This window comes from Lithobates pipiens, unplaced genomic scaffold (assembly GCF_037356315.1).
Source record: "Lithobates pipiens isolate NorthernLeopardFrog02 unplaced genomic scaffold, aLitPip1_a1.2 Scaffold_18, whole genome shotgun sequence".
Taxonomy (NCBI): domain Eukaryota; kingdom Metazoa; phylum Chordata; class Amphibia; order Anura; family Ranidae; genus Lithobates; species Lithobates pipiens.
This window is the reverse complement of record NW_027507758.1, coordinates 17727906-17872084: the sequence shown is the minus strand read 5'-3', so window position 1 is coordinate 17872084 and position 144179 is coordinate 17727906. Positions and strand designations below refer to the sequence as shown.

The 144179-nt window shown below is 47.5% G+C and overlaps 1 protein-coding gene across 2 annotated transcripts; it reads left to right on the top strand.

Moving 5' to 3' along the window:
- Positions 1-69590: 69590 nt before the first annotated feature.
- SLC29A1 (solute carrier family 29 member 1 (Augustine blood group)) lies at positions 69591-133716 on the top strand. Of its 2 annotated transcripts, none has more exons than XM_077485408.1 (13): positions 69591-69741; positions 97891-97959; positions 98168-98249; positions 100655-100872; positions 108205-108344; positions 110861-110995; positions 113108-113205; positions 116208-116295; positions 117675-117745; positions 122189-122297; positions 124743-124828; positions 128500-128699; positions 132588-133716. In XM_077485408.1, exons 2-13 carry the CDS (start codon positions 97937-97939, stop codon positions 132697-132699), a joined length of 1362 nt encoding a protein of 453 aa, XP_077341534.1. In that variant the 5' UTR covers positions 69591-69741; positions 97891-97936; the 3' UTR covers positions 132700-133716. The 2 variants fall into 2 exon arrangements, with proteins under 2 accessions (XP_077341534.1, XP_077341535.1); XM_077485409.1 differs by lacking the exon at positions 69591-69741 and adding an exon at positions 96059-96082.
- Positions 133717-144179: the final 10463 nt, after the last annotated feature.

Below are 144179 nucleotides of genomic sequence, written 5' to 3'. Positions count from 1 at the left end.
TGAATTGAAATTAGTCACTCGTTTCAACAAATTCATTAAATATTTTAGATAATTATCAGAATAATATTTTTTTCTTATTAGTGAATTATTGGGGGATTTCGCTTCTACACTGTATATCAAATTTGTAGCAGAATACATTTTGGCCAAAATATGAAGATGAAGAAGAACAAGAAAAACAATGAAGATATTTTATTTTTTAATTCTTTTTTTTTTTATTTGATATGTTTTATAGTGTCCAGTATTTAATTGAAATTAGTCACTCGTTTCAAGAAATTCATTAAATATTTTAGATAATTTCGATCTACACGTCCTCCCTGGGTCAGTTGAAAGCCTCCCATGGCTTTCACTACCATTTATATGCTGATGACACCCAAATCTATTTCTCTACCCCTCAGCTCACCCCATCAATCTCCTCACCCATCACTGATCTACTAACAGACATATCAGCCTGGATGTCACACCACTTCCTCAAACTTAATCTATCTAAAAGCAAGCTCTTAATATTTCCTCCCCCACGTGCCCCTTTGCCTGACTTCTCTGTCAAGATCAATGCCACATCTATCAGTCCGTCCCCACATGCCAGGGCGCTAGGGGTAACCTTAGACTCCGAACTGTCCTTTCAGGCCCACATACAAGCCCTGTCCAAATCATGCTGCCTTAGCCTCCGCAACATTTCCAGAATACGCCCCTTTCTAACTACATCACTAACCTAGTCCCAAAATACCAACCAAGCCGCTCTCTTCGGTCATCCCAAGACCTCCTGCTCTCTAGCTCCCTTGTCACCTCCTCCCATGCTCGCCTCCAGGACCTCTCCAGAGCTTCTCCCATCCTTTGGAACTCCCTACCCCAATCTGTCCGACTGTCCCCTAATCTATCCATCTTTAGACGATCCCTTAAAACCCTTCTCTTCAAAGAAGCCTATCCTGCTTCTAACTAACACTGTTTTACTTCCTCCATCAGCTCATCCCCCACAGCTATTACCTTTTGTATCAATTGCCCCTTCCTTTTTAGATTGTAAGCTCTAACGAGCAGGGCCCTCTGATTCCTCTTGTACCAAATTCTAATGTAACTGTAATGTCTGCCCTCATGTTGTAAAGCACTGAGCAAACTGTTGGCGCTTTATAAAACCTGTATAATAATAATAATAATTATCCAAATAATATTTTTTTCTTATTAGTGAATTATTGGGGGATTTATGTTTTATAGTGTCCAGTATTTAATTGAAATTAGTCACTCATTTCAACAAATTCATAAAATATTTTAGATAATTATCCGAATAATATTTTTTATTCTTTTTTATATTCAATATTTAAATTAAATACTGGACACTATAAAACATATCAAATAAAAAAAAAATGTCTTCATTGCTCTTCTTGTTCTTCTTCATCTTCAGATTTTGGCCTAAATGTATTCTGCTGCATGCACTAAAATTTGATATACGGTGTAGGAGCTAAATCCCCCAATAATTCAGTAATAATAATAAAAGTTTCTTCAGGTAATTATCTAAAATATGTAATGAAGTTGTTGAAATGAGTGACTAATTTAAATTAAATACTGGACTCATTAGTCACTAGTTTCAACAAATTCATTAAATATTTTAGATAATTATCCGAATAATATTTTTTTCTTATTAGTGAATTATTTGGGCAGTTTAACTCCTACACCGTATATAAAATTTAAGTACATGTAGCAGAATACATTTTGTCCAAAAATCTGAAGATGAAGAAGAACAAGAAGAGCAATGAAGACATTTTTTATTTTTATTTCGATATTTAAATTAAATACTGGACACTATAAAACATATTGAATAAAAAAAGAAAAAAAAAAGAAGAAAAAAGAAAATGTCTTCATTTCTCTTCTTGTTCTTCTTCATCTTCAGATTTTGGACAAAATGTATTCTGTACTAAAATTTGATATACGGTGTAGGAGCTAAATCCCCCAATAATTCAGTAATAAGAAAAAAAAAAAATTTTTTTTTTTTTTATTCGATATGTTTTATAGTGTCCAGTATTTAATTAAAATATTGAATATCAAAAAGAATAAAAGAGTAAACGTCTTCATTGCTCTTCTTGTTCTTTGTCATCTTCAGATTTTGGACAAAATGTATTCTGCTGCATGTACTAAAATTTGATATGCGGTGTATTAGCTAAATCCCTCAATAATTCACCAATAAGAAAAAAATATTAATATATTATTAAGATAATTATCTAAAATATGTAATGAATTTGTTGAAACGAGTGACTAATGCTTTATGGTGTCCAGTATTTAAATTAGTCACTCATTTCAACAAATTTATGACATATTTTAGATAATTATCTGAATAATATTTTTTTCTTATTAGTGAATTATTGGGGGATTTAGCTCCTACACTGCATATCAAATTTGAGTACATGCAGCAGAATACATTTGGCCAAAATCCTAAAATGAAGAAGAACAAGAAGAGCAATGAAATTTTTTTTTTTTTTTTTTATTATTATTTTTTTTTATTCAATATGTTTTATAGTGTCCAGTATTTAATTGAAATATCAAATAAAATAAAAAAAGATAAAAAAATAAAATGTCTTCATTGCTCTTCTTGTTCTTCTTCATCTTCAGATTTTGGCCAAAATGTATTCTGCTACATGTACTAAAATTTGATATGCGGTGTAGGAGCTAAATTGCCCAAATAATTCACTAATAAGAAAAAAATATTGTTCAGATAATTATCTAAAATATGTAATGAAGTTGTTGAAACGGGTAACTAATTTTAATTAAATACTGGACATGGTACCATAAAAAAATGAACAACAGTACCATAAATAAATCAAAATAATTACAAAATGACAATTAAAATATAGAATTTCGCCCTGGGGCTTTGAATGAGGTGAACACATGAGGTCAATAGAAATATATGGAGAAAACATAGTTTCTGAGTTTAAAAAATGTATATAAAAATCATCATGCATAATGCATAGAAATGAATGCCCAACTGATTGAATAAGTACATAGTACATGGATGCTTAAAAAATTCTCACAATAATTCATACAAGATGATACACAGGCATCTTTAAAACTCAACGCGTTTCGCATGCTACTGCTCGCTTCTTCAGGAGTAGATGCGTATACAATGTGTCTATAAGATAAAATATCAGTTTAAGAATATACATCACGATGGTAAATATAGTCTAGCAAATGACAGAGGACCCTATACTTACAAGTTGGCTGAGCCGGGTTACCAAAAGCTGATCCCCCCCCCCCCCCCCCCCAAATTTTTTTTAAAATTTTTTCATTTCTAATTTTACAAAATTACAATTTAACTTTAAATAAACAGAATCATCAATAAACATGCTAGATATATTAAAAGATTCAAAGATATATGAATATTCCAATGCCCTACTAGGCAGCGATCTCAATCTCCAGTGCTGTAAATCCAAGAAGTTCATAAACATAAAAAGTCCCATAAAATCCAGTGATTGTGATGGTGCAATAACGATTCCTGAATTGTGTGACTTCACCCCAAAAGATTCCGTGCTGCACCAATGTGCAAAAGAGCAGCTCACCTGAACAATGGACAATATCAGCGAATGGGACAAACAGCGGGATCCTCCAGGGTACAATCACTGTACTGCCGCAGCAATGCAGCAGCCTCACCATTGCCATCAATGCAGCAGCCTCACCATTGCCTTCAATGCAACAGCCTCACCATTGCCATCAATGCAGCAGCCTCACCATTGCCATCAGTGCAGCAGCCTCACCATTGCCTTCAATGCAGCAGCCTCACCATTGCCTTCAATGCAGCAGCCTTACCGTTGCCATCAATGAAGCAGCCTCACCATTGCCATCAATGCAGCAGCCTCACCATTGCCATCAATGCAGCAGCCTCACCATTGCCATCAGTGCAGCAGCCTCACCATTGCCTTCAATGCAGCAGCCTCACCATTGCCTTCAATGCAGCAGCCTTACCATTGCCATCAATGAAGCAGCCTCACCATTGCCATCAATGCAGCAGCCTCACCATTGCCATCAATGCAGCAGCCTCACCATTGCCTTCAATGCAGCAGCCCCACCATTGCCTTCAAGGCAGAAGCCTTATCATTGCCTTCAATGCAGCAGCCTAACCATTGCCATCAATGCAGCAGCCTCACCATTGCCTTCAGTGCAGCAGCCTTACCATTGCCATCAATGAAGCAGCCTCACCATTGCCATCAGTGCAACAGCCTCACCATTGCCATCAATGCAGCAGCCTCACAATTGCCTTCAGTGCAGCAGCCTTACCATTGCCTTCAATGAAGCAGCCTCACCATTGCCATCAGTGCAGCAGCCTCACCATTGCCATCAATGCAGCAGCCTCACCATTGCCATCAATGCAGCAGTCCCGCCATTGCCATCAGTTCAGTAGCATCACCATTGCCTTCAGTGCAGCAGCCTTACCATTGCCATCAATGAAGCAGCCTCACCATTGCCTTCAATGCAGCAGCCTTACCATTGCCATCAATGAAGCAGCCTCCCCATTGCCATCAGTGCAGCAGCCTCACCATTGCTTCAATGCAGCAGCCTGACCATTGCCTTCAATGCAGCAGCCTCACCATTGCCATCAATGCAGCAGTCCCGCCATTGCCATCAGTGCAGTAGCATCACCATTGCCTTCAGTGCAGCAGCCTTACCATTGCCATCAATGAAGCGGCCTCACCATTGCCATCAATGAAGCAGCCTCACCATTGCCTTCAATGCAACTGCCTCACCATTGCCTTCTATGCAGCAGCCTCACCATTGCCATCAATGCAGCAGCCTCACCATTGCCTTCAGTGCAGCAGCCTTACCATTGCCTTCAATGCAGCAGCCTCACCATTGCCATCAATGCAGCAGCCTCATCATTGCCTTCAATGCAGCAGCCTCACCATTGCCATCAATGCAGCAGCCTCACAATTGCCAACAATGCAGCAGCCTCACCATTGCCATCAATGCAGCAGCCTCACAATTGCCAACAATGCAGCAGCCTCACCATTACCATCAGTGCAGCAGCCTCACCATTGCTTCAATGCAGCTGCCTCATCATTGCCATCAATGCAGCAGCCTCACCATTGCTTCAATGCAGCAGCCTCACATTGCCTTCAATGCAGCAGCCTCACCATTGCCATCAATGCAGCAGCCTCACCATTGCCATCAATGCAGCAGCCTCACCATTGCCATCAATGCAGCAGCCTCTCCATCAGGAAGTAGAAGGAAGTAGACAGCAGGTGGGTTGGTCTCGATCGTTGCTGTGATTTCCTCTTCTCCTTCTCCCGGAGGTACAGGGAGCGGCAGCCATAGGTGTGGGGAGGCTGGGAGGGCTCAGGGGTGCAGGGAGCTTCCCAGAGGTGTGGGAATCAGCAGCCATAGGTGTGGGGAGGCGGGGAGGGCCTGGAGGTGCTCGGAGGTACAGGGAGCAGCATCCATAGGTGTGGGGAAGTGGGGAGGGCCCAGGGAGGTGCGGAGAGCGGCAGCCATAGGTGTGGGGAAGCTGGGAGGGCCCGGAGGTGCGGGGAGTGGCTCGGAGGTACGGGGAACGGCAGCCATAGGTGTGGGGAGGGCTCGGAGGTGCGGGGAGTGGCAGCCATAGGCGTGGGGAAGGGCCCAGGGGTGCGGGGAGTGGCCCAGAGGTTTGGGGAATGGCAGCTATAGGTGTGGGGAGGCGAAGAGGGCCCAGAGGTGCAGGAAGCGGCAGCCATAGGTGTGGGGAGGCAGGGAGGGCCCAGAGGTGCAGGGAGCGGCAGCCATAGGTGTGGGGAGGCGAGGAGGGTCCGGAGTTACTTCCGGGTATCGCGGCTGTGATTGGCCAGAGCTGCAATGCATGAGCGCGGGAGCCGCCGGTAACAGCAACATACGTGCCGCTGCTTCAGTGCGCAGGTGTCGATGACGTTGGCACATGCAGGTACAGGGGATATCTCCTAAACCGTGCAGGTTTAGGAGATATCCATGGTAGCTACAGGTAAGCCTAATTATAGGCTTACCTGTAGCAAAAAGTGGTTGTAAAGGGTTTCCAACCACTTTAAGGATTTAGAGAAGATCTGTAAAGAAGAGTGGACCAAAATCCCTCCTGAGATGTGTGGAAACCTCATCACTAGTGATGGCCGAACGGTTCGCCCGGCGGTCGTTTCGCGGCGAATTTCCGACTTTCGCCGTCCGCGGGTTCGAACGCCTTTTTCCGTCGTTCGCCCCGGCGGACTTACGTGTTTAATGTATACAAGAACTTTAACCTTTCGTGACACGTTTATCATGTGTTACAGGACAACCAATTGAGACATGACAGCTCATGGACACTTGGACATTCCCCCTAACCTATAAATACACCCGATCCGGTGGCCATTTTACATTCTTTCTTCTGTCACTGTAGGGAAAGGATCCTGTGTGGAGTAGGGACAGAGAAAACGCTAGCTATTTGGTACACAAAAGTTCTTTTCAGGACTGGTATAGGTGTTAGGTCAGCAGCCTGAGTTTCTTTTGTCAGTTTAGATAAAGGGACAGAGCGCTGTATGCTGCTATTTTAGGGACAGCTCAGCCAGATTAGTCTTTCTTCATCATCATCATCATCATCATCATTAGCTGTTACTATCAGGTCCACAAAAGAGCTGTTCCAGCTAATCGTTCCAGCCTACTCTTTTTTGCCAATTTGTATAGGGACAGGCAGGAAGCAGTGTGTCAGGCAGTGAGGATAATTTTAAAGACTTGCTGTTACTATTAGTTCCACAAAGGTTCTTTTCAGGACTGGTATCAGTGGTACGGTAATAGGCTTGTACACGTATAATATTCTTTCTTCCAAATATAGAAAGAATATTATACTTGACTGCTGCCCTTCTGCTGCAGTCTGCTAATCATTCACAACTCACTTGTTCCACAAAGCTCTTTATCAGGACTGGTAACTTGGTCTGTCTAGGGTGCTACGGTACATAGGCTTGGGTGCGGTACAGTCTGCTGTTCTGTAAGGACCGCTATCGGTCCACAATACATAGGGTTGCCGTGCACTACTGCTGACCGCTGCCCTATACTGCAGCAGTCCTTCATTGGTATAGGGACTGACGTACAGTCTGCTAATCACTAACACACAACCTGCTTGGTCCACAAAAGTTCTTATAAGGACTGGTAACTTGGTATAGGGTGCTACGGTACATAGGCCTGAGTGCGTTACAGTCTGCTGTTCTGTAAGGACCGCTATCGGTCCACAATACATAGGGTTGCCGTGCACTACTGCTGACCGCTGCCCTATACTGCAGCAGTCCTTCAGCGGTATAGGGACTGACGCACAGTCTGCTAAACACTAACACACAACCTGCTTGGTCCACAAAAGTTTTTATAAGGACTGGTAACTTGGTATAGGGTGCTACGGTACATAGGCCTGAGTGCAGTACAGTCTGCTGTTCTGTAAGGACCGCTATCGGTCCACAATACATAGGGTTGCCGTGCACTACTGCTGACCGCTGCCCTATACTGCAGCAGTCCTTCATTGGTATAGGGACTGACGTACAGTCTGCTAATCACTAACACACAACCTGCTTGGTCCACAAAAGTTCTTATAAGGACTGGTAACTTGGTATAGGGTGCTACGGTACATAGGCCTGAGTGCGTTACAGTCTGCTGTTCTGTAAGGACCGCTATCGGTCCACAATACATAGGGTTGCCGTGCACTACTGCTGACCGCTGCCCTATACTGCAGCAGTCCTTCATTGGTATAGGGACTGACGTACAGTCTGCTAATCACTAACACACAACCTGCTTGTTCCACAAAAGTTCTTATAAGGACTGGTAACTTGGTATAGGGTGCTACGGTACATAGGCTTGAGTGCGGTACAGTCTGCTGTTCTGTAAGGACCGCTATCGGTCCACAATAGATAGGGTTGACGTGCACCACTGCTGACCGCTGCCCTATACTGCAGCAGTCCTTCAGCGGTATAGGGACTGACGTACAGTCTGCTAAACACTAATACACAACCTGCTTGGTCCACAAAAGTTCTTATAAGGACTGGTAACTTGGTATAGGGTGCTACGGTACATAGGCTTGAGTGCGGTACAGTCTGCTGTTCTGTAAGGACCGCTATCGGTCCACAATAGATAGGGTTGACGTGCACCACTGCTGACCGCTGCCCTATACTGCAGCAGTCCTTCAGCGGTATAGGGACTGACGCACAGTCTGCTAAACACTAACACACAACCTGCTTGGTCCACAAAAGTTTTTATAAGGACTGGTAACTTGGTATAGGGTGCTACGGTACATAGGCCTGAGTGCGTTACAGTCTGCTGTTCTGTAAGGACCGCTATCGGTCCACAATACATAGGGTTGCCGTGCACTACTGCTGACCGCTGCCCTATACTGCAGCAGTCCTTCATTGGTATAGGGACTGACGTACAGTCTGCTAATCACTAACACACAACCTGCTTGGTCCACAAAAGTTCTTATAAGGACTGGTAACTTGGTATAGGGTGCTACGGTACATAGGCCTGAGTGCGTTACAGTCTGCTGTTCTGTAAGGACCGCTATCGGTCCACAATACATAGGGTTGCCGTGCACTACTGCTGACCGCTGCCCTATACTGCAGCAGTCCTTCAGCGGTATAGGGACTGACGCACAGTCTGCTAAACACTAACACACAACCTGCTTGGTCCACAAAAGTTCTTATAAGGACTGGTAACTTGGTATAGGGTGCTACGGTACATAGGCCTGAGTGCAGTACAGTCTGCTGTTCTGTAAGGACCGCTATCGGTCCACAATACATAGGGTTGCCGTGCACTACTGCTGACCGCTGCCCTATACTGCAGCAGTCCTTCATTGGTATAGGGACTGACGTACAGTCTGCTAATCACTAACACACAACCTGCTTGTTCCACAAAAGTTCTTATAAGGACTGGTAACTTGGTATAGGGTGCTACGGTACATAGGCTTGAGTGCGGTACAGTCTGCTGTTCTGTAAGGACCGCTATCGGTCCACAATAGATAGGGTTGACGTGCACCACTGCTGACCGCTGCCCTATACTGCAGCAGTCCTTCAGCGGTATAGGGACTGACGTACAGTCTGCTAAACACTAATACACAACCTGCTTGGTCCACAAAAGTTCTTATAAGGACTGGTAACTTGGTATAGGGTGCTACGGTACATAGGCTTGAGTGCGGTACAGTCTGCTGTTCTGTAAGGACCGCTATCGGTCCACAATAGATAGGGTTGACGTGCACCACTGCTGACCGCTGCCCTATACTGCAGCAGTCCTTCAGCGGTATAGGGACTGACGCACAGTCTGCTAAACACTAACACACAACCTGCTTGGTCCACAAAAGTTTTTATAAGGACTGGTAACTTGGTATAGGGTGCTACGGTACATAGGCCTGAGTGCGTTACAGTCTGCTGTTCTGTAAGGACCGCTATCGGTCCACAATACATAGGGTTGCCGTGCACTACTGCTGACCGCTGCCCTATACTGCAGCAGTCCTTCATTGGTATAGGGACTGACGTACAGTCTGCTAATCACTAACACACAACCTGCTTGGTCCACAAAAGTTCTTATAAGGACTGGTAACTTGGTATAGGGTGCTACGGTACATAGGCCTGAGTGCGTTACAGTCTGCTGTTCTGTAAGGACCGCTATCGGTCCACAATACATAGGGTTGCCGTGCACTACTGCTGACCGCTGCCCTATACTGCAGCAGTCCTTCAGCGGTATAGGGACTGACGCACAGTCTGCTAAACACTAACACACAACCTGCTTGGTCCACAAAAGTTCTTATAAGGACTGGTAACTTGGTATAGGGTGCTACGGTACATAGGCTTGAGTGCGGTACAGTCTGCTGTTCTGTAAGGACCGCTATCGGTCCACAATAGATAGGGTTGACGTGCACCACTGCTGACCGCTGCCCTATACTGCAGCAGTCCTTCAGCGGTATAGGGACTGACGTACAGTCTGCTAAACACTAATACACAACCTGCTTGGTCCACAAAAGTTCTTATAAGGACTGGTAACTTGGTATAGGGTGCTACGGTACATAGGCTTGAGTGCGGTACAGTCTGCTGTTCTGTAAGGACCGCTATAGGTCCACAATAGATAGGGTTGACGTGCACCACTGCTGACCGCTCACCTATACTGCAGCAGTCCTTCAGCGGTATAGGGACTAAGAGTTTTGTCACAGGGTCATTTAAAAAATGACATGCAGAGGAAGAGGCAGGCCCTTCCGCAGGGGTGGTAGGGGTAGGGCAGGAGCAACAGGCTTGAGCCAAAGTGGGAAGTTGCAGAAGGTGCGTTCAATTACTTTAAAGGATGCACCAGACTTGGTTGAGTGGCTCGCTCAGCCTTACTCTTCTGCACCCTCCTCATCCTCTCGATCTGCACCCTCTTCTTCACTCTCTGCTATGTGCACCCCCAAAGACACTACCACCAACAACACGACCACCACCACCACCACCACATACCTTCCGCTTGAGTCACTGGAATTATTTTCCGATCCATATCAAGAGGACATTTCTGATGCGCAGCCACTCTTGGTATTGGATCAGGAAGAGGAGGTAGCAACAAGCGCTACTCAGCAGTCTGACGCCAGTACCCAGATCAGCCCAAGGAGGAGGTTGGTCCCCGGTGTTGCTGCCTACTCTACTTATAGCGGTGGGGAAGGTGACGTTGATGATGACGTGTCTAGTGATGTCACGTGGGTGCCCACAAGAGAGGAAGAGGAGGGGAGTTCAGAGGGAGATATGGACCAGCAGATAGGGAGGAGAAGCAGCAATGACTTACATTGCACAGCAGGGACAAAGCAGACTGCAAATGTATCAGGAGCGAGTCATCGACCATGTACGGTCACATCTGGCGCTCCCAGGACACCGGCACATGGCTCCGCAGTGTGGGCTTTTTTTAACGTGTCCGCTGCTGACAATAGCGTTGCCATCTGCAATCTTTGCAGTCAACGCGTTAGTCGCGGTAAGCCCAATACTCACCTAGGGACGACCGCCTTAAGAAGGCACATGAGCAGCCATCACCGAGCCCAGTGGGAGCAACGGAACACACAAAGCCACACTGCAGGCTCTCACCGTCCAGCCTCGTCTTCTACTTCTCCTTCTCCTCTCTCCTCACAATTGTCCTCCACTCCACCTTCCATCACGCCAAGCTCACATTTTTCTGCAAAAAGGCAGGCTTCCGTGGGCCTAATGTTTGAGCGTAAAAAAATGATGACGCCGGATAACCCTCTTGCCCAACGGTTGGCGGCTGGCTTGTCAGAACTCATAGCCCGCCAACTACTGCCATATAAACTGGTGGACTCGGAGGCCTTTCGCAAATTTGTGGCCATTGGAACACCACAATGGAAGGTCCCAGGAAGGAAGTATTTCTCAGAGAAGGGCATCCCAGAGCTATATGGCCATGTTCAGCGGCAAGTGAATGTATCTCTGGCACACAGTGTCGGTGCCAAGATACATCTGACCACAGACACGTGGTCTAGCAAACACGGGCAGGGAAGGTATATCAGTTTTACTGCCCACTGGGTGAACCTTCTGACGGCCGTCAAGCATGTAACCCGTGGCACCCGTGTAGATTTGGTTTTACCGCCACGGATTGCATGCAGGCCTGACTCTTCTTCTCCTCCTCCTACTCCATCCTCCTCCCTCTCCTCCTCAGCTGCCTCCTCCTTTTCCGCTGCTAGCGTCTCTTCCACTGCACCGCCCAAGCTCCCCAGAACCTATTCCACATGCCAGGTGAGACGTTGCCATGCCGTGCTGCGTCTGTTGTGCCTGGAAGCAAAGAGCCACACTGGCCCGGCACTCCTTTCAGCTTTGCGTTCACAGGCAGATGAGTGGCTAACACCGCTCAATTTGACAGTTGGTAAAGTGGTGTGTGACAACGGTGCCAATCTGCTTAGCGCATTGAAACAGGGCAAAATCACGCACGTGCCGTGCATGGCACACGTCTTAAACTTGGTCGTGCAGCGATTCCTTGTCAAATACCCTGGGGTCCAGGACATCTTGCGGCAGGCAAGGAAAATCTCGGCCCATTTCAGAAGATCTTACACGGCCATGGCTCGCCTTGCTGACATTCAGCGGCGACACCATCTGCCGGTCAGACGTCTTATTTGCGATTGCCCGACGCGATGGAACTCAACCTTCTATATGCTTGATAGGCTGCTCCAGCAGAAACGTGCAGTTAACGTCTACCTGTATGAACTCTGCGAAAGAAACGGTTCTGGGGAGCTGGGTTTTTTTTCACCGCGCCAGTGGCTGCTCATGCGCGACACATGCAGACTTCTGCGGCCATTTGAGGAGATCACCAAACTGGTCAGTCGCAGCCATGGCGCCATCAGTGACATGGTACCTTATGCCTTCTTTCTGGAGCGTGCATTGCGTCGTGTCATTGATCAGGCTGTGGAGGAGCAGGAGCGGGAAGATGAGGAAGTCGCAATGCTGGATGAATTCCCAGGGGGGGCTACTCTATCTGAGACAAGTCAACAACAGGAGTCTGATGAGGAGTCAGAGGAGGATGGTGCCGGGGCGGATGAGCAGGAGCAAGAAGAGCATGCTTTAAACCTTTCTGGGATCCCTGTTGTGCGAGGATGGGGAGAGGAGAATGAAGAGGACGACATTATCCTGGATGATGAGCAGGAGCCAGGCCACCACACCGCTTCCACTTTAGTGCAAATGGGGGCCTTCATGCTCCAGTGTTTTAATAGGGACCCCCGTATAAAAAGCATGAGGGTCAAGGACCAGTACTGGGTGGCAACGTACTTAGACCCCCGGTACAAACACAAAATGGCGGAAATGTTACCGCCGTCGCAGAGGGCTGTCAGAATGCAGCACTTCCAGGCCTTGCTTCGAGAAATGCTGCATTCTGCTTTTGCGTGCGCTGGCAGAGGAGCAATTCCCACTCCCAGAGAAGGATTTGCGGGTACCAATCCAACAGCGCCTGCAAGAAGAGGCCGGTTTGAAGATGTGTTGGTGACTTCGGATATGAGGTCATTCTTTCAGCCGACCCATCGACAGGTGTCATCCGGATCCAGCATCAGGGAACGCCTAGACCGTCAGGTGTCCGACTACATTGGGTTAACGGCCGATGTGGACGCTCTGAGGAGTGATGAACCCCTAGACTACTGGGTGGGCAGGCTTGACCTCTGGCCAGAGCTTGCCCAATTTGCAATCGAACTGTTGGCTTGCCCCTCATCCAGTGTCCTGTCCGAAAGGACGTTCAGCGCAGCAGGGGGGATTGTGACCGATAAGCGTACTCGCCTAGCTCACCACAGTGTTAACTACCTCACATTTCTAAAAATGAATGAGGCATGGATCTCGGAGGAATTCAACACATGTGATCAGTAGACCATGTATATGTCTATAAACAATTTTTGGAATCAAGCACACAGACCTTCTTAATTCATTTGGCTCACTTCCCTGACCCAAAAAAGCACACCGTACTATATGCCCCTACCCTCCTCTTTGAAGAGGTTGAGCGGTGTCATATTTCTACTGGGGCTGCTTATTATGAGGGGTTCCCACCATCCCTGTGCTGTGCTGACTTCCTCCTGGGTGTTCTTATTATGAGGGGCTCCCACCATCCCTGTGCTGTGCTGACTTCCTCCTGGGGGTTCTTATTATGAGGGGATCACACCATCCCTGTGCTGTGCTGACTTCCTCCTGGGGCTGCTTACGGTGCTGCTGTCAGCGCTGTATGTCACGGAGCTGCTGTCAGCGCTGTATGTCACGGAGCTGCTGTCAGCGCTGTATGTCACGGAGCTGCTGTCAGCGCTGTATGTCACGGAGCTGCTGTCAGCGCTGTATGTCACGGAGCTGCTGTCAGCGCTGTATGTCACGGAGCTGCTGTCAGCGCTGTATGTCACGGAGCTGCTGTCAGCGCTGTATGTCACGGAGCTGCTGTCAGCGCTGTATGTCACGGAGCTGCTGTCAGCGCTGTATGTCACGGAGCTGCTGTCAGCGCTGTATGTCACGGTGCTGCTGTCAGCGCTGTATGTCACGGAGCTGCTGTCAGCGCTGTATGTCACGGAGCTGCTGTCAGTGCTGTATGTCACGGAGCTGCTGTCAGCGCTGTATGTCACGGAGCTGCTGTCAGCGCTGTATGTCACGGAGCTGCTGTCAGCGCTGTATGTCACGGTGCTGCTGTCAGCGCTGTATGTCACGGAGCTGCTGTCAGCGCTGTATGTCACGGAGCTGCTGTCAGCGCTGTATGTCACGGAGCTGCTGTCAGCGCTGTATGTCACGGAGCTGCTGTCAGCGCTGTATGTCACGGAGCTGCTGTCAGCGCTGTATGTCACGGAGCTGCTGTCAGCGCTGTATGTCACGGAGCTGCTGTCAGCGCTGTATGTCACGGAGCTGCTGTCAGCGCTGTATGTCACGGAGCTGCTGTCAGCGCTGTATGTCACGGAGCTGCTGTCAGCGCTGTATGTCACGGAGCTGCTGTCAGCGCTGTATGTCACGGAGCTGCTGTCAGCGCTGTATGTCACGGTGCTGCTGTCAGCGCTGTATGTCACGGAGCTGCTGTCAGCGCTGTATGTCACGGAGCTGCTGTCAGTGCTGTATGTCACGGAGCTGCTGTCAGCGCTGTATGTCACGGAGCTGCTGTCAGCGCTGTATGTCACGGAGCTGCTGTCAGCGCTGTATGTCACGGTGCTGCTGTCAGCGCTGTATGTCACGGAGCTGCTGTCAGCGCTGTATGTCACGGAGCTGCTGTCAGCGCTGTATGTCACGGAGCTGCTGTCAGCGCTGTATGTCACGGAGCTGCTGTCAGCGCTGTATGTCACGGAGCTGCTGTCAGCGCTGTATGTCACGGTGCTGATGTCAGTGCTCTGTATTACGGTGCTGCTGTCAGTGCTCTGTATCTCCTGCACCCTCTTGTTTGCCTACCCTGGTCCCTGACCTTCCCTCTCCTCCATTGCCTTCATTAGCTCCATAGTCCTGAATTGTCAGAACAATTTCCCAAATAAAAAAAAAATGCTTGTAGTTATCGATCCCAAATTCACCTCATACATGTATTATGCTATTGTCCAGGTGGTGGGACTACGTGCTACCCCCTAATAATTACCCCGTGGCCGCAAATTCGACCTAAAGGTTTGCGAAATTCGCCTCCCATTGAAGTCAATGGAGCCCGCGGCGAACGGTCGTTTTCGCGAACGTTTGTGTCCGTTCGCGTTTCGCGTTCGCGAAACGTCCCGTCGGAAGTTCGTCCATCACTACTCATCACCACCTACAAGAAACATCTTACCTCTGTGCTCGCCATTAAAGGTTTCTCCACCAACTACCAAGTCGCGTTTTGCTTGGGGATCAAATACTTATTTTAGTCACTGGACAGAAACTCCATTTATAACATTTGTATTATGTGTTTTTTTCTGGATTTTTGATTTGATATTCTGTCTCTGTCATTTAAAATGCACCTATGATAAAAATGATAGACCCTTCATTTCTTCGTAAGTGGGCAAACCCACCAAATCTGCAGGGGATCAAATCGTTATTTTCCCCCACTGATCACAAACTGATCATCCATCGATAATACATTATACATTGATTACATGCCTATCATATATATTGATCATAGATTCATCTAAGGATCAAACACCATTATATATTGATAAAACATCGCTCATACATTATTACATGGACCACACACCAATCACATGTAGGGGCGGCTCCTGAAGAGCACGCGCTGTGGGTTTTTCAAACTTAAAGTTATGCCTAAACTGCAGTTTGGTTTGGGTACAATTGTCTAAATTTAGACTTCAGCATCAGTCTGACTGGACTATGAGATGTTCAGCCTGGCCACAGGGGGCACTGTCTCTTCTGGCAGGCATGGAACTATGGTCTGGTTAGGTGCTTAAAGCGGAAGTAAACCCATCGATCTAACAGTTTGAAAAAACAGTTACATACATGCCGGAAATGCTAACTGTCACATTGGTTGTACTCTCAACCAAACTGTCAAACTATCCAATGGCTGGTGTCATAACTGATCACATGTGCAGCTTCATGGCAGTTAAAGATTAAACGGAGGCCAAGATAGCAGCTTCCTTGGCTGAAAACGATAGGAGGGTTTACTTCCACTTTAAGTTACTCTCTCTCGGAGCCCGCCCAGTGGGAGTGGCGATCTTGCTGTGCTTTCTGGGAGAGGGTATTTAAGATGCGGATGTCACGTGGTTCGGGGTTCCGGTCCAGAATGATGTACTGACTTCATGGTCCTGGTCCTCCTGACCAGCCCCCAGGAAGGCTATGGCCTGGGCTGCGGATCCACCCGATTTTGATGTCTCGGGGCTGGCTAGCCCGAGGCAAGGAAACTAAAGAAGGATTCTGAGGTGGTTGGATGCCGTCTCCGGTTTGGGAGAGACCCAGTGTACTTCAAGCATTCCAGGGGAGGACTCTTCAGAAGAAGACCACGTATGGGTTGGTTTCTTAGTAAGAGCCTGGAAGGGCTAAAGTACCTCGAGAGAATCCGGTCTTGTGGATATCGTCAAGCTGGCTGAAAGATCCAGGTATCCTACGAGTGTTTTCAAGCTAAGTTTCCCTACGTGTTCTACAACAACGTCTGTGGCAGACTTGTTCCTGAGTAAGCACCTTTTTGGCTGGATGCAGTCAAAGTAAGCAAGTTCTTCAACATTTTGACTTTGACACTAATCCCGCGTACACACGATTGGAATTCCGGCCAGAAAAAGACAGATGAGAGTTTTTCTTCGGAAAATGCGACCGTGTGTACACTCCATCGGAATTTAGCTGTCCGAATTTCCGCCAGCCAAAAATTGATAGCATGTTCTCAATTTTCCCAACGGAAAAACTTTCCATTGGAAATTCCGATTGTGTGTACGCAATTCTGACACGCCAAAAATCACGCATGCTCAGATTCAACTACGAGACGGAGGCTATTGGCTACAGACTATTCAACTTCCTTTTTTCTAGTCCCGTCGTACTGGTTGTACATCACCGAGTTCTAAACGATCGGAATTTGGTGTGACCGTGTGTAGGCAAGACAGCTTGAGCCGAATTCTGTCGGAATTCCGTCGGGAAAACAATCAGAGCTTTTCTGACGAGAATTCCGATCGTGTGTACACGGCATAAGAGTACCTGAACTTCCTTTCCAACCCTTTGATCCCAATTTAAGAGACTGTTCATTGTCTAAGTTTTGCAAATAATATCCATTCAAGTGGATCTGTTGTCAGTCTCTCGAGTTACTGGGCCATCTACCACGGGACACCCCCTAGACGTGGAGAGCAGAAGGTAACGGTAAGCCCAAATCTAACCAGCGGCTCCTTCAGGGGTTAGTGCCACACACACATTGGTCAACATCAATCACACTCCAAACACTGACATAGCTCCCAACTGTCCCTGATTTGGAGGGACTGTCCCTGATTTGGAGGGACTGTCCCTGATTTGGAGCAATGTCCCTCTTTCCTCCTCATTTGTCCCTCATGTTGGTCTGATCTATATAGTTGTATATAAAATGCATTATTTATCTATCAATAAGTGTGTTACAGTGCTAAACCTTTCATCCAATCTCTAAATTGCTACATTTGTTAATGTCAAAAGACAATATAAAGGAATGGGGAAAAAAAGCACTACCGCCATAGCAACACACGCGGGCGTTATGGGGCCTGCAGCCGAGTAGGGCCCGGTGAGGACAGGCTCCGCTGGTCCGCGGGTGAGAGCGGGCGGGTCCGCGGGTGAGAGCGAGCAGCTCCGTGGGTGGCTCTGCGGGTTAACAGCGCGGGCGGCTCCGTGGGTCCGCGGGTGAGAGCGCGGGCGTGAGAGGGCTGGTCAATCAGAGAGCTGGCGGGCGGGGGAGCAGAGAGATGACTCTCACCACGTGGCGCCCACCCTGCATCCCTGCAGTGAATTTCCCCCCTCACTGTGCAGGCAGCCGGGAAGCAGAGAGATGACATTATCTCTTTGCTGCCTGACTGATAATATGCTGCCTGACTCTGTGACACAGCAGGAAAGTGACACAGCAATCGACAATCCCTAATGTGTGTCAGGCGACGTGGCAAGTGACAATCTATAATGTGTGGCAGGTGACGTGGCAAGTGAAAATCTGTGACGTGGCAAGTGACAATACGTAATGTGTGTCAGGCGACGTGGCAAGTGACAATCTATAATGTGTGGCAGGTGACGTGGCAAGTGAAAATCTGTGACGTGGCAAGTGACAATACGTAATGTGTGGCAGGTGACGTGGCAAGTGACAATCTGGGACGTGGCAAGTGACAATCCGTAATGTGTGGCAGGTAACATAGCAAGTGACAATCTGGGACGTGGCAAGTGGACAATCCGCAACATGTGGCAGATGACATTCCGCAACGTGTGACAAGTGAACACCTATTAAAGCGATTGTAAACTGCTGGGTGCCTTTTTTCCCCTGTAAATAAAAGCAAAAGTGGGATGCTACTACCCAATATGATCAGAGGATTGTTTACAGCTGACCTGCAGGTAAAGGCATATTGTGCTAGTATGTATCACATACTAGCACATTATCTGAAACTTACCTGAAAACTAAGCATTCCAGTGATGCAATGTCATGCCTGTATGTCCCTTCCATCTACACCCGTCTTACTGTTTATGGCACAGGATTCCGAACAAATAAAGTCCAAAAATTTTGAAAAATGTAAAACTTTCATAGTTTGTTATACAATTTTGCAAACAGGTAAATGTTCTCTTTCACTGATGTGCCCTGATAGGCAGCACTGATGAGGAGGCACTGGTGGACACTAATGAGGCTGCACTTATGGGCATTGATTGGCAGCACTGATGAGCATTTATTGGTAGCACTGGTGGACACTGATTGGCAGCACTGATGGGCATTTGTTGGTAGCACTGGTGGACATTTATTGGTAGTACTGGTAGGCACTGATTGGCAGCACTGATGGGCATTTATTGGTAGCACTGGTGAGCACAGATTGGCAGCACTGATGGGCATTTATTGGTAGCACTGGTGGGCACTGATTGGCAGAACTGATGGGCATTTATTGGTAGCACTGATGGGCACTGATTGGCAGCACTGATGGGCATTTATTGGTAGCACTGATTGGCAGCACTGATGGGCATTTATTGGTAGCACTGGTAGGCACTGATTGGCAGCATTGATGGCCATTTATTGGTAGCACTGGTGGGCACTGATTGGCAGAACTGATGGGCATTTATTGGTAGCACTGATGGCCACTGATTGGCAGCACTGATGGGCATTTATTGGTAGCACGGATTGGCAGCACTGATGGGCATTTATTGATAGTACTGGTGGCCACTGATTGGCAGCACTGATGGGCATTTATTGGTAGTACTGGTGGGCACAGATTGGTAGTACTGGTGGGCACTGTTGGTACTGCCCTGATTATCAGTGCACATGTCCCTTTTTAGAGAAGCCGGTTATGGGCTCACTTCTCCTCTCCTCATGCTGTCAGCGTGAGGAAAGGAGTGCCGATAACCGGCTTGTGTTTACATTGTGATCAGCTGTGATTGGACACAGCTGATCACGTGGTAAAGAGACGCTGATTGGCTCTTTACCTTAATCTGTGATCGGCAGTGTTCTCCGGAGACTGTGATCACAGAGCGCGCCGCCCACTCCCTGCTGTGGGCGTGGTTACGGGAGGACGTCATATGATGGCCTCCCAGAACTAGCTGGCTGCGCTGTAGCCGCCATTCAGCTATAGCGCGATCGGCAAGTGGTTAAACAATATAATCACAATATGGAAACACTGACAATTCCCATAACAAGTAATGCGCCTGGTTTACACTTAAAAAGTCAACACAGCATGACACATTATCAGCCCCTGATATTTAGACAGTTGTAAAAATCACAGATTTTTACAAACTGTCTGTAAATTTACTGACAGTTGGCTGCCCCTGACCCAGAGGGAGATATGTTGGCAGTTCAGCCCGCTCATACGGTGTGCTCTCGGGGTTACTGTAGAGTTTCCGAGGGCTGGTGGCTGAACAGATCTAACCCTGAGCTTTGGCTGCTGTTCAGCCGAGGGGCACCAGGGACGGCTTGTTACGCCAACGTGGCGTGTAAATTGGCTGCATCGGTTGCAGCTCTGGAACGCTTTCATCCATCCCTGACCCGAGAGCTAATAATCTGCAGATGGTCCTTTGTTACAGGATAATGAGAGTAATCTGCATTTCCGCATTACTGAGCATCGCCCATTTATTTCTGCCTCATCAGAGCGCATACCGCGGGCACAGAGAGGGACCGAAATAGCCGAGTACTAGTACATGTAGTGTTCACTTATACATAGCTCCAACGTATGGTGTGGCGCTGTAGAGAGAGCCTTGAGCATTGGTCTTTGCGCCAGAGGAGCTGACACTTAAATGTCCAACCACAGTCACACAATAGTATTATAATACATTTATATAACTCTGACATACACCATAGTGCTGTACAAAGAACACTAAGCCAGTCATATCAGTCTCTGTACCAGAGGAGCTTACACTCTAATGCCCCTCCACAGTCACATAATATTATTATAATACATTTATATAGCTCTGACATATACCGCAGCGCTGTACAGAGTACACTGAGACAGTCACATCGGTCTCTGTACCAGAGGAGCTTACACTCTAAATTCCCAGCACCAGCACAGAGACAAAGTTACCTAAAGCCCAGGGCGAACATGCCAAATTGCGACCCCCCCCCCCCCCCAAAATGTATGAGCATTATGTGTCAGCACCCCCCCCCATTAAAAAATCCCCCCTTCCTAGCACTAATCCTCTACACCTCAAATTTCCCATCTGAGCATGAATTCCCCCCCCACTCCAAATCCTCCCTTCCAGCACATATCCCTCCCCCCCCCGAAAATTTCCCCTCTTAGCACATATGTTCCCCAATCATCCCTACTAGCACAAATACCCCTCCCAAATCACCACTCCTAGCACACCTCCCCAAATTTCCCCTCCTAGGGCAATTCTTACCTCCCGAAGCCCCCCCCCCCAAAAAAAATTCCCCCAAACAACACAAATCCCCTCCCCCAAATCTCTTTGTGATGGCCCCTGCATTTCACATGATACCACAGTGCCCTGGCCACCCCTTGTCCCGGCCCTTACAGAGAAAACTAAACCAGTCACATCAGTCTTCCCACAGTCACACACTATTATTATTATTATATGTGTATATACAGTGCCTTGAAAAAGTATTCATACCCTTTGAACACAACCAAATGTTACAACCAAAAACATAAATGTATTTTATTGGGATTTTATGTGATAGACCAACACAAAGTGGCACATAATTGTGAAGTGGAAGGAAAATGATAAATAGTTTTCAACATTTCAAGGGGGTTCTACAAAGTATTGACTCCGGGGGGCGCCATACAAATGTACCCCCCCCCCCCCCCACACTTTTCACATATTTATTTGTAAAAAATGTTGAAAACCATTTATCATTTTCCTTCCACTTCCCAATTATGTGCAACTTTGTGTTGGTCTATCACATAAAATCCCAATAAAATACATTTACGTTTTTGGTTGTAACATCACAAGATGTGGGAGATTTTAAGGGTGATGAATACTTTTTTAAGGCACTGAAGCTCTGACATATACCGCAGTGCTGTACAGAGAAAACTAAACCAGTCACATCCGTCTCTGTACCAGAGGAGCTTACACTTTAATGTCCCACCACAATCACACACTATTATTTTCATACATTTATATAGCTTTGACGTATACCGCCAGGGCTGGACTTACCATTGGGCTTGATTGGGCTCAAGCCCATGGGCCCCACCCAATAGGGGGCCCCCGTGGGCCCTGCCGAGATACATAGCCGAGTGTTCTCGGCTCGGCTCGGCTCACAGTCACGCCCAGTCCCGTCCTATGAGGAACATAACACAGGGACTGGGCATGACTGTGAGCCGAGCCGAGCCGAGTACACTCGGCTACTCTCGGCTCTGCTTGGGACTGCGAGAGGACCCGAGAGCCGCCGAGAGGACCCGAGAGCCGCAGAGATACACAGGACTCCATTTTTAAACTTCAAGAGTGCAATGACAAGGCTGCAAATGACACTGGGGCAAGGCTGCAAATGACACTTGACAAGGCTGCAGATGGATGGGCAAGGCTGCAGATGGACACTGATAAGGCTGCATTGATGGGCATTTAAATCTAAGCCCTTGTACACACGGTCGGAGATTCCGTCGGAATGTTTCCTATCGGTCCGTTTTGTCGGATATTCCGACTGTGTGTGGTCAGCATCGGACTGTTTCCGTCGGAATATCCGACGGACCAACTTTTCAAACTTGCCGGTAAAATTTTCTGACAAAATGCTCCAATCGGACATACTCCGATCATGTGTAGCCTACTCCGACGGACAAAGTGCCACGCATGCTCAGATCAAATTCCTAGACCAAAGCTATTGGCTACTAGCCTGAACGTAGTCCCGTCGTAACGAAATAACGTCATCACGTTATGTACAATCGGATTTTCCGACAACTTAGTCCGACCGTGTGTATGCAACATCACTTCCGGGCCTCTTCCGGAATTAATCCGTCGGAATTACTCCGACGGATTTGGTTGTCGGAATCTCCGACCGTGTGTACAAGGGCTAAGTTTTTTCCTTAATCTTCCCTCCTAAAAGATTTTTTACTTAAAATTCCCTCCAAAACTTGGGGTGCGTGTTATACGCCGGCACATGTTATACACCGATAAATGTGGTAATGTATACAAGGTAGGCACCCGAAAGTGGATCAAGCCCAGGGGCCCCCACCACCCTAAGTCCTGCCCTGTATACCGCAGTGCTCTACAGAGAACACTGAGCCGGTCACATCACTCTCTGTACCAGGGAAGCTTACACTCTATTGCCCCACCACAATCACACACTTATATATTTATGTAGCTCTGCCATATGCCATAGTGGGGATGGTAGGTGGACATTCTATGGGGAATATCCTTGATATCTAAATCTGCGCCGCATCTTGTGTATGTGGTCACATCAGAGCCCGCCACAGACTATGTCAGTGCTATACAGTATATTGCATTGTAGTACTCTGATGGCTGTAAGCTGCAATATGTTTGACCGCAGTGGGTTACGGTACATTTCATAAGCCCATTGGACAATCATTTGGCTCCACGTCTATTCTAAGATTTCATTCCTTGCCGCTGGAGATCAGAGATGTGATCAGAGAATTCCACAGAGCTTTAAAATGGATTTCCATCAAATAATCATTTTATTATGTCCCTAAATGGACGAATCCAGATGTGTCCTATCTGCGCAGAACAGTGTGATTCGTCCCCTGATTGTTTATATTCTATACGGATTGGAAAAATCAGGAGGATTGATTATTCAAGAAGTGGCGTCTCTCTTCGCAGCATGATCATCATGAGTAACATTCGTCACTCATCAATTCTGAGGCCACCAGTCAATGAACGATTCTCTAACAGCCGGATAATCCCAAATGGCATGCTTTCCTCCTGCAGCCAATCAACATGCAGCCGCAATAAACAATCATTTCCACAAGCAGCGTGCCGCATCCCATGTGACTTCCACTTTCCATAATTAGCACTTCCTTGGGGAGATTGGGCCGGCACCGTCTACATGCGTACGGGAGAGAAATCAGGAAAGCTAGAAAATACAAATGTAACCAAATTATTTCCCATCCCATGATCAGTGATCTAACATCGGGGGCGCAGGGTTAGTATTGGGAGAATATCAAATCTGATGGTTTCACCTATTTATGAAGCTGATCCTGGAAATCTTTTTTTTAACAGATTTCATTACTCTATAACGTTTTTCCTAACTAATTTCTGTAATCTCGTTATACAATCTCTTATTGATGTAGCCCCCTCAGGGCCGTCTTTAATACTGAATGGACCCTGGGCAAAAATTGTCTTGGGGCCCCCCCCCCCCCATGCAATTTCACTCTCCACCTGCTCTGAGACATACAATAAATAGCAGCTAGACTTAAAATCAGTTTACTGTATCAGATCAGGCAGCTATTGCGATTGGTTGCCAGTGGTTACAGCATATCATTACTGCTTAATGACTGGTTGCTAGAGGTTACAGCACAAATTATGGTTCACTGATTAGTTGCTAGAGGTTACAGCAAATGATTTCTGCTTGTTAATTGGTTTATAGAGATTACTGTACAGTAATACTGCTCACTGGTTGGTTGCTAGAGGTTACAGCATATCATCTTCTCACTGCAGGGGAGCATGATACACATATGAATGCCACCTTTATTTACATATCAATGCTGCCGGCCGCAGCTATTTACTTAGTAATGCTGCTGATATTTACATATGAATGGCAGTTATTTACAGTGGTGTGAAAAAGTGTTTGCCCCCTTCCTCATTTCCTGTTCCTTTGCATGTTTGTCACACTTAAGTGTTTCGGAACATCAAGCCAATTTAAACAATAGTCAAGGACAACACAAGTAAACACAAAATGCAATTTGTAAATGAAGGTGTTTATTATTAAAGGTGAAAAAAAATCCAAACCATCATGGCCCTGTGTGAAAAAGTGATTGCCCCCCTTGTTAAAACATACTATAACTGTGGTTGTCCACACCTGAGTTCAATTTCTCTAGCCACACCCAGGCCTGATTATTGCCACACCTGTTCACAATCAAGGCATCACTTAAATAGGAGCTGCTTGACACAGTAAGGTCCACCAGAAGATCCTTAAAAGCTACACATCATGCCGAGACCCAAAGAAATTCAGGAACAATTGAGAAAGAAAGTAATTGAGATCTATCAGTCTGGAAAGGGTTATAAAGCCATTTCCAAAGCTTTGGGAATCCAGCGAACCACAGTGAGAGCCATTATCCACAAATGGCGAAGACATGGAACAGTGGTGAACCTTCCCAGGAGTGGCCGGCCGCCCAAAATCACCCCAAGAGCGCGGCGACGAGTCATCCAAGAGGTCACAAAAGACCCCACAACAACGTCCAAGGAACTGCAGGCCTCACTTGCCTCAGTTAAGGTCAGCGTTCATGCCTCCACCATCAGGAAAAGACTGGGCAAAAATGGCCTGCATGGCAGAGTTCCAAGGAGAAAACCACTGCTGAGCAAAAAGAACATCAAAGCTCGTCTCAATTTCTCCACAACACATCTTGATGATCCCCAAGACTTTTGGGACAACATTCTGTGGACCGATGAGACAAAAGTGGAACTCTTTGGAAGGTGTGTGTCCAAGTATATCTGGCATAAAAGGAACACTGCATTTCATAAAAAGAACATTATACCAACAGTAAAATATGGTGGTGGTAGTGTGATGGTCTGGGGGTGTTTTGCTGCTTCAGGACCTGGAAGACTTGCCGTGATAAAAGGAACTATGAATTCTGCTGTCTACCAAGAGATCCTGAAGGAGAATGTCCGACCATCTGTTCGTGTACTCAAGCTGAAACCAACTTGGGTTCTGCAGCAGGACAATGATCCTAAACACACCAGCAAGTCCACCACCGAATGGCTGAAGAAAAACAAAATGAAGACTTTGGAGTGGCCTAGCCAAAGTCCTGACCTGAATCCTATTGAGATGTTGTGGTATGACCTTAAAAAGGCCGTTCATGCTCGAAAACCCTCTAATGTAACTGAATTAGGACAATTCTGCAAAGATGAGTGGGCCAAAATTCCTCCAGGACGCTGTAAAAGCCTCATTGCACGTTATCGCAAACGCTTGGTTGCAGTTGTTGCTGCTAAGGGTGGCCCAACCAGTTATTAGGTTTAGGGGGCAATCACTTTTTCACACAGGGCCATGATGGTTTGGATTTTTTTCACCTTTAATAATAAACACCTTCATTTACAAATTGCATTTTGTGTTTACTTGTGTTGCCCTTGACTATTGTTTAAATTGGTTTGATGTTCCGAAACACTTAAGTGTGACAAACATGCAAAGGAACAGGAAATGAGGAAGGGGGCAAACACTTTTTCACACCACTGTACATGTAAACACAGAGTCTGCAGGTAAGTCATCTGTACACAACAATAGAGCAGAGCTGGGCAGCATTAGTAACAGGACTAAAACTTCAAGGGGACAAGGGAATTTAAACCAGGATAGTTGGCAAGTACGAGGCAGCTGCTTTGGGCCCCACAACAATGACAGGGCCCAGGGCAGCTGCCCCTTTTGCCCTGCCTTAAAGATGGCCCTGAGCCCCCTCCTAGGATAGGATACTAGGCAAATCGAGTTCTTGGCTCCTTCTGTAATCAAGGGGTGCAGTGATGGTTTGTTCTGGTCTATTCACGGTCTCATAGTATGGTGGCCACCTCATTCCTTTAAACCCGAACACACATTAATTACACAGGTTCCGTGGCCGATTAACGTGGTAATTAAACTCACTTGGTGCCTTATCTGCATTTAATTAGCCTCAGAACCCATGCAATTCAAAGGTGTTCAGGTTTAAAGGGATGAGGTGGGAACTCTATCTCACAGGCTTGGAGTTTGATTGCTTCCCCCGCCTCTGAAAGAAGCTTCCAGAGCTTGAGGCAGGAGATTTTAAAACAACCAGCCTGAATATGTATTGGGTTTCAGCCAATCCCTGGGAAAGTGTGTCCAGTAGAACAGTAGAAAGAGTGTCCAGTAGAAAGCTGGAATGGTGATAGTCTGAGACACTGGAGAGTAGGGTTCCTTCTTTTCAGGGGGGTTCCAAAGCCAGAGGGGCTTCTGCCATCTGACTGCCCACAGACTAAACAGCTGCTGTTGAAGCATCATCAGTGCCAGAGCCGAGGCCTGGATGGACTTTCTGATTGCAGAACCACACCAAGGGTTCTGGTCCTGGGAGGTGCTGTCTCCTTCACTGGGTCATGTCTGGTGGAAGCTGGAAGGTGGTATCTGTAATATGGACTTGTGAGTAGTGTCCTTGAACTAATCCCTGAAGACTGGCTAGGGATCGAGTGGTTGCACTGGATGCTAGTAGTTGTGCTGCAGTGCAAGGTAGCAATATACAAGGAAGATTTGCCCCATAGTCTTCAACTGTGAGGCCTTAGACCAGTGATGGTGAACCTTGGCACTTCATGACATTTCCCATGATGCTCAATTACACAGCAGAGAGCATGAGCATCATGGGAAACGTAGTTCCAAATCTGGGGTGCCAAGATTTGCCATCACTGCCTTAGACTGCGCATTCTTATTATTGCTCCTAAAGAAAGATTGTCCCCTATTAAGTGTCAGGTGTTTTGGAGTATCTCATGCCCAAGTTCCCCTCACCTGTTGAAGTTCTGCAAGCAATAAAATACAAAAAGACATCCTGGTTTATGAAGCTCGCCTTCCCTCTTCTCATATCTACATACACGTCACAAGGCTGTTAGGTCACACAGTCTGGCAAAGTCCTGCAGCATTTGCACATAGGCACGGGTTTGGCATGGTTGTTCACTTGCACACATGCCGTACCAGGTCCTATAGACTTGTGGTGTGTCTGGATATTAATGCAGGATGGGGGTGTGGGAGCCCAGAGGAAGAACTTTGGGGTGGAAGATGACAAGGCTTGTAGGCAAGTTGAATTAGCCAGGTAGGTGCTGTCACATTCAGGAGGGTAGGAGTTAATGCCTTCCCCGGTTCTTTGGTTTTTGCTGGGTTCTTCTCTGGGTCCGGCCAACTAATCTGTCACCATCGAGATGTAAAGTCATCTAAACATGGAGTTTACCCCAAAGACATCAGCACTGGAGTATGCCTCTGAAGGTCTGAAACTGCTTGGACTTCACTTTTGCAAGTATACCGGGGCAACAGAAGCCTGTAGTTAGAAGTAGGGGTGTTGGAAAGAACCTGTACTTGTATATTGGACTTTAAAATGTTAATTTTGCTCTTAGCTTAAGTAAAGAATTGAAACGTTTTCCTGGCCTGGTCTGAAGTTACTGAAAGAGGGGCGCAATGTGGGTCTTAACACATTGGGGTATGAAGACATTGGTGTGGAGTGGAATAATGTGAAGACACAAGTGGTTGCCTAGAGTAACGGAAGTGTAACAGGGGGAGGACAAAGACACAGGAAGGAAGGAGGGAGGTTAGAAAAAATAATAGAAAATTGATATTAATACAGAAGAAAAGGGAAGGGGGGAGGACCATGAGGAAGGAAGGAAAAAGAGAGGGGAAGACCCCATCTATTTAGATACCAGTCCATTGATTTGTATGCCCCCCCTAGCTGCCGCTGGGGACCCTTAGGTGATATCTTGTGTCCTGTGTCTGCCGGGGTTATAGGTAAACAGCTCTGCTCTTTCACCATATATACTTTGTTATTGACACTACTGTATGAAATGTTGTTATTACTTTGGTCATTTGTCAATCAAATTACAGATATCCTCCTGATGAAGCGGCATTAGACAGCGAAACTAGTTGAGATGTTATCCGTGACCAACTATCCCACTGTGATCTTCCCCATTCGGGGGCCATTATTTTGGTGATACACGTGGATTGTTATTTACCATGCTTTAAATTTATATTTGGTTATTTGCTATGTTTTATTAAATATGTATTAATAAATCTTTATATATTTTTCTATATACTTGCTCATACATTTGAATTTATCTTTGCTTAATTTGTATCGAGATAGTCCAATTTCCCTTGTTTTCTAAGGTAGGCTTGGTTGGGGACCAAGCCACCGATCGATCCCCATATCGCTACATTTCTGGATGATGGTACATTTCTTTATATATTTTATACCATGATTATTGCTTTAAAGCAGTGATTCTCAACCAGGGTTCCTTCAGAGGTTGTAGGGGTTCCTTCAGCATTGGGCAATTTCTGCCTCTCGGATAAGTTCCCACCGACGCCATTGATCTTTTTAGCTATCCGTAAGGAGGTAATTCTTCCCAATAACCACAAGTGTAAGGATTAATCTTCCCAATGACCATCACACTAATGCATCATGAGTCCTGCCTCCTCTCCGTTCCAAGAGTGAGGCCCGAAGGACAGGCTGACTGGGGGCACGGAGGATGAGGATGGCGGGAGGCAGAGGCTGCCAAGGAGCCCCTGGAAGGAGCAGAGCAGTGAGAGCACCTCCAGGCCAAGAAGGAGATTGGGTGCTGCCCACTGGTAGTCATCAACTGGTACCAAGCATCATACACATACCTAACCGTAACACAGAGCCTGCGCGGCTAGGTACTGCAGATAGGGACAGGGCTATATGATCTCTCTCTCATCTCACCCCCCTCTCTCTCTCTCTCAACTCTCCTCTCTCACCCCCTCACCTCCTCTCTCACGCCTCCCCCTCACACGCCCCCAACCTCCCCCCCTTTCCCTCTCTCACTCCCTCCTCTCTCTCGCATGCCCCCCTCTCTCTCACCCACCCCCTTTTCCTCTGTCTCTCACCCACTCTCTTTCACTCCTCCTCTTGCTTACCCCCTCTCTCCGTCTCTCACTCCATCCTCTCTCTCAGCCCCATCACCCCTCTCTCTCTCTTAATCACCTCCTCTCTCTCACCCCACCTGTCTCTCAGCCCTCCTCTCTCTCTCACCCCCTTTCCTTCTCTCTCTCACCCCACCAGTCTATCAGCCCTCCTCTCTCTCTCTTAATCACCTCCTCTCTCTCACCCCACCTGTCTCTCAGCCCTCCTCTCTCTCTCACCCCCTTTCCTTCTCTCTCTCACCCCACCTGTCTCTCAGCCCTCCTCTCTCTCTCACCCCCTTTCCTTCTCTCTCTCACCCCACCAGTCTATCAGCCCTCCTCTCTCTCTCTTAATCACCTCCTCTCTCTCACCCCACCTGTCTCTCAGCCCTCCTCTCTCTCTCACCCCCTTTCCTTCTCTCTCTTACCCCACCTGTCTCTCAGCCCTCCTCTCTCTCTCACCCCCTTTCCTTCTCTCTCTCACCCCACCAGTCTATCAGCCCTCCTCTCTCTCTCTCTTAATCACCTCCTCTCTCTCACCCCACCTGTCTCTCAGCCCTCCTCTCTCTCTCACCCCCTTTCCTTCTCTCTCTCACCCCACCAGTCTATCAGCCCTCCTTTCTCTCTCACCTCCTTTCCTTCTGTCTCTCACCCCACCAGTCTATCAGCCTTCCTCTCTCTCTCACCTCTTTTCATTCTCTCTCTCACCCTACCTGTCTCTCAGCCCTCCTCTCTCTCTCACCCCCTTTCCTTCTCTCTCTCACCCCACCAGTCTATCAGCCCTCCTCTCTCTCTCTTAATCACCTCCTCTCTCTCACCCCACCTGTCTCTCAGCCCTCCTCTCTCTCTCACCCCCTTTCCTTCTCTCTCTCACCCCACCTGTCTCTCAGCCCTCCTCTCTCTCTCACCCACTTTCCTTCTCTCTCTCACCCCACCAGTCTATCAGCCCTCCTCTCTCTCTCTCTTAATCACCTCCTCTCTCTCACCCCACCTGTCTCTCAGCCCTCCTCTCTCTCTCACCCCCTTTCCTTCTCTCTCTCACCCCACCAGTCTATCAGCCCTCCTTTCTCTCTCACCTCCTTTCCTTCTGTCTCTCACCCCACCAGTCTATCAGCCCTCCTCTCTCTCTCTCTTAATCACCTCCTCTCTCTCACCCCACCTGTCTCTCAGCCCTCCTCTCTCTCTCACCCCCTTTCCTTCTCTCTCTCACCCCACCAGTCTATCAGCCCTCCTTTCTCTCTCACCTCCTTTCCTTCTGTCTCTCACCCCACCAGTCTATCAGCCTTCCTCTCTCTCTCACCTCCTTTCATTCTCTCTCTCACCCTACCTGTCTCTCAGCCCTCCTCTCTCTCTCACCCCCTTTCCTTCTCTCTCTCACCTCGCCTGTCTCTCAGCTCTCCTGTCTCTCTCACCTCCCTCACTCTCTCGTCCGCCCTTTTCTCTCTCACCCGCCCTCTCCTTCCAATGAACTCTACTGGTTAACTCCTGGAGGGGGTGAATGGGTTAATTCTTTAACAATGTTAGTCAGTAAAGTGCAGCAAGAAGGGGCTAATGTTCTGCCACTGGTGCATTAGTGACCGGTGACAGTGACAGTTATTTAACTCCTTTGTGCTGCATTAGTGGCACCCGTGTCCGTTTTACATACCTCCAATTTTGAGATGGGAATGAAGGACACCTACTAACAAATATATGTAGGCATCGGACACACCCCCTGCCACACCCCCTTAAAGGAGAATTAACCAAAAAAAAAGGTCAATTAAATCCACAAGGACTTTTTTTTACCACTACTATTCCTTTATATTGGCTTTTAAAATGTACAAATGCAGCAATTTAGAAATCGGATGAAAGGTTTAGCGCTGGGAAACACTTTTCGAAAGATAAAAAGTGCATTTTACATACAACTATATAGATCAGACCAAAATGAGGGACAAATCAGGGACAGTCCCTCCAAATCAGGGACAGTTGAGAGCTATGCCTTTTGAAGGGGTTAAAAACACTGCCAGTGGGCAATAATGCAGCACAAAGGGTTTAATTAACTCCACCAATGCCCACCAATAGGCTGAGATTAAAGTAGATTTTCCAGTTTAGACTTAACGAGACGTAAAAATTCTCCCATCCTCCCTCCTAATGCCTATACTGGCGAACCTGTGTAGAAGAGATGTATACACTTATTTCAGGCTGCTCCAGCCCGGTCACATTACTCCCTGTGTGAGCCAGTGCTATATGCAGGGAGCGCCAACAACAGATGGGACATAAGAACCTATGGGTGATGTCATTGCTTCAGGCTTTACAGGTCATTGTCAAGTGCTCTCTCCTCTCCCCTGCAGCCACCACTGACTAACTCAGGGGGATCATGATGTGACCAGACCTGAGAATAGGTAAGTCCATAGGTTAGGGGTGCATATTACTTGCCTTGCCCTGGGCACTGACAACCCACGCTACGCCACTGTGCATTATCCCAGTTTAGAGGGATAAGGGACCATAATGTTGCTGTGCCCAGGCAGTGTTAAGAGCCCTGTCTCACACACGCCGTTCTTTCTGGTAAAAGCGATCTGAGCGGCTGATTAGCTGCTGGATCACTTTTAGAAGCGGTGGGAGGAGTCAACCCCCTCCCAAACCCTTTCCGGTGGTTATCGGGCTTACCTGGCTGATCGGTAAGCCTGAGAACCTGTCCAGCGGTTGCTGGCCATAGAGATGAGCAGAGGAAAGATGGCATCTGCTCATCTCTATGGCCTAGGAGGCCCGGAACGACGTCATGATGTCACTTCCGGTTCACTAATAATCAGTGCCCTTATTACAATAAAGCGCCCACCAGTGCCAGTAGTCTGCCCACCAGTGCCGGCAGTGTGCTCACCAGTGCCAGCAGTGAGTGCCCACCAGTGCCAGCAGTGAGTGCCCACCAGTGCCAGCAAACAGTGCCCACAAGTGTAAGCAATCAGTACCCATTAGTGATGCTAGTCAGTGCTGGCTATCACGGCTGCCCATCAACGCCACCCATCAATGCCCATAAGTGCCGCCTACCATGTCGCCTACCTGTGACCACCAGTGCCACCTATCTGTGCTCATCAGTGCCGCCTATCAGTGCTCATCGGTGCCACATATCAGTGCCCATAAGTGCGGCATATTCGTGCCTCCTCACCACGACACCTAATCAGTGCCCATAAGTGCTTGCCGCCTCATCAGTGCCCATCATTGCCGCCTCATCAGCGCTCATCGGTGAAGGAGAAAGATTACTTATTTACAAAATTTACTGACAGGAAAAAAAAACCCAGAAGGTATTAAATACCACCAAAAGAAAGCTCTATTTGTGTGAAGAAAATGATAAAAATGTCACATGGTTACAGTGTAGCATGACCGCGCAATTGTCATTCAAAGTGTGACAGCACTGAAAGCTTAAAAATGGCCTGGGCAGGAAGGGAGTGTAAGTGCCCAGTATTGAGGTCGTTAAAGTTTTGGAATGGCCCAGCCAGAGCCCAGACCTGAATTTGTTTGAAAATCTGTGGGGTGATCTGAAGAGGGCTGTGCCCAGGAGATGCCCTCGCAATCTGACAGATCTGGAGTGTTTTTGCAAAGAAGAGTGGGCAAATATTGCCAAGCCAAGATGTGCCATGCTGATAGACTCATACCCAAAAAGACTGAGTGCTGGAATAAAATCAAAAGGTGCTTCAACAAAGTATTATGCCGCGTACACACGACCGGACTTTTTGACGGACTATGTCCGACGTTCTTCCCGACGGACTTTCGGCGGAGTTCCGACGGACTATCCGAACGAACGGACTTGGCCACACACAAGCACACCAAAGTCCGACGGATTCTAACGTGATGATGTACGACCGGACTAGAATAAGAAAATTCATAGCCAGTAGCCAATAGCTGCCCTAGCGTCGGTTTTTGTCCGTCGGACTAGCACACAGATGAACGGATTTATCGACCAGACTTGAGTCCATCAAAAAGATTTGAAACATGTTTTAAATCTAAAGTCCGTCTGATTTTTAGACAGCAAAGGACCGATGAAGCCCACACACGATTGAATTGTCCGGCGGATTCGCTCCGTCAGACCTAGTCCATCGAAAAGTCCGGTCGTGTGTACACGGCATTATGCCCCATACACACGGCCGGCCATTCCGACCACAAAATCCGTCTGATTTTCTCCAACGGATTTTGGCCGAAACTTGTCTTGCATACACACAGTGGCACAAAGTTGTCGGAAAATCCGATCGTTCTGAGCGAGGTGACGTAAAACACGTACGTCGGGACTAGTAGCCAATAGCTTTCGTCTCTTAGTTTATTCTGAGCATGCGTGGCACTCTGCCCGTCGGAATTGTCTACACACGATCAGAATTCATGCGATCTGATTTTTTTTTTTAGATCCTGCTCTCAAACTTTGTGCATCGGAAAATCCGACAGGAAAAGTCAGATGGAGCCCACACACGGTCGGATTTTCCGACAACATGATCCGATCGCACATTTTCCGTCAGAAAATCCGACTGCGTGTATGGGGCATTACTCTGACCGGAAATCTGCGATCGGATCATGTTGTCGGAATTTTCTGACAACAAAATCCGATGGCATAAATTCTGATCGTGTTTAGACAATTTCGACGGACAAAGTGCCACGCATGCTCAGAATAAGCTAGGAGTAAGCGCTAATTTCAGCGTGAAACGCGTCAGAATTCCCTGTTCTACATTCCCTCTGCTGCTGTAATTTGTATGATGTGAAGGTTTTTTTTTTTTTGGTGGAAACAATAAAGGCACAACTTATTTCTTCATCATGCTCAGAATAAACTAAGAGATGAAAGCTATTGGCTACTGGCTTGTTTTTATAGTCCCGACGTACGTGTTTGATGTCACCGCGTTCAGAACTAGGGATGAGCTCAGGCGTGTTCTCATGGTCCACGTGCAGAGCCCGCCAGGAAGTCGGCGCAGCTCTGCGCTAATCACAGGCAGTGAGACATTGCCCCGATCTCTGCAGCCGTGCATTGAGGCAACGACTCACTGCCCGTGATTGGCGCAGCGCTGCACCGACTTCCTGGCGGGCTCTGCACGTGGAGCATGCGAACACGCCTGAGCTCATACTTATTCAGAACGAGCGGATTTTCCGACAACTTTGTGCGACCGTGTGTATGCAAGACAAGTTTCGCCCAAAATCTGTCGGAAAAAAATCAGACGGATTTTGTGGTCGGAAAGTCTGACCGTGTGTATGGGGCATTAGGGTGTGCACACTTATGCAACCAGCTTATTCAATTACGCAATTATTTTATTTGTTTATTTTTACTTCCCTCCACCTAAAAGATTTCAGTTTGTTGTTCAATTGAGTTGTACAGTTTATGGGTCACATTAACCACTTGCTTACTGGGTACTTAAACCCCCCTCCTGCCCAGACCAATTTTCAGCTTTCAGCGCTGATGCACTTTGAATGACAATTGCGCGGTCATACAACACTGTACCCAAATGAAATTTTTATCATTTTTTTCCCACAAATAGAGCTTTCTTTTGGTGGTATTTAATCACAGCTCGGAGTTTTATTTTTTGCTAAACAAACAAAAAAAGATGCAAAAAAAAAAAAAAATCATGTTTAATAGTTTGTTATAAAATTTTGCAAACAGGTCATTTTTCTCCTTCATTGAAGTGGGCTGATGAGGCGGCACTGATAGGCTGCACTGGTGGGCACTGATAGGCTGCATTGGTGGGCACTGATAGGCTGCACTGGTGGGCACTGATAGGCATAGTTAAGGCGGCACTAATAGGCACAGATAAGGCGGCACCGATGGGCACAGATAAGGCGGCACTGATGGGCAAAGATGGGCACAGATAAGATGGCACGGATGGGTGGCACAGATGGGTGGCACGGATGGGTGGCACTAAGGGGCACTGATAGGTACCACTGATAGATGGGACTGATGGGCACTGATAGGTGGCACTGATAGGTGGCTCTGATAGGTGGCACTGCTGGGCACTGATGGGCGGCACTGCTGGGCCCTGATGGGCACTGGTAGATGACACTGATGGGCACGGATATGTGGCACTGGGGTGCAGCACCTTTGTTGAGGCAGATTGTGGGCACTGCTGGGTGGCACTGTGGGCACTGCTGGGTGGCACTGTGGGCACTGCTGGGTGGCACTGTGGGCACTGCTGGGTGGCACTATGGGCACTGCTGGGAGGCACTGACGGGGGGCACTTATTTTTTAATGATGTGGCACTGGCATTGGGCAGATGGGCACTGGCAGGGCTGGCCGTGATCGGGACTAATGTCCCGATCACGGCCACCGGTGATCGGCTCTTTTTTTTTCTCCTCACGCTCACAGCGCGAGGAGGAATAATAGCCCATTACCGGCTCCGTTGTATCACATGATCAGCTGTCATTGGCTGAGAGCTGATCACGTGATAAGGGTTCGGGATCGACCCCTTGCTCGGATCGGTGATCAGGCGAGTCTCATAGACTCGCCGATCACAGAGCGCGCCGCTCGTGCAACGGGACAACGTCAATAGACGTAGTCCCAGCAAAGGAGATCCGCGCTGTAGCCGTCATTCGGCTATAGCGCGGGTCTCAAGTGGTTAAAGGTGGGAAAAGTTCTGAAATGATTTATCTTTGTCTTGTTTTTTTTTTTATATCACAGAAACCTGACGTTTTACCCGGGGTGTGTAGACTTTTTATATCCACTGCAATAAAAAAATAAAAATAAATTTCGGGCGGTAGACATAACAAGTCCTGAAAAAAAAAAAAGTTTGGTGGTGGAGCGTTCGATTCAGGATGGGTGGAATTTTGCTGGAAGTGGCGACGCTGCGATAATCGCTGTGCTGGGAGATGAGGGCGAAGTGCAGAGGGCAGCCTGACAGGACAGATCTTCAGGAATAACACAAAGCTCAGAGTCAGGGTTTTCTAAAGAATAGATATCTCTCGCCCCATGTGCCACAGCAGTACCTGCACTGAACATAAGGAGTGGCTTCCCAGCAGCTGACGCCAACTAATTGAAACCCGACCACAAATCTCTTTTTAATTGCTTTTTTGCAGAAACGCACTACAGTCCATTTAGGGTTTCCTATGGGACACGTTCACATCTATGCTTTTTTCGGGTGCTGCGTTTTTGGAAAGGGTCAGGGACTTTTTTTTTTTTTTAAAGCAAACCGCGGCGTTTTTGCTGCAATAGACTTCTAAGCCCCTGTACACGCGGTCGGAGATTTCGACAACCAAATCCGTCGGATTTTGCCCGTCGGATTTTGCCCGTCGGATCTTGTCCGAAACTGTTGCATACACACGGTCGGACGAAGTTGTCGAAAAATCCGATCGTTCAGAACGTGATGACGTAATTTTCGTTACGATGGGACTACGTTCAGGCTAGTAGCCAATAGCTTTGATGTAGGAATTTGATCTGAGCATGCGTGGCACTTGGTCCGATCAAAATTCTCTACACATGATCGGAGTATGTCCGATCGAACCAGTTGGTCGGAAAATATTTCCAACAAGTTGGAAAATTGGGTCCGACGGATATTCTGACGGAATCAGTCCGATGCAGACCACACACAGTCGGATTATCCGACAACACAGTCCGATAGGACACATGCCGACGGATTCTCCGACCGTGTGCACAAGGGCTTAGGAGAAGCTGCAGAAAAAGCATGCAGTGCATTTTTGCTGCGATTTGCATTTTTTTAATCCACCCAACAGCACAATTGCCCCAAATGTAAAAAGCATAAAAAAAATTGCGAAATGCATTAAAAATGTGTGAAAAATGCGTTAAAAAAACACACGTGTGCAAAAACGCAAAATTCCCTGCACTGCACTGCACTGCAGAAACTGATCAAAAGCAAACTGCATAGGTGTAAACGGAGCCTTAAAAAAGTGTGCGTGTGGGGGGAGGAGTTATGCAAGTTCAAAGTGCATTGTGTGTAATGGCTGTAGGTTATCCGCAGAAGCAGTAAGTGGTTGCAGAAAAAAACTCATTATCTTTCTTAAAACTGAAATCCAGGCTATGATATAGAATATATGAAGTTGCTCTGTATTCATTAATATATAGTTAAATATAATTTTAAATACCAGGAGTGTAAGTACCTGAATGGGACCTGATATCAGCCTTTTGCAGACCCCCCCTGTACAACAGAGCTTAGACTGGTAGCGGGAGAAGCAGCAGAAGGAGTCAATCAGTTCATGTGCTGACAAGAGGCATGCTGATAGGAGGAGAGATCAGAGTGACAGAGAGATTGGCTCATTACTATGCTTCTTCTCCTTCATTGTCCAATCAAAGATCCGGGGCAAGCTCAGGACAACCTGGGCGTAAAGGATTTGGGTTGAATGATGCTGGCCATCAGACTGAGGACATCTAGGGGCAGAAATAAAATACAGCAGGGAAAGCTCTGAATTGAAAGTAAATATTTCAGCTAAAGCTGGTTTTGTTATATTCTAAAGGACTATTCATTAGATTATCATTATCATTAGGATTAGACATAGGATGGTGGTCTGTGTATACAATACTCGTTGGGGAAAACCCACTCAAATTATTATTGTAACGTTGTATTCCCTCTAATAAACCCTTCCCCCTTCCTAATCAATAGATTAAATATGGCGTTCATATGATGAGTGCCCCAAGGACAGTGGCCAGATTGTGCCTGTGTGTCCAACCATTGTCTGCTGTCTGTGACGGCCCCCAAGATTTTCTGCCTCTGAGCAGTTGGTCTTCTCTGTGCCGGATCTGGATGGATCTTCTGGTGATCATCATTTCCAACATTTCACCTTTAGTGGCCAAAATGGCTCCTGAGTGTGAATTTTTTTTTTATTATTTGTTGGGCAGCATACCTGGGAACTTGCCAGGTTTTACCTAGCAACTCTAGCTTTCCAGGTGCTTTACCCATGTATTATATCCAATACCGACGCCATACAGGTCAGAAGGGGCAGGTTGTGATGGAGGTGTGATGGATGCAGGGTGAGGATTCCTTCCTTTGCTGAGGAGCAGAGAGAGGAAATGCAATGTGAGCACAGCCACAATGGAGAGGGACAGATGTGAGAACAGCCGCAACAGAGAGGGACAGATGCGAGAACAGCCGCAAAGGAGAGGGACAGATGCAAGAATAGCCACAATGGAGAGGGACAGATGCAAGAATAGCCACAAAGTAGAGGGACAGATGCGAGAACAGCCACAAAGGAGAGAGACAGATGCGAGTTCAGTTGCAATAGAGAGGGACAGATGTGAGAACAGTCGCAACAGAGGGGGACAGATGTGAGAACAGCTGCAAAGGAGATGAACAGATGCGAGAACAGCCACAATGGAGAGGGACAAATGCGAGAACAGCCACAATGGAGAGGGACAGATGCAAGAACAGCTGCAAAGAAGAGGGACAGATGCGAGAACAGCCACAATGGAGAGGGACAAATGCGAGAACAGCCACAATGGAGAGGGACAGATTCAAGAACAGCCGCAAAAAAGAGGGACAGATGCGAGAACAGCCACAAAGGAGAGGGACAGATGTGAGATCAGTCGCAACAGAGAGGGACAGATGCGAGAACAGCCACAAAGGAGAGGGACAGATGCGAGAACAGCCACAATGCAGAGGGACAGATGCGAGAACAGCCACAATGGAGAGGGACAGATGCAAGAACACCCGCAAAGAAGAGGGACAGATGCGAGAACAGCCGCAAAGGAGAGGGACAGATGCAAGAACAGCCACAAAGAAGAGAGACAGATGCGAGAACAGCCACAAAGGAGAGGGACAGATGCGAGAACAGTCACAACAGAGGTGGACGGATGTGAGAACAGCCACAATGGGGAGGGATAGATGTGAGAACAGCCACAATGGAGAGGGACAGATGCAAGAACACACTCAAAGGAGAGGGACAGATGCGAGAACAGCCGCAATGAAGAGGGACAGATGCGAGAAGAGCCACAAAGGAGAGGGACAGATGCGAGAACAGCCTTAACGGAGAGGGACAGATGCAACAACAGCCTCACAGGAGAGGGACAGATATGAGAACAGCTGCAACTGAGAGAGTAAGGTGCAAGGATAGCTACAACGTAGAGGGACAGATGTGAGAACAGCCGCAATGGAGAGGGACGAATGCGAGAACAGCCGCAATGGAGAGGGACAGATTCAAGAACAGCCGCAAAAAAGAGGGACAGATGCGAGAACAGCCACAAAGGAGAGGGACAGATGTGAGATCAGTCGCAACAGAGAGGGACAGATGCGAGAACAGCCACAAAGGAGAGGGACAGATGCGAGAACAGCCACAATGCAGAGGGACAGATGCGAGAACAGCCACAATGGAGAGGGACAGATGCAAGAACACCCGCAAAGAAGAGGGACAGATGCGAGAACAGCCGCAATGGAGAGGGACAGATGTGCGAACAGCCGCAATGGAGAGGGACAGATGTGTGAACAGTCACAACAGAGAGGGACAGATGCGAGAACAGTCGCAACGGAGAGGGACAGATGCGCGAACAGTCGCAACGGAGAGGGACAGGTGCGCGAACAGTCACAACAGAGAGGGACAGATGCGAGAACAGTCGCAACGGAGAGGGACAGATGCGCGAACAGTCGCAACGGAGAGGGACAGATGCGAGAACAGTCGCAATGGAGAGGGACAGCTGCAACGGAGAGGGACAGATGTGAGAACAGCCGCAACAGAGAGGGACAGGTGGTTGCTGCGTTTCATTCCTTTATTCATTACTCACCTTCACCGGTCACCACCAAGGTCACCACCAACCACCTACACTCATCACCCAGCCACCTTTGTCTGCCACCACCGCCATCCCCTTCTTCATCATGCACCCACCTTCATCACTCACCACTGTCCACCCCGACCCATCATCCACCCAGAGCTACTGATAAGGCAGTACAGCCAGGCCTCTTGTACTGGGCCCAGTCCCCATCAGTTGAAATAGGCTGTCAGGTAGGCTGTACGGGGTGATTTCTATCAGCAGCCCTGCACCCACCCACCTTCATCACTCACCACTGTCCACCCCGACCCATCATCCACCCAGAGCTACTGATAAGGCAGTACAGCCAGGCCTCTTGTACTGGGCCCAGTCCCCATCAGTTGAAATAGGCTGTCAGGTAGGCTGTACGGGGTGATTTCTATCAGCAGCCCTGCACCCACCCACCTTCATCACTCAAACTCCCACCCCACTTTTTCATTATTGATTATCTTTACCCCCATCTTCTTCATGCACACACCTTCATCGGCATTTCACCTTCCTTTTTCATCATCCAACCCACCTTCATCGATCACCACTGACCCCCCCCCCCCCCCCTTTGTCATCCACCATCCTTCTTCAGCCGCCATCCCCACACCCCTTCTTCATTTTTTTCACTATCCATCACCTTCATTGACCCCCTTCACCCCCTTCATCATCCACCACTGACTCCCCCCACCCACCATCTACCCACCTTCATCACTCAACTGCCCCATCACACTTTTTTCATCATTGATCCATCTTGATCGATCACCCTCACCCCCCATCTTCTTCATGCACTCATGTTCATTGGCTTTACCCTACCTTTTTCATGATCAACCCACCGTCAGCGATCACCACTGACGACCCCCTACCATCATCCACCTTCATCGGCTACCCCCACCCCCTTCTTCATCATTCTTCCACCTTCATTGACTGCCATCACTCCCCTTCTTCAACATGCACCCACCTTCATCTACCACCGCCACCCCCCCCCCCCATCTTCATCATCCACCTACCTTCATTACTCACCAATGACCACCCCCACCCATCATCCACCCACCTTTATCTCTCACCAGCCCCACCCCACCTCTTTTTCATAATTGATCCATCTTCTTTGATCACCCTCAGCCCTCATCTTCTTCATGCACACACCATCATCAGTTTCCACCTTCTTTGTTCACCATCCACCCACCTTCATCGATCACCACTGACGACCCCCTTCCATCATCCATCTTCATCAGCCATCACCCCTCCCTTCTTCATCATCCACCTTCCTTCATCGGCCACCAACCCCACCCGGTCTTCATTTCTTCATCAGGCTTCCATCTTTATCGGCCAATCTCACCTATCTTCTTCATCATGCACCCACCTTCATTGAGCTGCACTCCCCTTTTTCATCATCCGCCAACTTTTATCAGTCACCAACCCCTCAAACTGTATGACTGAATTGGCATTGCATGGACATCGCATGTGATCTGCACAGCAATGCGGGTGCAAATCCCATGCGATGTCTGTGTTCGCAATAGTGTGAACCCAGGCTCAACCTCCCACATTGTGTTGTTGCTATGTGCACTCCTACACGTGTTACTGGAATGTGGTATGTATTTGTATTATTTGCATAACTTTGTACAGCACCACAGGGAATGTTGGAGGCATGTAAATCATTATTAGTGTGTCTGCCAGGTAGTGATTTTTTTTCCTGCTGCTGAGGAAAGACGGCCATGCACTTATGGTACTTAGCAATATTTGATCAACCTGGTTACCAGTGATAGCAGGAAAGCGAGTCATTATCAATTTAACTATCAAATGACGCACGCTGTATTGTTTTACAATTGACTGAAAACGATGACCAAAAATACGATAAGTCATAAAGGTTAATTACAGTATCTCACAAAAGTGAGTACACCCCTCACATTTTTGTAAATATTTTATTATATCTTTTCATGTGACAACACTGAAGAAATGACACTTGTCTACAATGTAAAGTAGTGAGTGTACAGCTTGTATAAAAGTGTAAATTTGCTGTCCACTCAAAATAACTCAACACACAGCCAGTAATGTCTAAACCGCTGGCAACAAAAGTGAGTACACCCCTAAGTGAAAATGTCCAAATTGGGCCCATTTAGCCATTTTCCCTCTGCGGTGTCGTGTGACTTATTAGTGTTACAACTGGTCCCAGGTGTGAATGGGGAGCAGGTGTATTAAATTTGGTGTTATCGCTCTCACTCTATCATACTAGTCACTGGAAATTCAACATGGCACCTCATGGCAAAGAACTCTCTGAGGATCTGAAAAAAAGAATTGTTGCTCTACATAAAAATGGCCTAGGCTATAAGAAGATTGCCAAGACCCTGAAACTGAGTTGCAGCACAGAGGCCAAGACCATACAGCGGTTTAACAGAACAGGTTCCACTCAGAACAGGCCTTGCCTTGGTTGACCAAAGAAGTTGAGTGCACGTGCTCAGCGTCATATCCAGAGGTTGTCTTTGGGAAATAGACGTATGAGTGCTGCCAGCATTGCTGCAGAGGTTGAAGGGAGGGGTCAGCCTGTCAGCGCTCAGACCATACGGCACACACTGCATTAAATTGGTCTGCATGGCTGTCATCCCAGAAGGAAGCCTCTTCTAATTATAATGCACAAGAAAGCCTGCAAACAGTTTGCTGAAGACAAGCAGACTAAGGACATGGATTACTGGAACCATGTCCTGTGGTCTGATGAGACCAAGATAAACTTATTTGGTTCAGATGGTGACAAGCGTGTGTGGGGGCAACCAGGTGAGGAGGAGTACAAAGACAAGTGTGTCTTGTCTACAGTCAAGCATGGTGGTGGGAGTGTCATGGTCTGGGGCTGCATGAGTGCTGCCGGCACTGGGGAGCTACAGATCATTGAGGGGACCATGAATGCCAACATGTACTGTGACATACTGAAGCAGAGCATGATCCCTTCCCTTCAGAGACTGGGCCGCAGGGCAGTATTCCATGAACAACATAATGACAACACCAAACACACCTCCAAGACCACCACTGCCTTGGTAAAGAAGCTGATGGTAAAGGTGATGGACTGGCCAAGCATGTCTCCAGACCTAAACCCTATTGAGCGTGGGTGGAAGATGGAGGAGTGTAAGGTCTCTTAACATCCACCAGCTCTGCAATGTCATCATGGAGGAGGGGAAGAGGACTCCAGTGACAACCTGTGAAGCTCTGGTAAACTCCATGCCCAAGAGGGTTAAGGCAGTTCTTAAAAAATAATGGTGGCCTCACAAAATATTGACACTTTGGGCCCAATTTGGACATTTTCACTTGGGGTGTACTGACTTTTGTTGCCAGCGGTTTAGACATTAATGGCTGTGTGCTGAGTTATTTTGAGGAGACAGCAAATTTACACTGTTATACAAGCTGTACACTCACTACTTTACATTGTAGACAAGTGTAATTTCTTCAGTGTTGTCACATGAAAAGATTTACAAAAATGTGAGGGGTGTACTTACTTATGTGAGATACTGTAACTGTAACCTGAATCTAAATCGATCATATAATTGTTTTCCATATAGTTGTATTTCTCCTTGGACAGAGCAGAAATGGCGTGCTACATCCAGGGGGCTCCAACTGGACCCCCTGAGAGGTGAGAGGTGACTTTTCTTATACTGATTATATATCTATCAATATATATATAGAGAGATAGAGAGAGAGAGATGAGTGCTCCAATCTCCCATCCAGTCCCTTTACATACGTTGTATCACTTTAAATGCATTGGGGTTGATTTACTAAAGTCGGAAAGTACAAAATCTGGTGCAGTTCTGCAAAGAAACCAATCAGCTTCCAGGTTTTATTTTCAAAGCTTAATTTAACAAGCTGAAGTTAGATGCCGATTGGCTCCCATGCGCAGCTGCACAAAATTCTGGGTGCACCATTTTTAGTAAATCCATCTCATTGTGTTACATTTGGTTCTCCAACACACACAGATATTTATTTTAGTGGTCATATACACTCCAATATATAATCAATTTAGTTTCCGATCAATCTCCCCCAATGGGTATAGCACTTTTTTGTGTCTCACTTTTTTTTTTTTTGCACTAGGTGGAGTTTTTGGAATGTGTTCACACACCATGGGCTTTAAAAAAAAAAAAATTGGGTTTGATCGATAGTTGCAAGATACGATCGGAAGTTATTGATCTCTGTCTCCTAATCTGGTCGATCAAAATACGATCAAATTCATGAACAAAAGCCTCTTAAGCCTCGTGCACACGATCGGATTTTCGTCCGGGAATTGTGTGATGACAGGCTGTTTGCTTAAAATCCGACCATTAGTACGCTCCGTCAGATAATTGTTGGCCAACTTTCTGCCAACAAATGTTGGATGGCAGGCTAGTAAATTTTCGGCAGACAACGGCCCGTTGTCAGATTTTCTTATCATGGGTACACAAGTCCGTCACACAAAGGTACAAACACACATGCTCTAAATCAGGGATATGCAATTAGCGGACCTCCAGCTGTTGCAAAACTACAAGTCCCATCATACCTCTGCCTCTGGGTGTCATGCCTGCGGCTGTCAGAGTCTTGCTATGCCTCATGGGACTTGTAGTTCTGCAATAGCTGGAGGTCCACTAATTGTGTATCTCTGTGTATCCTTTATCCAAATCAATGCTTACCAAAAACAACATTAGCAGAAAATGCCCAAAGGGTGGCGCTCAAGAGCTGAAATTCCACATAGTACGTTTATTGGCCGACAATTGTGTACCGTTAGTATGCAAGACAAGATCCTGGTACACACCCTTCAGACAAAAGTCTGACGCTCTGATGGCCAACAATCCGATCGTGTGTGCGAGGCTTTAGTGCTGTCGATCAATGCAACCGGGTCAATCATTTTTCATCTTGGCCGATCGTCTCAGTTTGATCAACTCTGATCTAAATCGAATCAGAATTGCGAAGGGAAGTTATGGCTAAGGTCCCTTTCACATGGAGTGGATTCGTCCAAGCAGAATACACCTGCTCGGGGGAGGGGGGGGTCTCTCCGCTGATCCCCGCTGAGCAGGTGGATGAGAAGTCCGTATCTGCTCCGCTATACAAGGGCTGAACGCGTTCCTCTCCTCTATGGGACGATTGGATGGAAATGGACTGCATGTTCGTTTCCATCTGATTGTCATCGGCTCCGACCCGCCGGAGGGATGGCGAACGTATCACCATACATCTGTTTTCAGCGGACTTTGTCAGATCGGTTGCCCGGCGGGTTTCAGCAGACTCATGTCCACTGACATCTGCCTCCCCATAGAGGACAATGGGTGGCCCTAGCAGGACAGCCTGAAAAACGGACAGGCGGACCTGATCGGTCCGCTGGTGTCAAAGGAGTCTAATGCCCTTGTACACACTGTCGGACTTTCCGATGGAAAATGTGCGATCGGATCGTGTTGTCGGAAAATCTGAACGTGTGTGGGCTCCACTGGACTTTTTCCGTCAGAATTTCCGACACACAAAGTTTGAGAGCCGGATCTAAAATTTTCCAACAACAAAATCCGATCGTTTAAATTCCGATCGTGTGTAGACAATTCCAACGGACGTAGTGGCACGCATGCCCAGAATAAATTACCAGGCGAAAGCTATTGGCTACTGGCCCGTTTATAGTCCCGTCGTACGCCTTCTACGTCACCGCGTTCAGAGCGGTCGGATTTTCCGACAACTTTGTGCGACCGTGTGTATGCAAGACGAGTTTGAGCCAAAATCCGTCGGAAAAAACGGATTTTGTTGTCGGAATGTCCGACCGTGTGTACGGGGCATACTCGTTCAGTTGCAGTTTCGAACATTTTTCTGAAATCGCACATCGTAATAAAAAAATAAAAATAACCGTTTATAGTCGCGTCGTACGCCTTCTACGTCACCGCGTTCAGAACGGTCGGATTTTCCGACAACTTTGTGCGACCGTGTGCATGCAAGACAAGTTTAAACCAAAATCCGTCTGAAAAAAATCCTACGGATTTTGTTGTCGGAATGTCCGACCGCGTGTACGGGGCATAATCGTTCAGTTGCAGTTTCGAACATTTTGATGAAATCGCACATCGTAATAAAAAAAAAAAAAAAATAACCAAAATGTGTATGGCCACCATCTGAGCGTTGAGAATCGATCGCCGAAAATTCCGCCAAGACTGATTGACGCAACAAATCCAAAAAAAAAAAAAAAATGATCGAGGGCTCTCTAGATGGTTCAAGCACATGGCCCCAGGTTTCTGATTTTATCCCCTTCGGTTTTAATTTGGCCAAGTCAAAGCACGCTCTTATGGAGGGGGGAGGGGACTGGGAGGAGGAGACAAGGGCAAACATTCATTGAAGGATAGGAAGAGCAAGTCACTCTTCACACAGAGCTGGGACAGCGTGCTGCATCCAGGGGACTCCGACCGGACCCCCGAGAGGTGAGAGGCGACTTTTCTTATACTGATCGCATAGATGAGTGCTCCAATCCCCCCCCTCCAGTCTTATACATTCTATCCCTTTAAAGTCAATGCATTTATTTACATACATTGTATCACTTTAAATACATTGAGGGTGATTTATTGAAGCAGCAGCAGAGCGGAGTCTGCATAATCGCGGGAAAAGCGTAATGGTATCACTTTAAATGGATTGTATAACTTTCTATACATTGTATTACTTTAAATATGTTGCAATCTTTCATATACATTGTATTACTTTCTATACATTGTATTCTTTTAAGTATATTGTATCCCTTTACATACAATGTATCACTTTATATATACACAATTGTATTACTTTATATACATTGTATCCTTTTAAATATATTGCATCACTCTTAATACATTGTATTACTTTAAATACATTTGATCCCTTTTATATATATATATATATATATATATATATATATATATATATATATATATATATATAATATATATTTTACTACTTTATATACTATGTATCCTTTTTATATACATTGTATTACTTTAAATACATTGCACCCCTTTATATACGTTTATTACTTTATATACATTGTGTACTTTAATATACATTGTATTATTTTATATACATTGTATTCTTTATATACATTGTATTATTTTATATACATTGTATTCTTTATATACTTTGTATTATTTTATATACATTTTATTTTTATATACATTATATTCTTTTAACTATATTGGGGTTGATTTACTAAAGGCAAACCCACTTTGCGCTACAAGTGCACTTGAAAAGCCGCTGTCGATCGCTGTAGAACTGAGGGGAAGTTCTGAAATGAGGGGAAGCTCTGCTGATTTTATCGTCCAATCATGTGCAAGCAATAAAGCTGTTTTTTTTATTTTCCTTGCATGTCCCCCCCTGAGATCTACAGCGACTGCACTTGCAGTGCACTTGTAGTGTAAAGTGGATTTGCTTTTAGCCAATAACCCCCATTGCATCCTTTTACATACAATGTATTGCCTTGTACACACGGTCGTAAATTCCGATGGAAAAGGTCCGATCGGATTATATTGTCGAAAAATACGATTGTGTTTGGGCCCTGTCAGACTTTTTTTTCTGGAAATTCAGGAATTTTCTGGAAATTCAGACGGAAAAAATTTGAGAGCAGGATCTTAAATTTTTCCGACAAAAAAATCAGATCAGACTTTTTCCGTTCGTTTGTAGAGAATTCGAAATCGGACAAAGTGCTAAGCTTGCTCAGAATCAAATTACGAGGCCAAAGCTATTGGCTACTAGCCTCTACTTAGTCCCGTCGTACGCAATGAATGTCACCACGTTCCAAACGATTGTGTGTATGCGACACCAGTTTAGGACAAAATCCGTCGGAAAAAAAATCAGACAGATTTTGTTGTCGGAATGTCCGACCGTGTGTATAAGGCATTAGACTTCATATAAAAACACTGTGGGGTTATTTGCTAAAGGAAAATCCACTTTGCACTGAAAGTGCACTTGGAAGTGCAGTCGCTCTAAATCTAAGGGGGAGATCTGAAATGAGGGGAAGCTCTGCTGATTTTATCATCCAATCATGTGTAAGCTAAAATGCTGTTTTTTTATTTTCCTCGCATGTCCCCCTGGGATCTACAGCGACTTTACTTCCAAGCGCACTTGCAGTACAAAGTGGGTTTTCCTTTAGTAAATAACCCCCATTGCATTACTTTATATACATTGGGGGGCTATTTACTAAAACTTCATGGTGCAAAATCTGGTGCTGCTCTGCATAGAAACCAATCGGCTTCCAGGTTTTATTGCCAAAGCTGAAGTTAAAAGCTGATTGGCTACCATGCACAGCTTCACCAGATTCTGAGTGCTCCAGTTTTAGTAAATCTCCCCCCCCCCCCATGGCATCAGTTTATATACACTGTAGCAGTGTGCTGTCACTGTGGGGGGGGGGGGAACCTTGCCATGGCATGGAAGACAGTCACGCTACGGGGGGCACGTGCCAAAGATCCCTCTCCTCATCTTCACAGCAGCTTCTACTTTTCATTCACAAGACTGCTCATGTGCCGCACGATGCCGGATTCTGTGTCACGGGTGGCGATGGTCACTCAAGGGGCACCTCGTCCCTCCACGCCCTGAAAAAGAAAAGTTTATGAGTGACCTTCGTTGGCTCCTCCATATAACAGTTCCCAGCGTGGCGGGGGAAGGGATCTTGGATGCACCTTCCTGGGTTCTCTGAGATGGCATCAATGGCTTTGAACGTGGTTTTGTTTCTGATGAAACCATGACAATGATATAACCTAAAGCCCGAGGGCTGAGAACTAAAGTTGGGATGTCATAAGGCAGTTTTTTTTTTTCCGGGGGGGACTGTAAGCAAAGGACGACCATAAAAAGAAAAAATATGAGGAATGAACATTGTACGGCTAGACTGGACCTGGCTTTGGGGAATTCTGGGAAGATTTGGTTCTGGCACTTCGTTACGGTGGCTCTGCGAACGTAATCCAAGTTGGATCATAATCGCCAGAGTGTAGCGGCACAGTAACCCCTAGCAACCAGAGCAGTCTGTTTGCTGAAAAACGATTGGCTGCTGTGATTGGCGCGCTCTGTTACATTGGTTGGTAGGAAAGATGTGTGTTTGATGGTCTGTACGTGCCGTCCTCGGGGGCGCTCTGTCTTAGTAGTTGTGTGATGGAGACGTCTGTAAAATGCCATTAGTATATCCATTTTACGCGTTTGCTGTGGTGTGATAGCAGAGCTGGGGATGAAAGGGTTAACTGTGCCCAGAGAGGGTGTGCGGTGGCATGTGGATGAAGGGTCGGGGACGGGGGGCGCACTGATTAGTACTGGGAGATATAGAGGGGGAAGCACTCTGATTAATACTGTGATGTATGGTTGGGGGGGTACACTGGTTAGTATTGTGATATGTGGAGGGGTACACTAGTTGGTACTGTGATTTATGTTGGGGTACACTGGCTGGCACTGTGATATATGGAAGGGGTGGCACAGTGGTTGCTGCTGTGATATGTGGAGGGGGTTAACTGGTTGGTACTGTGAAATATGGAGGGGGTGGGGGTGGGGGGCACACAGAGGGTGAGCCTGTGATATGTGTAAAGGGAACACTCAATGGTTTATAATGCATTGTGCTATGTGGGGGAGTGGGGCATGCCAGTTTGTAATGGGCTGTGCCATGTGGAGTGGCGGGGGCACACTAGTTTCTAATATACTGTGCCACGTGGAGGGGGGCATACTAGTCTGTAATGTGCATTGCCATGTGGAGGGGGAGGGGGGGTACACACTGATTTGTAATGACCTGTGCCAAGTGGAGGGGGGCACCCTGGCTTGTAATGCACTGTGACAGGTGGAAGGGGGCACACTGGTTTGTCATGAGCAGTGCCAAGTGGAGGGGGACACATTGGTTTTTAATGTTCTGTGCCATGTGGAAGGGGGACATACTGGTTTGTAATGAGCCCTGCCATGTGGAGGGGGTACACTGGTTTGTAATGAGCTGTGCCATGTGGAGGGGGGCACACTGGCTTGCAATGTGCTATTCCATGTGGAAGAGGGTACACTGATTTGTCATGAGCCGTGCCATGTGGAGGGAGGCACACTGGTTTGTAATGTATTGTGCCATGTAAGGGAGGGGGGCACATTGGTTTGTGATGCACTGTGCCATGTGAAGGAGATGGGCATACTGGTTTGTACTGTGCTATGCTATATGTTTCCAGTGCCTTCCTGTCATCTCTGACCTAATACCTCAGCACTATCTTCCTCTGTGTAAGCACAAAGATCAGAATTTCCTTCACACCCTCCACAGAGTACAACGCTGATAGAGAACTGTGGAGCCATCTGTGAATGAGTCCATTGCTGCACTCCATTCATAATGCTTTCTGATGGTGCCACCAGAAGAGGTGGGAGAGAAACGTGAAAAATATTTCCTATACACCACCAATAGCCCTCGGCGTCCTCGAAGAAATTATATCACTAGCTCCACCAAGTCCACATCTCCTCCATCATCCCTATCCGCACCATTATCAACATGTCTACATCTCCTCCATCATCCCTATCCGCACCATTATCATCATGTCCACATCTCCTCCATCATCCCTATCCACACCATTATCATCATGTCCACATCTCCTCCATCATCCCTATCCGCACCATTATCAACATGTCCACATCTCCTCCATCATCCCTATCCGCACCATTATCATCATGTCTACATCTCTCCATCATCCCTATCCGTACCATTATCATCATGTCTACATCTCCTCCATCATCCCTATCCATACCATTATCATCATGTCCACATCTCCTCCATCATCCCTATCCACACTATTATCATCATGTCCTCATCTCCTCCATCATCCCTATCCGCACCATTATCATCATGTCTACATCTCTCCATCATCCCTATCCGTACCATTATCATCATGTCCACATCTCCTCCATCATCCCTATCCACACTATTATCATCATGTCCTCATCTCCTCCATCATCCCTATCCGCACCATTATCATCATGTCCACATCTCCTCCATCATCCCTATCCACACCATTATCATCATGTCCACATCTCCTCCATCATCCCTATCCGCACCATTATCATCATGTCCACATCTCCTCCATCATCCCCATCCACACCATTATCATCATGTCCACATCTCCTCCATCATCCCTATCCGCACCATTATCATCATGTCCACATCTCCTCCATCATCCCTATCCGCACCATTATCATCATGTCCACATCTCCTCCATCATCCCTATCCGCACCATTATCATCATGTCCACATCTCCTCCATCATCCCCATCCACACCATTATCATCATGTCTACATCTCTCCATCATCCCTATCTGCACCATTATCATCATGTCTACATCTCCTCTATCATCCCTATCCGCACCATTATCATCATGCCCACATCTCCTCCATCATCCCTATCCATACCATTATCATCATGTCTACATCTCTCCATCATCCCTATCTGCACCATTATCATCATGTCTACATCTCCTCTATCATCCCTATCCATACCATTATCATCATGTCTACATCTCTCCATCATCCCTATCTGCACCATTATCATCATGTCTACATCTCCTCTATCATCCCTATCCATACCATTATCATCATGTTCACATCTCTCCATCATCCCTATCCACACCATTATCATCATGTCTACATCTCCTCCATCGTCCCCATCCACACCATTATCACCACCCTGTCCATATCTGCTCCATCATTCCTACTAAAACTATTATCCACCACCCTGTCCACATCTTCTTCACAATTTCTATCCATACAATTATCATCACCTCCCTGTTCACATCTACTTCATCAACTCTATCCACACCATTATTCACCACCCTGTCCACAGATACTTCACCATCCCTTTCCTTATAATTATCATCACCACCCTGTCCGCATCTACTCTGTCACCACTTTCTATACCATTATAATCAGCACTTTGTCCACATCTACTTCATCAACCCTATCCATACTATCATCATCATCCATACCATTATCATCAACACCTTGTGCACCCCCCCCCCCCTCTTCAAACCCTATCTATGCCATTATCCTCACCACCTTGTCCACACCTCCTCTATCGTTCTTACCAATACCATCATCATCATCACCACCTTGTCCACTCCTCCTCTATCATTCTTACCAATACCATCATCATCATCACCACCTTGTCCACTCCTCCTCTATCATTCTTACCAATACCATTATCATCACCACCTTGTCCACTCCTCCTCCATCAACCTTATCTATGCCATTGTCATCACCACCCTGTCCACATCTCCTCTATCATCTCTATACATACCATTATCATCAAGACCTTGTCTACATCTCCTTTATTATCCTTATTCCATTATCATTACCGCCCTGGTACTATCTCCTCTATCAAGCCTATCCATACAATTATCATCGTTATCCTGTTCACTTTGTCTTTGCTGTCCTGTGTCTTCCCTATCTACGCTCTCTTTTCAACATGTCCTTTTGCTTTGCTTCACCATTACAATCATCCTGTCTATTGATGCTTCATTTTTCCTGTCCAGGCCTGTCCTCCACATCATCCTCTCTATCCTGTCCATTGATTGATATTCCCATCTGAGCTCTCATTGTTCTGTCTATCTTCTTCACCTCCATGGTCCAAACCCCCATCTCCTCTATCCACCCCCATCCACCCCATCCACCTCCAGTATTGCCCTGACTTGTCATAAACAATGATGTATACAGCAGAGTGACAGGGGTAATATAGAGGTTGACAAACTTCTTACAGATATGAGATGTCTAGAGGTATTGCTGGGACTTTGTACTGGAGGTCCTGGACCCAACTTAATTGCAAATGTGCTTTTCATACCCCAAATATTACTGAGAGAATTCCAAACCCAGCTGACTGTGTTCCTGCATGTCAGGGAGTGGTCCATACTTACATGAATCACCTTTACAGCATCATCCTATGCAGCTCTATGGCTAAATGTGTCTAGCCTGCTCTTGAAATGATAATGTATACAGTTCTGAGACTTATCATATATACAGGTCACATCTCCAGTATCAGCTCCATCTAATTCTTCTCTGATCGCTCCACCAACATTCTCCATGTCTGCACCCTATCATAACCTGTACACCCCCTATCATCTCACACCTCACAACCCCCATCATCTCACACCTCACAACCCCCATCATCTCACACCTCACAACCCCCATCATCTCACACCTCACAACCCCCATCATCTCACAACCCCATCATCTCACACCTCACAATCCCCATCATCTTACACCTCATACAACCCCCATCATCTCACACCTCACAACCCCTATCATCTCACACCTCACAACCCCCATCATCTCACACCTCACAACCCCCATCATCTCACACCTCACAACCCCCATCATCTCATATCTAATACAACCCCCATCATCTTACACCTCATACTACTCCTATCATCTCACATCTCATACAGCTCCCATCATCTCATACCCTCCTATCATCTCACACCTCATACTACTCCTATCATCTCAGATCTTATACAGCTCCTATCATCTAACACCTCATACAACCTCTATCATCTCATACCGCATACAACCCCCATCATCTCACACCTCATACAACCTCTGTCACCTCATACTTCATACACCCCCCATCATCTCACACCTCATACAACCCCTATCATCTTACACCTCATACAACCCCCATCATCTCCCACCTCATACAACCTCTATAATCTCATACCTCATACAACCCCCATCATCTCACACCTCATACACCCCCTATCATCTCACACCTCATACAACCCCCATCATCTAACACCTCATACAACCTCTATCATCCCACATCTCATACAACCCCCATCATCTAACACCTCATATAACCTCTATCATCTCACATCTCATACAACCCCATCATCTCACACCTCATACAACCTCTATCATCTCACACCTCATACAACCCCCATCATCTCACACCTCATACACCCCCTATCATCTCACACCTCATACAACCCCCATCATCTAACACCTCATACAACCTCTATCATCTCACACCTCATACAACCCCATCATCTCACACCTCATACAACCCCTATCATCTCACACCTCATACAACCCCTATCACCTCACACCTCATACAACCCCCATCATCTCACACCTCATCGGGGTGGACTGACAACTCATGGGGCCCCGGGCAATAGGAGATTATGGGGCCCCCAGGCAATCCGAGATTATGGGGCCACACAGTATACAATCACACAGTATACACATACATGTTTCTATTGGATGAGAAGGTACTGGAGATGTGGGGCAGCTATAATCTCAGGATTTTTAGAACAAAGGAGTGTCGGTAAGAGACATTTCAGAGACAGATGTAAAAAAAAACACAGATTTTTACATACTGTCCCTGGTTTTACTGAGGCTGGCAACCCTGATGGGGCCCCCTAGTGGCTCGGGGGGCCCTCAGGCAGTGCCCGAGTGGCCCAATGGTCAGTCCGCCCCTACACCTCATACACCCCCCATCATCTCACACCTCATACACCCCCCATCATCTCACACCTCATACCCCTATCATCTCACACCTCATACACCCCCCATCAACTCACACCTCATACAACCCCCATCATCTCAAACCTCATACAACCCCTATTATCTCATACAACCCTCATTACCTCACACCTCCTACAACCCCCTATCATCTCTAACCTCATACAACCCCCATCATATCACCCCATACACCCCCTTCAGCTCAAACATACCCCTTTCATCCCACATCTCATACAACTCCCATCATCTCATACCTTATACACCCCCTTATCATCTCCTACCGCCATACCTCATACACTGGACATCATCCCATACAGTCCCTATCATCTCACATCCCATACAACCTTCATCATATCATGCCTCATATAGCTCTTATCATCTTACACCTCATACACCAGCCATCATCTAATACCTAATGCACTCCTATCATCTCTTACCTCATATACCCCCATCTCCCTTTCTTCTACATGTTACCAATTTACTGTGCACAATGTTCCTTGCAGTTCATGTATTGAAGGTCACCCTGTAAGTTTTTTTTTGTTTTTTTTTATTCTGTTATAAAGCAAAAATTAAGACATTCCTGTGATTATCTAAAAGACACTACAGTTGTTTGGGTGAGGAATTTGTGGTTAAGGGTGCGGCCAGGATCATCGTTTATCTGAAAACCGAAAACTGGGACTAAATTATCTTGTCTAACAAAGTTGAGACCTCATCACTCATCCTTTGTCTTGTCCTCAAATTAATCTTTGTGGGTGACATGTATACTGTAAATATAGTGCATGTAATCTGCGCTCCACCCTTGTGTCCTCTCTGAGTGCAGATCTGGACTCTCTCGTAGAATTATGTCACTTATCATTGTATTTGCCAGACACTGGAGCCAAAACAAAGCTTTCAGCATTGAAAACATCTCGTATTGTTGTGTGAGTCAGGAGCGCCGAATCTCATGTGAGTGCTGAAATATTCGGCCCAGTGCCCAACACGTGGCTCATCCCTCCAAATTCCAGCTTTATCCTCCCCCACGTATCTCAGCAGGAATCTGCCAGGTCTGAGCTTACCCTTTTATACCAGCCTGTGCCTTCATTCCCAGAGATGTTCCCTCTCCACTCCTTACTGATGCCCCTTCCTGCTTCCAGTCATTACCAGTGTCCTCACTCTCACCCAGTCCTTACTGGTGCCCCTTTCTCCATCCAATCCTTACCAGTAACCCATCCTCTATCTACTATTTACCAATGTTCCTCTCTTCATCCAGTTCCTCTCTGTGCCCCCTCTTCATCCAGTTCTTCTCTGTGCCCCCCTCTTCATCCAGTTCCTCTCTGCGCCCCTTCTTCATCCAGTTCTTCTCTGTGCCCCACTTCATCCAGTTCTTCTCTGTGCACCTCTTCATCCAGTTTTCTTGGTCCCCCCTCTTCATCCAGTTTTCTTGGTCCCCCCTCTTCATCCAGTTCTTCTTGGTGCCCCCTCTTCATCCAGTTCTTCTCGGTGCCCCCTCTTCATCCAGTTCTTCTCGGTGCCCCCTCTTCATCCAGTTCTTCTCGGTGCCCCCTCTTCATCCAGTTCTTCTCGGTGCCCCCTCTTCATCCAGTTCTTCTCGGTGCCCCCTCTTCATCCAGTTCTTCTTGGTGCCCCCTCTTCATCCAGTTTTCTTGGTTCCCCCTCTTCATTCAGTTCTTCTCATGCACTCTTCATCCAGTTCTTCTTGGTGCCCCCTCTTCATCCAGTTCTTCTTGGTGCCCCCTCTTCATCCAGTTCTTCTTGGTGCCCCCTCTTCATCCAGTTCTTCTCGGTGCCCCCCTCTTCATCCAGTTCTTCTCGGTGCCCCCTCTTCATCCAGTTCTTCTCTGTGCCCCCTCTTCATCCAGTTCTTCTCTGTGCCCCCTCTTCATCCAGTTCCTCTCTGTGCCCCTTCTTCATCCAGTTCTTCTCGGTGGCCCCTCCTTATCCAGTTCTTCTCGGTGCCCCCTCTTCATCCAGTTTTCTTGGTCCCCCTCTTCATCCAGTTCTTCTTGGTGCCCCCTCTCCATCCAGTTCTTCTTGGTGCCCCCTCTTCATCCAGTTCTTCTTGGTGCCCCCTCTTCATCCAGTTCTTCTCGGTGCCCCCTCTTCATCCAGTTCTTCTCGGTGCCCCCTCTTCATCCAGTTCTTCTCGGTGCCCCCTCTTCATCCAGTTCTTCTTGGTGCCCCCTCTTCATCCAGTTTTCTTGGTTCCCCCTCTTCATTCAGTTCTTCTCATGCACTCTTCATCCAGTTCTTCTCGGTGCCCCCTCTTCATCCAGTTCTTCTCGTGCCCCCTCTTCCATTCAGTCCTTACCAGCCCACCCTCCTCTGTCCAGTCCTGACCAGTGCCCCTTCTTCCATCCAGTCTTTACTGGTACTCCCTCCTCTATCCTTTACTTATCAGTCCCCCCTTCCACCCCACCCCTACTGTTGCCCCTTACCTTATCCAGTCCTTACCTGAGCACCCCTCTTCCTTTCTGTACTTATAGGTGCCCCCCCCCCCTGCATCCAGTCTTTATCAGTACTCCCCTCCTGTATCCAATCCTTACCAGTGCCCCCTCCTCTATCCTCCTTACCTGTGCCTCTTCCTTCATCCAGTCCTTACTGGTGGCTCCTACTCCATTATTTTCCGGTGTTCCTGCCTTGATCCAGTTCTTACCAGTGCACCCTGCTCCATCCAATCATTACTGGTGTGCCTCTCCTCTACCTAGTGTTTACTTACTAGTGCCCTCTCTCCCATCCATTCTTTACCAGTGCCCCCTCCTCCGACTAGCCCGTATCTGTGTGTCCATCCTCCATCCAATCCTTACCAGTGCCACCCCAGTCCATTCAATCTTTCCAGTGCCACCCCCCTCCATCCAATTCTTACCAGTGTCACCCCCCTTCATCCAACTCTTACCCATACCTTAACCAGGCCTTACTGGTGCACCCATCCTCCATCCAGTATTTACTGGTTTCCCCCTCCCCCAGTCAGTCCTTACCAAAGCACCCTCCTGCCCCCTTCTTCATCCAATCTTTACCCATCCCCCGTCTTCCATCCAGTCCTAACTGGTGGCTCCTCAGCCATCCATTACCTACCACTGCCTCCTCCTTCATCCATCTAGAACCTACTCGGTGCTGTCCTACATACCCCATTTAACAAGACCTTACCAGTACCCTCTCCTCCATCCAATCTTTACCATTGCCCCCTTCTATCATCCGGTGCTTACTAGTGCACCCATCCTCCATCCAATCCTTACCAGTGCCCCCTCCACCACCCAGTCCTTACCGATGCCCCCATTCACCATCCAGTCCTTACTAGGGCCCCCTCCGCCATCCAGTTCTTACCAATACACCCATCCTCCATCTATTCCTTACCAGTGCCCCCTCTACTCCCCAGTCCTTATCAGTGCCCTTATCCTTTATCCTACTCTTACTGGTGCCCCCGTCCACCATACAGTCCTTACTGGGGCATGCCTCCTCCATCCAGATCTTACCAGGTCCTTCCCCCCTGCAATCAAATCCAATTGTTGCACCCCTCCTCCATTCATGGCTTACAGGTGCTGCTTTTTTGATCTCTGAGTGTTGCCAGACCCCAGGGCCCCCCTTGGCCCCTTTTCCGTCCCTTTCCTGCCCAGGGTTAAAAATTAGGATTTACAAGTCTGGTCACCTCTTTGATCTCCATTACCTCTCCCCTCTATGGCCTGTAATGAGGAGGAAACCCGGGAAATGTCACTCAGCATTCTGGTAAACGTACACCGTTATTTCTGTCGTTACAATAAAGCTGGTCCTATACGCCGGCAGAAATGCCTTCGAAAAAATAGTTTTTGGACGTACATTTGATTTTCTAATGGTTAATGGGGACAGGTGAACGCCATCGAGCGCGCTGGCAAAGGATTTTTTTTTAGATATTCGTACAAACGTTTGAATCAAAATGTCACTGTGTATGGCCAGCTTCACATCTGAGGTCTGACAGCATGCGAGGACAACCTAGGATGGGAGGAATAGACATCTGCACAGGGCTGGGGCCCCAGGGGCAGGCAGAAGAGGTTTCCGCCTTCGGTGGGGGTGGGGGAGGGGGGGCAAAAAGGTCAGGACCTGCAATCTATACTGCTGAAGTAGCTCACAGCTCATGTAGGGGGCCACACTTTGGTCCTTTTGCCTTGGGGGGGTTGAAGAACCCCCGTCCCAGTGCTCCATCTGCCTGTTTGCTGTGCTGTCAGCTCATATGGAAAGTTGATCAACTCTGGAACTTCGACCGCCACCTGCTACACAGAAGCTCCTCTGCCCCCTCCACATGTCACTACCCCCTCCCCCCCCCCCCCCCCGCATTTACTTCCCCCTCCTCCATTCCCCCTTCACATGACTGTCACCCCCTCCCCCTCCTAATCCCTGATCTGTGTTTGGGACCCTGCAGGCTTTCAGCGGAGGTTATCCCCAGTCGCCCTTGTCACCTACGATCAGAGTTGGATACATTGTATCTGGGGACCCACAGTATAATGGGGTCCGAGCCCTGTTTTTACGGCCCCCTCCCCCCAAGTTGCAATGGCAGCGGACCAGGGGTGTTCACCTGTCGCAGTTGTGACGCTTTGCTTCATGCCCATGGCATGCATTATCTGACATGTTGCACCCGTTCATGCAAATGAGGAGGCGCCGCAATGCCCAGCAACTGCGCGCAATGCACGCGGTTGCACCACATTTGTGCAACAATCATGGGGTTAAAATAGTCAGTTAGAAGGCGTCACATTGCGTGTCATATGGCTCTGAAGAGTGATCCAAGGGTGAATCACTTTTAGGAGGAGCGGTGGTTTAGATGCAGGTCTAAGTCTAGCCTTAGGCTGCATTCCTACTATAGCGTTTTCAGGCATTAATGCAGCAGGTGCGAAAACCGCAGTAAAACACGTGGTTAAAAAACTGGCGAAGCTCAAAAAAAAACAAAAAGAAAAACTATGCATGAGCTGTATTGCCACGTCTGTCATGCATAGGGCAGCCCATTGGCATGAAAGGGCTGCCTAATGCATGCAGCGTGACAGCGCGCATACGCGTGATGCGTGGCGCCATGCATCCTAGTATGAATGGGGCCTTGGTGAAGGATGTGGAGTGGGAGGTTTGGATTTCCTGTTGCTGTTTACATATATATCAATGGCTCCCCAACATGCATTACCATGCGTCAAGGTGGAACAGAATGAGGCGGGCGCGATTTTCTTGTAGCCGCCCCTTTTTCCACCCTTATAATATATATAATCCGCCATTGCATCGGGACACAAAAGGGGGGGGGGGGGTCGAGAGATTTAAAGCATATCTAAACCCAAGATTAAAAATTGATAGTAGTGCGGCTTACCACTCCTTAGATGTGGCGGCTGCATTCGTTTTCTTTTTTCACACTTGTTTTCCTTTATTTTAGCCCATTGATCCTGCCATTAACTCACTTCCTGTCCTGGGGTGATAACTGTCCTGAGCAGCGTTGGGAATGCCCACACCTCCCAACTTTTTGAGATGGGAACGCTGGACACCTATTAGCAAAAGTATGTAGGCATAGGACACACACCCCTGCCACGCCCCCTTAAAGGAGAATTATAAAAAAAAAAAAAAAAGATTAGTTAAACCCCAAAGTGCTTTTTTTTTACCACTACTATTCCTATATATTGGCTTTTGACATTTACAAATGCAGAAATTTAGAATTTGGGTAAAAGGTTTAGCACTGGGAAATATTTTTCGATAGATAAAAAGTGCAATTTATATACATCTATATAAATCAGAGCAAAATGAGGGAGAAAGAGGGACAGAGGCATAAGCCCCCAACTGTCCCTGATTTCGAGGGACTGTCCCTGATTTCGAGTAATGTCCCTCTGTCCCTCATTCCTCCTCATTTTGGTCTGATCTATATAGATGTATATAAAATGCACTTTTTATCTTTCAAAAAGTGTTTCCCAGTGCTAAACCTTTCATCTGATTTCTAAATTGCTGCATTTGTAAATTCCAAAAGCAAATATAAAGGAATAGAAGTGGTAAAAAAAAAAAGCGCTCGTGGGTTTAACCAATCTTGTTTTCTGTTTTACAATTCTCCTTTAAGGGGGCGTGGCAAGGGGGTGTGTCCTATGCCTGCATACTTTTGCTGATAGGTGTCCCTCATTCCCATATCAAAGATTTGCAGAGGGACATTGCTCCAAATCAGGGACAGTTGGGAGCTATGGGAAATGCTTTAGGTCTGTATAACACCTCCCACTCTTCCCTATAACAGGGGGAGGTGTTTTGTAGTCCACAGAGGTAGAGGGGAAACAATGCTAAACCTCCTAACCTCCTGTGCTCTTGCATATGACAAGTGTTTAATGCGTGTTAAAAACGCTCACCAATGCCCTATGCGCGTTTGATGCACATTAAAGGCACGACTAAAAACGCACCCAAAGGCACCTCATTTTCTTTTTCTTTTTCTTTTTTTTTCATGAACAAGGTCTAACACGCAGCAAACACATGGTGGGTTACAATAGACTTGAATGGTAGGAGTTGAGATGCTTCAACTCCTTCCAAACTTGACCTGTAGCTTCATATTTGAAGCGTGGCGGCGCAACGTGATGCAACAAGACACAAATGTGTTTTGATAATGTAAACAGCTCTGTGCGCTGTCCATATTATCAATTGCAGACTGCTTTACTAGGGGTTTAACCCCTTTGCCGACCGTCTTGAGTATGGTGGTAGAGTGGCTCTCCTGTGCCGGATCACATACCTAGTACATCATCCAGCACTACCGGGTAGGGGGTGTGCCGCTGTTCTACCAAGAATTGTCCCCCCGTCAGATAGTGTCCGCCTCGTACTGCGCAGGCCCGGCGCTTGCACAGTACGGAGGACAAGGAGACGCTCAAAGTCTCCGAAGATGAACGGCGCCTGCGCACTTGATAGTACCTTCTGCCCTGAGCCCAGGTTCAAGCCCCACCATGCAAGTGGACATATGGTAGATGATGTAAAACAGCACCTAGTGACAGGGCCCCTCGCCCCGCTTCGGGCGCGGCCTCGCTTCCCTCAGCAATTTTTTATTCTAAAGCCCCGTACACACGAGAGGACTTATGTCCGACAGACTTCCGAAGGAGTTCCGTCGGAGTTCTGCTGGAATTCCGACGGAGTTCTGACAGACTTTTCGGCTGAGCGGACTTGGCCACACACGATCACACTAAACTCCGACGGATTCGAACGTGATGACGTACGACTCGGCTCGAATAAGGAAGTTCATAGCCAGTAGCCAATAGCTGCCCTAGCGTCGGTTTTAGTCCGTCGGAGTAGCATACACACGAGCGGATTTTTCGAAGGGGACCGGGTCCGGCGGAGTTCCTTCGGAAAAATTTGAAGCATGCTTCATTTCTAAAGTCCTTCGGACTTTGGCGAGTCAAAAGTCCGTTGCAGCCCACACACGATCGGATAGTCTGACGGACTTAGTCCTTCGGACTTTGGATGTTGAAAAGTCCGCTCGTGTGTACGCGGCATAACTCTATGTCCACTTGGATGGTGGGGCTTGAGCCTGGACTCTGTGCGCAGGCGCTGTTCATCTTCAGAGACTTTTGGTGTCTCCTTGTCCTCCGTACTGCGCAAGCACAGTACAGGGCGGGCACTATCCGATGGGGGACAGTATTCGACACAACCCCCGGCTCTGCTGTGATTAGTCACCACACAACCCAATCAGCGGGTGCCGGCCAATCGATGACCGCCAGCACCCGCTGATCAGCGAGGAGGAAGACAGGACAGAGCTCTGCCAATCAGCAGGGATGTGCTGGTTTTTGTTTCCCTGCAAAGCACATCCCCTAGTAAAAGCATCACACACATAAACACTGGCACTGGCTAAACAGTGGCTAGGCACACAGTTAACCCTGTGATCACCCCTGATGTTAACCCCTTCCCAGCCAGTGTCATTACACTGGCTGGCTACAGTGACAGTGCATATTTTTAGCACCGATCACTGTATTAATGTCACTGGTTCCCACAAAGTGTCGGTTAATGTCAGGTTGCCCACCGCCAGACTTGTTGGTTGGAAACTGAACAGTGGGAACCTTGAGTGTAAAGTGTTTGCTTTTGACTGCTGGTGATTGCTGTGTTGCATTTTTAGATTTTTTTTGTGGGGGGGGGGGGGTTCCTTGCAGCTTTTTTAGCACCCTCTCTGTCACTTCTTAAACAGCCTTTACTTTTCTTTCCTTCCTTCAGCCTACTAATTAAGGGGAGTGTTGAATTGGTCACAGGTGCTTGAGGCCTATGTAACTTTCTGTAGAACTCATTTTGAGCCTGCCACCCTTTTTGCCTGCTGGAATTTGGACCAAGTGGTGAGTTAAAAACAGGAGGTTATAACAGGGGTCAAAGTACCTGTGTAGTGTGATTACCTGAGTGTTTGAGTAGTGTGAGTGGACCTTTAGTAGCTGTATACTTGTGTATTGTGTGTACCTGTGTATTGTGAGTGCATGTGGGCTGTGGATGCACGTAGGCTGCGAGTGCACGTGGTCCGCGATTGCACGTAGGCTGCGAGTGCACGTGGTCTGCGATTACACGTAGGCTGCGAGTGCACGTGGTCCTCGATTGCACATAGGCTGTGAGTGCACGTAGGCTGCGAGTGCACGTAGGCTGCGAGTGCACGTTGACTGCGAGTACACATGGTCCGCAATTGCACGTAGGCTGCGAGTGCACATTGGCTGCGAGTGCACATGGTCCACGATTGCACGTAGGCTGCGAGTGCACGTGGTCCGCGAGTGCACATAGGCTGCGATTGCACGTGGTCCGCAAGTGCACGTAGGCTGCGATTGCACGAAGGCTGCGAGTGCACGAAGGCTGCGAGTGCACGAAGGCTGCGAGTGCACATAGGCTGCGAGTGCACATAGGCTGCGAGTGCACATTGACTGTGAGTGCACATGGTCCGCAATTGCACGTAGGCTGCGAGTGCACATTGGCTGCTAATGCACGTGGTCCACGATTGCACGTAGGCTGCGAGTGCACGTTGGCTGCGAGTACACATTGGCTGCAAATACACGTGGTCCGCAAGTGCACGTAGGCTGCGAGTGAACGTAGGCTGCGAGTGAACGTAGGCTGCGAGTGCATGTTGGCAGCGAGTGCACGTGGTCCGCGATTGCACTAGGCTGCGATTGCACGTGGTCTGTGTACTTGTGTATTGTCTTGTTGAGTATTAGTGTCAGGAAGCTAGTTGTTAGGTCATTTGGACTGGGTATAACCCCCAATCCTCATTAAATTAGTAGGTACGATGCCCGGCGGGTGTGAAGATGCTACTCGGTGTACATCTTGCGGCACGTATGCGTTCCTTGATCATCCGATTGAGGGCGAATAATGCTGTGCAAGATGTTAGCACATTGTTTCCCTGGAAGCCCAGGTTCTGGGGAAGCAACTGTCAGCACTGAGAAGTTCCTCCATACTAAAGGAGAGCCAGGAACGTACACGGCAGGGGTCGGCAGGGGCCAGCACAGAGGCGGGTGGAGACAAAGAGGTGCAGGCACTAGAAATGAGTAGATGGGTGACAGTCAGGAAGGGTAGAGGGGGGAAATGCCAGGGAGGCCGATCCAGGGCTGGAGCATCTCAATAAGTACGTGCCATTGAGTGACATTGGTGAAACCAGTCAGGGACCAGCACTGCTGGAGCTGAGGGACTCTCCTAGCTGCCGGGGGAAGAACTCCTCCAGTGAGAGTGGGAGGGAGCGAAGGGAAAGAGTAGACAGATACTGGTGGTAGGGCACTCAATTCTTAGAAGGGCAGAGAGGCCAACTGTGACAAAGACCTAAAGCGCCGAACTGTATGCTGTCTACCGGGTGCTCGGGGTTCGGCACATCACGGATCCGGTGGACAGATTACTACTGGGGGGGTTGGGGAAGACCCAGGTCTCATGGTGCATGTTGGCACCAATGACAAAGCCAGAGGCAGATAGAGTGTCCTAAAGAACAATTTTTAGGGACATGGGAGCTAAATTGTGGAAAGGGACCTCCAAGATAGTATTCTCAGGAATACTACCGGTACATCGAGCCACACCAGAAAGGCAGAAGGAGGTTAGGGAAGTAAACAAGTGGCTGAGTAGCTGGTGTAGCAAGGAGAGGTTTGGGTTCCTGGAGGACTGGGCCAACTTCTCATTCGATCACCAGTACTATAGAAGGGACAGACTGCACCTAAATGAGAAGAGCAGATCAGGATTAAAGATGGCCAAAAAGTTAGCGGGGTTTTTAAACTAGGCGATGGGGAGGGTCCAGAGGTAGAGATAGTCAGCAATGAACATATTCCAGAGGGTAGTATTGGGGGCATTAGTGGTAGATTGACTAAAGCACATAAACCCAAGGTAAGTATAGTAACAATTCCTATTTGCAATCCCGGAACACCCAATAAAAGGACAGTATGTGACCGGTCTAAACTATGTGGCATGTTCATCAATGCTAGGAGCCTGGCGGACAAGATGGGTGAACTAGAGATACTATTGTACGAGGAGGATTTCGATTTTGGGGGAATTTCAGAGACCTGGTTCAACAGCTCTCATGAATAGCTGGCAACCATTCAAGGTGTACTCCCTTTATCGCAGCGGTAGAGAGGGTAAAAGGGGGGGGGGTATTCCTATATATCATGAATAATGTAGAAGTGAATGCGAGAGACGACATCAATAAGGGAGCTAGAGAGGAGGTGGAATCCTTATGATTAGACCTCCAGAGGGATGAAGATAAGGGGAAAATAATACTGGGAGTATGCTATAGGCCCCCTAGCCTGAGGGAGGAGGGGGAGACAGACCTCCAATCACAATTTGGATTAGCAGCAAGGATGGGAAGTGTTATCATAATGGGGGATTTTAATTATCCAGACATAGACTGGGAGGAAGGAACCACGCATTTGTCTAAGGTTTGCCAGTTCCTACATGTCTTGCAGGACAATTTCATGGGTCAGATGGTAGACGCACCAACTAAAAACAAGGCGTTACTAGATCTACTGATTATCAACAATACAGACCCGATTACGCATGTGGAAATACGGGACAATTTAGGAAACAGCGATCACAGGTCAATTGGCTTCAGTATAAATCACACAAATAGGATACGCAAGGGGAACACAAAGACACTGAATTTCAAGAGCCAACTTCCCTAAACTACAAACCTTGCTAGAAGATATAAATTGGGATAAAATCTTAGGAACAAAGAACACGGAGAAGAGATGGGTTTGCTCTAAGAGCATATTAAATAAGGGCATTAGCCAGTGCATCCCATTGGGAAATACATTTAAAAGAGCAAGCAAAAGTCCTGGATGGCTTAACTCTAATGTAAAAATGCATATAAAAGCAAAGGAGAAGGCCTTCAAAAAATACAAGGCTGAGGGATCATCATCAGCATTCAGACTTTACAAAGAATGCAACAAGATATGTAAGGGTGCAATTAGGGCGGCTAAGATAGAATACGAAAGACACATAGTGGAGGAGAGCAAATAAAAACCCAAGAAATTCTTTAAGTATGTAAACAGGAAAAGAGGAGGACAGACCATATTGCCCCATAGAGAATGAGGAAGGACATCTGATTACAAAAGGATGGGGAGATGGCGAAGGTATTGAATTTATTCTTCTCCTCAGTGTTCACGAGGGAATTGGAGGGCTTCAGTAACCAAAACGGCAGTGTTTGCCCTCATGACACATCACAGGAAGCACCTCCATGGTTATCAGAGGTCAGAATTAGAATTAGACTTGGGAAACGTAACATTAATAAATCACAGAGTCCAGATGACTTGCACCCGAGGGTACTTAGGGAGCTCAGACAAGTAATTGCCGGACCAATGTTCCTAATTTTTACTGACAGTCTACTGACTGGAACGGTACTAGCTGATTGGAGAAAAGCCAATGTAGCACCAATATTTTAAAAAGGGCCAAAATACAACCCTGGGAATTACAGACCAGTTAGCCTAACATCAATAGTATGCAAGCTCTTGGAGGGGATGATAAGGGACTATATACAAGATTTTAGTAATTAAAACAGTATAATTCGCAGTAATCAGCATGGATTCATGAAGAATCGTTCTTGCCAAACCAATCTACTAACCTTGTATGAGGAGGTGAGCTGCCATCTAGATGAAGGAAGGTCCGTAGACGTGGTGTATCTGTATTTTGCAAAAGCATTTGACGCAGTTCCCCATAAACATTCAGTGTTCAAAGTAAGGTCCGTTGGCATATAGGGTGAGTACATGGATTGAAAACTGGCTACAAGGGCGAGTTCAGAGGGGGGTGATAAATGGGGAGTACTCGGAATGGTCAGGGGTGGGTAGCGTTTGCGCTCGTGATGGCAGGGCGGCATTAAAGATTGGACGTACCTGTACGCCAATATGCCTGCCCGTGCCATTCTGCCGACGAACTTTGGGAGAGAGGGTTAGGGCAAGGAGGACACCCTTAGGTAGTTGCAGTGTTAATTGGCAGACTCCGAGACTTCAACAGGAGGACAGCCATGCAGGGAAAGGCATCCAGCAAGACGCCACATCTGCATGTGGCGTCAATGCTGTCTCCTATGGCAACATTCTTTAACAGTTTCTAACACAAGTTGTAACAGTTCCTTCACTTCCACTACAATCACTTCTTGTAGATCTTTGGCCCATTGAGCTCTCAGTCTCTCACTAGACTAGACGAATCATTGCCACGGAATCCCTTCCTCAAGAGTCACCCCCGCCTCTCTGCTGGGTCCCTGGCTTGGCACTCAAGACACTTCTCAAGCTTCACCCCACTGGCCTGCTCGGTCCCTGGCTTGACGCACAAGGCTGCTCTGCAAGCGTCACCTCCACTGGCTGGGTCCCTGGCTTGATACCCGCTGATGTTTGCTGATTTTTCACCGTCCCCGGTTGGTGAGAATGCTGCTCTGGTACTTGCTTCAGCTACTCACTGTGGTCCCTGGTAATAAGGTGGATGGTCCCTTAGCGACGACAGCTTCCCCTCTACCTCCGACCACAACAGGTTCTCCGGCCGGCAAAACCGTCACTTTTGGTTGGACTGCAAGCCGGAATCCCAACCCTACGCTGCCCTCTTGCTTCTGGATAGGCCCTTAGACAGCCTAGCAGCCAGATGTGCCCAGGATAGGCCCAAACTCTGGCCTAGCAGCCCGGGTAATACAACACACGTCCACCCAGACAGCCATCTTGGTGGCACACAACCCCGATTCACCTGACTCCACCAACATATATAGGTTCTCCCAGCAGGCCAAGGGATTTATGAAAACCCCTGCCCATTGGCTGAGATACCCCACATACTCCTAATCTGTCCTTGCTTTGCCCTTGTGTTATCTAACGCCACCAGGTACTCAGCCATCCAGTGGCAGAAGAGAGAAGTGCAGCAATTCCAAAAATGAGGGTGAACTCAATTGATCCTCAACAATTAGTCAAGGTAGCCATACCTGCCAGCTAAATTTAGGAGCAATCCTGCCTAAACTCCAGGGCGCTACATTTTCATGTGACAACACTGAAGACATGACACTTGGCTACAATGTAAAGTAGTGAGTGTAAAGCTTGTATAACAGTGTAAATTTGCTCTCCCTTAAAAATAACTCAACACACAGCATTGTCTAAACCGCTGGCAACAAAAGTGAGTACACCCCTAAGTGAAAATGTCCAAATTGGGCCCAAAGTGTCAATATTTTGTGTGGCCACCATTATTTTCTAGCACTGTGCTGACCCTCTTGGGCATGGAGGTCACCAGAGCTTCACAGGTTGCTATTGGAGTCCTCTTCTGCACCTCCATGACAACATCACAGAGCTGGTGGATGTTGGAGACCTTGCGCTCCTCCACCTTCTGTTTAAGGATGCCCCACAGATGCTCAATAGGGTTTAGGTCCGGAGACATGCTTGGTCAGTCCATTACCTTTACCCTCAGCTTCTTTAGCAAGGCAGTGGTCATCTTGTTTGGGGTCGTTATGTTGGAATACTGCCAGATACTGCGCCGCAAAAAAAAGGGGGATCATGCTCTGCTTCAGTATGTCACAGTACATGTTGGCATTCATGGTCCCCTCAATGATCTGTAGCTCCCCAGTGCCGGCAGCACTCATGCAGCCCCAGACCATGACACTCCCACCACCATGCTTGACTGTAGGCAAGACACACTTGTCTTTGTCCTCCTCACCTGGTTGCCGCCATACACGCTTGTCACCATCTGACACCAAATAAGTTTATCTTGGTCTCATCAGACCACAGGACAGGGTTCCAGTAATCCATGTCCTTAGTCTGCTTGTCTTCAGCAAACTGTTTGCAGGCTTTCTTGCGCATCATCTTTAGAAGAGTCTTCCTTCTGGAATGTCAGCCATGCAGACCAGTTTGAAGCAGTGTGCGGCGTATGGTCTGAGCACTGACAGGCTGACCCCCCACCCCTTCAACCTCTGCAGCAATGCTGGCAGCACTCATACGTCTATTTCCCAAAGACAACCTCTGGATATGACGCTGAGCACGTGACCTCAACTTCTTTGGTGGACCATGGCGAGGCCTGTTCTGAGTGGAACCTGTCCTGTTATACCGCTGTATGGTCTTGGCCACCGTGCTGCAGCTCAGTTTCAGAGGCTTGGCAATCTTCTTATAGCCTAGGTCATCTTTATGTAGAGCAATAATTATTTTTTTTGGATCCTCGTAGAGTTCTATACCATGAGGTGCCATGTTGAACTTCCAGTGACCAGTATGAGAGAGTGAGAGCGATAACACCAAATTTAACACACCTGCTCCCGATTCACACCTGAGACCTTGTAACACTAACGAGTCACATGACACCGGGGAGGGAAAATGGCTAATTGGGCCCAATTTGGACATTTTCTGTTAGGGGTGTACTCACTTTTGTTGCCAGCGGTTTAGACATTAATGGCTGTGTGTTGAGTTATTTTGAGGGGACGGCAAATTTACACTGTTATACAAGCTGTACACTCACTACTTTACATTGTAGACAAGTGTCATTTCTTCAGTGTTGTCACATGAAAAGATGGAAGAAAATATTTACCAAAATGTGAGGGGTGTACTCACTTTTGTGAGATACTGTGTGTATAGCCACTTCTTCTTCTATAGGCAGATGTATAACCAGGAAACGTTTTTACAGAGGGCCGTGTGTATGATTGCCATGTCAGAAGATTTTTAGCCTTCACAGTGAAGGGAGGGAAGTTCCTCTTGAACATTGGAAGTGATGAGTCTGCAGAGTGTGGAGAGGAGATAACCAGAAGTCATGTGCCTTAAAAGTGTATCTAAACCCAAAGACCGAAATGTAATATATTGCAGATCAGCAGTCCTTCCAGATCACTCTGTTCTGTGTCTTCGGAGGAGCAGCGTTGTCACCCCGGACCGCTGTCCTGATCTGGACTACAACCCCCCCCCCCTCCCCCCAACCTACCCCTCCTCCTCATCTCCATCACATAGGGAGGTGGTGTTTAGCAATTCGCAGAAGATCACTGAGATGACCGATCACTTTGTTTGAGATATCAATTCAGTCAACAGGAAGTGACAAGGACGCCGGATTTCTGGCAGGATCGACAGGTATTTTATTTTCTGCACTTGCTGAAAATGTATTTGAAAACTATTGCAGCCTCCACATCTAAGGACTGGTCACATTCCATAAATATATATTTTTTTTCTTTCTTGGGTTTAGATACACTTTGAAGTACTAAGCCCCCATTCACATTGGAGCGACTTGTCATTCGATTCAATAGGTCAAATCGCATGACAAGTCACAGCCTATTGCCGGCAATCGCACTGTTCAAATCGATGCAACGCTGACTTTGCGGGGCCGCATCGATTTGAAAAAGTAGTACATGCACTATACTTTTGGCGATTTTAGGTGCAACTTGACATCCGTGCATGAAGTCGCAATGACATGCGGCTTTGAAATCGCGTGATTTTGGATGAAGTCGCCCAATTTCAAAGCCGCAGTCAATGGTAACGGGGGCTTCACGCCAAATCTCATTTGGGGTTGATTTACTAAAACTGGAGAGTGCAGATTCTGGTGCAGCTCTGCATGGGAGCCAATCGGCTTCTAACTTCAGCTCGTTCGAAAGAAATGGAGATTTCCCCATGGGGCTTTTTAGCAGCAAAAATAAGTCAAAAGAATTTATAAAAAATCGCTAGTTTTATTGACAAAGGATAATTGGACAATGATTACTTGCGAAAGTTAAAATATGAGTTCTGGTGTATACAATGCGAGATTATTAGAAGCTGGAAAGAGAGGACGATTGATTCTATACTGAATATATAGCGATGGGTGTAACCCACGATAGTAGATTCTACCATCCGATGTAAAGAAAAGCCCCGATGCATTTTAACCTTATAAATTCTAGTCTTCTTCAGGGGGATCTTACATTTCTATAGATACATCAAAGGTACTTAATGCATCAACTTCAGCTCCTTCAATGAAGCGTTGACAATAAAACCTGGAAGCTGATTGCAGGGCCGATCCTCGGGTCACAGGCGCCTGGGGGCAGAAATATTTCTGGCGCCCCCACATGGGCGTGTCCATCTTACTAACTCCTCCCCTTTACACATGTTTCTATGGCTATGACACAGAGATGCTCCCCTAAGAAGTCTTCATTACCCTGAGCTCCTCGCATGATCTTTTAACAATAAAGAAAATGATTAAAATAATGTGCCCCATCAGAGCCCCCCCACAGCAGGCGTCCCCCATCAGAGACCCCCCTACAGCAGGTGTCCCCCACAGCAGGTGTCCCCCCATCAGAGCCCCCCACAGCAGGCGTCCCCCCACAGCAGGTGTCTCCATCAGAGCCCCGCACAGCAGGTGTCCTCCATCAGAGCCCCCCCAAGCAGGTGTCCCCATCAGAGCCCCCCACAGCAGGTGTCCCTTCACAGCAGGTGTCCCACATCAGAGCCCCCCCACAGCAGGTGTCCCCCATCAGAGCCCCCCACAGCAGGTGTCCCCCATCAGAGCCCCCCACAGCAGGTGTCCCACATCAGAGCCCCCCCCACAGCAGGTGTCCCCCATCAGAGCCCCCCACAGCAGGTGTCCCCCATCAGAGCCCCCCACAGTAGGTATCCCCTCACAGCAGGTGTCCACCATCAGAGCCCCCCCAAAGCAGGTGTCCCCCATCAGAGCCCCCCACAGCAAGTGTCCCCCATCAGAGCCCCCCCACAGCAAGTGTCCCCCATCAGAGCCCCTCCCACAGCAGGTGTCCCCCATCAGAGCCACCCACAGCAGGTGTCCCCCATCAGAGCCCCCCCCCACGGCATGTGTCCCCCATCAGAGACCCCCACAGCAATGTCCACCATCAGAGCCCTCCACAGCAGGTGTCCACCATCAGAGCCCCCCCACAGCAGGTGTCCCCCATCAGAGCCCCCCCACAGCAGATGTCCCCCATCAGAGCCCCCCCACAGCAAGTGTCCCCCATCAGAGCCCCTCCCACAGCAGGTGTCCCCCATCAGAGCCACCCACAGCAGGTGTCCCCCATCAGAGCCCCCCCCCACGGCATGTGTCCCCCATCAGAGACCCCCACAGCAATGTCCACCATCAGAGCCCTCCACAGCAGGTGTCCCCCATCAGAGCCCCCCCCCACAGCAGGTGTCCACCATAAGAGCCCCTCCCACAGCAGGTGTCCACCATCAGAGCCCCCCCCCCCACAGCAGGTGTCCCACATCAGAGCCCCCCACAGCAGGTGTCCCCCTTCAGAGCACCCCACAGCAGGTGTCCCCCTTCAGAGCACCCCACAGCAGGTGTCCCCCATCAGAGCCACCCACAGCAGGTGTCCCCCATCAGAGCCCCCCACAGCATGTGTCTCCCATCAGAGCCCCCCTGCAGCAGGTGTCCTCCATCAGAGCCCACCCCCCCTCCACAGCAGGTGTCCCCATATCAGTACGTGCCCAATAGATCCCCGTAGCTTGGGCGCGCTGGGAGTGGAAGCACGTTGCAGTCGGCAGGGCATACATGGCATCTTTGGTTACTAGGAGGGCGGTGTTCTGCCGTATAGAGTCCGGCCATCACATAGTGTCCGCTCCGTATTGCGCATGCGCAGTACGGAGCAGACGAAGCTTCGGAAAATCTCCGAAGCTGAACGGCACCTGCGCCGTGAGTGGAGGTGGTAGCCCCACCATCCAAGCGAACATAGGGTTGTGAATTTTAGAGTGCCCCTCGCGGGCGAGCTTCGCTCGCCACGCTTCGGGCTCGGCCTCGCTGCGCTCGGCTCTTTTTTATTCTAACTCTATGTCGACTTGGATAGTGGGGATAGAACCTGGACTCACGGTGCAGGCGCCGTTCATCCTTCGGCAATTTTCGGAATCTGTGTTCCTGTGTACGCAGGGGACACTATCCGATGAAGGACGCTATTTTACAAGACAGCGGCACTCAAAGAGCATTTCTGGGAGTGCACTGGATGATTGGCTCTGGCCAGTCCAGAAGCCTCTCATCACACCGCTTATGAGAGAAGAGCCGCCTGACACCTGCAGAGGGGGCGGGGCAGACAGGAGACTGCTCCACGCGCACCGTATGGAAAGATTAGTGGAGTCTAGTACCGGACGTGTTTCGGGAACTAGGCTCCACTGCGGTACCCAGCAAGGCCTCCGGGGACAGCGGGAGTGGTATTCTGTTCTTGTGAGTTGTCGGCGGAGAGAGCAAGCGGGATGGGGAGCCACAGCACCCGCTACATGCGCTCCACCTCTGGACGCAGACGAGGAGGAGGGAGAAGAGCACTCTGGAGCTTCAGCGCCCCCGCCTCTGCAGCACCCAGGTGAGGAGCACCCCGTGCACCCGCCTAGGATCGGCCCTGGCTGATTGGTTTCTATGCAGAGCTGCTCCACATTTTGCACTCTCCAGTTTTAGTAAATCTCCCACTTTTGTTTTGGATGTAGTAGGGAAGGGTTAGAACCCCAGTCAGCAGCTGACTCCTTGCTGGGGAGATTTAACCTCTCTATATGTCCTGGTGTCACTAAGAACATGAGGGAATTCCAAAATTATACATTCAGGGCCGTCATCAGGGGGGTACAGCCATTGCAACTGTAAGGGGCCCGGGGGCCCGCCCAGGCCAGAAGAAGGCAGGACGGGATCCGTGTTGTGCAGTATAGAAACGATCTCACAGTTTCTGCAGTTCTCGTGTCATTGATTTTAGACATCGAGCTCTTTACTGCCACCTCTGGCTACTATGTGAATGTGCACCCCTCGTGTGACAGTGATCTGCCTGTACTTTGCTTCTCAGCAACATGTCCGCTTTGTAAAAATGAGCTGGGACCAGGTAGGAAGTTACAAATAGGGGCTGTGAAGGAAAGGGAGGGGGGGCTGTTTGTGTACAGGGAGGGGCCAGAGGCTTGTGTGTGTAAAGATGTGTGTGTAAAGATGTGTGTATGTGGGGCTGCCATATATACAGGTGTGTGTGGGGGGGCTGACACATATACAGGTGTGGGGGGGCTGACATATATATAGGTGTGTGTGGGGGGGCAGACAAATATACAGGTGTGTGGGGGCCTGACATATATACAGTTGTGTGTGAGGGGGGCTGCCATATATACAGGTGTGTGTGGGGGGGCTGACATATATACAGGTGTGGGGGGGCTGACATATATATAGGTGTGTGTGGGGGGGCAGACAAATATACAGGTGTGTGGGGGCCTGACATATATACAGTTGTGTGTGAGGGGGGCTGACATATATACAGGTGTGTGTGGGGGGGGGGGGGCTGACATATATACAGGTGTGTGTGGGGGGGGCTGACATATATACAGGTGTGTGGGAGGCTGACAAATATACAGGTGTGTGGAGGGGCTGACATATATACAGGTGTGTGGGTGGCTGACAAATATACAGGTTGGGGGGCTGACATATATACAGGTGTGTGTGTGGGGGGGCTGACATATATACAGGTGTGTGGGAGGCTGACAAATATACAGGTGTGAGGGGGGCTGACATATATACAGGTGTGTGTGGGGGGGGGGGGCTGACATATATACAGGTGTGTGGGAGGCTGACAAATATACAGGTGTGTGGGGGGGCTGACTTATATACAGATTGGGTGGCTGACAAATATACAGGTGTGTGTGGGGGGGGCTGACATATATACAGGTGTGAGGGGGGCTGACATATATACAGGTGTGTGTGGGGGGGGCTGAAATATATACAGGTGTGTGGGGGGCTGACAAATATACAGGTTGGGGGGCTGACAAATATACATTTCGGGGGGCTGACATATATATATAGGTGTATGGAGGGGCTGACGTATATATAGGTGTGAGGGGTGCTGACATATATACAGGTGTGAGGGGGCTGACAAATATACAGTTCGGGGGCTGACATATATATATAGGTGTATGGAGGGGCTGACATATATAGAGGTGTGAGGGGTGCTGATATATATACAAATGTGAGGGGGCTGACAAATATACAGGTTGGGGGCTGACAAATATACAGGTGTGTGGGGGGGCTGATGTATATACAGGATTGCGGGAGGGGCTGAGTGCGTACAGGTGAGGTGGCCGGTGTGCGGATTCGGTAGGCTGACCCATAAGCAAGCCCTGGGGAATGTTGGTGGTCAGACTTGGTTGAGGGGGGGTCCAGGTCTAAAGCTGCGTAATGGGCCCAATAATTTCTGATGGCTGCCCCGGATAGTTGTCACCGAAACGGGAATAGAGGGAAAATCTTCCATCTGAGGCACCTGTCCCGGTGACAAGATTTCCTCTAAATTTAGGAAGATATCCCTTTCTATTTAGGAAGATATTCCTTTCTATTGTGTCTCTAGGACAGGAAGTGAAGGGAAATCTCCCCAATGAGACACAAAAAAAAAGAGAGTCCAGAATGCTGCAGACCATTGCACCAACTAATTACAGCGAGGGGAAAAAAGTATTTGACCCCCTGCTGATTTTGTATGTTTGCCCGCTGACAAAGAAATGATCAGTCTATCATTTTAATGGTCGTTTTATTTTGTAGTATCGCCCATCCCCCAGGATGGGCGATATTGTCAGGTTGTCATATCATTCATATCATTCCTGAAGTGTTTGTACACACGTTGCTGTTTACACGTAGCACCCTCAGGTGCCCTTCGCTGCCACACCTGTTGGACATTGGACCCAACGTCTGCCTACGGCGTTTTTGGGACGGAAGGTGCAGTGATTTTTCTGTGCAGAATTCTTGGAGATTTTCTCGTTATCTGCAGGTGGACGTTTGTCCTCATGTCTTCCTAAATCTATGTAATCTGTAAGTGCAAGAAGTGGAAGCTCTTGTGTCACCGCTCTGGTATAGGGTGGCATGATGGTGGGATCTGAGGGACCACTGTGCACTCTCAGATCAGCGCCACCTTAAATCTGACTCGCTCTGTTCATCGATCGTCTTCAGAAAAAAAACGACGTGTAGGACTGGAGATTTCCTCGCTGTGCAATTGTGACTTTGCTCTTTCGGGTGATTGATCCTCTGCTGCAGAAATGTTTGGAGGATCCTTAGAGGCCGACGCCATTCTTCCGCCCCTGGCACGGTGGTCACCCTCAGGGCCGTCTTTAAGGCAGGGAAAAACCCGGTCATTGTTGTGGGGCCCAAAGCAGCTGCCTCATAATTGCCAACTATCGCAGTTTAAATTCCCTTGTACCTTGAAGTTTTAGTCCTGTGCTGTGTGCTGATATCTCAGTGTGAAGTGCTGCTACTAATGCTGCCCAGCTCTGCCCTATTGTTGTGTACAGATGACTCACATGCAGACCCCGTGTTTACATGTAAATTACCCGCATCCATATGTAAATAGCTGCCTCCGGCGGCATAGATATGTAAATAAAGGCGGCATTCATATGAATATCATGCCCCCTGCTGTGAGGAGATCATGTGCTGTAACCTCTAGCAACTAATCAGTGAGCAGTATTGATGTACAGTAATCTCTAGCAACCAATTAACAAGCAGAAATCATTTGCTGTAACCTCTAGCAACCAATCCGTGAGCAGTATTACTGTACAGTAATCTCTAGAAACCAATCAACAAGCAGAAATCATGTGCTGTAATATCTAGCAACTAATTAGTGAACCGTAATGTGTGCTGTAATCTCTAGCAACCAGTCAGTGAGCGGTAATGATACACTGTAACCTCTGGCAACCAATCGCAATCGCTGCCTGATCTGATACAATGAACTGACTTTAAGTCTAGCTGCTATTTATTATATGTCTCAGAGCAGGTGGAGAGCGAACTTGCATGGGTGAGGGGCCCAAGAAAACGTTTGCCCAGGGTCCAATCAATATTAAAGATGGCTTTGGTCTGTTCCACACAGGTCACCACCGCACATCATGCAAGTGCTGTGGGGCCCTCCATGACTACACCGGGACCCTATCAGGCCTTAGACATGTGCAATTTGTTTCACTCCAAATTCAACAAATTTGTTAATTCGGAATTAACAAAACCCGTTGAACAAATTTTTCTGAATATTTGAAAATTCTTAAATTCGAAAATCAGAAATAATAACGAACTATTAATAACTTAACTATTACTAACTATTAAATTATAGAACGAACGAATGGAATGGAACTAATTAACCACTTAAGCCCCGGACCATTTTGCTGGCCGAAGACCAGACCACTTTTTGTGATTCGGCACTGCGTCGCTTTAACTGACAATTGCGCGGTCGTGCGACATTTCTCCCAAACAACGCCCTTTTTTTCCCCACAAATAGAGCTTTCTTTTGGTGGTATTTGATCACCCCTGCTTTTTTTATTTTTTGCGCTATAAACAAAAAAAGAGCGACAATTTTGAAAAAAAAACGCAATATTTTTTACATTTTGCTATAATAAATATCCCCCAAAAATATATAGAAAAAACATTTTTTTCCCCTCAGTTTAGGCCGATACGTATTCTACAAATTTTTGGTAAAAAAAATCGCAATAAGCGTATATTGATTGGTTTGCGCAAAAATTATAGCGTTGTTGCCATTGTTTTATGGCATTTTTATTAATAATTTATTTTTGTACTAGTAATGGCGGCAATCAGCGATTTTTATCGTGACTTCGACATTATGGCGGAAACACTTTTTTGACACATTTTTGGGACCATTGTCATTTATACAGCGATCAGTGCTATACAAATGCACTGATTCCTGAGTAAATGACACAGGCAGTGAAGTGATTAACCACTAGGGGGCAGTGTAGGGGTTAAGTGTGTTCTGGGGAGTGGAGTGTTTCTAACTCTGGGGGGGGCGTGGCTACGTGTGACATGTCACTGATCTCTGCTCCGATCACAGGGAGCAGAGATCAGTGACACTGTCACTAGGCAGAATGGGGAGATGCTTGTTTACATTAGCATCTCCCCGTTCTTCCTCCCCGAGAGGCGATCGCGGGTATCCCCGCCGCAATCGAGTCCGCGGGACTCCCGATTGGACTCACAGAGGTCCCGACCGGCGCGCACGCGATGGCATGGCAGCAAATTTAAAGGGACATACAGGTACGCCCATTTGCCTGTCCGTGCCATTCTGCCGACGTACATCGGCGTGCGCCGGTCGGCAAGTGGTTAACCTCTTGCTTACTGGGCACTTAAACCCCTTTCCTGCCCAGACCAATTTTCAGCTTTCAGCGCCGTCACACTTTGAATAACAATTGCGCGGTCATACAACACTGTACTCAGATTACATTTTTATCATTTTTTTTTTAACACAAATGGAGCTTGAAATTTTTGAAAAAAAACAAACATGTTTCATAGTTTGTTATAAAATTTTGCAAACAGGTCATTTTTCTCCTTCATTTATATTCGCTGATGAGGCTGCACTGATGGGCACTGATGGGCTGCACTGATGGGCACTGATGGGCTGCACTGATAGGCACAGATAAGGCAGCACTGATGGGCACTGATGGGCTGCACTGATGGGCTGCACTGATGGGCACAGATAAGGCAGCACTGATAAGGTGGCACTGATGGGTCTTTATGGGTGGCACTGATGAGTGGCACTGATGGATGTCACTGATGGGTACTGGTAGGTGGCACTGATGGGCACTGGTAGGTGGTATTGATAGGCAGCACTGGTGATGATGCACTGATTGGTGATTTATAGGCGGCACTGGTAGGTGGCACTGGTGAGCACAGAGGCTCTCCACGATCGGGACCGATGTCCCTCTTGCAGCTGCCGGTGATCTGCTTTTTTTTTTTTTCTAAAAATAGCCAATTACTGGCTCTGTTTACATCACACGATCGTCTGTCATTGGCTGACAGCTGATCACGTGGTAAGGGGTCGGCATCGAACCCTTACTCCGATCTGTGATCAGCAGAGAACTCATAGGGGGCGCGCAGGCCGCGGACGCCCTCCTGGCAAATTAAGTCCGTGCTGCAGCCATCTTTCGGCTATCGCGCAGACGGCAAGTGGTTAATAACAGTAAATGACAATAATAATAATAAAATTGTATTATTATTAATAATTCGTTCTGTTCCATTCCTTTAGATGCGGCATTCGTTACTATAAATTCGTATTCGTTACGTTCACTAACAGCCAAATTTGAAAGGAAATGCCGATACTTATAATTTAATAGTTAGTATTAGTAATTGTAAATTGGCTTTACTTTCTTATTTTCGGATTTTTGAATTTTCAAATTAACGAATTTAGGAATTGCGATCATAACGAATGACCCGAAAAACGAAATAAACAATCAATGAAATGAAAACTAAGAATTTTTCGTCCTTGCACGTCTGTCAGGCCGCGCTCCGTATGAAGTCATTGTCGGGCCCCTGGTGGAATATTGCCTTGGGGCAGAACTCCGGGGAGGCCAGAATTCTGTAGTCCGCTGAGAAGTTGCTATGAGACTCCATATGTGGTTTCCACCCAACACAGACAAATATAACCAGAACCTCCTAAATCGCCATTACCGCTGCGCCAGGGTAATTAGAGGGAGCTTATCCGGGATTATTCTCAGTCTCACTAATGACTCGTTATCTTTACATTAATTGTGAATAATCTGTTATTACACTTTCTTATCTGATAATCCTGAGGGGAGAAATCAGACTCACAATGAGACGCAGGTGACATCAGGTGACGTTTTGTGTCACATGACATCTGCTGCGGCAATCCTACACCCCATCCAGAGTCCCTGGAGACCTCCGCACAACCTCTGCAGCTCTCCATAGAGCGCCCCCCAAATGTCATTATATTCCCATCAGTGTAAAAGAACTGAGATGTTCTTTATAGTAGTTCATATTATGATGTCATTAGCTGGCTGCATTCTCAGTGATCTCATTGGTCTATAGTGATTGGATAGGCTACATTCTCAGTGATGTCACCGGTCTCTAGTGAATGGATGGGCTGCATTGTCAGTGATGTCACCAGTCTCTAGTGATTGGATAGGCTGCAATCTTAGTGATGTCACCGGTCTCTAGTGATTGGATAGGCTGCAATCTTAGTGATGTCACCGGTCTCTAGTGAATGGATGGGCTGCATTCTCAGTGATGTCACCGGTCTCTAGTGATTGGATAGGCTGCAATCTTAGTGATGTCACCGGTCTCTAGTGATTGGATAGGCTGCAATCTTAGTGATGTCACCGGTCTCTGGTGAATGGATAGGCTGCAATCTTAGTGATGTCACCGGTCTCTAGTGATTGGATAGGCTGCAATCTTAGTGATGTCACCGGTCTCTAGTGATTGGATAGTCTGCAATCTTAGTGATGTCACCGGTCTCTAGTGAATGGATAGGCTGCATTCTCAGTGATGTCACCGGTCTCTAGTGAATGGATAGGCTGCATTCTCAGTGATGTCACCGGTCTCTAGTGAATGGATAGGCTGCATTCTCAGTGATGTCACCGGTCTCTAGTTATTAATTGTAGGATATATTTTGGGAACATTTCAGGTTGTATTTTATTTATTCTGGGAATTTGGTGAAGATTCGGGTTTGGTTGAGCTCGGATTGTGAAGAAAGTAGGGTGCTGGTTGTAAAGTCACAGAGGGCCCCCTTATACCTTCCCGGTGACCCCATGTGACCCACATACCCCTCACACTGTATAGGATTCTGCTGTGATGGAGAGATCACAGTGAAAGTGGCACACAGAGAGAATCTGTGATTGGAGATACGATGCCAACTTCACCCCCTCAGCCGCCCCCTGCCTGAGCCGCTGCAGATGCCCCGCCGCCTGTTACAGCTATAAGCATCCCCACCCACATATTAACCCCTAATAGAGCTTCTCACAAGTATGTACGAATTTGGATCCTCGTATAAAGGGCCCTCGCTCTGTGATTGGAGGTGTGGGGGGATCAGGAGCCATTCATGGTCTCCGCTGTCCCGCATATCTACATGTGATACAATACAAAGGGCTGGGGGGGCCATAATCTCCACCACCCCCCCCCCCCCCCCCCGGCCTCTTAAACAGACCCTGTCACTGACTTAAGCTGCAGGTAAAAGCCCGGAAAATACTTTTTTTGATCCATTTGCAATGTACCTTTAAAAATTGACTTGTCCAGGATCAGTCAGTTCCCTAGCCCAGCCCCCCACCCCCCCCCATGCATATCATTGCTCCTAGTTACTGCCTGTGCTGGCCCAGCTCCTCTTCCCTCACCTTGCTTTTATGAGGAGCCAAGAGGAAAACTATAAAGTCAGTGACAGTTCTGGGTCTGCTGACATCATATCCTAGATGGCAGCACCCAGCGGCAATCCCAGGAAAGCTTTTACCAGTAAATAACCTACCAAAAATATATTAAATTCACAAATAATCTTATGGGTAGATTTTTATTAAAATGAATGATTTGGTGACAGGAGCTCTTTAAAGCGGGAGTCCGCCGGGAGTCCGGGGTTTTTTTTTTTTTTTTAAAGCCAGCAGCTACAAATACTGCAGCTGCTGACTTTTAAAATAGTGACACTTACCTGTCCAGCGCGCCCGCGATGTCGGCACCCAAAGCCGATCTCTCGATCGTATCTTGGGTATGGGAATCAGGAAGTGGAGCCTTTCGGCTTCATTTTCCGGTTCCCTACTGCGTATGCGCGAGTCGCCCTGTGCAATAAGGATAGTACCCGCTGTCTCTGGGATCCGTGTGTTTCTCAGCAGGCAGCGGGGGACTTTCGGAAAGGGGCGTAGATTCTGCGGAAAGGGGCGTGCCTTCTGCAGAATCTACGCCGGAAGTGGGTGCAGATACCTGTACTGTACTGGTACCTGCACCCCCCTCCCCCCAACTGGAGTGAAGTCGCCATAGCGCATGCGCACATTGTAGGAGCCTTTTTTCGATGGGAGATACTATTTTACAGCCACCATTTAATGCTATGCAAACAGCGGAGGGTCACCGTGTTTGTCATTTTACAGCTAGGCACAATCTGACATCTATGGTGTCCCTCCGCTCTTTGCATACCTTTCCATTGTGGCTGTGAAATGGTATCTCCCATCGTAAAAACCCTCCTGCGGTGTGCGCATGCGCTATGGCAACATCACTCCAGCTGATCGGCTAATCAGCTGGAGTGCCTTTCTGTTCTGCGCATGTGCAGGAACATTTTGACGGAGGGCACAAATCGATAGAACACTGGTTTTGTCTTGGGCAGCATTTTTCAGGGGGGCCACGCCGCCCCCCCAAGGCAGAAGTGACACTAGGAGCAGTGGCATCGCTACGGAGGGTGCGGACCACACCCAGGTGACACCGCCCTAGAGGGGGTGACACCATGGATGGCCGTGGACTGTCTGATCACTCGGTGACGGGAGCAAAGCGGAAGCAGGAGGTGGCAGTAGCTGCAGCCTCAGATCCTGGAACTTGGCAGAGCCCCTTTCTCTCTTTCACCCCCCTCTTTGTTCCTCCACCTCCTTCCGCCTCCCTCTCTCTGTCATCCCCCCTCTCTCCCCACTCCCTCTCACCCCCTCTCTCACCCCCCCTGTCTCTTACCCTCTCTTTTTCATCCCCCTCTCTCCCCACCTTCCCCCCTCTCTATCGCTCTCATTTTCACCCCTCTCTCTCACCCCCCTCTCTCTCTCTCTTGCCCCCTCTCTCCCCACCTTTCCCCCCTCTCTCTCACTCACACCCCCCCTCTCTTTCTCACTCCCTCTCTCTCTCACTCTCACCACCCCCTCTCTCACCCCCCCTGTCTCTTACCCTCTCTTTTTCATCCCCCTCTCTCCCCACCTTCCCCCCTCTCTATCTCTCTCATTTTCACCCCTCTCTCTCTCACCCTCTCTCTCTTGCCCCCTCTCTCCCCACCTTTCCCCCCTCTCTCTCACTCACACCCCCCCTCTCTTTCTCACTCCCTCTCTCTCTCACTCTCACCACCCCCTCTCTCACCCCCCCTGTCTCTTACCCTCTCTTTTTCATCCCCCTCTCTCCCCACCTTCCCCCCTCTCTATCTCTCTCATTTTCACCCCTCTCTCTCTCACCCTCTCTCTCTTGCCCCCTCTCTCCCCACCTTTCCCCCCTCTCTCTCACTCACACCCCCCCCCTCTCTTTCTCACTCCCTCTCTCTCTCACTCTCACCACCCCCTCTCTCTCTCACCTCACAGCCTCTCTCTCACACCACCCCCCTCTCTCCCTCACTCTCACCCCCCCTCTCAATCTCTCATCCCCCTCTATCTCTCTCTCACCTCCCCCCTCTCTCCCTCTCACCCCTTTTCTCTCTCTCTCACCCCTCTCTCCCCCCCACCACTGAAGAGGTGGAGCTCTAAGAGGAAGGGGTGGAGTTTACAGATGAAGGGGTGGAGCACATTTAGTTGGGGGGGGCATCCAATTTTAGTCTTGCCTAGGGCAGCACAAAACCAAAATACACCACCAATACCTTATATATAGATTTGTTAATAAAACCTGTCAGTTTATATTATATACCTTATTTTAGACCCAATGATGCAGATCATGGTTGGTGGGAGGGGCTGTGCATAGCTCCGCCGACCATCACAGCACTCTGGCCTCAGTACTCCTCTGAAGAGCCCTCGACCATGATGCAAGCAGTAGGCTGTCTCTTGGGAGGAGTTATGCAAATATCAAAATACCTGGATAGGTGAATGTCAGTCTGGAGGAGTGGGCGTTCCTAGGCAGGGTGTGTTTGCATTGGCAATGTATGTATATGATGCTGAGCCTTTAAGAACTGAAATCCAATGAATGAAAGGGGTGGGCGGGGGAGGAAAGGGCTAGATGATGCTGGACATCCTCCAGCCTGGAAATGAGGTGGTGCTCTATTTGACATGTTGCAGCTTCTAATGCACATTGTGGGAAGCTCACAGTGTGCAGTGAAATCAGAATAAGCCATTTCAGTCCAGGAGAGGAGTCGGTACAGCTGGCAGACTGTGGCACGGATGGGACGTGAGCTGTGATCATCTTAGTCACAAGTTCAGGTGAACAAACTGAGCTGAACAGGAATACAAATCTTTCCTAAATGGCGTGCAGCATGTGTGGGACATGTGATCTCCACAGACACGGATTGTCAGCTGGCTCCGGCGTATGGGGCCCCGGGCAATGCTGCATCACAGGATATTGCAGGACGGGAGCGTCACTGGGCGGGGAGGGCATGAGAGTCCTGCATTTCACATTCAGGTATGTCACACACCGTCCACAGCCTGCCAGCGCAGGAAGAGCCCCCAACATACACAGAAGAGCTGGGCCCCTGAGGGGCCACACACACTGGAAGATGTCCCTCCTGTAAATTATATCTTATATCTAGAGAGCAGCGATGTCACTCCTGTATAACATATAGTTACACAGTTAGTAAGGTTGATTAATAAAGACACCAGTCCATCCAGTTCAACCTGACTGTCCACAATTGTCCCTATCCCTGTACATTGCACACTCACATCAGTCCCTACCCTCAGGGAGCCCACGATCCAAGGTCCCCATTCATATACTAGGGGCTAATTTTTGGACAGAAGCCAATTAACCTACCTGCATGTCTTTGGAGCGTGGGAGGAAACCGGAGTACCCGGAGGAAACCCACACAGGCACAGGGAGAACATGCAAACTCCAGGCAGGTAGTTTTGTGGTTGGGATTCAAACCAGTGACCCTTCTTTCTGCTAGGCGAGAGTGCTAACCACTACACCACTGTGCCGCCCTGGAGAGCAGTCTTATATCTTATGTCTTATATATATATCTTATATCTGCAGAGCGCTGATGTCACTCCTGTATAATATATCTTATATCTGGAGAGCGGTGATGTCACTCCTGTATAATATATCTTATATCTGGAGAGCGGTGATGTCACTCCTGTATAATATATCTTATATCTGTACAGCGGTGATGTCACTCCTGTATAATATATCTTCTATCTGGAGAGCGCTGATGTCACTCCTGTATAATATAACTTATATCTGGAGAGCTGTGATGTCACTCCTGTATAATACATCTTATATCTGAAGAGCGGTGATGTCACTCCTGTATAATATATCTTATATCTGGAGAGCGGTGATGTCACTCCTGTATAATATAACTTATATCTGGAGAGCGGTGATGTCACTCCTGTATAATGTATCTTATATCTGGGGAGTGGTGATGTCACTCCTGTATAATGTATCTTATATCTGTACAGTGGTGATGTCACTCCTGTATTATATATCTTCTATCTGTACAGTGGTGATGTCACTCCTGTATTATATATCTTATATCTGTACAGCGGTGATGTGGCTCTTTTATAAGCTCTTTCCCCACTTCGGAGCGCCTCCACCTGCAGTTGGCAGCTCTGACTGTATATAATGAGATTTTCTCCTGAATTATCCTCAGTTCCTCTCACGAGATGCAGACAGAACAGAAGCGTTATCCCCGTCACATGATCGGCCATGAATGAACGAACGACGGTTCTGCACATTTTATCCAGACAAGGACGAATCACATGCAACCATCTCCCCCGTTCCTGAGATTGTACAGAGGAAATCATTTTATCACCCAACATTATCACAAATACATTTATCCCTGACGCACCCAGAGCCATTCATTCCAATATTTCCAGTAGTATAAACCAGCGAGATGATCGATAAACCTTCATTTAGTTAGAGAGAAAGTGTTTTTCACTGGTGAGCTTTCCACAGGTTCACAAATGACACGCAGGATGTATCTGGATGGACAGCAAGATAAATCTCTTTATATTTACGATGTACGGTGCCTTGAAAAAGTATTCATACCCCTTCACATTTTCCACACTTTGTGATGTTACAGCCAAAAACAGAAATGTATTTTATTGGGATTTTATGTGATAGACCAACACAAAGTGACACATAATTGTCAAGTGGAAGGAAAATGATAAATGTTTAAAAGTGTGGGGGGGCATTTGTATGGCGCCCCCCGGAGTCATTACTTTATAGAACCTCCTTTCTCTGCAATTACAGCTGCAAGTCTTTTTGGGGGTGTCTCTACCAGCTTTGCATATCTAGAGAGGACATTTCTGCCCATTCTTCTTCTTTTGTAAAATATCTCAAGCTCTGTCAGATTGGATGGAGAGCGTCTGTGATCAGCAATTTTCAAGTCTTGCCACAGATTCTCAGTTGGTTTTAGGTCTGGACTGTGACTGGGCCATTCTAATACATGAATATGCTTTGATCTAAACCATTCCATTGTAGCTCTGGCTGGATGTTTCGGGTGGTTTTCCTGCTGGAAGGTGAACCTCCGCCCCGGTCTCAAGTCTTTTGCAGACTCTTATAGGTTTTCTTCTAAGATTGTCCTGTATTTGGCTCCATCCATCTTCCCATCAACTCTGACCAGCTTCCCTGTCCCTGCTGAAGAAAACCATCCCCACCACATGATGCTGCCACCACCATGTTTCACAGTGGGGATGGTGTGTTCAGGGGGATGTGCAGTGTGAGTTTTCCCCACACATAGCGTTTTGCTTTTAGGCCAAAAAGTTCCATTTTGGTCTCATCTGACCAGAGCACCTTCTTCCACATCTTTGCTGTGTCCCCCACATGGCTTCTCACAAACTGCAAACAGGACTTCTTATGACTTTCTGTCACCAATGTCTTTCTTCTTGTCACTCTTCCATAAAGGGCAGATTTGTGGAGAGACGACTAATAGTTGTCCTGTGGACAGATTCTCCCCCCTGAGCTGTGGATCTCTGCAGCTCCTCCAGAGTTACCATGGACCTCTTGGCTCTTCTCTGATGAATGCTCATCCTTGCCCAGCCGGTCAGTTTAGGTGGACGGCCATGTCTTGGTAGGTTTGCAGTTGTGCCATACTCTTTCCATTTTCAGATGATGGATGGAACAGAGCTCCGAGAGATGTTCAAAGTCTGGGATATTTTTTTATAACCTAACCCTGCTTTATACTTCTCCACAACTTTATCCCTGACCTGTCTGGTGTGTTCCTTGGCCTTCATGATGCTGTTTGTTCACTAAGGTTCTCTATGAAACCTCTGGGGGCTTCACAGAACAGCTGTATTTATACTGAGATTAAATTACACACAGGTGGAATCTATTTACTATTTAGGTGACTTCTGAAGGCAATTAGTTCCACTAGATTTTAGTTAGGGGTATCAGAGTAAAGGGGGCTGAATACAAATGCCCTCCCCCCCCCCCCCACACTTTTCACATATTTATTTGTAAAACAAATTGAAAACCATTTATAATTTTCCTTCCACTTCACAATTATGTGCCACTTTGTGTTGGTCTATCACATAAAATCCCAATAAGATATATCTATGTTTTTGGTTGTAACATGACAAACTGTTTAACATTTACATGAATACTTTTTCAAGGCACTTTATGGTCTAAAAACCAGAGGCTCTGGATGGACAGTTGGATAAATGGTTCTATATTTAGGATGTATCCGGTCTATAAACCAGAGGCTCTGGATGAACAGTTGTATAAATGGTTCTATAATTAGGATGTATCCGGTCTATAAACCAGAGGCTCTGGATGGACAGTCGGATAAATGGCTCTATATTTAGGATGTATCCGGTCTATAAACCAGAGGCTCTGGATGGAAAGTTGGATAAATGGTTCCATATTTAGGATGTATCCGGTCTATAAACCAGAGGCTCTGGATGGAAAGTTGGATAAATGGTTCCATATTTAGGATGTATCCGGTCTATAAACCAGAGGCTCTGGATGGACAGTTGGATGAATGGTTCTATATTTAGGATGTATCCGGTCTATAAACCAGAGGCTCTGGATGGACAGTTGGATAAATGGTTCTATATTAAGGATGTATCCGGTCTATAAACCAGAGGCTCTGGATGGACAGTTGGATAAATGGTTCTATATTTAGGATGTATCTGGTATATAAACCAGAGGCTCTGGATGAACAGTTGGATAAATAGTTCTATATTTAGGATGTATCTGGTCTATAAACCAGAGGCTCTGGATGGACAGTTGGATAAATGGTTCTATATTTAGGATGTATCTGGTCTATAAACCAGAGGCTCTGGATGGACAGTTGGATGAATGGTTCTATATTTAGGATGTATCGGGTCTATAAACCGAAGGCTCTGGATGGACAGTTGAAGACTTGGAGGACATTCTGGTACTTCTGGTTCATGGTGGCCCCAGACATTCCACCCCTCGCTCTGCGTTCCTCTAGCTGTGATCCTGCATTGCTGTCTCCTCTCCTCACAACAATTCTAAAATTCCACAAATTGTTTTTCCAGATGTGACGATCACAGGAGGGCGTTTTTGATATTGGGTAATAAATCATCATTTCTCGAGAAAACGTGACCGCACATCGCCCAGTTCACAATCTGTTTTGCTTCCTGAAGTTTTGGCATGCTAGGCTCATCATGACAGCCCCAGAGAGCCCCCCAGGGGCCCAGAAATATGCACACTAGGAAAGAACGATTGTTCGGGGAAGTTGGGGATTGAGATTTCCACATTTAGATCAGGAAAAGGCCAGGTAGAGGCGCTGGGAAAAGGCGGCCGGATACGGCGATCCATTGATAGAAAACAACATCGCTAATTGTATGTGGCAATTAATATGTGACCGGAGGGGGCGGCGGACCCGGGAACGTCGCGTGGGAATGCGAACGTCTGGGCTCTGGAATTCGCAGGTCTTCCCAGGTCACCCGGGAAAACTGCGGTTCAGATGGCCATGATAGGGGTCGAAATCTGTCCGAGATAAGGATGCGAATTTCACAATACATGATACAATCTATAGCCGGGACGGAGACGTGCTAGTGATGGGAAGTCTGCAGATATGAGGGTTTTTTTTTTTTTTTTTTTTTTGAAGCGCAAAAAACCTGTGGCAACCAACCAGATTTCAATTTACTATAAAGTAGAGCTGCACGATTCTGGACAAAAATGATTAATTTTTTTTTTGCTTAGAATGCAAAAATCATGATTCACACGACGTAAAATCTTTCACATTATGCAAAAAAAATTCAAAATGGGCTAAGTTTACTGGTTATTTTTATTTTTTTTTAACTTCATTAAAGTAATTTTTTCCAAAAAATTTGCATTTGAAAGACCACCGCGCAAATACAGTGTGGCATAAAATATTGCAACAACCACCATTTTATTCTCTAGGGTCTCTACTAAAAAAAATATAGAATGTTTGGGGGTTCTAAGTGATTTTCTAGCAAAAAAAAAAAATAATAATTTTAAATTGAAACCAACAAATGTCAGAAAAAGGTTTAGTGTTTAAGTGGTTAAACTTTCCTCACTTACACACAGAAGTCTGTTCCATTGACAAATTGTTACAATGTTTAGACTTAATTCCACTGCTAAACAATGTTGCGATTCTTGGCAGACTGCTTGTTTTTTTTTTTTTTTTTCCTTCCTTTCTTTTTAGGGCTGTGGCTTCAGAAGAGCAGAGAGAATTCTTTGCATAGCAAGAATCGTGAAACACTTTTGTCAAGATCGCAACGGGGGGGGGGGAAAAATTGTGATAACGATTCTTGACCATTAATCGTGCAGCTCTACTATAAAGTGGTTGTAAACCCTCTCATATACCCAGTGAAGTGATTGGCCTCAGGTGATCCACAAGAGATGAAACAAGTCCTCCTAAGGCCAGAATTTATAAAGCTTGTCTGAGAGTAAAAAAAAAAAGGGGGGGGCGGAGAGCTGAGGTTACACTCTGAGAGCTGTTTGGAGGGATGAGACACACCCCCCTCCACACAGCATACAGAAACAGCTGAAGCTGTCAACAACAGGCTGTGTACTGGAGCTCCCTCCCCTGTCACCATTTTTCTCTCGGTGTCAGGAAGACTTGTGATAAGTGACTCATGCTGATAGCAGAGGAAGGAGACAGCAGACAGAAATGACACTTAGTGCTCTTAATAGAGACAAGAACCCACTATAGAGGGAAAGGCTTTGTTCACATTTCATGTCTGAGGTTTACAACCAAGTAGTTTTAAACCCAAAACCAAAATGGTAATATATTGCAGCTTATTAATGTGGTGGCTGCATTTGTTTTATTTTTTTATTAGCCAAACTAGTTTTCTGAGACTTTACACTCACTTTTTAAAGTGTTACTAAACCCACAACAGTAAAATCAGTCTGCATATGCAGTAAAGCATGCTTGTTTTACTCCCTGTAGAACCTAAGGGGTTAATCCTCCACATTGTGCAAAAAAGGCTGTTTGATCCTGTCTTCTGTGAACCCCTCCCCTTCTTCCAGAGTCCCCAAACCAACTCCTGATAGAACAGAGCAGGGGGGGGGGGGGGCAAGCTGCACATGCTCAGTTTGGCGTGTATTGCTAGAAAGTGCATGTGATCAGCACAGGGCCAATCAGCACTGTCCAGACAGAGGGCCGGGGGTCATGCAGCGTCGTAAGACAATCGGGGGAGAATGAAAGCTCCTCCTACAAGCTTTAGCCAGACACTGATAGAAGTCACAAGACTGCTATATACTGCTCAGTTTGGTGTGTATTGCTAGAAATTGCATGTTATACTCACTGTGGATCCTAAGGGGTTAATCCTCCGCATTGTGCAAAAAGGCTGTTTGATCCTGTCTTCTGTAAACCCCTCCCCTTCTTACAGAGTCCCCAAACCAACTCTTGATAGAACAGAGCCTTGGGGGGAAAGCTGCACATTCTCAGTTGGTGTGTATTGCTAGAAAGTGCATGTTATACTCACTGTGGAACCTAAGGGGTTAATCCTCCGCATTGTGTAAAAAGGATGTTTGATCCTGTCTTCTGTGATCCCCTCCCCTTCTTTCAGAGTCCCCCAACCCTCTCCTGATAGAACAGAGCCTTGGGGGGGGCAAGCTGCACATGCTCAGTTTGGTGTGTATTGCTAGAAAGTGCATGTGATCAGCACAGGGCCAATCAGCACTGTCCAGACAGAGGGCCAGGGGTCATGCAGCGTCGTAAGACAATCGGAGGAGAATGAAAGCTCCTCCTACAAGCTTTAGCCAGACACTGATAGAAGTCAGCAGTTTATATTTACTAAAACAATTGCATTTGGGAAGGGCAGATATAGTGGCTGCAGGCTCCTGGGTTTAGTAACACTTTAAATGTATTGGCAGGTTTAGATACACTAACAAACTGAAGCCAAATGCCAGTTTACACTTTATAACGAGTTATGGATGCATGGATTAGGAGGGCGGCGCCTCATACGGACGGGCGGCTGCCGATAATAATTGTTTGCTTTTGGATTTAATATAATACGGCTTTAATGACGAAATACAAATTGAGGAAACATTGTTGCGAGCTCGTTTAATCATTCCCTGCAAGGTGCACAAAGGGAGGACTTGCAGCAGTTTCCAGACACAATCCATCTGCCAGACAAATATCTGTGCTTTTCCTGTTACTTTCTCTTCACACCTATCACGTGAAGGGTGATATACGGGGTGATATATTCTATATGGTATACACAGGGGCCGCATACCCCTATATATAGGGAGGGCAGAGAGAGATACATTTATTGCAAAACACGTATACAGGAAATCATGGCAGACAGGGGACATGTGGAACCCCATAGTGGGTATTTAAAGAGCTCTGGTCATCGATGCCCACCGCCCGCCGTTGTGCCACACCGCTATCACATGATCAGCTGGACAAATATAACTCAGCAGCCGTGTCTATTAATATGTCTCTGTGAGATGGGGACATTATTAACCCCTTTTCCACCAGGAGGAAGCAGACAGACATAGGGACCCGGGAATCCACTCTGGGGAAGTTAAAGAGCCAGAGGCTCGGCTATCATGGGTTGCAGTTGCTGGCTACAAGGTGATGGGGCCCCTATTTTCAGTAAATGGACTTTATGGGACCCCCCCTCTCTTCGATCTATGATAGAGTGAAGGAAACTTTTTTTTTATGTCTAACAGTGTGTTAGGGACTTCTTTTTAATGGTTTTCAGGTGTCAGGGGCCCATCTTATTTGTTACAGGGTGTCAGGGGCTAATTTTATCTGTAACAGGGTGTCAGGAACCCCTCTTATCTGTATCAGGGTGTCAGAGGCCCCTCTTATCTGTAACAGGGTGTGAGGGCCTATCTTATCTGTAACAGGGTGTCGGGGCCCATCTTATCTGTAACAGGGTGTCAGGGGCCCCCTCTTATCTGTAACAGGGTGTAGGGCCCCCCCCTTATCTGTAACATCTCTAACAGGGTGTCAGGGGCCCCCTCGTAACAGGTTGTCAGGGGACCTTCTTATCTGTAACAGGGTGTCGGTTGCCCTTCTTATCTGTAACAGGTGTCGGGCCCCCTCTTATCTGTAACAGGGTGTAGGGCCCCCCCCTTATCTGTAACATCTGTAACAGGGTGTCAGGGGCCCCCTCTTATCTGTAACAGGTGTCGGGCCCCCTCTTATCTGTAACAGGGTGTAGGGCCCCCCCCTTATCTGTAACATCTGTAACAGGGTGTCAGGGGCCCCCTCGTAACAGGTTGTCAGGGGACCTTCTTATCTGTAACAGGGTGTCAGGGGCCCCCTCGTAACAGGTTGTCAGGGGACCTTCTTATCTGTAACAGGGTGTCGGTTGCCCTTCTTATCTGTAACAGGTGTCCGGGCCCCCTCTTATCTGTAACAGGGTGTAGGGCCCCCCCTTATCTGTAACATCTGTAACAGGGTGTCAGGGGCCCCCTCGTAACAGGTTGTCAGGGGACCTTCTTATCTGTAACAGGGTGTCAGGGGCCCCTCTTATTTGTAACAGGGTGTCAGGGCCCCCTCTTATCTGTAACGGGGTGTCGGGGCCCCCTCTTAGCTGTAACAGGGTGTTGGGGCCCCCTCTTATCTGTAACAGGGTGTCAGGGGCCCCTCTTATCTGTAACAGGGTGTCAGGGGCCCCTCTAATCTATACAAAGATTCCCAGGTCCTTTTATCTATAACGGGATGTTTGGGCCCCCTTATTTACCCCAAGGTGTCAGGGTTATCTGTCCAGAGCCTTCTTATCTATAACAGGGTGTCAAGGGCCATTCTTACCTATAACACGGATCAGGGGCCCCTCTTGCTTATATAATAGGGTGTTGGGATCCTCATTTCTTTATCAGGATTTCCTGGGCTATCTTATCCACAACAAGATGTACGTGGGGGGGGGGGTCCTCTTCATAATAATGGGGTGTCAGGGGGTCTCTTTTATCTGTTCCAGGCTGCAAGAGCTCCTGTCTCGCAGTAGGGTGTCAGACGCCCCTGTTCTCTACCGCGCAGGGTGTCAGGGGGCCATTTTCTCTGTAACAATTTAAGGGCCTTCTTACCTATAACAGGGTGTCAGACACCCTTCTTCTTTATCACGGGTCTCAGATGCCCTTCTTCTCTGTCACCGGGTGTCAGACGCCCATCTTCTCTGTCAGAGGGTGTTATAAGTCCCTCTTACCCATAACTGGGAGTCAGGCACCCTTCTTTGCTGTCACAGGGTGTCCGGTACCCCTCTTCTCTGTAACAGGATGCAAGGGGCCCCTTCTTTTCGTAGGGTGTCAGGGGCCCCTTTTCCATATTTATTTTTTATTTTTTTTGATGAATGCACAGAAACTATCAGACATGTGGTAAAATCTCTCTGTGCACAGAGTGGAAAGTTACTGATTATGTGCAGATGTTTGGAAGGAGAGATCGCTGCCAAAGAGCGATATTTCTCTCTCGCTGCCCAGGGGAAAAGAGCGTTCTTTCCACTCTGTGGTGTTCCCTCCTCCTACCAGTAGAGGGAGCTCCTCCTTCCTTTGACCACTCATACAGAGCTGGTCCTCTCTGTAACGCCATTGGCTCAGTCTTTCTTGCTCTCTAGACTAGCACAGCTATTCCAAGGCCCATCAAGTCATAACTTTTACTAGTATCTCGCTAAGATAATATCCGTTCACGTAGCTGCGGTTCCACGGAGCACTTTTATCAAATGGACTTCATTTATCTTTTATCGTGTTGACCTTACATGTGGGTGTGTGTGGTTCTTCAGGGGAAAAAGTATAATTACTCGCAGGGTGCGTCCTCTATAATTATAAGGAAGGAAGCCCAGAAAACCATTTATCCCTCATTGACACAAGTGTACATCAACACAAGTTGTTTTTGGAGAATTAAAGAGGACCTGTCATTCACACTCCACTTTACTCCGGAGGGCGTATTTCGACTGTTGGCAAGTCACCTCTACTAACTAAAGAGAAAAACATCAGATCCTGAGTTCTCTGCTGTGACGTAAAGCCTAATAAAGATTAAATGGAATAGCAGGAGCATTGTAGGTATTTCATGTTATTAGAGACTGCAAAGAAGATACACAGTACTGTTTGCATAGAAGGGGCAGCGTCTGTGGCATCTAAGCAGAGGTCTCCGGATTTTCTGCACAAAGAGACAGTTTACTGTCCTTCAGACTTTAGGGGGGCTGGACTGTGGCCATGTGGAGTACAAAATGTCCCAGCCTCAGTGGGAGTAAACAATGCCCCATCATTGGTGTCTTTGGGAGGAATTGTGCCCCATCATTGGGAGGAATCGTGCCCCATCATTGGTGTCATTGGAAGGAATTGTGCCCCATCATTGGTGTCATTGGAAGGAATTATGCCCCGTCATTGGTGTCTTTGGGAGGAATAGTGCCCCATCATTGGGAGGAATGTGCCCCATCATTGGTGTCATTGGAAGGAATTGTGCCCCATCATTGGTGTCATTGGGCCCCACTGTTGGTGTCATTGGGAGGAACTGAACCCCATCATTGGTGTTAGTGGGGGAAATTATGCCCCACTGTTGGTGTCATTGGAAGGAATTGTGCCCCATCATTGGTGTCATTGGGAGGAATAGTGCCTCATCATTTGTTGTCATTGGAAGGAATTGTGCCCCATCATTGTTGTCATTGGAAGGAATTTGTACCCCATCATTGGTTTCTTTGGGAGGAATTGTACCCCATCAGTGTGAGGAATGTGCCCCATCATTGGTGTCATTGGAAGGAATTGTGCCCCATTATTGGTGTCATTGGAAGGAATTATGCCCCATCATTAGTGTCAGTGGGAGGAATTGTGCCCCATGATTGGTGTCTTTGGGAGGAATAGTGCACCATCATTGGGAGGAATGTGTCCCATCATTGATGTAATTGGAAGGAATTGTGCCCCATCATTGGTGTCAGTGGGAGGAATTGTGCCCCATCATTGGTGTCATTGGGCCCCACTGTTGGTGTCATTTGTAGGAACTGTACCCCATCATTGGTGTTAGTGGGGGAAATTATGCCCCACTGTTGGTGTCAGTGGGAGGAATAGTGCCCCATCATTGTTTTCATTGGAAGGAATTGTGCCCCATCATTGTTGTCAATGGAAGGAATTGTGCCCCATCATTGGTGTCATTGGGTGGAATACTGGCCCATAATTGGTCAATGAGAAGAATTGTGCACATTATTGGTGTCTTGGGGCCCCACTGGTGTCATTGGGAGGAACTGTACCCCATCATGGGTGTTCATGGAGGAAATTATGCCCCACTGTTGGTGTCATTGGAAGGAATTGTGCCCCATCATTGGTGTCACTGGGAGGAATTGTGCCCCGACATTGGGAGGAGTGTGCCCCATGATTGGTGTCATTGGAAGGAATCACAGAAATGCTGCTAAGATGGTATACCCACCAGCTGCCCGGACTGGGGACTTCATTATTAAAGCTGGAAAGAAATCGGGGGGGGGGGGGGGACCCATTCCTTTTAACCAGAGATTGAATCAGGGACATTTTTTTCTGGAGGACAGCCCCTAAAATTGGGGACTGTCCCTGGAAACTGGGGACGCATGCTTGGCCCCTCCCATAGCTCTGCTCTCTGCACAGGTCATGTACAACCCAGTGATGATGTCACTGCTACTTTTACAAGGTAATATCTGGGTTTGAAAAGGCATTTGGTGCAAGGAACAGTAGATTTCTATCCTTTGTGGCTATTGAGGAATTTATTTGAATGAAGGTTTTTGCACCCGGAGTTCAGCTTTATATAAAACCTGAAATTCAGAATCTATGCAGGTTCGGGACAAAGGGTGGGCAGGAGGGACAGTTGCCCTGGGCGCAGTGAAGCAGAAGGGCAAAAAATGTTTGCAGGGTGGTACACCTATTCTAAGACATGTATTAACAGGGGGGGAGGGGGGTACAATTCCGCATCCTTGTCCTGGGCTCTGGATCACCTTGTCCCGGCACTGATTCTATGCGCTGTGCTGGGGACAGGCTCCTTATTTATGGTCCCTAAACAATCATTTCCTTACACTGGTACCTGAAGTTCCTTGGCAGTCAGAGGGCTCCAGGGGACCCCCCAGTCCTATAACAGGCCTATGTGCTGTATGTTTAGTGGCCCTTCATTATTATCTACACCAAATATGACAACCATGGATTTGGCTAGACTCCTCGGGGCCCGAGAGGGTCCACTTTTTAGGAGCCCAATGCTGGGCTGTGATTGGCTTCTAACAGATTTGCTTTTTCGTTTTCCACAAATCTGGCGGTTTTTCAGACTGTTTTATTCCATCCAGATCACTCTGGATTTTCTCCAGTGACAGTCTGCAGGTCAGGGTGGACTTTGTTCATTGTGCCCCTCCCTCCCCATCCCAATGTACACTCAGCACTGCCAGATATGGGGAGCCGACCCCCAGAAGAGGAGCCTCTTATCCTGTGGCCTCCATTGTAAGAACAGAGGTCGCGGCAGCCGTGTCCCCGTACAGCCGTGTCCCCGTACAGCCGTGTCCCCGTACAGCCGGCTCTGCGCTTTTCTCTGAGTCGAGGTCTGAGGTATTTATGTAAAAGCTTCCTGGAAGTTATATTTGACTTTTTTTACACACTTTCTTTTCTATAAGGTGAGAAATCTAAAAAAAAAAGCAGGCTTGCCATTTCTTGTTCTAAAGGTTGTCAAGCAAATATAATCAGTATGCTTGCTGAGATAAAAGACAGTTACAGGATAGGCCACATACTGTGTTCATTTTTTTTCTTATATATATAAAATATAATATATATATATATATATATATATATATATATATGTGCCCATACATACATACAATACATCTTATGTATTTAAGAAATGATATACACAGGGGCAACCATACTGACTCATTACATATGCAGGCTCTGCTTCCTACTACATAGTGCTGCACAGTGCCTGTGCCTGTTACTCTCTCTATACAAGTCTATGAGAAATATTTAAAAAGCAATCACTGTAGGTGAATCTTCCCGGTGCATGAGTTTTACATGACAGTGACTAATTCACCTGCAATGAATGTTTGGTGAAAGTCACGTTAACTACATTACAAATCGTATCTATCTATTGTATCTATCTACCTATTGTATCTATCTACCTATTGTATCTATCTACCTATCTTATGTATCTATTGTATCTATCTACAGTTTATTATGTATGTATCTGTATATATACATTTTTATATATATATATATATATATTTATAAATCTTATACATAATGCCCCTTAACCCTTCTTTATATTAAAACAGAACATGGAGATGTATCTATGTATCTATCTGCCTATTGTATTTATTGTATGTATCTATTGATCTACAGTGTATTATGTATGTATCTGTACATAATATATATATATATATATATATATATATACCCTGTTTCCCTGAAAATAAGACCTAGCATGATTGTCGGTGATGGCGGCAAAATAAGCCCTACCCCCCAAATAAGCCCTACCATATTTCCCTGAAAATAATTCCTACCCTGAAAATAAGACCTAGAAGGACTTTAACTAGGACTTATTTGGGGGGTAGGTCTTATTTGGGGGTAGGGCTTATATTGCAGCCATCACCGACAATCATGCTAGGTCTTATTTTCAGGGAAACCGGGTAGATATATATATTCTAAATATAATTATAAAAATAGATATTTACATATATAATAAACTATAGATAGATACGATAGATAGATACATACAATAGTTAGATAGATACATAGATACATCGCCCTGTTATGTTTTTATAAAAAGAAGGGTTAAAGCGCATTATGCATAAGATATATAGATATATATTTAAAAAATATATATATATAAATATATATAATCTTATTCATGATGCCCTTTAACCCTTCTCTATATTAATACAAAACAGGGAGCTGTATTTATCTACCTATTGTATGTATCTATCTATCGATCTATCTTTCTACAGTTTATTATGTATGTGTATATATATATATCTTATGCAGAATGCCCTTTAACCCTTCTTTATATTAAAACAGAACATGAAGATGTATCTATCTTATATATCTATTGTACCTACCTATTGTATAGCTAACTCTCTATCTATCTATCTACAGTTTATTATGTATCTGTATATGTACATTTTTATATATATATATATCTTATGCATAATGCCCTTTAGCCCTTCTTTATATTAAAACAGAACACGCAGATATAAAAGACACAAACAAGAAGCTTTGTTAGTCTCGTATTTCAGTCACTTGGTGGCAGTAGGGGAGCTGTTTAGGTAGCCCACAGAGTTCAGGAATGTTTTAGCTCTGTTTGGGGCTTTGTGTCCTCAAATAATCTCACCCCAGATTTACTGAGTCAAGTGCTTTTTCTTTTTCAGGTTCCATTTCCTGCCCATTGCAAAGACCCCACTGGCAGTAATCACCATGACGGCTCCTCCCAAGGACAGGTAGGTGCACGCAAGGGTGCGGGTGGGTCCTGTGTGTAAAGAATGTTATTAGGGTATTTCCTGTTCTGGTTGGATGTTTTTCATTGATTTAAAACACAAATTGTTACATTTGGCCACTAGATGGTGCTAAGGATCATTGGGTTTTAAGTAGGTGTGTGTGGATGGGGTGGGCACCAGGCTCTGTGTAACCTCCTCCCCCTCTCCCCAGGTATAACGCGGTCTGGTTAATATTCTTCACACTCGGACTCGGCACTTTGCTGCCCTGGAACTTCTTCATGACAGCCACCATGGTAAGTTTGCAGTAACCAACTAAACCCTGCGGGATTGGTGAGGGCTAAACCACTAATAACTGCATGAGACAGCAAAGGTTTGTCTGGGCCCAGCGGTTATCATGTTGAGTGACTAGTAGACTGGATAACGAGTAGACTGGATAACGAGTAGACTGGATAACGAGTAGAGTGGATAATGAGTAGACTGGATAACTAATAGAGTGGATAATGAGTAGACTGGATAACTAGTAGACTGGCTAAACAGTAAATTGAATTTCTATTTGGCTGGATAGTAAGTAAACAGTACACTAGGTAATGAGTATACTGGGTAACTAGTCTGAAAAATTTGTATACTGGGTAGCTAATATTCTACATTTCTGTTAACCTGGATAATGAACATACTGGTTGGCTTGGTAACTAATAAACTAGATAACTAGTAGCCTGGATAACTAGTAGGTTCTGGGCAATGAGCACACTGGATAACTAGTAGGCTAGATAATGAGTAATAACCAAATAACCTATAGGCTGGGTAACTAGTAGAATGGATCATTGAAATGCTAGATAATTTTTTAGACCAGAAAATAGGTATGCTGGATAATTATAAGGCTGGAGAACTAGTAGGCTGAAAATGAGTACACTGGTTAACTAGTAAACTGGATTTATTTTTGGCTGGATAGTGAGCATACTGTATGACTAGTTGGCTTGATAACTAGTAAGCTAGGAATGAGTAGCCTGGATAACTAGTGGGCTGGATAATTAGCAGGCTGGACATCAAGTGTACAAGATAACAAGTAGGCCGGACAATGAGTACACTGGATAACTAGTGGGCTGGGTAGCGCTAGCTAGTAAAATGGACAATGACTATTCTGGATAATTAGAAGGCTGGATAATGAGTATATTGACTAATTATTAGGCTGCATGTTTAGTAAATTGGACATCTAGTATGCTGGGTAACTAGAAGTCTAGATAATGAGTATACTGGATAATTATTAGGCTGTATAACTAGTAAATTGAAAGACTAGTAGGCTGAAAAATGAACATACTGGGTTACACTTGATTTCTATTGGGTTGGGTAGTTTGCATACATAACTTGTTGACTTGGTAAGTAGTAAACTGGATCATGGCTATACTGGATAAATAGCAGGCTGGGTAACTAGTAGACTGGGTGACAAGTAGGCTCTAAATTGTGTATACTGAATAATAATGATGCACAATAAATAGCAGGCAGAATAATGAGTATACTCCATAACCAGCAGGCTGGGTAGCAAGAAAATGAATAATTATTACACTGGATAATTAGTTGGCTGGACTAGTAAACTCAATAACTAATGTTTCTGGATAATATACTGGATAATTATTAGGCTGGATAACTAGTAAACTGGGTAACTAGTAGGCTGATAAATTAGTATACTAGATAATCAGTGAATTTGATTTCTATTTGGCTGGATAGTGAGTATTCTGAGTATGGTAACTAGTACACTGAATAATTAGTATACTGGATAATGAGTAGACTGAATAACTAGTATACTGGATAAGTAGTAGACTGAATAAAGGGTATACTGGATAATGAGTATAGTGGACACCTAGTAGACTGGTTGAGTAGACTGGGTAACTAGTGGACTGGCTAACCAGTAAATTGGCTTTATTTCTGGCTGGATAGTGAGCATATTGAGTAACTAGTACACTGGGTAATGAGTATATTGGATAACTAGTATACTGAGTAATGACTATACTGGATAACTAGTATAATAGATAATGAGTAGACTGGATAACTAGTACACTGGGTAATGAGTGTATTGGATAACTAGTATACTGAGTAATGATTATACTGGATAACTAGTAGAATAGATAATGAGTAGACTGGATAACTAGTAGACTGGGTAATGAGTATATTGGATTATTAATAGACGGCTAATGAGTAAACTGGATAACTAGTATACTGGATAACTAGACAGGGTAATTAGTATACTGGATAACTAGTAGGCTGGATAACCAGTAGACTGGATAATGAGTATATTGGATAACTAGTAGGCTGGATACTGAGTATACTGAATAACTAGTAGCCTGGGTACTGAGTATATTGTATAACTAGTAGGCTGGGTACTACTGAGTATATTGGATAACTAGTAGACTGGGTAATGAGTATACTGGATAACTAGTAGGTTAGGTACTGAGTATACTGGATAACTAGACAGGGTAATTAGTATACTGGATAACTAGACAGGGTAATTAGTATACTGGATAACTAGTAAACTGCGTAATGAGTATACTAGATAACCAGTAGGCTGGGTAACCCGTAGACTGGGTAATGAGTATACTGTATAACTAGTAGACTGGATACTGAGTATACTGGATAACTAGATAACTAGATTACTAGTAGTCAGTGTTTGTGTGAAGCTCACAGTATGTCCTCTCCTCTCTTCCAGTATTTCACCAGCCGTCTGGGTGAGCCGGCCAATTCTCGGATGGTGCTCGATGTCGGCGATGGAAACAACTCTCTTATCAATGAACTGAACAGCACGGAGGCCAGAGCGCTGGCACCACAGAGGACCCAACTACAGAACAAGTTCAACAATGTCATGACCCTGTGCGCCATGCTGCCCCTCCTCATCTTCACCTGTCTGAACTCCATCCTGCACAGCAGGTCAGTCCCCTGCCGCTGCTACTCTGCTAGGGTCTGCCTGGGGGGGGTGACTACAGAGAGTTCTGTTGCCCCAGGAGATCAGGGGGCCCCGGAATACTCGCCCACATTCCATTACCTGCACACCAAGGCCCAAGCTACACAGCTGACTTCTGGGGGATTGGAAGCTGTGGAGGTCATGTGACTCTGACTCCCCAACCAAGGCAGCTGGTTGTGATGGGTATGTCTGGGCAAAATGGGGAAAAAGCCCTCAGTGCATCTCTTCCCTACATACACATTTCCACATGTTTGTCTCTAAAAATGCTGGAAGTTCAGAAAAAAATCCATTGACCTGCCAAAGATCCATTGAATTTTTAACTTCCTGTAAGTAATCTGACAACGCCGCCTCTGCTGCACTAAAATTCCAAGCAGTGTTGTCAGCCCTTCCTGAAGTCTTCCCTGCTGGACTACAGAACACCTAAGAAGATGAGGAAGGAGGTTGCAGAGATAGGAAGAGGGGGCAGGTTTATGAAGCTAAGGAGGGGGAGGGTTTATGGAGATTAGGAGGAGGGATTATGGGATGAAGATCAGTCGATATGGAAAGGTTCAGAAGGTGAAGCGAGGCGTTATAGAGATAATGAGGGGAGGAGTTATGGAGATTAGAAGGAGGGATTAGTGTGATGAAGATCAGAGGATATAGAGAGACGTGATAGAGATAATGAGGGGAGGAGTTATGGAGATTAGAAGGAGGGATTATTGGGATGAAGATCAGAGGATATAGAGAGGCGTGATAGAGATAATGAGGGGAGGAGTTATGGAGATTAGAAGGAGGGATTATTGGAATGAAGATCAGAAGATATAGAGAGGCGTGATAGAGATAATGAGGGCAGGAGTTATGGAGATTAGGGATTATTGGGATGAAGATCAGAGGATATAGAGAGGCGTGATAGAGATAATGAGGGGAGGAGTTATGGAGATTAGAAGGAGGGATTATTGGGATGAAGATCAGAGGATATAGAGAGGCGTGATAGAGATAATGAGGGGAGGAGTTATGGAGATTAGGAGGGATTATTGGGATGAAGATCAGAGGATATAGATAGGCGTGATAGAGATAATGAGGGGAGGAGTTATGGAGATTAGAAGGAGGGATTATTGGGATGAAGATCAGAAGATATAGAGAGGTGTGATAGAGATAATGAGGGGAGGAGTTATGGAGATTAGGGATTATTGGGATGAAGATCAGAGGATATAGAGAGGCGTGATAGAGATAATGAGGGGAGGAGTTATGGAGATTAGAAGGAGGGATTATTGGAATGAAGATCAGAGGATATAGAGAGGCGTGATAGAGATAATGAGGGGAGGAGTTATGGAGATTAGAAGGAGGGATTATTGGAATGAAGATCAGAGGATATAGAGAGGCGTGATAGAGATAATGAGGGGAGGAGTTATGGAGATTAGAAGGAGGGATTATTGGGATGAAGATCAGAAGATATAGAGAGGTGTGATAGAGATAATGAGGGGAGGAGTTATGGAGATTAGAAGGAGGGATTATTGGAATGAAGATCAGAGGATATAGAGAGGCGTGATAGAGATAATGAGGGGAGGAGTTATGGAGATTAGAAGGAGGGATTATTGGGATGAAGATCAGAAGATATAGAGAGGTGTGATAGAGATAATGAGGGGAGGAGTTATGGAGATTAGGGATTATTGGGATGAAGATCAGAGGATATAGAGAGGCGTGATAGAGATAATGAGGGGAGGAGTTATGGAGATTAGAAGGAGGGATTATTGGAATGAAGATCACTCAAAAACTTCACCCGGGGCCAAAAAAAATTGCACACCTGAAGAGTGAAACACAAAAACGTGCAACAGGTGTACACAAGCCCTCTAAAATCAGAGGGCCTTGCCATGACCCCCGGGGCGTTAGGCTCCAGACGGGGACTTACACTTGGTCCATCTGTCCGAAACCAGACAGACCCCATTCTCTGGAGGGTTTGCTGAAACAGATCCATCAAAATACTAGGTGGGGCTCCCCCGAAGGGAGACCCCATGAGAGAGGGTGAACCAAGCCAGAAGGCCCTGTCCACCCCCTCCCAAGACTTTCAGGGCAGGCCCGAGGACCTACACCTTACTATTAACACGTGAAAAAACCGTGTACAAACATAAAAATACAAAAAATGACAAACATGGGTTTAAATAAAAAAAGAAAGTGGGGAAGAAGGAAGTGGAGAGGAGTGAAAAGTGGTCATTGTGTAAAACAATGACCAGGCCCTCCGGCCAGGAATCAGAAATTCCTCCGGTCCCAGCCAAAAGGCACGGCCCAGGAGGCAGGTGGGGGGGGGGGGGGTAAGGTGCGCTATGGTGCAGTGACCGTGGTGCCATAAATCAAAGAGACCCTCACTCACCATGATATTATGGCACCCCTGGACTGCCACTCCAGGGGCACATAGACCATACGCTTCTTTTCAGGTCGGACCCTCAGCTGGACCAGGGCAGCCCTTCATCCATGCCAGATAGAGAGCCCTTCCAGGTTTTCTCTGGGAGACCTGTCGACAGCAAAGCAGCCTCCACTGGTACTAGCCCTTCCAGGTCCGTATCATTCCAGCGGATTTGCATGCCACCGCCCGTAACCCCCATTTAGGGCAATGACAGCTCCTCCACCGGACGCTGACAGGAACAGCGACCACACCAATCCTAGCCAGAAGGCCGGGATAACCCAGTCCTTCAGCCAGACCCAGTGCAGAGAGATGTGATGATTGTAGAGATATGTAGTAAGCCCAGACATTCACTTTATCCAAAAGTGACAATTGCAGCCGGTGGGGTTCTGGGGAGAACTGGGCTGAGATGTCAGATTGGGACCCCTGGTGGACACTCATAGTACTGCATGCACAACCTACATGGGCGCTGGCTCCGGTTAGGCGGTGCCCGCGTCTGCTGGAAGGAAGATGGCGAGAGGGGCACCAGGGGTGGGGCAGTTTGGGCTGATTTCTGCTACGCTATGTCTGGCCCTGCACTGTATCCTGAAAATACATTCTCTCCTGGCTCTTCTTCCACTTCTGGCTTTTCTCCTGCACCTGACTCTGTTCTCCCTCTTGATACTGCTCTGGCACCCAGCTCTGCCCTTCTTGGCATTGCTTCCGTTCCTGGCTCTTCTCTTGCTTCTGGCTCTAACTTGCACCTGGCTCTGCTCTTCTTTTTGACATTGCTTTCGTTCCTGGCTCTTCCCTTCTCCTGGCTCTAACTTGCACCTGGCTCTGCTCTTCTTCTTGGCATTGCTCCTGTTCCTGGCTCTTCTCTCGCTCTTAGCTCTAACTTGCACCTGACTCTGCTTTTTTTCTTGGCATTGCTCCTGCTCATGGCTCTTCTCTCGCTCCTGGTTCTATCCTGCACCTGGCTCTGCTCTTCTCGGTATTGCTCCTGCTCCTGGCTCTTCCCTCCCTCCTGGTTCTAACTTGCACCTGGCTCTGCTCTTTTTCCTACCATTGCTCCCGCTCCTGGCTCTTCTCTCGCTGGTTTCCGTAACTTTTACCTGGTTGTGTTCTTCTCTGCATTGTTTCTGCTCTTGGCTTTGACCAGCCCCCCGTGCCGACTTGCACCTGGTTGTGTTCTTCTATTTGCCATTGCTCCTGCTCCTTGCTCTAAATTTTACCTGGCTGTGTTCTTCTCGGCATTGCATCTGCTCCCGGCTCTTCTCCCCCCCCCCTTGCTTCAACTTGCACCTGGCTCTGCTCTTCTTGGCATTGCTTCCGTTCCTGGCTCTTCCCTTCTCCTGGCTCTAACTTTCACCTGGCTCTGTTCTTTTTCATACCATTGCTCCTGCTCCTGTCTTTTCTCTCACTCCTTGCTCTAAATTTTACCTGGCTGTGTTCTTCTTCTCAGCATTACTTCTGCTCCCGGCTCTTCTCTCCCCCCTTGCTTCAACTTGCACCTGCCTCTGCTCTTCTTCTCTGCATTACTCCTGATCCTGGCTCTTCTCTTGCTTCTGGCTCTAACTTGCATCTGGCTCTGCTCTTCTTTTTGACATTGTTTCCGTTCCTGGCTCTTCCCTTCTCCTGGCTCTAACTTGCACCTGGCTCTGCTCTTCTTCTTTGCATTGCTCCCATTCCTGGCTCTTCTCTCGCTCTTAGCTCTAACTTGCACCTGACTCTGCTCTTCTTCTTGCCATTGCTCCTGCTCATGGCTCTTCTCTTGCTCCTGGTTCTAACTTGCACCTGCCTCTGCTCTTCCCTGTATTGCTCCTGCTCCTGGCTCTTCCCTCCCTTCTGGTTCTAACCTGCACATGGTTCTGCTCTTCTTTGCGGCATTGCTTCTGCTCCTGGCTCTTTTCTCGCTGGTGTCTATAACTTTTACCTGGCTGTGTTCTTCTCTGCATTGTTTCTGCTCTTGGCTTCGACCCCCAGCCCCCCCCCCCCCTCCCCGTGCCAACTTGCACCTGGCTGTGTTCTTCTTTTTGGCATTGCACCTGCTCCTGGCTCTTCTCTCGCTCCTGGCTCTAACGTGCACCTGGCTCTGCTCTTCTTCTTGGCATTACTCATTACTCCTTTTCTGCATTGTTTCTGCTCTTGGCTGTTCCCCCCCCCCCCCCGGTGCCGACTTGCACCCGGCTGTGCTCTTCTTTTTGCCATTGCTCCTGCTCATGTCTTTTCTCTCGCTCCTTGCTCTAAATTTTACCTGGTTGTGTTCTTCTTCTCGGCATTGCTTCTGCTCCCAGCTCTTCTCTCCCCCCTCATTCCAACTTTCACCTGGCTCTGCTCTTCTTCTTGGCATTGCTCCTGCTCCTGGCTCTTATTTGCATTTGGCTCTGCTCTTCTTGGTATTGCTCCTGCTCCTAGCTCTTCCCTCCCTCCCTCCTGGTTCTAACATGCACCTGGTTCTGCTCTTCTTGGCATTACAAAGCAGAGAAGAAGGCGCTTTTAAGTGCAGTAATATAACACTTTAATAACAAATAAGCATTAAAAACACTTACAAGATGGAAGTGAAAAACATGCATATCAATGAATCCATAACATCCAGCGGGATGGCTCCTGGGAGAAAGACAGCTGCATGTGGAAGTTCCAGCTGGCCAGTGGTGGTAAATACTGTCTCTCTTATCCAAGATGGAGAGCTGTTCTGCCAGGATCGGTGTTTCATCAGACTAGGCAACCCCGTCAGAATGTGTAACGGAAGTGACATTCCGTCGCCACCATCTTGCTACACCCCACGGCAATGGACATCTTGTTACACCCACCGTTCGAAAAAAGTCCGTTAGTTTTGAACGTGATGACGGGACTAGAAAAGGAAGTTCAATGGCCAGTAGCCAATAGCTGCCCTTGCGTCGTATTTGGTCCGTTGGACCAGCACACAGACGAGCGGTTTTCCCGAAAGGAATTGAGTCCGTTGGACAGATTTGAAACATGTTCTATTTCTAGGTCCGTGGGAATTTTTTTAAGAAAAAAAACGATCAGACTATCCCACACCCGATGGAATCATTCCGTTGGATAGTCCGATCGTATCTATTCTGCCGGAAAGTCCGGTCGTGTGTACGCGGCACAACTTGCACCTGGCTGTAAAAAATAAATAAATTGCGGCGCTAACCATAAAAAGCCTATACAATCAATAATTAACTAAAAAATATAAAAGTGCAATAAGTGTGAATCACCTCACAAAGTGCAAATTGTGCGATTCAATAAATGCAACTAAAGTAATTGCTGCGATAATAAATGTGCTCACATAATATATACATGCCCAAAAAGAAAAAAAGTAAAATCCAAGGACATTAAAAAATGTGCAAAAAACAATTTTTAAAAAACAAAACAGATATGTAAATAATAAATGCTCATTAATTCCAGTTCATGCAAATGCTTCGTGAACAATAAACAAAGTCCATGCATAAAGGTGACTTCCACAGTGTGTACTAATCCAGTGATTCAATTCAGTGCCAAGCCAGTGCACCACCTGTTTCCCCCAGCCTCTCACCTCCAATACTTGATAAAGAAGCACAATTTAAAAGCCAAAGCTATTTCCTCCACAATCGTCCAGCAGCTAGTATCCAGCTGAATCTTTCTTTCCCAGGTTCTTCACCTCTCACATAAGTATAGAACAAAAGAACAGGGGGGCTCTCATGTGTAGTATCCAGATTAAACGATTTTAATAACAAAAAGTAGTAACTTACAATTAAGTAGATAACAGCGAATAGATGTAATACCAATCCGAACTTCCGGTCTCGGCCGCGACCGGAAGTGGCAAGTGCAACACCACAGCTCCTTCCCTGACGCGTTGCGTCACGATCACATGACTTTTTCAAAGGGTAATTACCTTGGTAATTACCAGGAGCTGTGGTGTTGCACTTGCCACTTCCGGTCGCGGCCGAGACCGGAAGTTCGGATTGGTATTACATCTATTCGCTGTTATCTACTTAATTGTAAGTTACTACTTTTTGTTATTAAAATCGTTTAATCTGGATACTACACATGAGAGCCCCCCTGTCCTTTTGTTCTATACTTATGTGAGAGGTGAAGAACCTGGGAAAGAAAGATTCAGCTGGATACTAGCTGCTGGACGATTGTGGAGGAAATAGCTTTGGCTTTTAAATTGTGCTTCTTTATCAAGTATTGGAGGTGAGAGGCTGGGGGAAACAGGTGGTGCACTGGCTTGGCACTGAATTGAATCACTGGATTAGTACACACTGTGGAAGTCACCTTTATGCATGGACTTTGTTTATTGTTCACAAAGCATTTGCATGAACTGGAATTAATGAGCATTTATTATTTACATATCTGTTTTGTTTTTTAAAAATTGTTTTTTGCACATTTTTTAATGTCCTTGGATTTTACTTTTTTTCTTTTTGGGCATGTATATATTATGTGAGCACATTTATTATCGCAGCAATTACTTTAGTTGCATTTATTGAATCGCACAATTTGCACTTTGTGAGGTGATTCACACTTATTGCACTTTTATATTTTTTAGTTAATTATTGATTGTATAGGCTTTTTATGGTTAGCGCCGCAATTTATTTATTTTTTATTGTATCACTAGTAGTGTGGAGATCACTATTTTTGCAGGCTGCTTCCACACTTTAATATTATTTATACTTTTTTTGGTTTTTTACACATTGATTAGCAAGGTGAAGCGCACTAGTACCCTCTAATTATATTTTTGCACCTGGCTGTGCTCTTCTTTTTGGTATTGCTCCAGCCCCTGGCTCTTCCCTCCCTCCTCACTTCAACTTGCACCCGACTCCTTAAACCATCTGCAGGAAAGAAATAAGAAAGGGTTCCATCCACAGGTTCTACACCGGGGTCCTTCACCGGCCAGTTACACCAGGAATGGAGAACACCATGAGCACTGACTCTTTTCTCTCCTCTCTCTCTCTAGGATCCCTCAGAAAATACGTATTGCCGGCAGTCTGGCTGCCATTTTCGTGGTCTTTTTGCTGACGGCCGTCTTTGTGAAGATCGAGTTCTCCCCCGGCACTTTCTTCACTGTAACGATGGTCAAAATCGTCTTTATTAACTGTGAGTACAAAGAAAATCCACTGTCCGTCCAACCATCACTATGGGGTGTCTGTCATTATAGAGATGTTTGTCTGTCATTATGGGGGTGTCTTTCCACCTGTCACTATGGGGGTGTCTGTCCACCTGTCATGATGGGGGCGTCTGTCCAACCATCACTATGGGGTGTCTGTCATTATAGAGATGTTTGTCTGTCATTATGGGGGTGTCTTTCCACCTGTCACGATGGGGGTGTCTGTCCAATCATCACTATGGGGGTGTCTGTCCACCTGTCATGATGGGGGCGTCTGTCCAATCATCACTATGGAGGTGTCTGTCCAATCATCACTATGGAGGTGTCTGTCCAATCATCACTATGGGGGTGTCTGTCCAATCATCACTATGGGGGTGTCTGTCCAATCATCACGATGGAGGTGTCTGTCCGCCCATCACTATGGAGGTGTCTGTTCAAATGTCAATATGGAGTTGCTTGCTTAACCTTCACTATGGGGGTGTCTATCTGTCATTTACCAAGGGGGTATCTGTCCAACCGTTAATATGGCGGTGTCTGTCCAGCTCTCACTATGGGGTTGCTTGTTTAACCTTCACTATGGGGGTTTCTGTCTGTCAATTACTATGGGGTGTCTGTCCCATCATCCCTATGTAGGTGTCTGTCCATCCATCACTATGGGGGTGCTTGTTTAACCTCCACTATAGTTGAGTCTGTCTGTCTGTAACTTATGGGGTTATCTGTCCAACCTTTACTATGGGGGTGCCTATCCATCTGTCACTATGGAGTCCAATTATCACTGTAGGGGTGTCTGTCCCCCTGTCATGATGGGGGCGTCTGTCAATCTGGTACTATGGAGATGTCTGTCCAGTCCTCACTGGGGGTGCTTGTTTAGCTTTTACTATGGGGGTGTTTGTTATTATGGGGGTGTCTGTCCAACCATCACTATGAGGGTGTCTGTCCATCTATCACTATAAGATTGTCTATCCAATTATCAAAATGGCGGTGTCTGTCACTATTGGCATGTACTATATGTCTGTCCTTCACTAGGGGGGGGGGGTTATCTGTCACTATTGGGGTGTCTGTACATCCATTACTTTGGGGGTGTCCATCTGTTAGTGTGGTATAGTCTGTCAGACCTTCACAGAAATTCACTATAGGGGTCTCTGTCCAACCATCACTACAGGCTGATCTGCCCGACCCTCCCTATAGCGGTTTCTGTCCAACCAGCACTGTGGGGTGGTCTATCTGACCTTCACTATGAGGGTGTCTGCCCATCACTATGGGGGGTGTCTATATGTCTGTTAATATGGGGTGGTCTGTCCGACCTTCACTATGAGGGTGTCTGATCTTCACTATGAGGGTGTCTGTCCATCACTATGGGGGTGTCTACCCGTCTCACTATGAGGGTGTCTGTCCGTCATTATGGGGGTGTCTATTTGTCTGTTACTATGGGGTGGTCTGTCTGACCTTCGCTATGAGGGTGTCTGTCCATCACCATGGGGGTGTCTGTCCCTCTGTTACTACAGGGTATTTTGCAATGACTTTGGGGTGTCTATCTATCATTTTAGGGTTGTCTGTCACCTTGGGTCTCTATCCTTCCATCACTATAGGGGTGTCACCATGGGACTGACTGTTCATCCATAACTATGGGGGTGTCTATCCATCCATAACTATGGGGGTGTCTATCCATCCATAACTATGGGGGTGTCTATCCATCCATAACTATGGGGGTGTCTATCCATTCATAACTATTGGGGGTGTCTATCCATTCATAACTATTGGGGGTGTCTATCCATCCATAACTATGGGGGTGTCCATCCATCACAAACAAGGTAGTGTGTCTGTGGAGGGGGGGTTGGGGATGGTAGACCCTGTCAGTGCCACTTATGGCAGACGGGAACAATGGGGATGCTGTTAAAGCTGGCCACACTCATTACAATCTGAATATACAATTGTCCTCCAACAACAATGTAGTGCCAGGACCCTCACAACCTAAACCCAATCAGACTGCATAATCAGACTGCATAATCAGTAAACTAGATTGTACAATCCAGTTGTAACATGTGTGGCCAGCTTATTCTGCGGAACTGATCGTCCTCCCCATCCAATGGCCATGGGCTGGGCCCCACACATGGATGATATAGTCATTCGATTTGACGGAAAATGTAGTTTAAGCTGCTACAAATTGTGTGCCAAGTCACATTTGTGTCTGTTCTCTGTAATTCCTAACAATCTAATAATTTTGACGTTTCCCATGGGGGTCGGTGGGGGTTTATTGACCGTGTGCAGATGCTGAATTACACAGACGGGTTGGCTGAGTCGCCCCATTCTGGTACCGCAGCCCCTGGCAGTCGGCTCGGGGAAGTGTCAGTAATGTGAGAATGAAGCGTGAGATGGCGCTCAGCGAATCGGGAAGGAATACAACCGCGTGACTGACAGGCCGGATCTTCATTCACATTGATCTTGGTTGTTGGTGGATCTGGTGTGATACGGTGATAACGCTTTCCTCTCTCCGTCTCTTCCGCAGCGTTCGGCGCTCTCCTCCAGGGAAGTCTCTTTGGATTGGCTGCCCTCTTCCCAGCCAGTTATACCGCACCCATAATGAGCGGTCAGGGACTCGCAGGGACGTTTGCCGCTTTCGCCATGATCTGCGCCATTGCCAGTAAGTGCCCGTCGCTATCTTCTATTCCCCCATCCCAGTCCATATAACCCCCTCCTTGCCCAATATACTCCAGTCACTATCCCCCCCTCCTTTCCCAGTATGCCTAGTCCATATCCCCTCGACTCCCAGTAACACCAGTCCATATCCCCTCGACTCCCAGTAACACCAGTCCATATCCCCCAACACTGCCAATGACACCAGTCCATATCCCCCAACACTGCCAATGACACCAGTCCATATCCCCCAACACTGCCAATGACACCAGTCCATATCCCCCAACACTGCCAATGACACCAGTCCATATCCCCCTCTCTCCCAGTAGCCCCAATCCATATACCCCTCCTCACTCAGTATAGCGCAGTCCACATGCCCCAGTCTTTCGCAGTAACCCCAGTTCATAGCCCTCACCTCTTCTAGTTACCCCAGTCCTTATCACCCTCCTCTACCAGTATCACCAGTCCATATTTCTCTCATATTAGCCTCAGTCCCTATACCCCCTACTGTCTCCCCATTAACCCCATTGCATTTACCTCCTCCTCACCCAGTATACCCCATATTATATCCCCCTCCCCTCAAATAACCCTAGTCCATATTCCCTCTCTCCCAGTAACCCCAGTCCATATACCCTTTGCTTTTCTAGTATATCCAAACCCTTTACCCTCCCCCTCATCCGGTCTATATTTCTTGTACTTTCCGTCTAACTTTTCTCCATATCCTCTTCCACTATTACCCCTCTTCATATCTTCTCCAGCTAAGTCCAGTCCATTTTCCTTTCTTCCCCCAGTAACCCCAGTCCTTACCTCCTTCCTCCTGTAGAAACCCCAGTCCATATCCCGTCTTCTTCCAGTAATCCCAGTACATATTCTTCGCCTCTTCTACTCACACCAGTCCATACCCCCCTTCTCTCTGTGACTCCAGTCCATAGCCCCAATTCATCTGCCTTTCCTTGCCCAGAAATGCCAACTTATTTTTCCCTCCTCCCATTAACACCAGTCCATACCATTCTCTTCTCCCATTGACACCAGTCCCTATAACCCACCTCTCATATTAACACCAGTCCCTATCACCCTCTTCTCCCATTAACACCAGTCCCTATCACTCTTCTCCCATTAGAAGCAGTCCCTATCACCCTCCTCTCCCATTAACACCAGTCCCTATGACTCTCTTCCTCCATTAACAAAAGTCCCTATGACTCTCTTCTTCCATTAACAAAAGTCCATATGACTCTCTTCTCCCATTAGCACCAGTCCCCATCACCCTCTTCTCCCATTAACACCAGTCCCTATCACCCTCCTCTCCCATTAGCACCAGTCAATTTTACCCTTCTCTCCCATTAACCCAAGTTCATATAACCCTCTTCTCCCATTGACACCAGTCCCTATCACCCCCTTCTCCCATTAATACCAGTCCCTATTACTCTCTTCTGCCATTAGCACCAGTCCCTATCACACCCCTCTCCAATTAACACCAGTACCCATCACCCTCTTCTCCCATTAATACCAGTCCCTATTACTCTCTTCTGCCATTAGCACCAGTACCCATCACCCTCTTCTCCTATTAACATCAGTTCCTATCACCCTCTTCTCCCATTAACACCAGTCCCTATCACCCTCCTCTCCCATTAGCACCAGTCAATTTTACCCTTCTCTCCCATTAACCCTAGTCCATATCACCCTCTTCTCCCATTAGCACCAGTCCCTATCACCCTCTTCTCCCATTAACACCAGTCCCTATTACCCTCTTCTCCCATTAGCACCAGTCCCTATCACACCCCTCTCCCATTAACCCTAGTCCATATCACCCTCTTCTCCCATTAGCACCAGTCCTTATCACCCTCCTCTCCCATTAACACCAGTCCCTATTACCCTCTTCTCCTATTAACACCAGTCCCTATCACCCTCCTCTCCCATTAACACCAGTCCCTATGACTCTCTTCTTCCATTAACAAAAGTCACTATGACTCTCTTCTTCCATTAACAAAAGTCCCTATGACTCTCTTCTCCCATTAGCACCAGTCCCTATCCCCCTCTTCTCCTATTAACACCAGTCCCTATCACCCTCCTCTCCCATATCCCCCTCATTCCCCAGTAACCCCGGTCTGTATTCCTGCAGGTGGCTCAGAACTGGAGGACAGCGCCTTTGGCTATTTTATCACAGCCTGTGTGGTCATCTTATTGGCTCTCCTGTCATACTTGGTGCTCCCCAAGCTGGTGAGTGAGTCCCGCCCTCCAGACAGCGAGCGGGCGCCGGGAACGGGCAAAAGTCATAAACATTTGGGGTTTTTAAATGTAATGATTTGTTTTATTGTAAATCCCATTTATGGATTAATACTACCAGGGTTCTAACCCAAGGCTGCAGAGAACAGCAATTCTTCAGGCTACACAGGAGGGGAGAACAATCATTCACAATATGACCGAAAATAATCGCCATGTGGCTGAAAATAACGATCGTCTTCATTACATGGCTATAGGGATGGAGTCTGATATCCGAGCCGGGATCCCCAACTAGGAAGAGAGGGGAGGAATGCAATGCTGTGTAATCCAGATCCCAGAACATTCTTCTGTGGTCACTGTGAGGAGCGGCGCTATCTGATTACTGCAGCTTTTATTGCACATTGTGAGGAGCTCACAGTGTGCAGTGAAATCAAAGTTAGCCATTTCAGTGCAGGGGAGGAGTACTGTAAAGGCCCCTAAGATAGACTCTCTTACATCAGAGTCCACCTTAGGGTACCCCCCAACAACAGAGTCCCCATGAGATTCCCCTACCCTAGGGCCCCCAATCTGAGTCCCCCCTTGCCTTACATCAGAGTCCCATTCAGAGCCCCCCCCCTTACATCTACATCAAGGTCCCATTCAGAGTCCCCCCTTACATCAGGGTTCCATTCAGAGTCCCCCCTTACATCAGGGTCCCATTCAGAGTCCCCCCCTTACATCGAGGTCCCATGCAGAGCCCCCCCCCCTTACATCGGGGTCCCATGCAGAGTCCCCCCCCCTTACATCAGGGTCCCATGCAGAGTCCCCCCCCCCCCTTACATCAGGGTCCCATGCAGAGTCCCCCCCCCTTACATCAGGGTCCCATGCAGAGTCCCCCCCCTTACATCAGGGTCCCATGCAGAGTCCCCCCCCCTTACATCAGGGTCCCATGCAGAGTCCCCCCCCCTTACATCAGGGTCCCATGCAGAGTCCCCCCCCCTTACATCAGGGTCCCATGCAGAGTCCCCCCCTTACATCAGGGTCCCATGCAGAGTCCCCCCCTTACATCAGGGTCCCATGCAGAGTCCCCCCCTTACATCAGGGTCCCATGCAGAGTCCCCCCTTACATCAGGGTCCCATGCAGAGTCCCCCCTTACATCAGGGTCCCATGCAGAGTCCCCCCTTACATCAGGGTCCCATGCAGAGTCCCCCCCTTACATCAGGGTCCCATGCAGAGTCCCCCCCTTACATCAGGGTCCCATGCAGAGTCCCCCCTTACATCAGGGTCCCATGCAGAGTCCCCCCTTACATCAGGGTCCCATGCAGAGTCCCCCCTTACATCAGGGTCCCATGCAGAGTCCCCCCTTACATCAGGGTCCCATGCAGAGTCCCCCCTTACATCAGGGTCCCATGCAGAGTCCCCCCTTACATCAGGGTCCCATGCAGTGTCTCCCCCCCACATCAGGATCCCATGCAGTGTCTCCCCCTTACATCAGTGTCCCATGCAGAGCACCCCCCTTACATCAGGGTTCCATTCAGAGCACCCTCTTACATCAGGGTCTCTATCAGAGACCCCCCTAACATCAGGGCCCTATTCAGAGTCCCCCCCTTACATCAGGGCCCCATTCGGAGTCCCCCCTTACATCAGGGCCCCATTCAAAGTCCCACCCTTGCATCAGGGTCCCATGCAGAGTTTCTCCTTACATCATGGTCTCTATCAGAATCCTTACATCAGGGTCTGTATCTGAGCCCACCTATTACAGCAGTGTCCAAATGAGCACAGACCAGCTGATCTGGATTCCCTATCCGTGCACAGTAGATGTGGACTAGATACAAGATATAATTCGAAGTATTCCCTCCCCCCCCCCCCCCCCCCCTCCTTTAAATGAACAGACAGTGATCAGTTTCAGCAGACTGTAGCTAGGATGTGTTATATATCAGATTCATCCTGGGCTCACTGCGCCATCTGCTGGCCGTACAAGTTAAAGATTATCACAGCGGAAAGACTGCAGAAAAGCTCATATGAGCTTCAACACGTTGGGGTCATTTCATGAGGAATTTCTGGATGTTTTTTTAGATCTACAGCTTTCATTATCATAATCCTCGGTGATCCTGCCATGAAGACACTTGTTCAGCCACTTCCTATTATAGGGTGACAATGCTCTGCCCCTATCTCCCAAAAAAAGATTTTATTTTCAAAAACTTTTTTTGCTACAGTTTGCAAAGCAAACTAAGGTTTACATCAATACGTCCCCTACAAATCGAGCAAGTGTGTAGATACAAATAGTTCCTTTCCTTTGGACCATCATGTTAGGTTGTGAAATGTCTATGATAGTGGTCTCCAAACTGCGGCCCGGGGGCCAGATGTGGCCCTTTTGATTGCCTTTATCTGGCCCTTGGGACACTATTCATCTCACTGATAGGAGACACTATTCTGCCCACTGACACCAACAATGGGGCAAAATTCTTGCCACTGACACCAATAATGGAGGAAAATTCCTGCCACTGACACCAATAATGGAGGAAAATTCCTGCCACTGACACCAACAATGGAGCACTATTTTTCCCCCTAATACCAAAGATAGGACAACACTGTTTACTCCCACCAATGCCTAAAATAAACTCCTATTCCTGCTGGCCCCTGTCTGGCCCCCCAAAATTCTGTAGACTGGTCCTTTGTGTATAAAGTTCGGAGACCCCCCCCCCCCCCCCTGGTTTATGAGGATAAAAGGAAATGTCCTTCTTTATTCTTATAGTAATATATTCCCAGAGGGCTCTCTCAATATGAAGTTTTATAAAAGATGGCATCCCTGGACATGTGCGCCCCCCCCCCCCCCCAGCCTCGCTTACAATTGGATGGCATTGTGAACATCCAAAGGGTGGCTGCGGATACCATTTTTCATGTAAGATTGGAAGCTCTGCAGCCCCCCCCCCCCCCCCCTCTGCACATTGTACATGTTTTCATGTTCACTGGGGCGTGTTATGATCTCATTGGTATTAATCAATCTCTGTGATTTCAGGAGTTCTATCGCTACTACACCAGCGAGAACCTGAACAACAAGGCCAGTAATGGCACTGATATGGAGATGAAGAAAGATTTGCTAAAAGGTGAGTGCGATCCATTGCTGAGCGTCTATCTGTGATCTATAGTATTTGTGTAGATGTTGGGTGTTTTATATATATATATATATATATATGCACACTGTATACATTGGTGTATTTTGGTTTTGTGCTGCCATATGCAACACTAAAAATGCCCCCCCCCCCCCCCATCTAAATTTTTCTATTTCGGGTGTCTATAATAGCTATCTATGGTGGCTGTGCAGGGTCTCTGCTTGACTGTACCCCCCCCCCCCCCCACCTCGAGGAGAAGTGATATGAATAGGGTGAAGAGAGAGATGGGGGGCATGGAAAAGGAGAGAAATGGAAGAAGGGGAGAGAGAGGAGGAGTGAAAGAGGTGGACCCCCCGTGTCCACACTCACCATACATCCTTGCCCCCACACACCCCCCAGTGCCCACACTCACCATACACCCTGGCCTCCCTCCCACTGATACCAATGATGGGGCACTATTCCTCCCACTGATACCAATGATGGGGCACTATTCCTACCACTGACACCAATGATGGGGCACTATTCCTACCACTGACACAAATGATGGGGCACTATTCCTACCACTGACACAAATGATGGGGCACTATTCCTACCACTGACACCAATGATGGGGCACTATTCCTACCACTGACACCAATGATGGGGCACTATTCCTATCACTGATACCAATGATGGAAATGGAGCACTATTCCTCCCACTGGTACCAACGATGGCCATTATTCCTCCCAATGACACAAGCAATGTGACACTATTCCTTCCACTGGCATCAACGATGGGGCACTATTTCTCCCACTGATACTAAAGGTGAGGCACCATTCATCCCACTGACACCAAAAATGGGGCACAATTCATCCCACTGACACCAACAATGGGAACAATTCATCCCAGTGACACCAACAATGGGGCAGAATTCATCCCAGTGACACCAACAATGGGGCACAATTCATCCCACTGACACCAACAATGGGGCACAATTCATCCCACTGACACCAACAATGGGGCACAATTCATCCCACTGACACCAACAGTGGGGCACTATTCCTCCAACTCACACCAACTATAGGACAATGTTTACTCTCACTGATGTTGGGCCATTTTCGAATCCCACTGAGCACAGTCTGGCCAGCTGAAACATGAAAAACAGCAAACTGGCTCTTTTCTGAAAAGTCTGGAGACCCCTGCCTTAGAGAGTGAATAGAAGGCTCTGGTTGTTGTACGAAACACAGATTCTCTTCCTTCATCCAGCATGTAGAGCCGGTACTCGTCTACCCCTCCTAGAGAAAAGCTGGTCTTTAGTGATGCCTCTGGGGGGGGGGGCCTCTTTTGTACCCTATATAGGCATCTGTAATGTGATTGGTTTGTATCCTCCGTAGGTGAACTGGCAACAGAAGCTGGAGGGAAAGCTGAACAAGGGAAACCATCCATCATCAACATCCTGAAGAAGGTTTGTCCTTGTGTGATGTTCACCAACCTGACCAGAACTATAAATTCCTATCACAATGAGCCACGGTAGGGGGGTCACTACACATGAGGTTTGTAGCCGCTTCTTAGCATTTAGAATAATGCCCCGTACACACGAGCGGACTTTTCAACATCCAAAGTCCGTCAGACCGAGTCCGTCAGACTATCCGATCGTGTGTGGGCTGCAACGGACTTTAGCTTCGCAAAAGTCTGACGGACTTTAGAAATGAAGCATGCTTCAAATTTTCCCGACGGAACTCCGCCGGACCCGGTCCCCTTTGAAAAATCTGCTCGTGTGTATGCTACTCCGACGGACTAAAACCGACGCTAGGGCAGCTATTGGCTACTGGCTATGAACTTCCTTATTCGAGTCGGGTCGTACGTCATCACGTTCGAATCCGTCGGAGTTTAGTGTGATTGTGTGTGGCCAAGTCCGTTCGGCCGAAAAGTCTGTCAGAACTCCGTCGGAATTCCAGCAGAACTCCGACGGAACTCCTTTGGAAGTCTGTCGGACTTAAGTCCGCTCGTGTGTACGGGGCATAACCCTTTCACGGCTATCCTATACACCGGCCTTTCTCAACCTTTTCAACACAGAGGAACCCTTAAAATAGTTCTCTGGTCTCGGGGGGAACCCCTTATGAAAATGAGAAATCTACAACTCATGATACATTAGTGTGATGGTCATTGGGAAGAATGGTCCTTACACTTGTGGTCATTGGGAAGAATTACCTCCTTACAGATAGCTAAAAAGATCAATGGTGTGAGTGGGAACTTATCTGAGAGGCAGAATTTGCCCAATGCTGAAGGAACCCCTACAACCTCTGGAGAAATCCTGGTTGAGAATCACTGATCTAGACAATCAAAGAAGTAGTTGCAATGACACATTGAGGGAAATCAGAGACTGTTGGGTTATACTGCCACCTACAGGAGGACTGGATGCGCCAAAGACATGCTTGTAGGTTAATTGGATCCTGTCTAAATTGTCCCTAGTATATAGCTCCCAACGGTCCCTGATTTGGAGGGACTGTCCCTGATTTGGAGCAATGTCCCTCTGTCCCTCTTTCCTCCTCATTTGTCCCTCATTTTGATCTGATCTATATAATTGTATATAAAATGCACTTTTTTTCCTTTCAAAAAGTTTTTCCCAGTGTTAAAACCTTTCATCCAATTTCTAAATTGCTGCATCTTTACATTTTAAAAGCCAATATAAAGGAATAGTAGTGGTAAAAAAAAACAAAAAAAACCCCTTGTGGATTTAATTAAAGCGGAGGTCCACCCTAAAGGGGACCTTCCGCTCATTGGAATCCCCCCCCCTCCGGCGCCACAATTGGCACCTTTCAGGAGGGAGGGGGGTGCAGGTACCTGTACATTACAGGTATCTGCACCCACTTCCGGCGTAGATTCTGCAGAAGGTACGCCCCTTTCCGCAGAATCCACGCCCCGTTCCGAAAGTCCCCCCGCTGCCTGCTTTGAAACACACGGATCCCAGAGACAGTGGGGACCATCCTTATTGCGCAGCGCGACTCGCGCATGCGCAGTAGGGAACCGGGGAATGAAGCCGAAAGGCTCCACTTCCTGATTCCCATAGCCAAGATGGCGGGGCGGCAGCACCCGAGAGACGATCGAGAGATCGGCTTCGGGTGCCGACATCGCGGGCGCGCTGGGCGGGTAAGTGTCACTATTTTAAAAGTCAGCAGCTGCAGTATTTGTAGCTGCTGGCTTTTAAAAAAAAAAAAAAACGGCGGAACTCCTGGCGGACTCCCGCTTTAACCTTTTTTTTTTTTTGGGTTAATTCTCCTTTAAGGGGGTGTGGCAGGGGGCGTGTCCTATGCCTGCATACATTTGATAGTAGGTGTCCCTCATTCCCATCTCAAAATGTTGGGAGGTATGGGTATATTTACAGTCAGGCGGTCGACAAGTGGTTAAAATTCAATCTAGATTTTATATTCATAGCAGATTCTCAGCACCAACCATGGAGGCTTTACATGGACTGCACTGGACTGGACAGTTGGAGGGCTATCCTGTGACCTTCACTGGGCACCACATTGTGGTGCTTTCCGGTTTACCAGGCGAGTTACCCACAGAGCACTGTCAGTTTTTATTCCATTAATACACCATTAAATGTATTCTTTAAATACAGGTGTAGCACTGACCCCCGAAGGAGCTGTTGGTTTTATTGGGCTTACCATTACCTTCTTGACCTCATCTCCGTCTAGGGGTTCCCGTGGTAGATGGCCCAAAGAAATGCGGAAACTGACACTGAATCTTCTTTTGGGTTATTTATTTGAACCAGAAACAGAGTCTTTAGACAAAGGTAGAGGATTAGGAGTAAGTTCAGGTACTTTAGATTGCAAAAATGGAAAGTCTCTTATAGGAAAAATCCAGAGGATAGCAACCGGTTCACAGCTGGATATTACATCCCTCGGATAGATCTCCTCTCACTAGGCCTAGCAGCCGGTAGGGTGATAAGTAACGTCTCTGCCACAGACTTGAGCATTACTGAGGGACATAGACAAATATAAAGAGCTATCATACGGTACCAGTATCTCTCAGCCGGTCCGGCGATACCGCATGAGCGTAGATCTATGAAATGTCCTTCAACTGAGCCTCCAGGCTCCTTCAGAGAAGCCAGCCTTGCGCACGGCCTTCTCCTGAAGTGTCCTCCCCTGGGTGCTTCTCCAGTTGCTGGGCCTCGCCCTTGGATGAGATGGCACCGGACCACCTTTGGACCAGTAAGCCCCGAAATCCATTCAGGCTTGTCCCTGCAGTTGCGTTGCCTCGGGCTAGCCAGCCCGAGACTTGAAATGCATGGTTCGGCACCCCAGGCCAGGAGGGCCACGGGGGCTGGTCAGGAGGACCAGAACCAAACGGACAGAAAATACTCTGGCCAAAACAGAAAAAAACAACGAAGCACGTGATGTCCGTACCTTAACCGGTTCCCGACCAGCGCACGCCGATGTACGTGGGCAGAAGGGCACAGGCAGGCATATTGGCGTACAAGTACGTCCAATCTTTAATGCCGTGCTAGTCGGACCCCTGTGAGTCTGGTCGCTGGTCCCGCGGACTCGATTGCCGTGGGCATACCCGCGATCGCCTCACGGGGCGGCTGAATGAGGAAATGCCATTGTAAACAGCATTTGCCCGTTCTGCCTAGCAACTAGTGACGCTGATCTCTGCTCCATGTGATTGGAGCAGAGATCAGTGTTCACTAAATGAAAGCCCAGTCCCCCCACAGTTAGTAACACACCCCTAGGAACACTTAACCCCTACACTGCCACCCCCTGGGTAACTCCTTCACTGCCAGTGTCATTTACACAGGAATCACTGCATTTGTATAGCACTGATTGCTGTATAAATGACAATGGTCCCAAAAATGTGTCAAAAATGTCCGATGTGTCCGCCACAATGTCGCAGTCACAATAAAAATCGATGATCGCCACCATTACTAGTAAAAAAAAAATTATTAATAAAAATGCCATAAAACTATCCCCTATTTTGTAAACGCTATAACTTTTGTGCAAACCAATCAATAATCGCTTATTGCGATTTTTTTTCTTACCAAAAATATGTAGAAGAATACGTATCGGCCTAAACTGAGGGAAAAAAATAGTTTTTTTTATATATTTTTGGGGGATATTTATTATAACAAAAAGTAAAAAATAATGAATTTTTTTCAAAATTGTCGCTCTATTTTTGTTTATAGCGCAAAAAATAAAAACCGCAGGGGTGATCAAATACCACCAAAAGAAAGCTCTATTTGTGGGAAAAAAAAGGACGTCAATTTTGTTCGGGAGCCACGACCGCGCAATTGTCAGTTAAAGCGACGCAGTGCCGAATCGCAAAAAGTGGTCTGGTCTTTGACCAGCAAAATGGTCCGGGGCTGAAGTGGTTAAATACCACCTCCCAGAATGCACAGCAGGAGAACACTCCCACTGGGCTGGTTCCGAAAGAACAGTGGCATGCAATACACCCAGCTAGACTGCGTTCTTACTCTTGCCGGCGGTGACAGCGACACCAGAAATTTAGAAAATGTGCCTCAAAACCCAACTGTGGTTTCAGGAAAGTTAACTTTGAAAAAACCATAGCACCTGCTCGTCAGGAGCCAGCGCTACACAGGCAATGTATATACCTGAATGTGAATCGGCATCAGGCTCTTGCAGTCCCTGTATAGCAGAGCTCAGACTGGGAGAGGCAGAAACAACGCAGGAAGCAAATCTGTTATGATGCAGTGCTCATGTGCTAAAAAGTGGCATGCTGATAGGATAATGGAGCAGAGTGACAGAGAGGGGAGCTCATCGGTCTGCTGCTTCTTCTTTCACTGGACAGTCAATCACAGGCTGTGGGAGGGACACGATCACACACAGGAAATTAGAGAACATCAAACACCTTCCTCTTAGTATATAATGTCTCTTGTGTCTCACTGTAGATCTGGGTGCTGGCTCTGTCCGTCTGTCTGGTGTTCGCAGTCACTATTGGGATCTTCCCCGCTGTCACTGCCGATGTGAAGTCCACCATTGCTGGCGGTTCTTCGTGGGGTGAGTACTGAAATATGACGGGGCACAAGGGTTTCATTGTCTGATGACGGTGACAGTAGAGGTGACGTCGGGCAGGTGAGCTCATCTAATGAATGTTGAGCACCAGGACAGGAGGGTCTTGGTGTCTTTTAATGGCCAACATCTTCTCTGGAAGGGCTCTGCTGTCCCATTCGCAGGCATTTATGGTATCTCGTTCACTGTCATTTTTACCCCTCATCACCCCTTCATGTTGAAGAAGCCCCTCATCGCTGGCCACGTCAGAGCCCCTTCATCATCCCCCAATGTGGTAGCCCCTCACTGACCCGCCCCCCCCCCCCATCCATGTTGTACCCCCTTATCTCTCATGTTGTAGCGCCTCATTGACCCGCTCCCCCCCCACCATGTTGTAGTCATTTATCTCTCATGTTGGAGCTCCTCGTTACCCCCCCATGTTGTAGCCCCTTATCTCTCATGTTGGAGTCCCTCATTACCCCCCAATGTTCTCATTACCCCCCCATGTTGTAGCCCCTTATCTCTCATGTTGGAAACCCTCATTACCCACCATGTTGTAGCCCCTTATCTCTCATGTTGGAGACCCTCAATACCCCCCCCCCATGCTGTAGTCCCTTATCTCTCATGTTGGAGCCCCTCATTACCCCAATGTTGTAGCCCCTCATTACCTCCCCATGTTGTAGCCCCTTATCTCTCATGTTGGAAACCCTCATTACCCACCATGCTGTAGTCCCTTATCTCTTATGTTGGAGACCCTCATTACCCCCCCATGTTGTAGCCCCTTATCTCTCATGTTGGAGACCCTCATTACCCCCCCCCCATGTTGTAGCCCCTTATCTCTCATGATGGAGACCCTCATTACCCCCCCATGTTGTAGCCCCTTATCTCTCATGTTGGAGACCCTCATTACCCCCCCATGTTGTAGCCCCTTATCTCTCATGTTGGAGACCCTCATTACCCCCCATGTTGTAGTCCCTCATCTCTCATGTTGGAGACCCTCATTACCCCCCCATGTTGTAGCCCCTTATCTCTCATGTTGGAGACCCTCATTACCCCCCATGTTGTAGCCCCTCATCTCTCATGTTGGAGACCCTCATTACCCCACATGTTGTAGCCCCTCATCTCTCATGTTGGAGACCCTCATTACCCCCTATGTTGTAGCCCCTTATCTCTCATGTTGGAGACCCTCATTACCCCCCATGTTGTAGCCCCTCATCTCTCTTGTTAGAGACCCTCATTACCCCCCCCCATGTTGTAGCCCCTTATCTCTCATGTTGGAGCCCCTCATTGTCCCCCCCCCCCCATGTCATAGCCCTTTATCACCTCTCATGTTGAAATCTCTAATCACCCCTCATTTTGTAGCCACTGATTGCCCCCCAGTGTTGAAGCCCCCCATCACCCCTGATGTGAGAGCCCCTCATTCCCCCCATGTCAGAACCCCTCATCACCCTGCATGTCAGAGCCCCTCATTGCCCCCCCCCCCCCGATGTCAGAACCCTGCATCACCCTACATGTCAGAGCCTCTCATTGCCCCCCCATGTCAGAACACCTCGTCATCACCCTACAAGTCAGAGCCTCTCATTCCCCCCCCCCCTGATGTCAGAACCCCTCATCACCCTACATGTCAGTGCCCCTCATTGCCCCCCCATGTCAGAACCCCTCATCACCCTACATGTCAGTGCCCCTCATTGCCCCCCATGTCAGAACCCCTCATCACCCTACATGTCAGAGCCTCTCATTGACCCCCCCCATTGTCAGAACCCCGCATCACCCTACATGTCAGAGCCTCTCGTTGGCCCCCCGATGTCAGAACCCCTCATCACCCTATATGTCAGAGCCTCTCATTACCCCCCATGTCAGGACCCCTCATCACCCTACATGTCAGAGCCTCTCATTGCCCCCCCCCATGTCAGAACCCCTCATCACCCTACATGTCAAAGCCTTTCATTGCCCCCCTATGTTAGAACACCTCATCACCCCTATGTCAGTGTCTCTCATTGTCCCCCATGTCAGAGTCCCTCATTGCCACCCCCCATGTCAGAGCCCCTCATCTTCCCCCATATCAGAGCCCCTCATTGCCCCCCATGTCAGAGCCCCTTATTGCCCCCCCATGTCAGAGTTCCTCATTGTCTCCCCACCCATGTTGGAGCCCCTCATCACCTTCTAGGCCAGAAACCCTCTTTGCTCCCCGAGTCAGAGCCCCTCATCACCTGAGAACACAGAATATATATAAAAGTCATAAAACACAGTTCAGTGGAGGACACTGGGGAGAGTCAGAGGATGAATTGTATTCGGGGTTTTCTCTTGGTGAACTTCTATATCGTTACACGGTGTGACTCCGCCTTAAATAGTACATGTGGCAGTATGATGTCATTAGTGGCGGCAGGAAGGTAGGCGTGTGCTGTGTAGGCAGCGCTCTGTATCATGATATCATTCTTTGTGTCCCATGTATAGGAGGGTACTTCATCCCCGTCTCCTGTTTTCTGATGTTTAATATGTTTGATTGGGCCGGACGAAGCATCACAACGAAGTTCATGTGGGTGAGTACGACGCCAACCTACCGCAGAATCCATAATGCAGCTTGCAGTGGGGTTGCCACTTTTTCTTCAAGCCAAACCCGAACAGACCTGGGACACCTAAAGAGAATAGCAACGTGGCGCTGTTCCAAGCCACATTCCTGTCTAAAAAATGTGTCTGGGTTTCAGGTGGGCTGAAACCCGGACACATGATTCAAAACCCGGGCTGTCCTGGTGAATCCCAGACAGGTGGCAACCCTAGCTTGCAGGTCAGGCAATTGGCATAGAGTGCTGACTGAGCGGTCGGTCCCCTTTTATAAAACCAATGAAGGCAGAAATGGGAGACAAGCGGCGTGATTTTTACACAAAACCTTTTTCCCGTTTTCATGACATATCTTATTTTAGAGCCAATTACATCATCCCCGGGTCTCTTTGCTTCTCTATGCAATGCGAGCAGATCATGGCTGGTGGGAGGTGCCGGCGGATGCTGTACAGAGCTTCCTGAAAACAAAATTATATCTATTACCTTTTATTAGCCAGCAAATTCATATAGCGTGCGCCCCTTCTGATTTAGTGCTGCTTTATATTGGGGCCTCAGTTCTAGGCTAATCCCCCCCCCCCCTCCCCGCCCAGCTGTCACTGTCCTACCCAATGAGAGCACTTCACTGTCTTTTAATTAGAGTGCTCTAATTGGACAGGTCTTGGCACCAAAGCAAAACTAAATGGGGGGGGGGGGGGGGGCAAAAAAAGTAACAGCTTGAAACAGCTTGACAGGTTCTCTTTAGCTGATCACTAGATATGTGCGGTGCGGTTCGTTTCGTACGAATCGAAAATTCGTACATTCAGAAACATCCGAAATACGAATTGCTATGCTTCCGAATTGTATACGAAATTTTGTTGACGGATTTCGGATCCAAATTCCGTTACAACGGAAGCGCGACTGGTGTTTTGTGGACCAATCAGAGGTTTTCTTCTGCTGCTGAGTGGGGGTTGGGAAAATTACCCTTTTTTTTAATATGGGAGACTGGTACTGGTAGTCGATGGGAGATTCAGAATCGGACAGAATAAGAATGTTCATTAATATTGTTTTATTATTGTCATAATAATTGCGATTATTCATTATGATGAAGTTAAAAACCCAGGAAGTCAGCACAGCACAGGGATGGTGGGAGCTCCTCATAATGGGCACAGCACAGGGATGGTGGGAGCCCCTCATAATGAGCACAGCACAGGGATGGTGGGCGCCCCTCATAATGAGCACAGCACAGGGATGGTGGGAGCCCCTCATAATGGGCACAGCACAGGGATGGTGTGAGCCCCTCATAATGGGCACAGCACAGGGATGGGGGGAGCCCCTCATAATGGGCACAGCACAGGGATGGTGGGAGCCCCTCATAATGGGCACAGCACAGGGATGGTGGGAGCCCCTCATAATGGGCACAGCACAGGGATGGTGGGAGCCCCTCATAATGGGCACAGCACAGGGATGGTGGGAGCCCCTCATAATGGGCACAGGGATGGTGGGAGCCCCTCATAATGAGCACAGCACAGGGATGGGGGGAGCCCCTCATAATGAGCACAGCACAGGGATGGTGGAAGCCCCTCATAATGAGCACAGCACAGGGATGGTGGGAGCCCCTCATAATGGGCACAGCACAGGGATGGTGGGAGCCCCTCATAATGGGCACAGCACAGGGATGGTGGGAGCCCCTCATAATGGGCACAGCACAGGGATGGTGGGAGCCCCTCATAATGGGCACAGCACAGGGATGGTGGGAGCCCTTCATAATGGGCACAGCACAGGGATGGTGGGTGCCCCTCATAATGAGCACAGGGATGGTGGGAGCCCCTCATAATGAGCACAGGGATGGTGGGAGCCCCTCATAATGAGCACAGCACAGGGATGGTGGGAGCCCCTCATAATGGGCACAGCACAGGGATGGTGGGAGCCCCTCATAATGGGCACAGCACAGGGATGGTGGGAGCCCCTCATAATGGGCACAGCACAGGGATGGTGGGAGCCCCTCATAATGGGCACAGCACAGGGATGGTGGGAGCCCCTCATAATGGGCACAGCACAGGGATGGTGGGAGCCCCTCATAATGGGCACAGCACAGGGATGGTGGGTGCCCCTCATAATGAGCACAGGGATGGTGGGAGCCCCTCATAATGAGCACAGCACAGGGATGGGGGGAGCCCCTCATAATGAGCACAGCACAGGGATGGTGGAAGCCCCTCATAATGAGCACAGCACAGGGATGGTGGGAGCCCCTCATAATGGGCACAGCACAGGGATGGTGGGAGCCCCTCATAATGGGCACAGCACAGGGATGGTGGGAGCCCCTCATAATGGGCACAGCACAGGGATGGTGGGAGCCCCTCATAATGGGCACAGCACAGGGATGGTGGGTGCCCCTCATAATGAGCACAGGGATGGTGGGAGCCCCTCATAATGAGCACAGCACAGGGATGGTGGAAGCCCCTCATAATGAGCACAGCACAGGGATGGGGGGAGCCCCTCATAATGAGCACAGCACAGGGATGGTGGGCGCCCCTCATAATGAGCACAGCACAGGGGTGGTGGGCTCCCCTCATAATGGGCACAGCACAGGGATGGTGGGCGCCCCTCATAATGGGCACAGCACAGGGAGGGTGGGCGCCCCTCATAATGAGCACAGCACAGGGATGGTGGGAGCCCCTCATAATGAGCACAGCACAGGGATGGTGGGAGCCCCTCATAATGAGCACAGCACAGGGATGGTGGGAGCCCCTCATAATGAGCACAGCACAGGGATGGTGGGAGCCCCTCATAATGGGCACAGCACAGGGCTGAGGGGAGCCCCTCATAATGAGCACAGCACAGGGCTGGGGGGAGCCCCTCATAATGAGTACAATGAATCGACGACTGCCATATTAAAGCGGGAGTCCACCGGGACTCCGCGTTTTGTTTTTGTTTTTTAAAAGCCAGCAGCTACAAATACTGCAGCTGCTGACTTTTAAAATAGTGACACTTACCTGTCCAGCGCGCCCGCGATGTCGGCACCCGAAGCCGATCGCTAGGTCGTCTGTCGGGTCCTGCCGCCGCCATCTTGGGAATGGGAATAAGGAAATGGAGCCTTTCGGCTTCATTTCCCGGTTCCCTACTGCGCATGCGCGAATCGCGCTGCGCAATAAGGACGCTCCCCGCTGCCTCTGGGAGCTGTGTGTTTCCCAGCAGGCAGCGGGGCACTTGCGGGAAGGGGCGGGCACTTGCGGAAAGGGGCGTAAGTTACGCCCCTTTCAGCAGAGAGCTATCCCGGAAGTGGGTGCAGTTACCTGGATTATCCAGGTAACTGCACCCCCCTCCCCCCTGAAAGGTGCCGATTGTGGCACCGGAGGGGGGGAGGGTTCCGATGAGCGGAAGGTCCACTTTAAAGGTATTTTTTGCTTTTTAAATTCATCATAACGAACATTCATAATTGTTACGAAAAGCGAACAAACCTAACAAAAAATCATATTTTGTACGAATCCAAATTTGAATTTCGGACACCAATTCCGAAATAGGAATTAACGGCTAACACGGAACGGAACAAAACAAATTTATTGACGGCGCACTTGTCTACTGATCACATTGACACACAGATATAGCACACATGGCATGTCTATGATATCCAGTGATAATGGTGCGCTCTCTCTCTCTCTCTCTCTCTCTGCAGCCCGGGAAGGACAGTAAATTGCTCCCCATCATGGTGGTGGCCCGGTTCATCTTCTGGCCTCTCTTCATGCTGTGTAACGTCATGCCTCGCCATTACATGCCCACTCTACTGGCACACGACGCCTGGTACATCTGCATCATGATCGTCTTCGCCCTGTCCAACGGATACCTGGCCAGTCTCTGCATGTGCTTTGGACCCAAGTGAGTACCTGTCTCCACCACACCTGAGCCTGTTACCCTCTTTATATCCCTGATCAGTGCTGCCCCCCTAATGCTCAGTCATATCCCCGCTCGAGGGGCAGCTGGCAATACAAAGCAGCCTCACTATCAGGCTCAGGCAGATATTCAACCAATCTCCCATTTCAAAGCCCCCCCCCCCCCCCTTATCGCACTCCCCATGTCAAAGCCCATCATCACCAGGTTACTGTATGCAAACGTCGGGCTGCTAAGAGATGAATTGCCCAAGGCATTGGTATACAGTGCCTTGAAAAAGTATTCATACCTCATTTTGTCATGTCACAGCCAAAAAACGTAAATGTATTTTATTGGGATTTTATGTGATAGACCAACACAAAGTGGTACATAATTGTAAAGTGGAAGAAAAATAATAAAAGGTTTTCAAATTTTTTTACAAATAAATATGTGAAAAGTGTGGGGGGCATTTGTATTCAGCCCTCTTTTACTCTGATACCTCTTAAAATCCAGTGGAACCAATTGCATTCAGAAGTCACCTAATTAGTAAATAGGGGGGGGGGGGGCACCTGTGTGTAATTTAGTCCCAGTATAAATACAGCTGTTCTGTGAAGCCCTGAGGTTTGTTAGAGAACCTCAGTAAACAAACAGCATTATGAAGGCCAAGGAACACACCAGACAGGTGAGGGATGGCATCACCATAAAGTTGTGGAGAAGTATAAAGCAGGGTTAGATTATAAAAAAAAAAAAAAATCTCCAAAGCTTTGAACATCTCACGGAGCTCTGTTCAATCCATCATCCGAAAATGGAAAGAGTATGGCACAACTGCAAACCTACCAAGACATGGCCGTCCACCTAAACTGATCGGCCGGGCAAGGAGAGCATTCATCAGAGAAGAGCCAAGAGGTCCATGGTAACTCTGGAGGAGCTGCAGAGATCCACAGCTCAGGGGGGAGAATCTGTCCACAGGACAACTATTAGTCGTCTCTCCACAAATCTGCCCTTTATGGAAGAGTGACAAGAAGAAAGACATTGGAGAAAGAAAGTCATAAGAAGTCCTTTTTGTAGTTTGTGAGAAGCCATGTGGGGGACACAGCAAACATGTGGAAGAAGGTGCTCTGGTCAGAGGAGACCAAAATGTAACTTTATGGCCTAAAAGCAAAACGCTATGTGTGGCAGAAAACTAACACTGCACATCACCCTGAACACACCATCCCCACTGTGAAACATGGTGGTGGCCGCATCTTGTTGTGGGGATGCTTTTCTTCAGCAGGGACAGGGAAGCTGGTCAGAGTTGATGGGAAGATGGATGGAGCCAAATACAAGGCAATGTTAGTAGAAAACCCGTTAGAGTCTGCAAAAGCCTTGAGACCGGGGCGGAGGTTCACCTTCCAGCAGGACAACAACCCAAAACATCCAGCCAGAGCTACAATGGAATGGTTTACATCAAAGCATATTCATGTGTTAGAATGGCCCAGTCACAGTCCAGACCTAAATCCCATTGAGAATCTGTGGCAAGACTTGAAAATTGCTGTTCAGACCCCCTCCATCCAATCTGACAGAGCTTGAGCTATTTTGCAAAAAAAAAAAAAAAAAAATCTGCAAAAATGTCCCTCTCTAGATGTGCAAAGCTGGTAGAAACATCCCCAAAAAGACTTGCAGTTTGAAGGGGGGTTCTACAAAGTATTGACTCGGGGGGGGGGGGGGGGGAGGGGCGCCACACAAATGCCCCCCACACACTTTTCACATGAATACTTTTTCAAGTCACTGTAAATAACATTATAGCAAAGTTATCCAATCACACTATTCACCACAACACAGAATGGCCCCGCCCTCCACAGTGGTGGAGCCGCTAACCCTAGCACCACCTTTTCCATTTATATCTATGCCTCCTCTTCTCCTGGGCCTCATTTCAATAGGACAATGAGAAGGACACAAACAATCAGCCCCAGTCCGGGCACACAAAATGGCCATTAGCACGCTGACCGTAAACAAGTTCTATTATTTCTGGAAGGCAGTTTGATCTTCCGAAGAGCTTCTGTGCAGTAAACCGAAGAAGCCCAGCTCTTTGTATCCCTCATCAGTGCTACACCATAGTGCCCTGTCATATCCATGCTCTGGCATTACAAGCCTCACTACCAGGCTCATTCAGCAATCCAACCGATCGCCACCCCCCCCCCATTTCAGAGCCCATCAATGCTCCCCCTGTCAGAACCGTCAACCATCAGCAGCTTACTCTATTTGGGCTTCCAAGAGGTGAATTGCCCAAGGCAGTGGTATAAATTTCTGCTGGGACTGAGATAACTGCTCAGGTACTGCTATCATCTCCTCCATGATGGAGGGAATGTCCATGGTTTTTGGGGGTCACTACCCCGTTTCCCCTGAAAATAAGACCTAGCGTGATTGTCGGTGATGGCGGCAATATAAGCCCTACCCCCCAAATAAGACCTACCCTGTTTCCATGAAAAAATAAGACCTACCCTGTTTCCCCCGAAAATAAGCCCTACCCTGTTTCCCTGAAAATAAGACCTACAAGGCTTATTTGGGGGGGGGGGGTAGGGCTTACATTGCAGCCATCACCGACAATCACGCTAGGTCTTATTTTCTGGGAAACAGGGTAGTCATCTTCTGAATAATCAGAAGTCCCTGCCCATTTCCGACTGGGTTGCTATGGGCTACTAAAGACAGTTACTCTTAATAGAAATAATAAATATAGTTTTCATTCTTACTGGGTAAGCTGGAGAGTATACAGTACAAGGGGCAGTATCGAAAGTAATGAAAAAGTGGACATAACTTTTTTATTAACTCACATAGGTCGTCCAAATTACACGTGTGGATAGACAAACTCTTCCACTATAGTAACTCTTCTAGCTGCTCTAGTTATTCTAATGCAAACAGATCTTATTATGGCAACGATCTGCCAATATCATTCTTAGCCCATGGAGGTGCCACATCAACAGACGGTATATTTACTAAGCAGAAAGTCCACTATGTGCAGGGCAATAATGGATTCCAAGAAGAAGCAACATGCCGTCATTGAGTTCTTGATGAAGGAGGGGTGCAGGCTGTTGGACATCCACAGAAAGCTACACAATGTGTATGAAGACACCATGGACAAGAGCAGTATCTTGTCATGGGGGACTCTTGTCAGTGGTGTCATCTCTATAAACATTCTGTAGCCTTCTATGGATGTCAGACAGCGCCCTGCACCCAGGGGTCAAGTCCTGGGGAAAAAAGTGTGGGAACTCCCACCCCAAGATCCACTCCCCCCACCAAAAAAAAAAAAAATATATACGCACATATGCACAAATGCTTCAAAAGTGGTATTTTTCATCCAATTTTCGTATTGTGTGTACAGGGCATCACTATTAGCCTTTGTACACACGGTCGGACATTCTGACAGAAAATGTCCAATCGGACCGTGTTGTCGGATAATCCGACCGTGTGTGGGCTTCATCTGACTTTGTCCGACCAACAAAGTTTGAGAGCCGGATATAAAAGTTTTCTGACAACATGATCCGATCGGACTTTGTCCGATCGTTTTGTAGAGAATTCCGATCGGACAAAGTGCCACGCATGCTCAGATCAAATTCCTAGACCAAAGCTGTTGGCTACTAGCCTGAACGTAGTCCCGCCGTAACGAAATAACGTCATCACGTTCTGAACGATCGGATTTTCCGACAACTTCGTCCGACCGTGCGTATGCAACAGTTTCGGACAAAACCTGTCGGACAAAATCCGACCGATTTGGTTGTCAGAATGTCCGACCGTGTGTACAGGCTTAGGCTTGATTCAGACATTACTACATTACTTTTTTTTTTTTTTAAATCGCAGTATTCAGAGCCTGTTGTATACTACATTTCCCCCCCCCCTGACACCTCTGACTTATCTTTGCAGGAAGGTGGATGGATACGAGGCAGAGACAGCCGGGGCCATCATGGCATTCTTCCTGTCGCTGGGCTTGGCGCTTGGAGCCGGATTCTCCTTCCCTCTGAGGATTTTGGTCTGACGTGCCCCACCGATGCCCCTCTGACACCCAGCGGAGTCCAGTGCTACCTCGTGTGTGTGCTCAATGCACTTACTAAGCAAAGTTATCCTATCTGCATTACTTACCACATCGCGGAGTGGGGCCGACTCTCCACAGTGGTGGAGCCGCCAACTCTACCACCAACCTTTTCTATTAACCTCTATACCTCCTACGCCCTCTTCTCCTGGGCCCCGCCCCGCTGGGACAAATGGAATGGACACGCAATGCTATCAGCCCTGATTCGAGCGCACAGAGCGGCCATGTAACACACCGACCATAAACTTGATTCCGTTATTTCTGGAAGGCCGCGTGATTTCCTGGAGAGCCGCCGTGCAGTAAACTGAGGAAGAGTGCCACTCTGATGACATAAGAACTTCCTGCACCAATATCGTGCGATCTTTATATCGATCAATGTAGAATCCTTTCACCAATGACTCTCCTTAGCAAGCAGCTCGGCTGGGAATGTGTGTGTAGATTCCTCACTAGGACAATTTGCTGCATTTTATATTATTTAGTACCATATTATTTGTTTTTGTTTTTTTAGTACTGTTGAGCGACTTTTTTTTTTTTTTTTTTTTTACTACAGAATTCATGTCATTTGCAGAATGTGAAATGATTTACATTTATTGGCTTTTGTGTGGAATGAATTTTATTTGTAAAGCTGCTGGTCCTGAAAATGTTATCTTTTGTACATATAAGATGCCCTGTGCAGTATTTCATTTGGTTTACATTATATAAAAGCCAAAAAAATTAGGGGAATTTTTTTTTGGGGGGGGGGATTAAAGGGAGAATCAAGTTGTGATTAGCCTTTTATTCTTAGAGGTCATTGATGTCTAGATGCCCAGGACAAATTTAACAGTGTCAGAATTGTGCTATTAACCCAACAATAACTCTAACTAATTTGCATACCAAAATAACATTTAAATATTTCTTTACAAAAACATATAAGGCTTTATTTGACACAATGTTTTAATAAAAAAAAATGCTGTTTATTTATTATTATAGGCTGACAAATTTGCAAACCTGTCATTTTTTTTTTTTTTACATTTTTATTATGTTTTAATTCGAATACTGTAATTGCATCTGAAAATTACAGTATTAAACCAATGAACACTGCAACCTTTAGGCTGCTATCATGGGCGTCCGCAGGTAGGGGTAAGGGAGGTCAAGTGCCCCCCCTGGAATCAGGGATTGGATCTTAAATTCAGCAGAGTTGCGTTGCTATCGGTGTGTGGGCAGCCCTCACCCGGGTGCCAACCGCCAGTGGGGTGACACCATCAAGGTGCTGTCAAGCCCCCCCATCAGTGTAGTGGGACTTTGGCTCTTTTCCCTGCTCAGTCCAGCAGAGAAGTCTGCGGCATTGTGACAGGCGGGCTGCAGGCTGTCAGAGGTTTCCCCAGCTCGTCCCTCCTTTCTCCTGTCAGGGAGAAGAGATGGTGGCTCTCATCAGGTTCCCCGCCTAGCTTCCTGCCCACTCCTTCCCTACTGGCCATAACTGAGGGCCAATCGCAGGAGACTAGGAGAGGAGAGCATCATGAGACGTGTAGTCCCAAAGATTGGCGGCCTCATTTTCCACAGGGAGGAGACTACAGCTTTATCAAGAGAGAGATTGAGAGACTGCAGCCTGGAAAAAAGCTGAGGGAGAGTGCTACAGGACAAAGAATAAGGAGTGTGCTGGGCGGAAGCCAGAGAGAGAGCCACACTGCCCAGCGCCACCAGAGAGAGAGCCACACTGCCCACCGCCACCAGAGAAAGAGCCACACTGCCCAGCGCCACCAGAGAAAGAGCCACACTGCCCAGCGCCACCAGAGAGAGAGCCACACTACCCAGCGCCACCAGAGAGAGAGCCATACTGCCCAGCGACACCAGGGAGAGAAAGGCTGAGCCACTACCAGGTTAATGACATACTAAACTACTGACCAAAGTCGCCCCTGGGGGGAACCAAGAGTGAGCGATCGTCCAGCCGGAGGGATCACTGCTGTAGTTTCGCTGGGTCTGGTAAGAGGGCCTGTTGGCCATTATCCATTACTTATCCTAAGGACTGTACTCTCTGACAATGATAATGTGATAATGACATTGTTGAAAAGGGGCTGTGCATGAGTGACCTAAAATTATGCCCCCCCCTAAAAAAAGTTCTGCAGACGCCCATGGCTGCTATGCCACCAATAGGCTGATGCCTTTTCTTGCCAATGAAGCCTCCAATCTGCATGTGTTTACTAAGTCATAATGGACCTACAGTGGCGAAAAATAAATATTTGATCCCCTGCATATTTTGCCCACGTACAAAGAAATGAAGGATCTATAATTTTTATCATAGGTGTATTTTAAATGATAGAGACAGAATATCAACCAAAAATTCAGATACAAATGATATAAACTGAGTTGCAGTTCGGTGAGTAAAATAAGTATTTGATCCCCTGCCAACCAACAATAATTCTGGCTCCTACAGACTGGCTCTGGTAAGTGCTCATGTGGTACACAGATTAGTCCTGCCAATGTAAGAAGGTGCTCCTAACGACAACCCGTTATGTGTATAAAAGACACCTGTCCACAGAATCTCTTTTTTCCATTCCAACCGCACTATCATGGGCAAAACCAAAGAGCTGTCAAAGGACATCAGGGACGAGATTGTAGCCCTGCGCAAGGCTGGAATGGGTTACAACAGTTGTCATCAACCCTGTCCTCAGGGCCCACTAACAGGCCAGGTTTTATGTATTACCTTGGGGGAGATGCAGACTAGAATACGGCAATCACTGAGCAGCAAATGATATCACCTCCAGTTATCTTGCAAACCTGGCCTGTTACTGGGCCCTAAGGACAGGGTTGATGACCACTGGGTTACAAGACCATCAGCAAGAAGCTTGGTGAGAAGGAGACAACTGTTGGAACGATTACTCGCTAATGGAAGAAATACAAAATAACCACCAATCGCCCTCAGTCTGGAGCTCCATGCAAGTTTTCTCCTCATGGGGTGAGGATGGTCATGAGAAAAGTGAGGGATCAGCCCAGAACTGCACGGGAGGAGCTTGTCAATGATCTCAAGGCAGTTGGGACCACAGTCACCAAACAAACCATTGCTAACACAATACGCCTCCATGGATTGAAATCCTGCAGGTCCCCCTCCTCAAGAAGGCACATGTACAGGCCCATCTGAAGTTTGCCAATGAACATCTAAACCAGTGGTCATCAACCCTGTCCTCAGGGCCCACCAACAGGCCAGGTTTGCAAGATAACTGAAATACATGACAGGTGATATAATTTGCTGCTCAGTGATTGCAGTATTCTAGTCTGCATTTCCCCCAAGGTAATACATAAAACCTGGCCTGTTAGTGAGCCCTGAGGACAGGGTTGATGACCACTGATCTAAATGATTCAGAGAAGGATTGGGAGAAAGTGCTGTAGTCAGATGAGACCAAAATTGAGCTCTTTGGCATTAACTTGAGTCGCCGTGTTTGGAGGAATAGAAATGCTGACTATGACCCTAAGAACACCATCACTACAAATCAAGCACGGAGGTGGAAACATTATTCTTTGGTGCTGTCTCTCTGCTAAAGGTACAGGACAACTTTGCTGCATTGAGGGTCCAACGGACGGGGCCATGTATTGTAAAATCTTTGAGGAGAACCTTCTTCCCTCAGCCAGATCACTGAAGATGGGTCGTGGATGGGTCTTCCAGCATGACAATGACCCAAAACATAGCACCAAGGAAACAAAGGAGTGGCTCAAGAAGAAGCACATTAAGGTCATGGAGTGGCCTAGCCAGTCTCCAGACCTTAATCCTATAGAAAATGTATGGAGGGAGCTGAAACTTCGAGTTGCCAAGAGACAGACAGCCAAGAAACCTTAAGGATTTAGAACAGATATGTAAAGAAGGGTGGACCAAAATCCCTCCTGAGATGTGTGCATCCCTGGTCACCAACTACAGGAAACATCTTACCTCTGTGCTTCCAAACAAGGGTTTCTCCACCAGCTACTAAGTCATGTTTTGCTTGGGGATCAAATACTTATTTTACTCACTGAATTGCAACGTAATTTATAACATTTGTATCATGTGTTTTTTATGGATCTTTGGTTGATATCAGTGGCGGCTGGTGCTCAAAACTTTTGGGGGGGCGCAAACAAACTGAAAAAATCTGAAATGAAACACCAACAATTGCAGCCTCACTGTACAATCAATTGCATCCACTGTGCCATCAAACGCAGCCACTGTGCCCATCAATTGCAACCACTGTGCCCATCAATTGCAACCACTGTGCCCATCAATTGCCACCACTGTGCCATCAAACGCAGCCATTGTGCCATCAAAAGCAGCCACTGTGCCAAACACAGCCACTTTGCCATATCAAATGCTCCCACTGTGCCATCAAATGCTGCCACTGTGCCATATCAAATGCTCCCACTGTGCCTAAACGCAGCCACTGTGCCCATCAAATGCTTCCACTGTGCCATATCAAATGCAGCCACTGTACCCATCAATTGCCGCCACTGTGCCATCAAACGCAGCCACTGTGCCATCAAACGTAGCCACTGTGTCCATCAATTGCCACCACTGTGCCATATCAAATGCTCTCACTGTGCCATCAAACGCAGCCACTGTGCCCATCAATTGCCGCCACTGTGCCCATCAAACGCAGCCAATGTGCTATCAAACGTAGCCACTGTGCCATCAAACGCAGCCACTGTGTCCATTAATTGCCGCCACTGTGCCATCAAACGCAGCCAGTGTGCCAAACGCAGCCAATGTGCCATATCAAACGCAGCCACTGTGCCATATCAAATGCTCCCACTGTGCCCCATCAAAGGCTGCCAGTGTGCCATATCAAATGCTGCCAGTGTGCCCCCCGCCCACCGTCTGCATTTACCCTGTCTTGGTGGGACAGCTCCTCGATGCACCTCAATGTCTTCTCCCATCCTCTCTTCCCGTCCTCTATGATTGGACGCCTGATAAGGCGGTTTAGTGTGAGGAAAGTGAATATTCATTTGCTTTTCTAACAGAGCTGAGTGACCTGCGAGCACCCAGCATGGTGCTCGCAGGTCGCCTTTTTTGATGTCTATTAGAGCCTATGGCTCTAATCAGGTGCTTCAAAAACACCCCCTCTAGCACCAATAGATAGATTAGTGCATTGCATAAATCTATCTATGGCCGCCGCTGCCACCACCTATTCAGGCACCTGAATTACAGCGGCGGCCATAGATAGATTTATGCAATGCATGAATCTATCTATTGGTGCTAGAGGGGGTGGCGCCCGTGCGCCCTTATGGACGCACCGCCACTGGTCGATATTCTGTCTCTATCATTTCTTTGTAAGTGGGCAAACTGGTACAAAATCTGCAGGGGATCAAATAATTATTTTTGCTACTGTAGTGCTCACATGATCAGAAACGACTCTGACTGGTTCATGAACATCAATGGGGACTGGAGCTGTCAGTGACAAGCGGGATAGAGAGCCACCAGCCACACAAAGTTTCAGCCGGTGGCTCTCAAAGTTAGGATGTACATTCACATATATAAAGATAAGGCAGGTGTTTCCTTTATTATGATCAGATTACCTCTCACAGAATTGTAACATGGCATCTCCAGCATCCGTGTACCCGTGGAACATCATATATAATGAAAGATGAAACCCTCAGTACAGTAAACCTTGTGAAACTTCCAGGGATGCTTCCAAACTTGTATTTGGCATAGAAATCACATCAGGGAGGTAGATTTTTTTTTTCCTTTTGGGATGGGGGAGGGGGGGAGTGGGGGAGGAGTCCTGGTCACCGAGGGGTCTATAAGTGCAGACATCCCAACCTGCAAAAACGAATTTCAGGGAGGTGGCGTTTCGCGCCAGCAATCCGCAGCCCCGCAAACCCAACAGTGCTTCTGGGGAAGGGGGTGGGGGTAGTTTTTTTTTATTTTTAATGATTGATTTTTTTTTTTACAATTTAATTTGTTTTTAATTGTACAATGCTTTTTTGGGGGGAGGGGGTTGGGGCAGTTGGTAGGGCAGGGGAGAGTGGTGTCAGTAGTTTCTTTTTTTACACTTTTTCATTCTTAAGAATTTTTTTACAATTTTTTTTTTATATTTTTTGGGGACTTTGGTGAGATGTCAAGGGTCTAAACAGAACCCTGGCTAGGGATGAGCCGAACGTTTCGGTTCGGTTCGCACCAGAATTTTCGAACGGACCAATAATTTGTGCGAACTTTAGAACCCCATTGAAGTCTATGGGGCTCGAATGTTCGAAATAAAAAGTGCTAATTTTAATGGCTAATATGCAAGATATTGTCCTAAAAAGGGTTTGGGGACCCGGCTCCTGCCCCAGGAGACATGGGTCAATGCCAACATTTTTTTTTTAAAACGGCCGTTTTTTCGGGAGCACTGATTTTAATGATGATTAAAGTGAAAAAAAAGTGAAATATTCCTTTAAATATGGTGCCTGGGGGGTGTCTGTAGTATGCCTGTGAAGTGGCACGTGTTTCCCGTGTTTAGAACAGTCCCTGCACAAAATTATATTTAACGGAAAAAAAGTCATTTAAAACTGCTTGCGGTTTTAATGTATTATCTGGTTCCGGCAATACGGATGAAAATCATTGAGAAAAAAATGGCATGGGTAGCCCCCCCTGCCCATTACCAGCCCCTTTGGGTCTTGTATGGATATTAAGGGGAACCCCGTACCCAAATTAAAAAAAGGAAATGCGTGGGGCCCCCAGGCCCTATATACTCAGAACAGCAGTATACAGGCGGTGCAAACAAGACAGGGACTGTGTAGGTTTGTTGTGTTAAGTAGAATCTGTTTTTAATTTTGAACTGGTACATTTTTAAAGTGTAGCTCCAGTTAAAAAAATCAATTTTTAAGCTTTTTGAAAAACATAGGGAAGGGTTATCACCCCTGTATAATTTTTTGGCCGTCCGTCTTTTTTCATCTCACTTCCTGTTGTCTCCTTCCGTTTGCAAGTAGGAGACGTTTGTAAGTTGGATGTTTGAAAGTAGGGGCCTGCCCTATATGCTCTGCAGAAATGGCGGAACAAGGTGTTGGTGTTACCAGGGGTGGACTGACCATTTGGATACTCTGGCACTGCCCGAGGGCCCCGGCCACTAGGGGGCCCCATCAGGGTTGCCAGCCTCAGTAAAACCAGGGACAGTATGTAAAAATCTGTGGGTTTTTTTTTACATCTGTCTCTGAAATGTCCCTTACCGACATCCTTTTGGTCTAAAAAACCTGAGATTATAGCTGCCCCAACTCTCCAGTACCTTCTCAGCCAATAGAAACATGTCTGTGTATACTGTGTGATTGTATACTGTGTGTGTATACTGTGTGGCCCCATAATCTCTGATTGTCTGGGGGGCCCATAATCTCCTATTGCCCGGGGGCCCCATAATCTCCTAATGCCCGGGGGCCCCATGAGTTGTCAGTCTTCCCCTGGGTGTTGCCACAAAAATGTAAGCCCTCAAAGTGACTCTTGGTGGGCGCTGGAGCGCTCTGCTGTGAACGGTTATATCAAGAATTGTAATTACATGCCATTGTTGAACAGTGGTAGAAAAATTGGGCCTTTGGTGGTTGTGGTGGTGGTGCTGATGCCACAATACTATAAGTCCTCACAGTTACTCTCAGTGGGCGCAGCAATGGGCCCTGCTGTTAAATATTATATCAAGAATTGTAATTACATGCCCCTGTTAAACAGGGGCTGAACAATTGGGTCTTAGGCACTGCTTGCTGGTGTCACGACACTGCAACCTCTCCCAGATACTCTATTTGGAGTGCAGGAATGAGCCCTGCTGCAAAGCATTGCATAAAAAATTGTAATTACATGCCCCTGTTAAACAGGGGCTGAAAAATTGGGCCTTAGGCACTGGTGCTGGTGCCACGACACTGCAACCTCTCCCATATTCTCTAGTTGGAGTGCAGGAATGAGCCCTGCTGCAAAGCATTGCATCAAAAATTGTATTACATGCCCCTGTTAAACAGGGGCTGAAAAATTGGGCCTTAGGTACTGGTGCTGGTGCCACGACACTGCAACCTCTCCCATATGCTCTAGTTGGAGTGCAGGAATGAGCCCTGCTGCAAAGAATTGCATCAAAAATTGTATTACATGCCCCTGTTAAACAGGGGCTGAAAAATTGGGCCTTAGGCACTGGTGCTGGTGCCACGACACTGCAACCTCTCCCATATACTCTAGTTGGAGTGCAGGAATGAGCCTTGCTGCAAAATATTGCATCAAAAATTGTATTACATGCCCCTGTTAAACAGGGGCTGAAAAATTGGGCTGGTGGCATCACCCAGAACCAAAAAAGTTCTTCCAAGCTATCAGCAGGATCATTGAGGAGGAAGAGGATAGTCAGTCAACATAACAAGACAGTCACTCAGCATCAGCATAGGCAGTCTTGAAGGGATGTGACATTTAAAAAAAAATTATTCGGTTACATCAGCTTCAGGTGCTTGGTAGCTGGTGGTGATCCAAGACTGATTAATGTTTATGAAGGTCGGTCGATCAGCCGAGTCGATGGACAGGTGCACCCTGTGATCATTTACAAAGCTTCCAGCAGCACTGAAGGTGCGTTCCGAAAGAACGCTGGATGCAGGACAGGCCAGTAGCTCAATTGCATACTGTGCAAGCTCTGGCCAGTGATCCATCCTCAAGACCCAGTAAGCCAGAGGATTTTTGGTGGGAAAGGTGTCCAAGTCTGACCTTGCCCCTAGGTATTCCTGCACCGTGTAAATCAGACGCTGGCGATGGTTGCTGGAACCGATCATACCTTGGGGCTGCGGACTAAAAAATTGTCTGAACGCATCGGTCAGACGGCCACCTTCTCCACCGCTCCTTCTGTGACTGACCGAAGCCTCAGCAACACGTTGTCCAGGACCAGGAGTTTGGAAACTCCCAGTCTCTGGGAACTCGTGGAACAGACCTTTCTGCAAGGCCTCCTGGAGATGTCTCATCCTCTGCTCCCTCTGCGACGGCAATAGATAAGGTCCGCAACCTTACCCTTGTACCGTGGATCAAGGAGAGTGGCCAGCCAGTAATGATCCCTCTCCTTGATCCGAAGAATACGAGGATCCTTCCGCAGGCTTTGCAGGATCAGGGAGGCCATGCAGCGTAGGTTAGCTGAGGCATTCGGTCCGGAGTCCTCTGGGTCACTAAGGACAACATGATCTGCAGCCTCCTCCTCCCAGCCACGTACAAGTCCACGGGTTTCTTGGGACTGTAAATCATCCCTAAAAGACTGCTGCTGCTGATGCTGAGTGCCAGGCTCCACCTCCGTGGAGTCAGTGACCTCATCATCCCCTCCCTCTTCATCACTGGAGCAAATCTGGCAGTATGCTGCAGCTGGTGGAACATGACTGCCAGATTGCTGTCCTTCTTGAGCATACCCTCTCTCTGCGCTAATGCTACTGCCTTCCTCTAGCTGGGTATCATCATCAGAGCCTTCAAAATGCTGGGCATCCTCCTGGAGCATGTACCCAACACTGTGCTCAGTTTGGGGGACTCCTCAGGAGGACATGGTGGGTCTAGTTAAGGAGTGACTGATGACATTGAGACGAGGGAAGAGGACGCATTGGCAGCTGCTTTGCTAGTACCCTGAGCCTGGGTGAGAGAGGATGAAAAGGATGAGGAGGGCTTGGTCATCCACTCTACCAAGTCTTCGGCATGATGCGGCTCAACATGTCCAGCTGCCAAAAATAAGGACAAGCGTGTCCCATGGCCATGTGCTGATGACGATGCACCGCGTCCACGACCAGCACTGTTGTCTCTAGACACAGAGCCTGCTTGCCCTGTTTTATTGGCTCGTGACTGTCTGCCTCTCCTTGTTGGCCTTCCAGACATAGTAATGGCCTTGTCACGGTCGATCTGTTGTCCCGGTCGTACATAGGAAACCTGCCCGCAGGTTTCCTTTACGGAGAGCTCGTCGGTATCCTCAGACGCGCGTTAGCGCGAACGAACGCACGAGAGTGCATGTAGATTCTAACAGGCACACGCGGGTGCGCGTCGGCACGAACGAGCGCACGCGGGTGCGCGACGAAGTGAACAGGCGTACGCGGGTGCACGGGGTCACGAACGGGAGCACGGTTACCCGCGGGGGCACGCAGACTCGCCGTGCGACCGTTCTTGGCGCCCAAAGGGCTACTTAAGGAATCAGCTTCTGTTCCTTCTTGCTGTCCTGTCTACAGCGTTTCCTGTGACTTCTGCTATCTGTTCCTGCTTGTTCCTGATTACCGTACCCGGCCTGTTCCTGACTTCGTTTGATTGCTGCCTGCCACCGACCTCCTGCCTGCCTGACTACGTCTCTGCCTTCTCTTGTGTACTTCTGCTGCCCGCCTGATACCGACCCGGCTTGTTCCCGACCTCGTCTGCTGCCACCCGCTGTTCCTGCCTGATTGTCAGTGCCTGCTGTACCCGCTGTTCCTGCCTGACCGCCAGTGCCTGCTGTACCCGCTGTTCCTGCCTGATTGCCAGTGCCTGCTGTACCCGCTGACTGCTACCCGCTGTTACAGTCTGACCACCTGTGCCTGCTGTTCTCACGGGCCTCTGCCGGCTGTTCCAGTCATCCACCTGTGCCTACGTTGTGACCGCATCCCCGCCTGCCATCAGGTATCTACTCTCTTGGGCCTTCGTGGATCTCCGCTGCTGTATACCCCGGCTTGGCACTTGTGCCCTCCGAACTCTTGAATCCCTGTCTCCACTTCCAGGGGCTCTCGAGCCGGAGGCTTACGAGGAGCCGCTCCCTGCATTCTGGGCTCTCCTACCAGGTACGTGACAGGCCTGCAGGGAGATGGGAAAACCTGCAATTGGGTAGTGTATACTGTGCAGGAGGCACACAACACCCACTTTAACTCCTGCAGATGCCTGTATTAGAGAACACCAGCAATAAAGGGTAGATACAGGTGTATACTGTGCTGGAGGCACACAACACCCACTTTAACTCCTGTAGATGCCTGTATTAGAGAACACGAGCAATAAAGGGTAGATACAGGTGTATACTGTGCTGGAGGCACACAACACCCACTTTAACTCCTGTAGATGCCTGTATTAGAGAACACGAGCAATAAAGGGTAGATACAGGTGTATACTGTGCTGGAGGCACACAACACCCACTTTAACTCCTGCAGATGCCTGTATTAGAGAACACCAGCAATAAAGGGTAGATATAGGTGTACACTGTGCTGGAGGCACACAACACCCACTTTAACTCCTGCAGATGCCTGTATTAGAGAACACCAGCAATAAAGGGTAGATACAGGTGTATACTGTGCTGGAGGCACACAACACCCACTTTAACTCCTGCAGATGCCTGTATTAGAGAACACCAGCAATAAAGGGTAGATATAGGTGTACACTGTGCTGGAGGCACACAACACCCACTTTAACTCCTGCAGATGCCTGTATTAGAGAACACCAGCAATAAAGGGTAGATACAGGTGTATACTGTGCTGGAAGCACACAACACCCACTAACTCCTGCAGATGCCTGAGAAAAGAGC

What these genes read in the sequence shown, in the direction of transcription:
- SLC29A1 (XM_077485408.1), top strand. Translation starts at nt 97,937, where the DNA reads ATGACGGCTCCTCCCAAGGACAG. An exon ending in ACGGCTCCTCCCAAGGACAG is followed by an intron (nt 97,960 to 98,167) that starts GTAGGTGCACGC and finishes CCCTCTCCCCAG; the next exon opens with GTATAACGCGGTCTGGTTAA. An exon ending in TGCATGTGCTTTGGACCCAA is followed by an intron (nt 128,700 to 132,587) that starts GTGAGTACCTGT and finishes TTATCTTTGCAG; the next exon opens with GAAGGTGGATGGATACGAGG.